Below are 144,179 nucleotides of genomic sequence, written 5' to 3' on the forward strand. Positions count from 1 at the left end.
ATAAGTAGATTCGCAAATAAGAATGTGAAATTTGTTATCATCAAATCAGATGAGCCGAAAACAGTGCCCAAAGAAAGTAACAATGAAATAAAGTCGGAGCAAGGTAAAGAAACAAGTCCAGAAAACCAATCTGGACCCGTTACAATTTATCTTCAGGGTGTTTCCGTTCCAGGAAACGAGTTTAAGGAAGGGGCCCAATAATTTTTTTTCTTCCACCTGTTGATCGTTAACAATTAAACTGTGTGATTATGAATACTGTTTAGATGGGATTGGTTTAAATTGAATGTTTACTACGTGATTGGTAAATAAAGATTTTCATTTCATCTGGTCGTTTTGCTGATTAGTGATTATGAGAGTTTTATGTACTGCAAGCAATAGAACAAGAGATAAGATTTGCTTAATCATACAAACAATCTTGCGATGAAGGCCTTCGTTTACGAGATAATCTATCTTAAAAATAGAGTAAGGAGATAAAGACGGAAATTTGGCATATTACTTAGCAAGAAACTACGAGGAAATCAGTACAGCTTAGTACTTCCAGTTAGCTGGGTACATGAAGGGAGTGATAAATTCATTATAAAAAATAATTGCGTCACATTTTCCCAGTAGTTGACTCTGTCTTGGATAACTTAACACTACGAGGAACGAATTTTTAAGTCGAAATCTGTGGTAATTTGGTCCTGTATGAAAATTAAGAAGTTTCCATAGATCTTATGCTGGTCTCATCAATAGATTGGGTTTGATCCGAATATCAGCAAAACTGAATAAAATCTAGACAATTATAGCCAACTACACAAAACCATTTCATGATTTTACTTTCCACTAAATAGTGGATCAGAGTACTGAAAACCACTTCAACATGATCGCTTAAGAGTGGCCCCTTCTTTCTATGTTATGTTAAGTCAACCGGTTATCTCATATTACTGAAGAGTAGATCATATTTACACAGGTGTTTTGATAGTCTGCTTTTTAAAGGTTGGACAGTGTCCTACGGGCTATAGGTACCGACTTTTAGTCTACCAATGGGAAAATTAACTAACAACGGTGAGACGTTGTATGTGAATCTATTCGGAAACAAGACGGGTTTGGTGGGGTTTCTTTCCAGAGATTTCATCCCTAAAGTTTGTACAGCCGCATATATGTTCTCATAACAGTGATAAAATGAATGTCGCGGGAAAAACAAATAACCGTACAGAATTTCCATTTGTATTCAGGAGTTCGATCAAAAATGAAATAAGATTCTTATAGAAACTAGACAGAACAACAATTATAGAAATGTATTCAGTAATATGGTTAAATGAATAAAAATCAAGATATCGAGTACTATTCTTTCGTACACATAGTCCTGGTTTCACAGTGAATAGCGAAGGCTTCAGTGAGATATATAAAACGGAAAAATTCCAATGTGCTGTTTTTATTTATCTCATAGATGACTTTAAACGATCGATCTGTCTTGGCAGTATCGGTTGTCGTGATAAGACGTTCCATGATCGAATTTCGAGTCTAACTGTAAGGAACGAGTGCTCAGATGAGGGAAACTAGTTTATTGTTTAATGCAAAGTCACTGAGTTGCTTAGCAAAATATGGAAATCATACATTATTTACATCATTTGCACATCTTTTTTGAGTTGTCTTTTAAATGTTCCATCATTCATCTAATTCTGATGTTATCTCGATCGCTCTCCGATTTCCTCACTCTTCCCTTCATTTTAATTTTCTGCTGGTGGGCATTCCAATCTTGACTGCTGCTACATACTACTTGTATCTGTTAACATAAGCAACATACACCACTAGCTCGCTTTCTTAACCACGTAGCGTAGAGTTTGTTACCACCCCTGCACAAAATGCGCACTGAACAACTATTACAACATGCCCAACATAAATAGGTGTACTGATAAACACACAGCAACCAAGTGAAACGACATTGTCTTTTGGGTTGTTGATAATGATGCGCTGGCTAGAGTGCAGCACCCTCATATTTATTGTTATAGAAGGTTGTCAACTGACTGTTCCATGTAGGTTTTCTGTGTAAGCACAGTTGTAACATGGAGCATTGTTAGTTGAGAGTCAATGAGCTGTCGGTTTTATATGCAAACAATATTTTTATAACCTGCGATCATAACTTCCATTTGAATGTTTTAAATATGTAATCTATAGCTGTCACCTACCAATAAAATAAGCCTTCGAGAAGGAAAATGAACCTAACTCCTGCTTCCTTAATGTTAGAATGAATAAAACCCGATGGAACGTTTTTACCAACAATCAGTTATATTAAATAAATATTATAAAAGAATAATCTAACATATTCTACGTATACTATGCTTACTAGAATGGTATCCCGTTCGCATACAAAAATTTAGGAGACGATGTAGCGATTCTATTGATATGATATAGGTTAAAGATAGATTTCATAGAATACTTCCCGACAATGAACGAATGATCAATCATAAAAACAAACTACTAAATCATCAGATTATGGTGTAGGCTACTTATATTCAAATCAGTAGTATATAACAATGGTCGGGCATTGAATGTATTCTAGTAGAAGATCGACAAGGTGAGAACGGGACACGATTAGTATGAAAATGCATGAACAATAATAATCGGAGACTATGCACTGATACTTGCAGCAGGAATGGTCAAGATTCAGACAACTGATTGATAGTTCGCAAATTAACTGTATACTGTATGGTTGTCAGATTTTAATGATAGTCTGTAATTTTTGTGTCAAATACACTCGATTGTGTCCACTCGCCTTCTTGGTTCACTACATCGGAAGTCCCGAAAAACTTTGTCAACGTTTTAACTCAATGGAATGGTTCATTGAAAATAAAAGGTTCTGTATTGCACAAAGGATTACAAAATGCATCTCGTATGGACATCAACTAATTTCAAAAAAATGACATTCGACTATATGGAATTAATCTACATAAAACACTAACGGTATGAGGTCATATTCAACAAACCAACTGTTCTACCTACTTAAGAATACGAAAATGTAGTTCCATACATCACTATTAGGCTAAATGAATGAAGATCTATGCTCATCGATTGTACCATCACTCTTAAAAAAATATCTACAAAGATAGACCACCATCACATTTGGAGAGCAATTATTTCTTATCTGATTTGAGGATAGTTCTCCTCAAAAGTATAATCCACGATATTCTCTGCCCTGAACTTGGTTACCTATTTATATTAATGAATGACTTTAAGAAGCGAGTTGTAGAAGTTCAAATGAATTATGATATCTTGAACGGAACATTAATCCATCTAATTTTAACTAAACATAACAAACGTATCTACCCCATTCATTTCATCTTTAGGTTCGATTAAAAGTGTAGTAAACGATTTTCAAATTACAGTTTTTCAAACAAAACATAGTTATGTTTAAAGGGTTTTTTTAATTTCTTATCAATTTCCAATAACCAGTACCATTGTCTATCAACCTTATGGATCACTTATTCAATCAATACAACTTGGAGTTGTCTTTTCCCGAACCAATGGTTGGAGACTCTAGGTGACGGCTCAAAATCGATCACAATGGCGTAAGGTGTATACACTCTTTATCTTCCCTTAAACCGTGAGACTGAAATTGCTTCATATCTGTCTTTCTTCCTGTATTATATCCTTATATACAACCTTTCTTTTATATATTACCACCACTAAATTAACTACTTCTATGAATTTGGTGTTGCCAAAGAGGTATGGCAACTTGGACCGATGCATAAATGTGCCTCAGTGGTCTTGAGTGCTGTTAGAGGTATGAGGGCAATTATCATTTCCCGGTTGCCCACACCGTGGAAGGGTTCTTCTAGGGGTACCTGAAAAGGAAATTGGGTTAGAAGTGGTCTTAATGACCTGAGAGCGAGACTGCAGTGTCCAAGGGACAACTGCTTGAGGTCGGTCACACACGACTATTTTGTGGGTAGTTTTTGTGTTAGCTCCGTACTTGTTGGGACCTTACAGCCGGAGACGGATATCCGTAGGATATAGCGAGGTTTGCATTTTCAGGGTCGACCTTTTCTAACCCCACCCCTCCTTTTGGGAAGGAAGCATCACTGTTATGCTGGTTGTCTGAAGGAAACACCGTACTGATATCACACCTCTGTACAGTCAGCAGTACGACTTCGTCTTCGGACCTTGGGTTTGCGGCTTTTAGCCTTACCGCTCTTCAACCGACCTGCCTAGCATGGTAGAACCTTGAGGAACGATTGTTCCAGCCAGTATAACTCGATTGGTTCATCACGATAGGCAAGCCGGACCACCACGTCAAGGTAGCAGCAACGTTGTAGCTGACTGACTGACTGACTGACGGAACGTCTGTGTATCATGGACAGAGTATTTAAAATAATCAAAATTACAATTCAAAAAGTCTGCCAAGTAGTAATTGATAACAAATTTTTTTTCAATTATCAAATACATTGACAAGGCAATACATAAGTCGATATGTACAATAAATTACAATACTAAGAAAAATTGCATTTGCCAAACAAGTTAATTCTAAGCATACATCTTTCCATGTTTCTAATCGACCAAATAGTAAACATAATACAAAATGTATAAGACCAGTTCGTCGTTTACGTTTGGATGAATTAGATTTATGTTTCACCATAGATTGTGTTAAGTTAGTAGGTAAATGACCACTTGAATTGGAATCAAGTGTATAACAATTAGGTTTATAATGACTAACACTTGATAGATAACTTAAATTATCATCATCCCGTTGACCGGATTCAATCATTTGTTGTTTCATTGGATTATAATGAGTTGAATACATATTGGAAGATCTAAATGAATGTCGAGAATTGACAGTAGAATGTTGTGAACCAATAGCACTGGGCGAGATATTACTACTGCTTAACACAGATGGTCGAAATACATTATTATAGTTTTTTGTTGCTGAAAATAGTTTTGTATCAGCCAGCTCATCTTCAAGAGATCTTCCACTTGAATTTATTAAAGAGTCCATGGTATAATTTGTAGAATGATGACTTGGTGTTGAATAATAACTTATACTATCTGTAGATTGTAGACATGGTAACTTAACATGACTAGGCCATGTATCTTTTAATGTTTTCTGTTGAGATTTACAATCTTTCAAGAAAAATGATAACCATACTCGGATTCCATAAAGAATGATAATGAATGAAGCAAACAAAATGAACACACCTAATAGGGTAATATGGGTAGATGCAATGGGTAATGTTATACTACTCATTAAATTAAAACTATCAAGACTTAATGACGATGATGATGATGATGAAGATAAGAGAATATTTAATGAGATTAAAAGCATCGAAATATCATACAATAAGACCAGAGATTTTAAACCATCATGATAGATTGAATAATGATATGATGTATTATGTTTGTTATCAAGTCGTAAACTACTCATAGCAACAAGGGTTATTTGTAAACAAATCAATAATAAATTAAACCATAATTGGCCAGTATTAGTAAGGGAGAAATGTTGAGAATAAGCTAAAATCTCATTACAATATTGTCGTGTATAGGATCGACAATTACTAGACCAAAATAGTTCAATTAGTTTATATAAGTAAGATTTATTCTTTGTCACATAGATAAGGCATGTTTGTTTACTGATTTCAATTAGAATAGGACTAATTATAATACAAATAAAGCATAATATACTAATCAAACGTAAAATAATAAACAATTCAAACCATATAATGATTTGACGAGGAGTTTTCAATGAGATTGAACTTCTTGTTATGGAGATGGTTTGTTGTTTGTTGTTATGCCACCAATCAATGAAACTTGGTAATAATTTGTAATCTAACTGTTAGAAGAAAAAGAAGACAAAGAAAGTCAAGTAAAGTAGTTGTTGATAAGAACTATTTGAATGAATAGTTTTTATAGTATTTAGTTGCTGAGTTAATCTAAGTAATTGAATTTGAAGTCAAAATCCAACGACATTAACACTGTTGGATGCCGGCTCAGTGGTCTATCGATTAAGTGCTCTGGCGAGAGACTGGTAGGTCTCGGGTTCGAATCTCGCTTGCGAGGCGGGATCGTGGATGCGCACTGCTGACGAGTCCCATAATAGGACGAATCGGCCGTTCAGTGCTTTCAGGTTTTCCATGGTAGTCTAGCTTCAATTGACCCATGATTTCAACTATGAAGATAAAAACTTTGATCTAAATTTGAATGTATAGTTTTTTTATAGTATTTAGTTGCTGAGTTAATCTAAATAATTGAATTTGAAGGAAAAATCCAACGTTTCGCTCGGTAATCTGGTCCAAGCTTTTACTCAAGAAAACATAATCAAACATTAAAATCATTGACAGTTTTAACCAGTACATTCTTCCTCTTTAATGTCTTAAAGTAATTGTCATTGAGTCATTGTCAGTGAGAGCTGTGATACTGCCCAGGTGCCCAAACCGAAGCAGGTGGTTTCCTTAAGGGCCACACCCGGAGCGTTTGACCTAAAGATCTGATCCACAAGGCAGTGGAGCAACGTAAGGAGATGCAGTCTCATGGTAGCCGGTAACCAACAATAGGTTCTCTCAGGATGCTGGAGCCCATGTGCACCATTGGTTTGGAATCAGGGTTTTCCAACTACCCCAGGTGGATCCACCATATCCATCAACCCGGTTAAAGTACTGGACATTCGCCTTTCGTCCTCTTAATTTCGTAAACAACACACCCGCCGCGAGGAGGCAGTAAGTAGGACTTTCATGGCAGTGGTATGCACGTGGCCATTTGAGAGCATTTTGATGGGGAGAGCTAACTCTCCCCACTCTCAGTCGTACCAGGGCATTTGAGGACAATCTAATTACATTAATCTGATGTAACCAGCACTACTGTTAGTACTTCGCTAAGCTGGAGTAAGGCAAATAGAAATACAAGTGGAACTGTCAGTTTAATTCCAGCTTGAAAGCAATCTGAAGACAAACAAAAGTCATAACAACGGTACTATATCAAAATTAAGAGTTTCAGAACAGTTCAGGCGCTGAGGAGCCAATAATAAGCTTGCATAAATGAACAGCCATTGAGATCTATTTTATGGGACAAAAAACAGTGACCTTATATAATACGACAGAAATGTGGTAAAACGGGATACAACAAGGTTAACTGAGGTGCTTGAGGTCACTAACTTTTAGCCTGAGCCATGTTGGTAGATGCAAACTACTTGGTTGGGGTACGCGTGACTATCTTAACCAATGTTTGGAGACTCTAGGTAACATGACTCAGAATCGATCACAATGACGTAGGTGCATACACTCTTTTGCCCCCCAATGCCCTGATACTGCTGAGAGTGGGGAGAATTAGCTCTCCAAGGCCACGTGCATGCCACTGCCGAAGAAATCCTACTCACTGTCTTCTCGTACCACGGGTGTTGTTCACGAAAGTGAGAGGAGGATGTCCGGAGCTTTAACCGGGTTGGTGAACACGGAGAGTCCACCTAAGGGAGTTGGAAAACCCTGCTTCCAAGCCAATGGTCCACATCGGCTCCAGTATCCTAAGGGAACAAATGACGTTTGAATCAATCGTTGGTCACCGAGTTCCATGGGACTGCATCTACTGGGCACCCGCGCAGTATCACAGCCCTCACACAAATCTCATTTGATTTGTGTGGCGCATCTGTATTTGGTGCCCCTTTGTACCAATATTTATGTGTTCAAATAAATAAATAAATAAACCCTTTAAACCATGAGACTAAAATTGCTTCATATCTGTCTTTTTTCCCGTACTATATCCTTATATACAATCTTTCTATTATATATCACCACTATTAAATTAACTTCTATGAATTCGGTGTTAATCTTGTTGTGCTGATGAAGTATGGCAACTTGGATCGATGCATTTATGTGCCTGGTCCTACGTTGTAGCTGACTGACTGAAGGTTGACTGAGAGCACGTTTTCAGTGACTGTTGAGTTTAGGGACGATGAGATGTTTATTCTTAAATCTTGCAAGTAATAATAACCAATACACTTGCAGCTTTTGTACAATAACCTGAAATTAAGTAAACTGATTGAGTGGAAATTGAAAATCGTAACTTTAAGGTTGACAATGCTAATTTGTTGAAAGCTAATACATTTAATCTACAGTATGAAATAAAAGGTCTATTAAGCGAAAATCTAGCCTCAAACGTTTGTAATCTTGACGTTTGTCAAAAAAAAAGAAAATGAAGCATAAAGAACTTGTAATTGTGGTTGTAGCTTTATTAACCTCATCCCTTCAAAGACAAGTTGTCCTAGTGTTGTGAATGAGAACACAGGTGAGGACAACCAACTATGTATTTAGCACAAATTACAACGTTACTTGGTAAAATACAAAAACCATGCTATGATACACTATTTGCAAAATGTTCTTCAATTGCCTCAGGCTTCATTGTTCCTGGATTTTCACACAAATTGCTTTCTATTTCTGTTCTTCTCTTCTTGATCTTCTCAATCTTCTGCTGTCAGATATTCTATTCCTTACTCACCATATATACTACTTATGTTGATATCAGTAGCTCACACCACACTCGTCCCCCCTTTTAATAAGCTGTTCTCGCAATCTTTCTGATCGGCGTACCATTGTCTCCTTTGGTGCTGTTCGTGACTCGTGCTCATGATGTTCTTGAAACCATCTCTGTAGTTGACTGGCATTTACACGCTTCTGCTTGTCTTCTCTCCGGATCGTGTAAACTGGGCCGCGTCTCTCCGTGATAATGTACGGTCCCTCCCATTTCGGGATCAGCTTTCCTGACCCTGGTCCTCCTTCAGTGTTAGCTCTCCGTTCTCTACACTTTACCAGGTCCCCCACTCTAAAAGGCTTCCACGCTCTTCTCTGCTGTTCCGCCTTCTTGATGTCTGATATTTGTTTCTTTTTCACGTTCTTTATTGCCTCCGTCCTCTCTTTCCTTAATCTTGTTGCTGTCCACTTCTGCTGCTGTGGCCACGTTTTACTATGCATTGGAATTCGTGGCTGTCTACCATACATAAGTAGGAAAGGTGATTTCTTGGTTGTTCCTTGGATGGAGGCACGATGCGCCAGCAAAATTAGTGGTAACTCTTTCTCCCAATTCCCTCCTTTAGATGCTAACCATTCCTTTAATGTCCGGTTGTTTCTTTCCGTAAGCCCGTTCGTCTGAGGGTGATACGGTGTAGTTCGTATCCTCTTGATGCCGAACTGCTTTAAACGGGCCTTAAACTCGTCACTTTCAAAACAGGGACCCTGGTCGGTTAGTATCATCTTCGGTACTCCATGACCCGCTACAATGTGCCGGATTATTACTTCGGTCACTGTTTTCGCCCGCTGGTCGGCAATCGGTACAGCGTCGACCCATCGTGTAGCATGTTCCGTCATTACTAGTAAGTATCGGTTGCCGCTATCCGTCTGTGGAAATGGTCCCATCACATCTACCGACCATAGATCACCGACTGCGGTTACTGGGACCGACTGCAATGGCGGTTGCATGTATCTATCGCTTTTCATTAATTGGCACTGCTGGCACGTCAACACATATTGGGCCACATCGTCTCTCATGCCTGGCCAGTATGCACTTTGCCGTAGTAAATCTGTCGTTCTTGCGATACCTGTGTGCGCTACCTGATGGCATTCGTGTATCATCTTACGCCGCCAGTCTTTCGGGATCACAGCCACCCAATTTTTGTCATCATCCTGCCAGACCAGAGCTCCATATGTGTTCACTTTCAGTCTTTCCTTTTGCCGAAGCAACATTATTACCTCCTTGTCCATTGCTCGTTTGTCAACATCTGCCCCCTCTCTTATCACTCTGATTACCTCTCGAAGTTTAGGATCAGATTTCTGTTGCCGGACGAGTTCTAGTGGGTCTCCCTCTATACTGTTCACTGCGTATGCTGTCAATGGAAGCTCGGCTTCCATGTCTGGTCTTGACAGGTAGTCTGCCATTACATTTTCCTTCCCTGGAACATGCCCGATACTGAAGTCATACTCCTGCAGACGTATCATCCATCGCGCCAACTTCCCACGTGGGTCTCGTGCTGTTTGTAGCCACTGCAGAGGTTTATGGTCAGTCTCGATGTGAAATCGTCTACCTAACAGATATGGTCTCCACTTGTCTACTGCCCACACAATCGCTAAACACTCCTTTTCGATCGTTGAATACTTCTGTTCCGCAGGCGTGAGAACGCGACTTGCGTATTCCACCACTCTATTAGACTGACTTAAAACGGCACCTATACCATGGTCACTTGCGTCTGTTGTCACTGTAAACGGTTTCTCCAGTTCGGGCAGTCTTAGCGTCATCTGGCGGTCGTCCAGCACGTTTTTGATTTGATTAAACGTTTGTTGGGCGGTTTCAGTCCACGAAAATTTAGTGTTACTCAACAACTTATAAAGGGGTGCTGCTATTTCGTTGAAATTCTTGATGAACCGACTGTAGAACGCCGCCCTTCCCAGGAACTGTCTCAATTTCCTTTTCGAATTCGGTACTGCAACGTTCTTTATAGTCAGAATTTTCTCCGGCAGTGGTTTTATTTCTCCATTTCCCACTTTATGCCCCAACAACGTGATGCTACTTTTAGCCATCTGTGACTTGTCCTTATTAATTCGAAGTCCGAATTCTTCAATTCGCTTCAAGACCGCTTCCACATGCTTGACATGATCTGTTTCTGTCTGGCTGTATACAACTACATCGTCGCCATACACTTCGACATTATCTAGATCCCTGAGCAGTAGCGACATTAATCTTCTGAACGTAAATGGTGCACCCGCCAATCCAAACGGCATTCGTCTAAATTGATATTGTTTATCACGTATGGTAAATGCTGTTTTGCTTCGATCGCTCTCTTTTATAGGCAGCTGCCAATAACCTGACCGCAAATCCAACACTGTAAACACTGTGGCATTCTGCAGCCGATCTAATGTTTCCACTACTGTTGGCATTGCACACGGCTTTAGTTCTGTTATATTATTCAGTTCTCTAAAATCAACACAAAATCTATATTTCCCATTCGGTTTCTTTACCAAGAGTACCGGTGAGCTATATGGGCTGTCCGCCTCCTCAATTATTCCTTCTTTCAGCATCTCTTGGACCTGTCGATTTACTTCAGCCTCTAAGTGCACAGGGACACGACGTGTTGTGAATATACTTCCTCCATCGTTCTTTATCGGGATTTCGTGCTTTACTTTGTCGCAAAATCCGTACGGTTCTCCTTCTCCAGTGAACAGCTTCGCATACTTTTTGCACAACTCGGTGATGTTTGGTTTCTTCGTCGGAACGGCTGTTGCCACTCTAACCTCAGCCACCTCGCTACTTTCATGTATTGGGAATGAACCGTACTTCGTGACCACCTTACCGCTTCTTAGGTCAACTATGGCTTTTACTTCTCTTAGGAAATCTGCTCCTAATATTGGTCTCGACAGGTTTGCGGTTACCACGAACGGGAAACTTATCGCCGAACCATCCACTTTTACGATACTGTTAGACACGCCTAATACCTCTATCATATGCCCTCCTATAGTGTGAACTGCGACTTTACACGGCTTGAATCTCTTACATTGCTCTTTACCTATTAACGAAACTGCTGCCCCTGTATCGATTAGGCACACTAAATCTAGTTCATTTACGTTCACTCTTGCATAGACTGCCCCTCTATCTACTAATGCAACAACCCCCAGATCCCTAGAGTAAGAAGGAAACACGTAACGTCTAAAATATCTCCGTTTTCGTCGTGTTGGACAGTTTATCTTCCAGTGTCCTGTCCCTCCACATGCGAAACACTTATCATTCCTTTTACGAATCACTCGTAATGCCGCAATCTCGTGCTGCAGTTCTTCAATCTTCTTCTCAATGCTGCTTATCTCCTGACTTTCGCACGCGACCGGAGCTACTGTTCGTGTCATCAACTGCCGCGTCACCTTTGCAAGCTCACTGATATCCATAGGTTGCGCGGCGTGTACCAGTCTCAGCTGCTGGGAAACGGCAACTGGCACGCTCTCGATAAACTGCGACGCCAACAACTGTGCCTCCGACTCCTCATCCAGATTTGGCAGCGCGCGACGCAGCAACTTGGTAAGCTCGACGGCCAGCACCAGCGGATCACCATCGATCGGCAACTTCGCCACTCGGAACTTCTGCAGTGCTTCTTCTCTGTCCACTGGGCTATCGAACTCCACGATCAACCTCTCCGTGACTGCCTCCCATGTCGTCTTACCGCCCGCACCGTCCAGGCTGTCATATACAGCTTTCGCTCTGCCTCTCAGCAGCGTCCCCAGCACCACCGTCTTCGCCTTCGGCTCCTTCACTCCCACCAGCTCCGCCACAGCTTCGAACTCCTTCAGGAAGCTCATCACATCTCCGTCCTCAAATTCCTTCGGCCATGGGATCTTCATCCTTGGAGGCAGCGACACCAAATGTTGTGAATGAGAACACAGGTGAGGACAACCAACTATGTATTTAGCACAAATTACAACGTTACTTGGTAAAATACAAAAACCATGCTATGATACACTATTTGCAAAATGTTCTTCAATTGCCTCAGGCTTCATTGTTCCTGGATTTTCACACAAATTGCTTTCTATTTCTGTTCTTCTCTTCTTGATCTTCTCAATCTTCTGCTGTCAGATATTCTATTCCTTACTCACCATATATACTACTTATGTTGATATCAGTAGCTCACACCACACTAGTACTCTTATGAATTTGCAGATTGTTGTTTGGCACTTGATGGATTTATTCAGTATCTATAGTAACTTTTGTTTCCAACGAGGAATGCTGATATGAAAATTTTTATGGACGGAAAATCGGGGTAGTTACGATTGAGACTAGTAAGAGCGTGTCTCAGAATTTGACGGCTGGTTTTAATGCACTTTCTTATTCAATAGCGAAACGCCAAATGCCATGGTACGACCGAGAGTGGGGAGAGTCTACTCTCCCTCTCGAAATGCTCTCACATGGCCAGCGAATATATAGCCTCTGCCAGGGAAGTCCTACTCACTGCCTTCTCGTGGCGGGGGTGTTGTGTACGAAAGTGAGAGGACGAAAAGTGAATGTCCACAGCTTTAACCGGGTTGGTGGACATGGAGGGTCCACCTACGGGAGTTGGAAAACCCTGATTCCAAACCAACGGTGCACATGGGCTCCAGTATCCTGAGGGAACAAATGGCGTACGAATCAACCGTTGATCACCGGCTACCATGGGACTGCATCTCCTCACGATGCTCCACTGCCTTGTGGATCAGACCTTTTGGTCAAAGGCTCCGGGTGTGGCCCCCTAAGAAAACCACCTGCTTCGGTTTGGGCACCCGGGCAGTATCACAGCCCACACACAAATAAATGAAATGATGAATTCTATTGACGATACTATTCCTGCTAATGCTAGAAGCAAGACAATTTACATTATTATTATTACCTTTATTATTATTATTATTATTATTATTATTATTATTTACCATATCGCTAACTCACCCCCTTTTATCCCCAATTTGTGTAACCTTACTTTCAACTTATGCAGCAGCTCGCCCATGGTGGAAAATCTGTCTTATCTAAACGATCTCCAGTCACTGTCTGGTTGAAAGTGAATGCTTCCACCGATAATGAATACTGAAGCAGTCTTTCTGAAACCACGTACGCCGTTCAAGCTGGCTTCCTTCAACGTTCGCACACTAATGCATATCAGACAACAAATAGGGCTGGCTATGTCTTTGGAAGGTCTTAATGTTGATGTTTGTTGTCTATCCGAGACCCGTATTCAAGACTCTAGTGAAGTAATACAAATCCGCTCTCCATCTGTCGCCTCGAAAAGCTTGTTCCACGTGCGCTTATCCAGGGACCCTGTGGCATCTTCGTCTGGTCTTGCAGGCGTTGGTGTCGCACTAAGCGCTAGGGCTGAGGCAGCACTAATCGATTGGATCCCCATTAACAGTCGGTTATGTGCTGTTAGATTAGAAAGTTCCATCAAAGTGAGAAGAAATCGGCGTGAGAAACGGTGTCTTTTCGTCATCTCCGCCTATGCCCCGACGGATTGCAGCCCGGATGCAATCAACGATGACTTTTACCATCAGTTAACAGTTCTTCTCCAAAAAGCGCGTTCGACAGATATTGTAGTACTAGCCGGAGACTTGAATGCTCGGGTCGGGCGTCTAGGCACAGAAGAGAGTCGTTTAGGTGACCGATGGGGACTTGTTGGTCGCAGGACAGATAACGGGGACCGTTTGCTGCAACTGTGCACAGACCACAACCTGTTTCTGGCCAGCACTAACTTCCGGCACAGTCATCGCCGGTGTGCCACCTGGCGTCCTCCCTCTGCATCCCAAGCCTGGACTCAGATTGATCACATCGCGATCAGCTACCGCTGGCGTGGTTGTGTACAAGACTGCCGCTCCTTTTGGAGTACCTATCTGGAGTCTCATCATGCCCTGGTCTGCGCCAATCTCACCTTACTTTTCAGTGGCCGAAGGATTGACCACCACCAACGGATTGATATTAGTAAACTGGTCGCAACTTCTGTTGCAAGTACGTATCGTGCGGAGCTAGCCTCTAGGCTAGCTAACACCCCACCGAAAAGTATAGATGAGCATTGGTTGCTTCTTCACGACGCCATGAAAATGGCGAGTAAAGCCGCTTGCGGCTTCGCGAAACGTCCCGCTTACAAGCACTAGGTTTCTTCTGGCTCCTTACAACTGATGGAAGCCCGTCGGTCTACTCCGGGTGACCGTGAGTTTGACCACAAACGAAGGCTGTTACGTAATGAAATCGGGCAAAGCTTACGTAAGGACCGGGAAGCCTGGTGGTCGGAGCGTGCTAATGAGATGGAAGCAGCAGCTGCATCTGGTAACTGCCGGAAGCTCTTCCAACTCATCCGAGCCACTGGCAGCAAGAAGTCTGGTGTGAGTGAAACAATCTACGAGGTTGATGGGATGCCAATCACTAATATCTCTCGACGCCTTGGACGATGGGCAGAATTCTTCGAAGGGCAGTTCAACTGGCCTGCTGCTCCGGCTACATCAACCAGCTTGTCCTGCCCCCCATGGCCGGTGACGACTGATCCACCAAACGAGGCGGAAGTCCGCAAAAAGAACTCCAACTCTTGAAACTTTACAAGTCACCGGGCCTAGATGACTTACCTCCGGCACTTTTTAAAGATGGTGGTGACCTTCTGACTAAGGAATTGACTGTGTTGTTTGGAAAGGTTTGGGAACAAGAAAGTGTTCCAACATCATGGGATGAGTCGATAGTCGTCCCTATCTTTAAAAAGGGTTCACGTTGTTCCTGCAATAACTATCGGGGGATAAGTCTACTTTCGATTGCGTCCAAACTATTGGCTTCTATCATTCTTCGTAGGTTGTTTAAAACCCGAGAACGATTGACTCGCGAGGAGCAGGCTGGTTTTCGTTCTGGTCGAGGATGTATTGATCACATCTTCACCCTCTGCCAAGTGTTAGAACACCGTCATACTTATCGCAGGCCAACAATCGTAGTGTTTCTTGATATCAGGGCTGCCTTCGATTCGTTGGACAGGACTGTTCTTTGGGATTGTCTATTGAAGAAGGGTGTGCCTGAGAAGTTCATTAACACCTTAAAGGCCCTGTATACGAACACCTCAGGCAGAGTGAGGGCATACAATCACCTTTCTCCCTTGTTTCATTCGAGCAGTGGGGTTAGGCAGGGTTGCCCGATCTCACCATTCCTCTTCAACTTTGCCATCGACGACATCCTGGAAACAGCTCTGATGGATGTAAGTAATGGCGGTGTGGATATGTTGCCTGGAGAACGACTTCTCAACCTCGAGTATGCGGATGATATTGTCTTACTGTGCGATAATGCTCAAGCCATGCAATCCGCACTTAATCAGTTGGCAATCAGTGTCCGTAGGTACGGCATGTGCTTTGCACCCTCCAAGTGCAAAGTACTCCTACAAGACTGGCAGGATTCTCATCCTGTACTCACCCTGGATGGTGAGCAGATTGAAGTAGTTGAGAAGTTCGTGTATCTAGGTAGCTATATAAGTGCTGGTGGTGGTGTGAGTGATGAGATTGATGCACGTATTATGAAAGCCAGAGCGGCTTATGCCAATCTGGGCCATCTTTGGTGCCTTCGTGATGTTAGTCTGGCTGTAAAAGGTCGGATCTACAACGCGTCGGTGAGAGCAGTTTTGCTCTATGCTTGTGAAACCTGGCCTCTCCGAGTTGAGGATGTTAGACGACTCTCGGTGTTCGATCATCGTTGTCTTCGAAGGATTGCTGACATCCAGTTGCAACACCATGTTAGTAATGCAGAGGTTCGGCATCGTGTGTTCGGGCGCAGAGATGATAATTCAATTGGTGTCACCATCTTGAAACACCGACTTCGGTGGCTTGGACATATTCGTCCCAGAGACTTCCACGTCGTGCATTATTTGCCGACCCCGGGACTGGTTGGAAAAAGCGGAGAGGAGGTCAGTGTATGACATGGTGTCGTGGCATGAAAGAAAGCTGCAAAGGGCTAGCTTCTGTTGGTCCTTCACGACTCCCTGGCTGGGGTCCGAGAGATGGTGCAACACAGTGGCTAGAGACGTTATCAGATATGGCTCAGAATAGAAGCCAGTGGCGATCCTGCTGCAACCTTCTTTTACTTTCTACATAAAGAATGGTTCTAACTTTCTTAACTGAAAGAGTCTTCTGGTTGTACATTTCAGTCCGCCTTATCTTTTCATCCCTTCTCTTCCTATTTTCATTATTTTGTGTGGCGCATATGTACCTGGTGCCCTTTTGTACCAATATATATGTTTAAATAAATAAATAATAAATAAATAGCGAAACACAGGAGGCTCAACATTCGAGACTGTGGCGGCAGTATGCTTTAATAAATTGGACCTTAAAAATCCAGGTGTTTTAAAAAGTAACAATATGAATAGGTACTTCATTTGTTGTACTGAAAAACAGCACGTCTTTTAAGGTCACACTATCTAGCGACGGCCCAAAAACATCTAGTTCCTTAAAAAACAAACCACCAACTCTTTACAGTTCTTCACATTGCACTTATTGGTGTGATAGGAATGCGTGAGAGGTTTAATCCTCACAAAATGAAAATAAAATCATAACCGTAAACAGTAGGTATTAAGGTAAATTAAATTTGAGTGACCTCGACTTAACATATATGCAATAAAAAATTGCAACCTACCTGCCTAAGTTTATCATTAACTTTTCGATAGCAACTTGAACACAAACCATATTCCAACTCTAGAAGGCGAGTGTATTCTTTTATTTCCTCATCCGATCTGTCATTTTTCGGAGTATACTCCGACAACTTTTGAACAATAGTATTTTGATTACGTGTACAGTCCGGACACAATACATCAGAATGTGATGAAAACGTACCGCGAGCCTAAAGAGATCAAGGGTAAATATAGATCTTACCTTACTGAAATTAACTGGATTTAACTCGGCACTGAACTGGGATGGTATGACTTTATTGTAATCACCATCACTTGTAAATCCATTATACTGACCACATTGTTGACAAACAAACGATGTCTTTCTACTCCACGATGTTGAGGCAGTATGCCCACAAAACCAACACTGAACTTTCAAATAAAAAAACCTGACTATGAAAACAGTGAAGGCACTAAAAAGTCCCAGACACAATGCTAAAACCAACATCCTGGAGTACAATGAGAAACTAGATTGTGTGTGGTAGTAGATGATCGATCAATCAATGATATAATCTTCAGACCAAAATTAAACTGTTTGCATCTTAGATAATAAAAGAAATCACCATCAACTCATGTCCATGAAAATAATTTAGAATCCCTTCGGTAGGTTGGAGTCTAGTTTTTGTTTGAAAAAGACAAATGGCTTGTGTTAGTCCTGTGAATGCTGGTCGCGTTTGGTCCAGCTTCCTCTTGAAAGCGCCGACAAAGCTTCAAACACGCATTGAGTTAACGAGTTCCATTCTCTGATGATTCGACGGGAAATTTGATAATCAGATGAATTCTTAGTATCCTTGTGAATTCTGTATTAGAAGACAAGGAAAATGAAGGCTTATCAAACGCAAATTTATCGTGAATTTGAAAAGTGTGACCAAGTCATTTCTGGTCAAAGGAAATAGGTCTAGTTTACCTAGTTTATTGTCATACATGAGCCTTTCGATCCTCAGAATCAGCTTAGCTGCAGTTCTTTGCACCTTTTATAACAGCCCATCATATTTTTTAAGCAGGAGCATGGACATGGTTAATGGGTATACCTATTGACTATATGATCATAGAACCTTCAGCGACTACTGCACAGTAGTTTTTAAGCCTTAACTAACGATGACTACTAGGTCGTTGTGTCTGGACAACAGGTAGCTCAATGTTACTCACTTTGTATGTATCTGCGCCCTGATGACCCGTATGCACTATAATGCACTTTAAGGCATTTATCGGCAACTGTTACATTTTAGAATATTCATATTATCTTTGCGTTATTTTGAAGCTGCAAACTGTCACAATCTTTTATCACTCTCCAAGTTTTGACATCCTCAATATATAACAAAACAGATGATACGAGACTAGGAAAGTCACCTCTATGCTGGAGGGATAACAAAGGCCACAAAATTGTACTGAGGCACACTGCCAAAGTCTCCGGGCTAGACAACTTGGAGTTAACCAGCACTCTATGTTGACGCCCAACTAGGAAATTTATTATCCACACACATAAGTTGCTCCCAATACCGATGTGACTTAATTTAAATAACAGCCAGTTGTGTGGAACTTGGTCAAAAGTCTTACTGAAGTCAGTGACAGCTACATTTATAGCTGACTTTTGAGTTTTAGAAGCACACAGGCTACTAGTAAGTGAGAAGTGAATAACCTGTTATATATCACTACTGCTTTTCAAAGAGAGCCGGGTTTCGGACTAAATACTTAAACAACTTCCGAATAATAGTTTTCTAACTGAAAGCAGTCTAAATGAGGTGAAAACAGTAGCCTTGATGTGTTAAAGACGATAAAAACTAGATTTAACTAAGTGAGGGATGTCAAGAAACGGTTTTGAAGGGGAGTTTTAGTCGTTTTTATCTAGCCAGAAGGTACTGTGTGTACTACGGGGGCACGCAGAATAGCGTGAGTGAGGACTGGGATATGTGAAAGGAAAAGGTTAGTCGACGACACAGCAAGCGAACACAATGCACTTGCTTTTATGCAGGAAAACAACAAACAGCAATTAGCAGCAACATAAGCCTCAGATTATGGCAATCCTAGAATCGAGCACATGGTTTAACATAGCATGACTTCAAACGAGTCACAAGGTCGCGGCGTTTTGCAGCTAAAATCAAGGGCCCGGGTTGTTTTAGATGACTGAAGTTGGGGCGTGGTTTTCGGTCTGGCAATTTTAACGATTCAGACCCCATTGTTTTCGAAATTTTATTTAATTTCGAGTCAAATTATCCTAAAGAGTAAAATATAAATCAATTATCTTAGTACGCTCAAAATTTACACAACTACTTAATATCCATAAACTTCTTTTCGCCCGAACAACACGGTTTCAGAGAAAGTTAATCTTGTATAACCAACCAACACGAACCCTAGGGGTGATGCCCGGAAACTGGAGACTCAACACAGCAAGACTGTAGACACACTTTCTACTCCTTAAGAGTATTCAAATGTTGAAATTCACTGCCGGTTGAAATAGTCCAAGAGACTTCCCATGACACTTAAGAAAAAGCTTGACATATTCTTGAGGACTGATGTTAGCACCTCACTATAATTTACGAACTGCTCTCTTTTTTCCCTCTCATTGATAATATGCCTAGGTTCTTACTTGGAGGTATCGGAGATCCGCTGTTATTAGATATGGAACCCCGATAGGTGAGAGCTTCTTCGATTGTGTTCACAACCATTTGAACCATTTGAAATATTCTACTATTTCTTTCACCTAAACTTTCCGCCAGTAGTCATCATTAAAATGATCCATGTTAAAAAGGATTATCACGGAAACAAGGAAGCAACTAACACCTTCGGAAAGTGAATGTACTGTACAGTCATTGGATGCATCGACGACGGAGTGAAGCGGACAAAAGCCAGTCAGCTTACACCACGGAAGTTGGACGCTACCGCAGTAGAGCATGAAAAAGAACCATGCGAGGGGTCAAATTTTACTCAGCAATTCTAAAGAGTCGCCTGAGACTTGTTCGAAAAATTTCAATAAGTACTTCAATACCATTAACTTTTATCTAAGACCGTTTAGATTCGGAGAAGTCAAAGGGCCTATAGCTGCTTATTCACCTTGTTCATGATTGGAGGAATCTGCTGCCAAGCATATCCTAAAGGAAAATGGGCTAGAATCACATACTTTCGAAGCAGTTAGGTTAGGTGAACTAAGGGTAGAATGCATATCGAAATAATCCTCATAGGGAAATGGTTTTGATGTAAATATTGTGTTGAAAAATACAGTATCTGTGACTGATCAGTTAAAAATCACTTAAAGAGAATAAAGGTTCCTACTACGCTGAAAAAATGGTGAGTGAATAGGGAGAAAAATCATATGAACCAAGGTCCTTAGCAAATTCTTGGAAGGCAATTCTTTACACAATTTGCTGCATCATTCTATACCTCCCCACCTGATGTGCAGGTGCTATGGCGATTGGGGGTTCTGAAACCTTAAAGGGCGGTTAGTTAGCATCGATCATTTGCTCGAAGGACAGGCTAAGTTTAAGATCACATTCGAAGACGCGAAAAATCCATATAATAAAAAGTTATCTTTACGTTAGCTACCACGTTTCCTTCATGTATTGATGAGGAAATGGCAACAGCGACACCCAATTCACAGGAGTTTAACAGACTGAATGGTACCCAACCCTGAGTAAGGCCTGTGTTACATGGCATGTATGTCTGCAAGCATTTAGTTATCCAAGTACCAGCATTTATGTAAACTAATACTGATTTGAATTATTTACATGAGAGCACTGTTGACTTCATCATGACTTCTCTCACTTTGTTGAGTGCTTTCTACGTACCGTCTACAAGGACGACCAAAGTCCGAATCTTCCATCAACAGAACTTCTATTGACAACGACATTCTTTCGAGTCCAAAAATGTTACCATCCTGAATACATTATCTGAAAAGACTTATTCTTAAAATCATCGAAAAACTAAGTGAACAATTAAAAGCTTTATAATATCAACATGGCTATGTCTGCAAAGTGGTATGAAGCCTGTGAAATGTTCATAATACAAGTATTTCTATTGCTAGCAAAAGTTGAACACTTCTCTTTCATTCCTCTGAAATAACCAAATATTCATTCTGCCCTATACTCCAGCCTTTCTTTTACTAGTTTAGACATGTAGCATATCACGGCACACTGCACATTATTTCCTTGATCAATCTGAATTTTATTTAAATATAGTTCATTATAGTGACGGTGTTGAAATATTGCCCAGTTCGATATTAGTACATTTATCTTTTTTACTGTAATAATAAACCTTATCCTAAAAGTTTATATTTGTCATGATGTGACTACCCAATCTATAAGATCTTGGAAGTCACATAATTCTCTACACTAAATCGTCCTAAAATGACAGTCAGTATTATGATGTTCAGCACTTCTGAAGAATATATTTTAATATATACTGGGACTTCTCATAATGAAGTGAGTAATATATTTGATACAAAAAGATACAGGTCATATAGAATAACTATGCATCCAAGGCTCAGTCATAACATTCCAATCAGTTGCTCTCGCGTTCATCATTATTGACTTTCCGTGTTACATGTTGAATGTAAATTTTCTCAGTATCTATACGCTCAGCCTCGAAGATGGTTTTCTTAGAAACCAATACCATTACACTATTCTCCTACCAGAATCAACGCGACTTTGGTTCGATGCCAAATTTAGTGAGATAGTCGCGCGCCCGAGGTCACCAATAAACAGCAAGAATTCTCCAGGTATTGATAGACTGAAAAGTAAGTCAAAAAGAAGGTGGCAGTAACTGATCGGGAAATACGCGTAACAATTCCACGATTCCTGGTTAAGTTATTGACGCTGAAAAATAAAAATAAACGTGAATGTTATTCAAGAGAGACAATGGGGGTCAAGGTAATTAACAATGATTTCGTGTAAAGCTATTCGAACAAGTCGCAGTAAGGTGCGTAGTAATAGTTAATAGCTCAGCTCTTGGGCAGTATAAATATTTTGTGGTTAGAAACAGAAAAGCAATCAATTTGGCGTCGATGTTGATAACGGTATCGCCTGTGATTCAAGCTAGAAAGTCAGTTGGTGATTATGCCTGTACACTATCTGAACGAATTGATTTCCAATTACATCTGCATTAGTTGGCTAACTGAAGGAACAAAAGTATGGCCGCGAAGAGGAAGAAATGCGACTACGGTCCCAGCAAGTTTTTTTAAGTTTAATACAGTTTATAGAGTCGCAGGGAGATTTTCTCATCCTCATTATTGCTTAACAGCGGGAGCATTTAATAAAACTACTAATACATATGAATGGTTATCAGAAATGCCTTGTATACGCGGACGTTTGGACAGATAGATCATAAAGTTCGTTAAACATGAGTGTTCCTGTGCAAGAGATATTTAAGGCTAAATGATTTGATATATATTGAACCAACTATTTATATGCGTATTTACCGGGTGATTGTGCATACAAGTCAGTTGCAAGTATAAAGTTTAGCATAAGACAGAAAATAACTTGTTTGAAATATAGTGACTAAATATTGTAAAAAAACGACTAAGCTTATGTGCCACAAGTATGGTGACATGATGCTTTGCCGTGCTTTCGGCTAAATCAATCTTTACAAGGCTATGAACAGTGAGTGATTACTGAGGGGAGAGCAAAAGTTATAACCTAGGGATGCATAACTATCAACTCAACGTTTGTCGCTACTGAGGTAAATTCAACAGTGTTTTCAGTTTGCAGGATATTTGCTCGGTCACTTATACTGTTGATTTTCTTGCATGATTATGTAGCTAAGGTGACAAGATTTCAAGATGTTTACAAAGAGAGTAACCGACAGAGAAACATACTGAAGTCGTCGATGATGGATGAACATAACCACGAGAAAATAACACTATTTGGTGGTAACTATGGGTCAGTTTATCGACCGAGTTTATGTTATTCGTTTCATTAATTTTATCTACCACATTACGTGATTGCCAAGACACGAAAATGCTTGTAACGACCAAAATATCAACATTCGATTTGAAAGCAGAAGTAACGAAAAAAATTTATTTTATTGGGCCAGACGGCGTTCTTCTTCACAGCGTATGAACAGTTTTTGAGTAACTCTTATTAAACTATATCAAGACACGAACCCTGTGCTCAATTTAAACGGTTCTAATTAAGAAAGTGAATAAATTGTGTTAAAAGTACGAAATATACAAAACAGTACAGTCCGTGCTATACAGTCACTGGTTTTTCTAACACAGACTAGCTCGCGAAACAACAAGAGGAATAGTTAATAAACAAGAGTTTGCTGCCTGAGAATCAATAAAAATATTCCCAACAAGATGGGATCAAATATCTATCTTCAGGGATTCCAACCATCTTTCCAAGAGGACAGTCAAAGGTTTGCAATCATATGCTGAAGGCTGTTTAAATAATCGTTGGATTCGAATAGCATAGATATAATATGATGCAACCCATGTGTAAGCCAGGGTAACATGTGCATTTGTGAGAAATATAACAATTAAAAAAGATACTTGATGGAAAAAATTAAAAGTTGAGACATGACTCTTTTGTCGCCTCGTTCAATATTGCTGACCTTCTTTCCCTGTCAAATGCTGAATATGAATTTTCTTAATTATTTGATGTTGGGCTTCAGAGTCAGTACCATTGCAAACTACCAACAATCAAAAATGTCAGCAAGGCCATCAGACAGATTAATTATGCAGAATTGACAGAACTAGAAAGCACGTATAATTTAGCAGTGTAGGCGGATACAGGAACAACCACAAAGATATTTCACATTATTTTTCGAACTACCCAAGAAAAAGTATAAGTGCCACGAGACTTAGAAGAAGAATGCCTTGTCTCGACACCGAAGAAATATGATATCAGCTAATGTGAGAACAACAGATATCACGAAAATATCAGTACTGGGAAAGGTTTAGACAGAGTTGATGAACAGGATGAGAGATTCGGTAGATGTTCGACTTCGTGATCAACAAGTCGAAATTCTTAGTGACGGGTCATGTACTAAATGGATTGCGGTCATACGCATTATTGTTGAACAACAAATTGAATGGGACTTATCAATATACTCCAACCTCTATGATCATGTGGATGAATTCAATAACGTGTGTATGGAGAGCCTTGCGGAATCGTTTTCAACACCATAGTGTGCATGAGAATATCGTCAACATGCTGACGCATAATCGTTCATGAAGAGTGACAGACAGATGCACTCAAGCGGAAGTTGGTGTCAGTCAAGGCTGCTTCTTCTCGCCTTTCCCCTTTATTCTGGTTGTTGACCACATTGTGAAAACTACCATATCTGAGAGGAAGCACTATATACAGCGGACTGTCTGTGGGCGACTGAACTTGCCAGATTACTTATTTGTTCTATTCCATACACGGCAATAAATACAGATGAAGGCAGCCACTGCGGCAGCATCTTCCTTGGTGGTAGACATTAACATTCACAAGGTGCAAAGCAAGCTCACGAAGTTCAATATAGCTTGTGACAACCAATTTACATTTGATGGCGAGCGCCCAAAATGGAAGGATGGCTCCACCTACCTAAGCAACATCAATAACCCACAAAGACGATGTGATGCAGATTTTACGGCAAGAATTCGCGAATTAACATTGGCCAGCCAGCAGTTACACATTTCATTGTGGAAGTCAGTGTTCTAAAGCAAACGAGAGTTTAATAAGTTTGGATGAGTCAAACTTCTTACTGACGAGTAGGTATAAAATCCAAACTACGTTTGGGTGAAGAATAACTGTCGGGAATAAGTAAGCAACGCGTGTCTCTCAATCGAAATCAGAACAAGGTGATTGGGGTAACAACGGTTCTGAATTTTATCATAAATACGAATGTACAACTTTACCTAAACAAATATTACCACCCGGTTATTCAACCAATAATTGTTCCCACAATATTCGATCAAAATTACAATAAATAGACAAAATGATGAGAAATATAAGAAAATTACCAAACGCTTCAAAAAATAAGTCTTATTCTATCCTTTCTGGGTAGATCAAGTAAAACTCCGTTCAATAGGTTTCAAATTCTGGGAAAGTGCTCCAAAACACGACCAAAATGCACTATCCTAGTCAAATCAGTCAACACAACCAAAGAAGGAGCAATCAAAATGGCAGCCGCCAGGATAAAATATCAATTAAAACAACATAGATACAGTTCAAGAAGAAACATAGAAACCCAGTGAAAACAACAGAAAAACTGAGAAAAATATTATGAAATGAAACATTACAATTTCAAAGGGCATCAAAAAGATCAACAATACGCACAAATAAAAAACCATTAAGAAGAAGTTGCAAATGTATACACGGAGGGATTTTCATACACGAAACCTTCAAAATGGATCTTACGGTGGGCTGAAGAAGATAACTTCACTGTCGCTAAGCAAAGCTTCATGTTCCTTTTTGAAACCACTTTCGTTTTCATCAGCAAAAATATTCAGGGCCACTGGAATGTAATTGATTCTCAACTAAATCATTCAGAAGATAGTATCATACAAATACTTTCGATAACATCGTGTGTATTTGTTAGGGCTTGAGAAGTACCAACTCTGTGAAATTGAGAGTTGAGATAGCAGACTTCTTTCACAAATAATTTGCTAGACAAAGGACCATGTTTATGTGTGGATTTAGGGTGCTGCTATGGAATAGTTTGATCAGAGAAATGTTTTAAAATGGTGCGAAAAGCCACTACAAAGGAGTCCAGGACATCACCTGAGAAAAGGCTTCTTAATAGAGGCTCGTCATTGATCCCGAACAGTGAGTGAAAGGTCTTCAAAACTTCAGAATGTGAGACAGAAGTCCTTCGCATATTCTATTCCGGCACAATGATGTCGAGCGACCAGAGAACCACTTTAGGGTCATCAACGGTAAACAAGTGACCACCTTTGGCCGTATTAGGGAGAATGATCTTTCTGAATATAAGGCCTGGTATGTTTTCGTTCAACGCATGGTGTAGGGCTTTAGGTCACTGAGTAACATAGGTGATGATTTGGTCATGCAGTTTGTCCCTTTGTAATCATTGCTTGATTACTCAGGTGCAGACTGAAAGTTTGAATAGATAATTTGAACGTCGCTAGAAAAACACGTTCAATAAACACATTTGAAGCCTCCATTTCTGCGTTTGAAATCTATTTCTGAATCGATTTATCAGCTAATTGTGCTATGAACTATCTAGATGATCAAACAACAAACTGAATGCATTTTTGTGGATAATGGATTGATTTTAACTGTCTTTAAACTTTATTCTATACAAGTATATAAACTGAAGAAGAAATGCGACTTTCAAGAAACAGTGTTTCAAATCCTATTTGTTCACTCGGAATGCACTGTTAAACGCATGTGTCATATTAGCTGAGGGATAGTTGTACTTTAATTGAGTACAAAGAAGCTGATGACTTTGTTTTAGGGCAAATTCAGCTATGGAGTAAAAACAATCAATGCTAAATAGCAGGAAATTTTAATGTACTTTGTGGTATTTGGACTGAGATAGCCACCGTAGGATGTGTAAACTCATTCAATAGTGGGTTTGTAAGATTACGATTTGGCTCAGTATTAGTAAACTCATCTTTGTTACTATAATAAACCTGATCCGAAAGTCGTAGATTTGTCATAATGTGGCTACCTAATCCATAAGACCTTACATGGAAACCACATCATTCTCTACACTGACTCGTCCTGTCATGGAAATCAGCAATATAACACCTAGAACTTCCCATGAACACATTTGAGCTGGGAATTGAGTAATACATTTGATACAAAAAGATACAGGTCATATAGAATAACTATGCATCCAAGGCTCAGTCATAACATTCCAATCAGTTGCTCTCGCGTTCGTCATTATTGACTTTCCGTGTTACATGTTGAATGTAAATTTTCTCAGTATCTATACGCTCAGCCTCGAAGATGGTTTTCTTAGAAACCAATGTCACTACAGGTTCATGATAATGGTAATGGGCATGCTTTAGTACAGCAAGTACCCGAACCCACATATTTTATTTCGAATCAAGGATCTTTGTTAGAAATAGTAATCACTCATGAGACCGAGGATATTGCCTATCTAAATATTCACTTTCCACCAATAAGTAGCAATCATGTTGTTTCAGCATTCGTGTTTAGAGCTTGTGACATGATATACTATTAGTTTAAACCCCACCCAAGTGTGCGAAGAGCAAACATATCCTCCATTCATGAGTGGGTTGCAACAACGAACTTGCCAGTAAATACTAGCTCATCAGTTGAAGAAGCACGACCTTTATTTAAAGGTACTTTTAGTTTGGATACTTCTCCGTTTGTTCCATGCTATGTACCACAATGACAACACAACTGTCGACAATGGATAACTGATCAAGTTAGGAAACTTCATAGATGTACATATCTCCAGGCTCAGAGCAATAAGGATCCGTTTGTTGTAAAACTAAGAACGCTTGTAAAGCGTTGGTAAGTAAGACCATATGTTCTTATCGTTATGATTTGATTTAGGCGGTAGCCAATGGTCATGTCTTGATCAAGGTCGTTGCTAATTTGTTATGACCTTACGAAACAAACAAGGACGTAGCTTGCGTGAACTGTCCGCCAATAGAAACACGACTTCTACGACCTTCACACTGTGACAATGATGTTCGATTAGTATGAGTAATCTAGCATCCTTAATGGTCCTTAATCCGCCTAGCCCGTCCACTTGAGTCCAGAACACCAATAGCAGCCTCGGAAATATGAATCGTTTGTTTCAAGCATACTTTGTTTATATATCAGGCAGACCACATCATACCATAAAATAGGAAATAATATTTGTACAAAACCAAGCCAAATGAGGGTGTAAGCGTGGGAGACAATAATCAATAAACTGAGTATAACATAGGAACAGTAAATCATATGATCATAATCAATAGGTCAAAATGAAGCTTACAATAATATGAATATAGATGTAGATAATCTGGTTACTGAATAGTTATACAATAGGAATATAAATAGAATAATAGTATAATAGTAGGTCCTGCGAGTTACCCGTACTTATGTCTTCGCTACTACATAACACTTATGAAAAATGGTTGGTTGTAGAAATAGTTCGAAAAGGTGATAGAGATTCTCCTGCAACCGATTTCGAATACGGTTAAATGTTTTTATGCTATTTTATTAACTTATTTAAAAGGTATTATTATTCGAACAGTAACAGCTTGTCTATGTCTTTGTACCATTATGATCACATGTGACAACCTAAGTGCATATTTCTCTCGAGATAAAATTTTATTCGCTTACATATCACTTACTGAACCTCTGACCATACTGTTTGATATGGCTCTGTAGCTGTTCAGGCTGCCAAGAGACTGGAAGGATGAAATAATCAGTTCAGTGTATACGTTAGAGAGCAGAGACTTAGGTTGTAGCTAATTACCCGTTAGTCTAACTGGTGTGGTTGTCAAACTAAAGAAAAATATTCGGATGGCTACCTAAAACTATATGGAATGGTACAGTCTTTTGGTCTAGGGAACAACTATATTTTAGGAGAGGCCTTCAATGCTTGACAAATCTGATCAATGCATGAGAAGATCGGGCTGAAGCAAAAGACAAAAATATTTCTGTGGATGTAATTTTCATGGATCTAAAGCCTTGGCCAAATCCTTCATCTTGGTCCTAAACTAAAACTGGAAAGTTTTGGGATCCATTATGAAATCAAATACTGAATGAATAACTTTCTTAATGGTGAGAGACAGAAGATACGGGTAAATAAAGCTCTACCAGTGTGGGAATCCGCGAAAAAGTTCTCCAAAGCAAAGTCCTCAGTCATATACTTTTTCAAACGACTGTAAATGACTTACCAGCTGTAGCAAAGTCATCAGTCCTCCTCTTTGCTTATGCCATGAAGGATTATAAATCCATGGACAGGGTGTCAGATAGAATAATATTACGGGATGACCTAAATTCACTGATTGCACGGAAGGGCAATTGGTGACATGAACACCTGTTAATACATTCAAAGCCAGACTGGACCGCATACAGTTACAAATTTCAAAGACTGCTATGGATCGATAGACGTCCTCTCATTGCCGCTATAGATTGAGGACTAAAAACAAGCACTGGAAAGAACCTTAGCTAGAAATCTATACTCATTAAATTTTGGACTGAAGCATGCGCTTCAATGAAATGGAAGTTCGGAAGAGCCTAAATGGAGCAATCTCTTCGACACTATACCCAAAAGAAATACTGTTAATGCTTCGGAACCAGTGAAATTCAAGTAACTGTAGTTCCATTCTTCTGATTCGTATTGTGGTGTGAGCTACTGATATCCATAGGTTGCGCGGCGTGTACCAGTCTCAGCTGCTGGGAAACGGCAACTGGCACGCTCTCGATAAACTGCGACGCCAACAACTGTGCCTCCGACTCCTCATCCAGATTTGGCAGCGCGCGACGCAGCAACTTGGTAAGCTCGACGGCCAGCATCAGCGGATCACCATCGATCGGCAACTTCGCCACTCGGAACTTCTGCAGTGCTTCTTCTCTGTCCACTGGGCTATCGAACTCCACGATCAACCTCTCCGTGACTGCCTCCCATGTCGTCTTACCGCCCGCACCGTCCAGGCTGTCATATACAGCTTTCGCTCTGCCTCTCAGCAGCGTCCCCAGCACCACCGTCTTCGCCTTCGGCTCCTTCACTCCCACCAGCTCCGCCACAGCTTCGAACTCCTTCAGGAAGCTCATCACATCTCCGTCCTCAAACTCCTTCGGCCATGGGATCTTCATCCTTGGAGGCAGCGACATCAAATGTTGTGAATGAGAACACAGGTGAGGACAACCAACTATGTATTTAGCACAAATTACAACGTTACTTGGTAAAATACAAAAACCATGCTATGATACACTATTTGCAAAATGTTCTTCAATTGCCTCAGGCTTCATTGTTCCTGGATTTTCACACAAATTGCTTTTTATTTCTGTTCTTCTCTTCTTGATCTTCTCAATCTTCTGCTGTCAGATATTCTATTCCTTACTCACCATATATACTACTTATGTTGATATCAGTAGCTCACACCACAGTATGAGTAGCATGCAAACAGACATGTAAGTGAATTTAAATAGAAAGACTAAAAAAATACGCTGAAAACAAATATCCCCTTATTTAGACAAATAGGATATGGAGGTTGATTAAATCTCCGAGACTTACTGTTTTTGTTCTTTTGAGCATCGGTTGTTTATATGCTCTAAAGCCCGTACTGCTTTTGAATTCTCAAGAACCCGGTGCACGTTATTTTAGTCGTATGTAATAGGGGATTTCATATTTTATCAGTACTTAGGTTTCTATGTTCTCCAGTTATTATTGTGTGCAAGTCGAAATTCTGTAACAAAAAAGTCATACTTCGATAGCTCTCAACCTTTTAATAGAGAGAAGCATTCACCCTTGTTATTAGTGTTACAACGCTCATTAAACTCGTATTAACTCACGGGAGAGTTCAAATAAGCTAACTCTCAAGGATAAACAAAGACAAAAATCAAGATATGTCGCATTATTCACAATACTTGAGAAAAGACTACAAAAAAATTAACAATTCTCAAGTAAAAAGACATCCTTTATAAAACAGAAAAACTACATAGATGGTTCGTTTGCTTTTGCTAGTGCGAAAAACTGATAGCTTTTGTAAATTACATATAATTCTGGCTTATTTCGATCGCCCAATACTCCCGAAAGTTGACATGTACTTTATAATTCCCAAGCCCATTCGTTAGTTACCCTCAGACAATCTCGATCACAAAAGTGTACTTTCTAATGTGTGACAGTCTAGCATAAGCCTGTACCAGTTCAAGTTGTTAAGGTTCTTACCATTAGAAGAGGGTCACTAGGCGGAAAGTTGGACCATTGTGCCAGTGGCAAGATATCATGTTGCCCAGAGTAAAAACTAGTGGAAATTCAGCTGTAGTTTCCCCATGAATTCTTTATAAGAGTGGGGGCTACTTCAGCTAAAATATCTCTTGACTGTGTATCTAACTGAACTGTCTCTCATGTGGAGTACTGTTTCTTTACCAACATTTCCATTTTTTGTTTTTACTTTTTTATCATATGCAATACTATCTTCATTTGTATGGATCATACTTTTTGGTATCTAACACCTAATGTAACCGGTAAGAGAGGTCTTTGCCATACATTTCTTATGTGGGTTTTACCCGACTATGATTGCAGCGGTTATTGGAGCCATGTGTCTCACTTCCCAATTGGTAATTCTGGTATACTAGTGGTTATATAATTTCCTTGTCAGTTGTAAACCGCAACCAAGTAGTTGCTTTAATTAGAACACTAATCCATTTTGTCTAATTCTGTTGTGTCTTATAAAACCACTAGTTCCCTGTGATATGACTCAAAGCTACGTTTACTAACCTAAACGTTATTACTGAGTTTCTTTACATACTTTTCTCGTATTAAAGTAAAGTTTGCTTAGTTGGTCATTGAGTCACAATTTCCGCAAAACGCCCTGTATGAATGCTAAAACCATACTCAGTGATTATACTTCGATGCTGTTCAGTGCGTTTCATGTGTCACATCTAACATATCTTTGTCATTAATAACCTCTAAAAATCGCTCAACTTAAAAAAATGGTCAATTGTTTTTGGATATCAGTGGTTTCCATATTTGGTTTTCCAATATTACTTTATGTTAGGTCGACTTTATCTCGGTTCTGTTTAACAGCCACTTAATAATGTATTCATAATAAACTGGGGCTTAACATGTTTTCTGTACATACTAAATTTGATCGTCAAATGACTTTCAAATCATTAAGATTATAGTATATCCTATGATAACTCCATAATACTATAGACACATAACTACCCGAAAATAGGAGTAGTGGCTAAACACTTCGTTAGATTATCTTACAAATGGTGATAGTCTTTCTGTTAAATTGAATAAGCTTTTATGATTTCTACAAAGTTGATCCCTAATTTACTAACTTTACTCTTCATTACAGCGAATTTCTTAGTTATTGACATGTCCGCTCGAGCCAGAAAACAAAAAGCTGCGGAGTCTGAGAAAAACGAAGGTAGTCCGACATCGTTCTCCCGATCCGTTACAATTGAACGCAGCCATACATCATCAAGTGGGAGTCCTCGCAAAAGCTTTTCTCGCAGTGAAAGATCTAGCAGCCCTTTGACTATAAGTCGATCTGAAGAAAAGGATGAGCTCGCCCATCTGAATGATCGCCTTGCAGGGTACATCGACTACGTTCGAAAACTGGAGCTTGACAAACAGAAACTCACTAGACGTATACAGACTGTTACAGAAGAACGAATGGTAACTAGCATTATATTCAGTGGAGATTCTTGTAGAGTAAAGTTGAAGAAGCCAGGAAAACATATGAAGATGAAATTACAGCCTTAAGAAATTTGGTTGACGATCTGGCTAAACAAAAGTCAAAAGCCGAGCTAGATTCCAAGCAAATGAGAGATGAGTTGAATGACATAAAGATGAAGGCCAACAAACGAGATCAAGAGAATCGTAATTTGCAGAGAAAGATAGAAAATCTTGAAAGGGAATTGAGTAAGTATAAACAAGATCATGATGCTTACCAGGTAGATTGCAATAATCCTAACATTTTATCTCACAGCCTCTCCTTAGCGACTACCATGTTTTAGAAAAACGGTTCGAAGAAATGAAACGAGATCTTGAGGCGGAGACACTACTTCGAACTGATTTAGAAAACAAAATACTCGGTCTTAAAGAGCAGTTAGATTTCCGTTCCCGGTTGTTCGATGAAGTAAGTCGGCCTTATTTGTAAATCTCTTCCAGGAACGTGAAAAGTTAGTTGAACGCAGTTTATACATTGAAGAGGAGGTCGAAGGACGCAAGCAAGCTGAATACGAAAGTCGATTAACGGAGGAGCTTAGATCAATTCGAGACCAAACCGCTTCTGAATTAGAAGAGTATAAAATACAAATGGAAGAAACGTTTGAGGTACACTATTAAATGTATTCTTTAGTAGACATTTCCCACGGTAAAAGTGTTATAACTTTTGACCGAGTGGATGTCCTGATAATGTATAACGTGATAAGACCGCCAATCAGAGAGCAGTGAATTATTGACCAAACCAATGATACACGGAAACCGTACGAGCAGTGTAGAGTATTTGTCGATCCTGCTTTCTGCCTAGCTCAGCCAGTTAAGTCCAAAACGCCAATCTCAGCCTCTGCTGTATAAATCATTATATTTCAAACACACTGAGTTTATATACCAAAACAGACAGACCGCATCGTACCAATAAAATAGAAAATAACATTTGTACAAGATTCAGCCAATTGCGGCTGTGAATGTGGGAGGCAGTAATTAATAGACTAGGAACAACTTAAAAATGGTAAATCGTATAATAATAGTCTATAGGTCAAAATAAAGCTTATAGCAGGGACATGAATATTAATAGTTTAGGTAATTAGCAACTATACGATAAAAAAATATATGCCTAGTATTGGTTCATAAATAGATCCCAAAGTTACCATTCATTATCCTTATCGGGGCATCAGTCAGTCAGCTACAACGTAGGACCAGGCACATATATGCATCGGTCCAAGTTGCCATACCTCGTTAGCACAACAAGATCAACACCGGATTTATAGTAGTTAATTTAGTGTTGGTAGTAGTATATAAATTATAGGTTGTATATAAGGATATAGTATAGGAAGGAAGAGAGATATGAAGCAATTTTAGTCTCAAGGTTTAAGGGAAGATAAAGAGTGTATACACCTACGCCATTGTGATCGATTCTGAGCCATGTCACACAGAGTCTCCAACCATTGGTTACGATAGTCACGCGGACCCCAACCAGGTAGTCTGCATCTGCCAACATGGCTCAGACTAGAAGTTAGTGACTTCAAGCACTGATGCCATGTTTTGCTTTGGCCGCCCCTAACTCTCTTCCAACCGTCCCCAATACTAGTCATCATAGCGCGTCGTGGTAATCGGTGTTCAGGCATACGTAACACATGGCCCAACCATCTCAGTCGATGAAGATTCATCACCTCATCAACTGATTTACCATCGTTCCCTAATACCCTGCGTCTAACCTCACTATTACTTACCCGGTTATCCCAGCAGATGCGAGCAATATTTCTAAGGCATCTGTGGTCAAATACTAGTAACCTACGAGTATCTTCTACTCTTAATGGCCATGTTTCACAGCCGTAAAGTAGAACAGAACGAACTGATGCGCAGTATACTCGTCCCTTAATTGATAGACGGATATCTCGTCTACGCCATAGGTGACGTAAGTTGGCAAAAGCCAAACGAGATTTTTGAATCCGTGCAGAGATTTCGTCAGACACCAACCCATTAGGGCTGATCAGACTTCCAAGATAAGTGAAGTTGTCGACGCGTTCGACTACTTCACTCCCTATCCTTAGTTCGGGTGTTGACGCAGGCCAGTCCTGGAGTAACAATTTACATTTGGATGGGGAGAAACGCATCCCAAACATCCTGGCATTATTACTGAGTTCCAACAGAAGACTCTGCATTTTGCCAGCGTCTTCACCAAAGAGGACTATGTCATCTGCGTATTCTAAGTCGCTTAGTGGTCCCCCTGGTAGGAGATCAATTCCTGTAGATTCAGTCGAAGAGAGTGTTATTTGCAGCAACAGGTCTATAATGAAGTTAAACAAAAACGGGGATAGTGGACAGCCTTGACGGACACCACTTGAGGTTGTAAAATCATATGACAGTTCGCCATAAGCTCTTACTCGACTAATAGTGTTCGAGTAAAGAGCCTTTACAAGGTTTATGTACTTCTCAGGTACACCTTTCAATGACAGACACTGCCACAGAACCTCTCGGTCTACAGAGTCAAATGCTGCTTTCAAGTCAAGAAAAACTATCATTGTCGGACGCCGATAAGCGTGTCTGTGCTCTAAAACTTGACGAATGGTGAATATGTGGTCGATACAGCCACGACCAGGTCTGAAGCCAGCCTGATTTTCTCGTGTTTGCAGTTCACGAGTCTTAGTTAGGCGCCCGATAATTATTGAGGCTAGTATTTTAGATGCTATGTTAGTCAGACTGATCCCTCTATGGTTATCGCAGGATGATTTTGACCCCTTTTTATATATTGGGACAATCAGTGATTGTGACCAGTCGGATGGGATTACATCCGTCTCCCAGATTTTAGCCAGAATATTAGTCAACCTAATCGCTAAAATTGGACCACCATATTTAAAGACCTCTGGAGCCAATCCATCAGGACCAGCTGCTTTTCCTCGTTTCAGATTACCTATAGCCTTTTGAACTTCAAGTAGGGTCGGGGGGCCTACTTCAATGTTCCATTCAGGTTTTCTGGGAATAGTGGGTAGTTGTGCAGTAGCTGAAGGCCAGCTAAACTGCTCCTTAAAGTGTTCCGCCCATCGTTCTAAACGTTTAGGTTGAGAGCAGATAAGGGTTCCGTCTTTTTCGGAGATTGTCTCACTTACACTTGACTTCTTAATTCCGGTTTCTTTTATTAGTCTGAATAGTTGCCTGGTGTTGCCTACAGCCGCTGCCTTTTCCATCTCTTTTGCTTTCGTTGCCCACCACTGCTCACGATCGTTCCTTAGACTTTTAGTTAACCTAGATCTAATTTCTTTACGCTCTTCGTCGTGTTCAGAGCCTGATGGGATGAGTTTACGCGAATCCATCAGTGAAATAGACTTAGAGGAAATCCACTGGTTTTTTGGAGCCCTATGGTTTAAATGACTAATAGATGTGACTGCTGTTTCCACAGCTGTTCGTATGTCTTTCCAAGCAGCATCTGGGTCAGTCTCGTTTACAGAACTGCCTAGATGTGAACTCAGTTGTTTCTGGAATTCGCATTTGGCTTTCTCGTCCTCCAGTTCAATTCTAATGGGTCTTCTTAGTGTAATTTTCCTGCGTCCATTGAGGCGCAGACAAATGCGCGCTCGTATTAAAGCGTGATCAGAGTCTAAACAAGTATTCCAATACGAGCGACAATCTTCTATTGAGCCTCTCCAACGATGACTGATGACAATATGGTCTATTTGAGTCCATCGTTGGTTTGGTGCAGGTGGTCGCCATGTTAGACGATGTCTCTCCTTATGTTTAAAATTAGTGCTTGCTAAAAATAAACGATTGTCTGAGCATAGTTGCAACAGACGATCACCATTATCGGTTCGTTGAGCTGGAATACTAAAACACCCACCTAAATGTCTTTCTGTTTGATTTAAGCTGCCTACCTGGGCATTAAAGTCACCCGCTACGACTACTATGTCTGAGCGCTTAGCTTTCTGAAGAAGCTCAGAGAGTTTTCTGTAAAAGTCATCTTTTACTTCATCATGGCTGCAGTCAGTGGGAGCGTAGGCAGAAACGACGAAAAGGCAACGACGTGTGTTCCTATCCTTCCGAGTTCTTACGGAGCCATTTAGCCGGACAGCACACAGGCGACTGTTAACGGGGATCCATTCTAGTAGTGCCTGTTCTGCCCTTGTACTTAGTGCTATGCCTACACCTGCAAGTCCGCGAGAACTAGCCAACGGGTCGCCAGATACACGGAGAGTGTACTTCGTTGGCTGTCCATTTTGGCGAGGTGAGGTCAAGTGAATGACCACACTGGGATCCTGTATGCGTGTTTCGGAGACACAGCATACATCAATGGTACGAGATTCTAGAGTTTTAGCTAAGGAGGCCTGTTGACCGATTTGGCATAGGGTACGTACGTTGAAGGCTCCAATGTGTAGTTTGGAGCGAGGTTTTAGTAGACCTGGGACAGCGTTTCGCGCACTAGAATCGTTGGCCATGGTGACACTTGAGGAGGAAACCGGAACAGAAAGTTTAGTGTTGAAAGTCAAGGTAGAAGGAATAGTAGGAAGTGAAGAAGGAGATTGATTATGAATACAGTGGTCTTGAGTGTTGTTAGAGGTATGAGGGCAGTTATCACTTCCCGGTTGCCCACACCGTGGAAGGATTCTTCTAGAGGTACCTGAAAAGGAAATTGGGTTAGAAGTGGTCTTAATGACCTGAGAGCGTGACCGCAGTGCCCAAGGGACAACTGCTTGAGGTCGGTCACACACGACCTTTTTGTGGGTAGTTTTTGTGTTAGCTCCGTTCTTCAAAAAAACCTTACCGCCGGAGACGGATATCCGTGGGATAAGGCGAGGTGTGCATTTTTAGGGTCGACCTTTTCTAACCCCACCCCTCCTTGTGGGAAGGCAGCATCGCTGTCATGCTGGTTGTCTGAAGGAAACACCTTACTGCTGTCACACCTCTGTACAGTCAGCAGTACGACTTCGCCTTCGGACCTTGGGTTTGCTGCTTTTAGTCTCACCGCTCTTCAACCGACCTGTCTGGCATGGTAGGACCTTGAGGAACGATTGTTCCAGCCAGCATAGCTCGATTGGATCATCACGATAGGCAAGCCCGACCACCACGTCAAGGTAGCAGCAACGATCGGGAAAGCAGCCCCGATCGTTATCGGGGCATAACAAAAAGTAACTTATTTATTTATTTAAACATAAATATTGGTACAAGGAAACACCAGATAAGTATGCGCCTCACAAATCTCATTTGATTTGTGTGAGGGCTGTGATACTGCTCAGGTGCCCAGACTGAAGCAGGTGGCTTTCTTAGGGGGCCACACCCCTAGCCTTTGACCTGAGGGTCTAGTCCACAAGGCAGTGAAGTATCGTAAGGAGGTGCAGTCCCATGGTAGCCGGTGACCAAATAATTGGTTCATACGCCATTTGTTCCTTCAGGATACTGGAGCCCATGTGCACCATTGGTTTGGAATCAGGGTTTTCGAAGTCTACTAGATGAACTTTCCATGTCCACCAACCCGGTTAAAGCTGTGGACATTCGCTTTTCGTCCTCTCAATTTCGTAAACAATACCCATGGCGTGAGAAGGCAGTGAGTAGTACTTCCCTGGCAGAGGCTATATATTCTCAAGGCCATGTGAGTGCCTTTCGAGAGGGAGAGGACTCTCCCCACTCTCGGCCGTACCAGGGCATTTGGGGGGCAACAAAAAGTAACAACACTTCGCTTATCACTACTGACAACTGTCCAAATGAGTTGTTTACATATTGCGAAATTCATGGTCAGGTTTCTAAGTCGACCATAAAATAAACAAGCCATAATGCCAAAACCCACGTAAGATTTAAGGATTAGACTTCCATTACAAGCGCAAAATTTACTCACCCACTTGGCTAAATACCATTTTGACATAGTTCATGTCAACTGGTGGTGAAAACGATAAATTTAATTACTAACCTTGACGTTCAACTGTAAATTCCAATCCTAGTTCCTCACACTGATATCAGAACAACAGTGGAGTAGCGTAAAACCAGTTAGAATGTCCGAGTCAGATTCATTCTAATTATTGGTTGTGTTCAATATATCCATCTTCCGACCCGTAATGTGTGCTTTTACTTACTATTATTTCACCAATTCAATAAGTTCCTGCTAGCAGATATTTTCGGCTTATTGACTAGTAGGTGATTTATTCAAACTGAAACTTTCAGCATACATGTTTCTTAATGTTTTTCCTGTTTTAGAGCAAACTGGGACAATTAAAGTCATCAGCTAATTTTAGTGCCGAAGATGCTAGTCGACAGCGGTCTGAGCTGTTGATAGCTCGCAAACGTGCTGATGAACTTTCCCACGATTTATCCAAGAAAATTGCTGAACTGGAACTGCTTCAACGACGAGTAGCAGATCTTGAGCGGCAGTTAGCTGATGAACGGAAAGATTTTGAATCTCAACTTCTTTTCCAACGCCAGGAAGTAAATCGATTAAAAGAGGAATTGGAAGAAAGTTTCCGTGAATTTACTGACCTCATGAATACGAAAATTGCGTTAGACCAAGAAATACTGATGTATCGAAAGATGTTAGAAGGTGAAGAATCAAGGTAAGTGGTAGCATTTACTTTACTCAAACTATAAATCTAGAAGTTTCGGTTTCCGAGTTTTTTGTAAAACTAGAGATTATTAAATTAATGGTCAGTCAATTATACGTGCCTCTGTTGAAGTTCGCATGCCTCTTATCAGAACGGTTTGAGATTATAAAGGTTAACAATATCGCAAAGCTAAATACGGGGTGTCGTTTAAAGGAAACATTTTAAATGGTAGAATAAAAGTAATAGATTAATATTAAGCTCGAAGAGAATTTAAAAATAAAAACATCTCCATCACTACTAATTTTTCTTGATAACATCAAGATTATTATGTAAATGTCAACCAGGAGGTTGTTTACACGCCTCCCGCACATGATATAATAGTTTGTTTTTCACAAAGAGCAAATTTGATTTACCTTAAAAGGGTGAAGGGTGATCATTGTATGTAGAAAGCATGAGTCGGCTGGATGTATTTGATGATTAGTGTCCCGAAGTCAGTAGGGGTGTGGTCGCCCCCAAATGCCCTGGTACGGCCGAGAGTGGGGAGAGTCACTTCTCCCTCTCGAAATACTCTCACATGGCCAGCGAATATATAGCCTCTGCCAGGGAAGTCCTACTCACTGCCTTCTCGTGGCGGGGGTGTTGTGTACGAAAGTGAGAGGACGAAAAGTGAATGTCCACAGCTTTAACCGGGTTGGTGGACATGGAGGGTCCACCTACGGGAGTTGGAAAACCCTGATTCCAAACCAACGGTGCACATGGGCTCCAGTATCCTGAGGGAACAAATGGCGTACGAATCAACCGTTGATCACCGGCTACCATGGGACTGCATCTCCTCACGATGCTCCACTGCCTTGTGGATCAGACCTTTTGGTCAAAGGCTCCGGGTGTGGCCCCCTAAGAAAGCCACCTGCTTCAGTCTGGGCACCTGAGCAGTATCACAGCCCTCACACAAATCAAATGAGATTTGTGTGGCGCATATTTATCTGGTGCTTCCTTGTACCATTATTTATGTGTTTAAATAAATAATTATAATAATAAATAGGGGTGTGGTCAGACATATTAATCTGCCAACATGGTATATCAATTAAGTTAAGGACCCTCATTAACATGCATTATACATACCTTAACCTCCTTGTCATTGTCACGCATTGTTGGTTGATATGAAAGCAAGTTTTGTAAAAAATTGTTCTCAGTCAAACTAAAACTTGTCATCTTTCCATTAAATCACTCTTAATTTGAACTGTGTTAGGAAGTGTAGATTTTTGGATTTTGGTCTGCGTGATTATTCTTTGGATCAGTACTCGAGAAGCTGATATGACTTGATTCAGAACTGACCGTAGTGGCACGGATGCACTCATTATTCATAGTTTCCTTGAAACTTAACGCTGTCACACATTTTACTAATCATTTACACTTGGTTTTTGCAAACTGCATTCTCCATGTTGAAATTTTACTATTGGAGTCACTGTTATTTTACCGATTTCTTACCTATGTTATGGTATAAATTATGGTAACATGAATCAATGAATATTTGTTTTAGGTCTTACTGTTTTATATTGATACTACTCAGACCATAATAGATTCAACCAATGTTTGACTTGAGATTCAGTAGTTTGCAATTGAGTTACATAATCAGTAAACCACAGCTTCAATCGGATATACTAACATATCCAACCGTCAAGCAACCCCACACATTGTACAGTCAAATTAGAGTATTGTTCATAATCACATTTAGTGACAGATGCATCCACGTTTTGGCTTTTCTTAGATCCCAGATTTCAAAATAATCTCGTACATTTTTCCTCTCGACCCATATGGTTTATGGTTGACCTTTCCTACTGTAATTTCTTCTACCCTGACATCTCTCTGTGCTGATTGTAGCACGGCGAATTAAACTGATATACATGTCCCAGATCTTACTTGTGACTGGCTAATGTTAGACTAAGTAAGTGGGTCAAGAAATTACATCAATTCACTAAGTAACTAATGATCAAGCAAAACCCTTAATGTGGAGATCTTCTTAGTAGTGTTCACAAAGCGACTATAAAGGGTAGTGATAATAACTGTTTATCGGTTTTACATTGTTTCTGGTATTGTTATACTCAGTCCTTTACAATTCTGCTTTGCTTGTATAAGATATGATAACTCAAATCAAAGTATATTTGTACCAGGTCCTACCTTGTTAATAACTATTTGTTTCAGTATTATTTCATATGCTTGGAAAAAGTAATTATTAGTTTTTCTCACCTTATCTAATTATATTTCTGTCATTAGTATTATATAAAAACCATAATAATGAACATTTTCGGTTAATGCAGTATATCAAAGTTAGTCTTGTTTTACAGACTCAACCTAACACCGGCTCCTCGTGACTCGCCGTTCAACATACCGGTCAAACGTAGGCGTGTAGATGGAGATTTTGAGGGTGATGAGTCGAATGCCAGTTTAACTGGAGCCAGTTACAGTTCATCCCGGACAAGATTCGCCTACCGAGTGTCATCGACTGCACGTGGACCTGTAGAATTCTTCAAAGAACAAGATACACATGGCAAGTGGATCAAAATACATAACTCTTCAAATGATGTAAGACTAACTTGTGATCTTAAATAGGAATTTTTTAGAAAGAAAAAGTATAAATCTGAATAATCGCTTAAAATAATGATTGAAAATTTTATATTTCATACTAAGGTTACGTTAACTTGTGTTTAAACGTCCCAAGATACGTTTAGAGTTTTATTTCATTCTTAAAGGTCATTTAACTCTTTAAGGGTTCAAATCCTGAAATTGCGTTCTTTTCCATGAGGTTTGTTCACCTCAGACTACGGGTTCGAAATCCTTCCGTGACCATAATTAACATGTTTCTGACCACTTAGGTAAAACAAGCTACTTTTTTTCAGTAACACTTCCCCATTGCTGCGTCTTCTCTATCAGTAGCATACCATTTTAGGTTTAGCCTTGAAAGAAATCAACTTTGTTTAACTCGTGCATTATGACGTAACAGGTTCTCGGTATCGCTTGATTAATTACCGGTAGTTTTTAGGTAAATTTTGGTGCGTAAAAACCTACCTGTTATGAATAAAAAGAAAGAATAAGTTAAAACCGTCGTCTTCAAAGTAAACTTGATATCTTCGAGAGATTTAAAATGGATCACAACAGTGTAAACTTATCACATATGTTTGTATGCAGTAAAAATAAGGATCCCACATAAAGATGGTCTATGCTTAGTGAAACTTCATTCAGCGTTAAAGTGCACTAACCGCCGTGTTGACTCAGCAGTCAACTGCACAGTAAAGTTTACACCTTAATAAACGCGTGACTTCGTGCATTTACCATGCGTAATTAGGCAGCAAAAGGAAATAAAAAGCATGACTTCGTCTCAATATTTCCATAACTAAAAAACGGTTTGCTGAAGTTTCATCGAACCACTACCCAAATAATCATTGCCAACTCAATTGACCCTCCCCCATAATTGGACGCCTGATCTGCTCGTTAAGGAGTCAACATCTGTTCAACGCTTTTTGTTAAAACGTTTATTCAACCGAAGTACTCATCCTTCATCGCATACAGACCACATTCTTTTCCTGACTAAATAGATAGTCTAACTCATTCACTAAGTACAGGTTCATGTATTCATCTTTGAGTCCCATTGTGAAGTTCTTTGAAAATTTCATTTTCAAATCCTTATGTTTAATATGCCATGTAGACCTTTCAATCTAGTAGCGACATTTAAGACTTTCAGCGAGAATTCATTTAATCACTGTTACCTTGGTTTTTATGCCGACTGTAAAGTCGGACACGGATTTTATAGTGTCCTCAAGTAGGTAGGTAGACATAAAAAAATACTCTTCAGATCGAAAGACAGAGATCTACAATAACAGCCTTTAAGATGAAGCAAAATTTGTTATGTATATTTCTTAGAATTGCAGAAAAAATTGGCTGTTCTTTAATTTGTATGGATTAGAAATAGACACTCAAATCTAAGTTCATGGTTTAATTGACGTCTGCACGTTTCAAGTTTCTGAACTTTATTATCTAATCCACAAAGTACTTCTGGAATATCAGAAAATATGATGGTAACTAGCGACCAAATTAAGTATACACGCCTTCTTCCCCTTGTTATGCAGTTCAGGTACATCATTGTTTTGAAATTGATATTTTCAGGCTCTTATTAGTAAACCTTCCATGTTCACCAACGTATTTTAAGCGACTGACATCCGCTTATTTTTCGGTGAGTTGAACTAACCTAACTGATTGAAAACAGATTATTGGTAATAGTGGAAGATGTGAATTGAAACCAGTCAGTTATGAATTGAATAGAAATGATAATGATGTAATAAAAAGGATGTGATGTTGCCAGGGCAAAGAAAGATTTATTACTGCTTCTTTTTGGACATATGGATCTGGTTTTTAGACGTTTGATCACTATGGCTGCGGTCGATTTCATAAGGTTGGAGTTCGATTTTTTTTATTGTTAACTTTGAAAAACTACAGTGTATTCACTTGATGTCATATATCAAAGAGATGTCTCGAGATGGCACTTCTAGATGATTTTTGGGGGTATGTTCTTTGAATCGGATGTAGGCTCTTCTTTTTGTCCTACCAATATAACTTTTGGCAAATACGTGTGGATAAATAAATCTTTTACTGTGTACATGGTTAGTCGTTGACAAACTTGTCCTAACTTATTCGCTAACCATCGTGCAACATTGATAGGGTGAATTGACCATTAACAGAATATGTCTAATAAAAGCATGTTTTTTATGTATCTTTGGTAAGCCATACACGCGGGGACGAAGGAGACCCATGAAGTTTCAGGTTATTGCAAGTGAAGTTATCAATCGTCTTCAGATTCCCACGTACATTCTTTATTCTCTTCTGTTTTCATGGTTAGTTATCCTAACTAGTTTACTAATCATTATCAGGTCTAGATGTCAGTTTTATTGATCGCTTTTGTTTTTATCAGGAAATGAATTTAGGTAGCTGGGAACTTGTTCATGAAGCTGATGGCCACGAGACTCGTTTCAAATTTTCGCGGGCTTTCTCCTTAAAACCGGGGGCAATATGCACAGTAAGTTGATTTTCATGTTTAGGTTTTACTTCTCAAATATCTTAAAACACTACCAGCTAGCACGATATCTTTGATTAGGTTTTTTGTAAATTTTGTAGTGAAACGTCATAAAAACACCTGTATAGGTTATACGATAAACAAACATAATGGTGTGTTAAAACAAGCAGAAAAAACAGATAACAGAAACAGGTAGCCCAGATATTGAAGCAGGTCATCGTAGTTGTAGAAAATTGACAAATATACTCTAGGTTTGATAATTAATGTTTATTTTTGGGGGTAATAAGTTCTCCAAAATACCTAATGATCAATACAAATATCTATTTCTTGTTTTTTTTAATTTCTCTTTTTTTTACTTTGTTAAGATTTGGAGTCAAGATGCTGAAGGAAATTCACATAATCCTCCTGCTGATCTAACTATGAAGAATAAAAGTTTCCATCCTGGCACTGAAGTTACAATTCTATTACTTGATACAGATGGTGAAGTAAGTTTTTATTTATACACCGTTGGTGAACGGTTGTTCAAAATCGAGGATCGGTTAAAGTTAGACATTAACACCGTTGGATACCGGCCGGCTCAGTGGTCTATCGGTTAAATGCTCTGGCACGAGACTGGTAGATTCTGGGTTCGAATCTCGCGAGTGCGGGATCGTGGATGCACACTGTTGAGGAGTCCCATAATAGGACAAAACGGCCGTCCAGTGCTTTCAGGTTTTCCATGGTGGTCTAGCTTCAATTGACTCATGCTTTCAACTATGAAATATTTACTATGATTTATTCAATCAATAAAATGATGAAATAATTCTACTTGAGTAATGAAACATGTTTATTCATGTGAGATTGTCCAATTGATTATTGTTCATTATTTTTTATTTATTTAAAACGAAAACATGTACGTTCCTGTTTCAGTATATTTTAAACACAATATTGCAAAGCGTGTTTTTTGTTGTTGCTATGACTACAAATGCACTAATTATTTTCCTCGGTGTTAGTCAATGGGTCAGTAGTTATATTTTATTTAGTTTTCATTCTTTTTATCGGAAGTTGAAAAAGATCAATGTTCATCATTTGCTTGTTTCATTTTATTCTCCGCCACCTCCCTCCGAAAATTAGTTAAATCAATATTATTTTTCTATACTGTTGTAATTGATTGAAATCAAAGTTTTACATTAAACCGTAATAAGATAATATTTTAAAGGTTAAAAAAGTAAAATCAATAAAATAGAAATGTGAAATAAACATAGTACGTAACATGAGAAACAGTCTAGTTAAAAAAAATACCCGGCAACTTGGACCGATGCATAAATGTGCCTGATCTTACGTTGTAGCTGACTGACTAACTGACTGATGTTTGGTTCAGTTCTTAACATATTTTAAAGTGAGACTCCACGTGGAAATTATTTAAACGTCGAATAGAGTACAGCTTATTTGTAACACAACTCAGTTATGAACCAACTACTTTTATGCTTTTCCTAATTAGTTACAATGTCGAGTCATTGGGATGGTATTCATGATAAATATCCAATCTGTGAAAGTCAATGTTTTTTTTAATATTTTTTAAATTGATTGATTAGGTTAATTGAATTATAGGTCATGAAGATGAATACAATACTAAACCTCTGCATTTCTGACATAGCGATATCACTAGATGTATAATTGTCTGGAGGGGGTGAGGTACAGCGATAATCTAACAGATTCGTTGAATATCTTCAATTCGGATGGATTAAGTTTTACAAACATGAGGTAGAACTGTTTTTATTGAACCGTTATATACTCCACTAATCACCACATTCAATGGGTTCAAAGTATATGTTGTATATTTATTGCCAACTGATAATATTTGAATGTAAAGAACGATCTATTAGCATAAGCTTGTGAAAATATTTCACACTGCCGTACCAGGAATCTTAACCATTAGTTCATCCGAGATGCTATAGTTATAAATTATGTATCATTCCTTATTATAAAAGTACCAATATATTTCTTCTGTATATTTGAATGTTGATGATTCGGTCATGCCTTGTTACCTTTATCATCAGTCTACTCCGAAGCTTAAATAATGTAAATGTACCCATTATAAGAGGAAATTTTGATCATTAAATTGTAACTGGACATTAAAATCTACCACTCTCTGCTTTATGTGGTGTTAAATATCTTTGTGGTTAGATTTAGTTGTAGTAATCAGTCAGCCAGTCACAACGTAAAACTTCGTACGTATTTACATCAGTTCAAGTTTTCATACCACATTAACACAGAGATACATTTGTTGATTCAAATCGCATAGTGATAGAGGTACTAAGAGTAGGAGCAGTAATCGGGAAGATTAGGGTTTGAAGACGTTATTCAAGGAGTATAATCCGGTGAAATAAATTTGGAAAGAGTCCAGAAGAAGAAAGAATATTAGAATTTGGGAGAACACAAAGAGTGGATACACCTTCGCCATTGTAAACGATTTTGAGCCATGTCATTCAAGGTCTCTAACCATCGGTTGTTATCATCTCGCGGATCTCAATCAAGTAGTCTACACCTACCAACATGGCTCAGTCCATTTGTCAGTGACTTCATGGATTTGTACCACGATTTGGTCTGGCCGCCTCTAGCTTTCTTCCAACCTACTTTTACACCATAAAACATCCTACGTCGTTGCAGTTATAGTAATAGTTATTTGAGAAATTTCAATTTTATATGTATAAATCTAATTCTATTATTTTTATTTAAGGAGCAAGCAAAATGTACGGTTAAACGAGAAAAAATTCGTCCCGGAGTTAATTTTGATCGTAAATCCGGTGTTCGCGCTCATGATGAGGTTAGTATTCTAATTTCAGTTGCTAAATTATGTTGTAATTATGACTATTATCAAAATAGCTAATTTATATAGGGTATTATTATTATTCAAGCACATATACTTACCTTATCTTAAATCTAAACAAAATTAATCGTGTCATGATTTAGTACATGATCATAAACCTTATCGAGTTTAGTGAAGCAGATTTCGAATCAGCAGTATAATCGTGTTAAGTGTCAGTAAACTATAGCTTCGTTGTCCACATATTTTACAACATTCTATATCAGCATTCTAGCATCAGCATTGATTTCTTTGTATATCGTTTAGTTTCTGAATATGCACCATAGTTGCTTGACTATCTATCTCTACTCAATTTCAAATTATTTCATTGCTTTACATCAAGATAACTTATGTTTTTCCGGTAGCTTATCAGTCGAAGATGCATTTATAATAACATCTATGCATCCCATTATGTCTACTTGGAATGATGGAGCAGGTGTTTAATGTTTACATGATCGATAGCATTCGATCAGCACTAAGAAGGACTTGACACACATGACATTGATCACCACCCAGTGATCAATCAATTGTGATTACATCTCAGTCCTACAGGAGGTTGGTCGCGGCCCGAATAGCTCAGTGGTAACGTCTCTGACTGTGAGGCTGAGTGACACGTGATCAAATCCGTCAGGAAGCATCAGTTCCCTCAAGATTACAGGTTCACCTTGCTGACGACTGTCAAGTGTTAGGAAACCTAGGTTCAGGGTTTCCTGTAGACCACCTCCAACCATCATTTTATCTCAACATAGTGCATGGAGTGTCAAGCCATCTAGACTAGTGGCCACATTGCAACTTGATCGATAGCATTCGATCAGCACTAAGAAGGACTTGACACACATAACATTGATCGCCACCCAGTGATTATGTCACTAGAACTGTTATCAATCAATATTACTTATTATATTGTTTATCTACATCGTGTTTTTTCTTCTGTTGTTTCTTCTCATTTAATGCAGAAATGTCATCTTATGTGAAATTTGCTTTACTGAAAAAGAGATGACCTACCATTTATTCTTTGTTTTCCCTAATTGTATTAACTTTCTAATTAATATCAATTTTATAGCTGCATTTTATTCATTCTTTGTTCTTTTGTGCTAACAAGTTACATAGTTTCTTTTTCTCCCAATATGCTGTTGCTTGATCGTTCACTGTTTGTTTTTTATTATTCGGCTAACGCTTTGTTTAATAACGCTATTGGTTATACTGCGTTATTTTACTACAATGTCTTCGAGGAGGGATATGTTATTGGCTTTTGTTTTTTTATATATATACATTAAATAGAGCAAACATGTTGCGTTGTCATTATATAAACGTTATCTTCGTTCCACTCTACCGTCTCCTTATCTGCATGCTATTTTTCCGCTGTTATTTACTTTGCTTACGTATATATACACGCTATTTTCACTGTACCGTTCACTCATACTGTTGCCTTCATTGTATTTTCATACCTAATTCACGCTTATCATCTTCATATGCACTTATATTATAAACCAATACATTAATTTGTTGTGTAATCATTGTTTCTCGTCGCGTGTTTTATATCATACACTATATTTATGTATAATGGAGAAATCTGTTTTGTTCAATATTATGTTAAGTTCTACCTAGTTATCAATATGTGTCGTCCTCTTGGAATTGTTTTGAGTTTATTTGATCTCTAGATTTAGCGTCTTGTATCTCATACCCCTCTCCATTGTTATGAGTTTTTTCCACATAGCTGATAATAGTTTGCGGTTTAGAAACTGTTTAAATGGATAGATGAGATGACAGTCTGTCAGAGTTGTAATTGCTCACTAGACCGTTAACTAAAAGTATGTATTGTAAGTTAATCGTCGTCGGTGAATTCAGCCGATATCATCTGAAAGTATAATATTTCATATTAAAATCGGATTCTTAGGGAATTCTAGGACATCTTGCAATCGCTTCTCAATATCAAGTTCAGATGTGGTCACCAATGTGATATGGTGAGCCAATCAGAGTTAGCCTATTCGATGACAATAAGGAATTACCTTCCGGACAAGTGCGTTCGATTGGCTAAGAAATAGATCAATTCTCCTAGAGGTAGGGTCATATATATACATATATTAGGATTTGTGCATTTTATTCGGTAGCCTTAATCTTTAACTGACATGTCATGGAACTTAATTCTGCTAGCTATAAAATCAGGTTGTTTTCCTCGTCAGCCCGTAGTATGTGCATTATGACTTACCGTAAGTTATGGTTTTTTTGGTCCATGCTGTCAACTGAATTGGTATCCAAACTAAGGGCAAGCTTCTTCGACCAAAGATTTTGCTATGGTTTAAAGTTTGTTACCACTAATTATGAAGCACAACTGATCACTAAATAATAAGCTACGAATTGTCTACAAGTTTTTAGTGTCGTGAAACAAAATTACTACTCCTAGTTGGTTTTTTGTCCTATATACACGGCAAGAGTAAACATGCAACAAAAATACGAGCAAGCGCCGAAATTCCGATGTCGATGTGTGTAATGAAACTACATGACTTCTAACATTCTGGCTTCATTATTGTGTCATGTAGGGCTTATCCAAGGTATACTCTATTAATAGTTTGAGAACTAGATGTAGCGCGGTAAATAAGCAGGAAACAGCAAATCTTCCATGTTCAATTTTCGCAGCCATTTGATTTAACTTGTCTGATTTGCAAAAGCTGGGGACAATGACCTGGGACTTGAACTTCTCTAGAGAAGAACGTTTAGTTTCATTCCGGTTATTTATCCTGAACTACTGTACTAACCTGTTCATTCCTTTCGTAATATATTCTGCGCCTCAAAACTATTCAAGATCAGAATGAAAACGAAAATTTATTATCATCAAACATGACTTTGGGATTACAGTCCATGTGCATTGGTATTAATACTAATTTCTACCACGGTTAAGCATTCACGAAGTAGACAATATCTTTCCGTAATCAAATAAACCTTAATAAACTAACTGAACTGTTAGCTAAGAATCTTATCACGGTCATATTTCTTTTTTCCGGCTAACTTACTAATGCAAATGCAATCAGTTTATCAATACCCGGAGGATTCGTGTTCTCATGGTAACTTTAGGCTCGTGACAATCCCACTGAACTTTGTGTTGTACCAACGTTACATTGATTCTGGTAGTAGACTAGTTTAGTGGTATTAGTTTCCGACCACATGATCCTACATGCTGAACATAAAATGTTAGAAAATTCACATCCAACACTTAAGGAGAGAAAGTCATATATTGTCACCGAGGGAAGAATTGATTGACATGACTTGACTCAGTCCTGTAGCCGTGATCATTCTGTGTAACTCATACCATCCCACATGAGTTACATTATTTTATTCCCAGTTGAAATATGGTCTTCAGAAGAACTAAGCATCTAATTGCTGGTTTCACAGTAGGATGAGTCAGTATATATGATGGTACGACTTATAGACTAGGTAGTCACGGTATGACAATTCTACAATTTTGTGGTTAGGTCTATTATTATGGTAACTGGGATAAATGTACTTATATCGAATTAGGCAATGATTCTACACATTCACTAATATGGGATAGTCGTCCTTTGGAAATATGCATAGCAGATAATCTGCATGTATTCTCTACGAAGTCGTCGCTTGTTTGTTGTTCTAGCACGTGCAAATATGTAGTATCTAGTACTAAATCAAGCAACACATGAGTTGTTCTAGCTTACAGATATACCGGTTTATCCATTATTTTCATGTTATTTCTGACCGCAACTGTTTTTTGTATGAGCGTATATATGTTGATTGCTTTCATTACTTATTACTTATCCGTAACTTTCTGTTCGACAATAAATAATAATAATATATTTCTGTCAAGGCAGGTACATGCCATGTTTACAAGCATGATCTACAAGTTACAACATAAGTTTGCTTACAGTATGTTTCCGGAAAAAGATGTAATGAATACATGTAAGTACCAATATATTCGTGCAGATGTCTTAGGGCTTTAGTGATTAGACTTATACTTTAGTACCAAGTCACAATTGGTCAAATGGTTATAGCTCACATGTATTCTCCACTTTGCTCTCTCCTCTTCGCCCTCTTTACTTTGTCTCTACAGATCAACTAATGTACCGAATATTGGTATCGAGGTTTTTTATTATATTTAATTTATTGAGCTATACACTAACGCGAATTAGGTCGATAATTGTGTATGAGTGTGGTTGGGTTATCTCGATAACCTCGTTGACAATATTATCAGACAAAAGTCTAAAACGTTTATGCCCTCCCCTACAAATATAGACGTACAAATCGCATCAGATTTTGTGGCACGTTCGTTTTCCTCCGCAGTTGTTTTAGTACATTCTAAGTAGTTACAAATCCCTCCTGCGTTTATACTTGAATTAGGCAGATAAGTCACTGGACCTATTGACCTTATTCGTTTATATTCGCCGCAAGAAAAGCAAACTATAATCCGTGGTAATTAGGAGTATTTGGATGATAGTACATAGCATGAATCTCCAGAAGGAACGCAATTTAACTGAGAGGAATTATTTGAGCATGAACGAATGTACTGTATTTGAAATTCAAAATCAAGCAGTCCTCAAATACAAAAGAATCGTTAGTTCATACAAACACAACTCTATCCTTGTAAGTTGTCTCGCAAATATCTCAGTTTTTCGCATAACTACCAGTAGTTTTGCACTTACTGAGACTGAGAACCATCAACCTGTTTGGAAGACATAAAACGACATGGTGAACTGGTTTTAGTTTTCAATTTCTAACCAATTTACTACCTCCGCGTTCATGTTATCAACCTACCATTAATTTCATATCGTTGCCTAACTATAATTCTTCTTCAACAAGCATTTCTACCGGGGAACTGTGGACCCTAGTGCCAGGAAAAAACTCTAAATGAAAGTAAATCTTTATCAGTGAGGTGAGAGCGTACCGTTTAGTTCTCTTATGGCACGGTAGAGATAGTTGATGTTGTGTCTCGTCACCTAGTGCTCACCCACATCAGGATCCATCAACAAGGATTAAAAACTTGGCCGCCTTAAACTTTTCGTCAGCACAGCCTGTCTTTTCAGCAGAAATGTGGTCTCACTTTCTTTTATCATGGGTCTTTGGCCGAGGGCAGCTGATAACACGGTGTTTCGTTGGGCTTCGTTGCTGTTTTCTTTCTGATCTCTGGCGGGTTTCACAATATTCAATGTGGCTGAAGAGGTCATTCTTCGGGCCTTTAGCGGCCGAAAAGCCTCAGTAAAAACCTTCGGTTTCTAACATTTATACACATAAGCCGTGGAGGCGTAATTGTCTTAACGGGTGTTTTTCCACTATAGGAATTCCGCCCCTGCTTTGTCAATCCTTGCCTTTACTTTCATTGATGATATTGACCAGATATATAAAACTTTCCACTCCTACCAGAGCTTCTCCATCAAGTATGATTGGGATGAAATTCTCTGCGCTGTATTTTAGGACCCTGCTTCTTTCTGTGTGTATATGGAAGCTCACTGATGCATAAGCTTTCCCCACACTGGTTGTCCTAACCTGCGTTTGTTGATGCGTATTAGTATAGAACGGCTACGTGATCTGGGAAGTCCGAATAATCTAGCTGCATCAAACTCGAGCATTTTATTCCGTGCTTCCCCTCGAGCTGTGAAGCTTTTCATAAACCATTTGACTACCGGAGGAGCGGGAAAAAGGAGAGTAAACAGGTTTGCTTGACTCTGGTATTTACTTCTATTGAATCGGTTATCAGTTTTTCGTGCACGATTTTGCGCTGTAGTTCGTCGTATGATGTTGACGACTTTCCCAAGTACACCACAGTGTCGAAAATGGTTCCATATGATTCTCCTATACACAATGCCGGAAGTTCTCTCATTGTCTGTGCACGACTAATCCTTTCAGAATCCAGCCTTTTGTTCTTGAATTCGGGCGTCCATTGAGTCTTTCACGTGGTTCAGCAACACTCTATAGTTAACCTTGCTGGTACTGACAATGGTTATGTGTCTCTGTAGTTTTTACAGTTATCCAAATCTCCTTTCTTTGATATCTTGATGGGGTGTACATCTCTAGTCTGTTGGCACTTGTTTATCCACTCAGATCTTCCCGAGTAGAGCACTGAGCATGTTTGCGATTACTTTCATGTATTGTTTTGGTTTTTCGGATGGTGCTGTGGAGAACTGCTACTTTTCCACCACTGGTTCCTCTGGTGTTATCCTGATGTCTTCGATCGTTGGTGGAGTGACATCTACAGGTAGGTCTGAAAGGGCTACTTCCATGTACACTGGATTCCTCTGTTCTTGAGTTTCAGTGATTGGCTTACCTTCTTTGTGCTTAACTCGACCTTCTGATTTACTATATTTCCCTCTTTGCACAGTATAGATACTTCATATTTCCTTCTTTTTTGGCTTGTCGTTGTTATCTCTTCCACGTATTTCTGCTTGTCGGTTCTAATGCTCCTCTTATCTTGTTTGTTTGCTTCAATGTACTCAGCTTGTGCCTTGACTTTCTCTGCTACTGTTGGGCTGTGAATTCCTATCTTCTTCGTTTCTCCCTTCCTGAATCTTGTTCAGAGTTTCTATAGACATCCATTCGTTATGATGATGCTTCCTTCGACCCATAACTGGCTGGCAAGTTGAGGTTAATGCCTCTTTGATCGCTTTCCAGTTGTCTTCCACAACAGTTTCTTCTTCGAGTAGATCTTGTAAGGCTTGAAACCTGTTGTTGAATATTATCTTGAATTCATTGGGTTCGTTAGTATCTCAAAGGAAGGCTGTATTAAACCTTTGTAATTAGGTGCATTACAGCGCTCTACAAGTCTACTTTATAACAACTATAAACCTAAGAAGTTGCATTGCATAAATAACTAGCACGACCGAAATCCTAACACAATTTTGTCGAGGTTGGATCCGGTGTGTAACGTGGACGCGAAACTACTTTGAATACTACACGGCTTATCTGAACGAATGGACTGATATTCACTTTTATAGATTATATTTATTTAACAATCCTGCTTGAGATGCATACTGTGAACCAATAAATGTTTTAACTTGTAGATCATGCCTGTAAAAATGGCGTGTACTTGTTCTTGTAGAAATATATTATTACCTTCCTGGCAGTTCGCGGAACCTTAGTCGGCCAGCAATTTTATTATTACATATCTCCATTGTTTTCAGTTTTGTCATAATTCTAGTGATGTTAACCGTGATGTGTGAATTCATCTCTGCCACTTCTACACCCGGGGTTGAATTGTTGGTATGTTATAAAATGTTTTGGTGGTTGTATGTGTGTGGTATAATCTGGGATTACTTCCAACATTTTGTCTGACATGTCAATTAGATTATCCAGGTCTAATTATTGATTGGACACCGAATTTTTCTAACTACTGCTAGTAGTCTGCATTCAGATATCCTTATCGTCTCGCCTAGCGTTTCGTTGAACGATTACCTGTTTTAACTTATCGTAAACTTAAGGCGGCGAAGTATTTTTCTTGAAGTCTGACGCTTTCATCGCGCTTGATAAAGAATAGTAAGGAAAATAACGTACAATGCATGGGACGAGTACCATTACAGTAAAATCGTCTTTTGTATGAGGACTGAAATGTAGCGGATGTAATCTTCCACATTAACAGTAACGTCTGATTCAGCAAACTTCACGTGAGAAATCTCACTCAAGCCTCAAAGAACATCGGTTAAACAGTCTTCGCAAATTCAGGTTGGTTCCGATGAGCTGTGAGGACCACCGAAACATATAAACGTCCTAACCTGTCTCTAGTTACACAAAGTGCTTGAGTTGGTAAGCGGTAGTTCGGAAGAACGCCACAGACATGTAATGCAGTAGTAGCGTCAGCTTCACATAGCCCGCAGTTCCCCAGTAACTTACACATTCTCATCACTACCAAATGCCATTAACTTACTATTATATCGCTTATTATCACCCCTGTCGGCGGTTTTATACCTTATTCTTTCGTCTTTTCACCGTTCACATTGCTGAATAATTAATATGTTTACTTAGGTTTTTCGCAATTTTCTACTCATTATCTTCCACGTCTCAACCAACCGATTAGCTGCTTGATAGTATAATAGTTGCTGCCATCTAGAATCGCTCGAACTACAAGACAGATAAATCTGTGGTTGTATTGGTCTTGTCCACACAATCCTCAAATCTGAATCTGAAATAACTGGGAGAATAGATACTCAATATTTAACACAGAGAGAAGACTAACAATAGTGAATGGGGGAATTTTGGTTTCAATGAGACGGAATGGCTCAGTCTCGCAGATGTGGTCATTCTGTATAACTTGTCTTTACTCACATTGAAAGTTTTATTCTATCTTTAGCCCATATGCGTTTTTTACAAACGCCAAACTCTATATCGCGGGATATTACGTACGGCGAGTCAGAATAGAGAATGACGTGACTTCCATGTAAGATCTTATAGATTAGGTTTTCATACCATGACATATACACAATTATAGAATTAGATTCACTATTATGATAGTACTGATGACAAAGTAGATCATAATTCTACAGACCCACAAACACTGCTACTTGATACAGGAGACCGTTAAGCGAAAGCTTCTTCTGTTCCACCCACAACCATTTGAACCACTACTAGTGCAGTTGAGTGACTAGTCTTTTTCCCATTGAGCATTACAAACTTCTCAAAATCATAACAACAAACAAGAAGCAAGCGAAAAGATCAATCGGTTTTTACGAAACCGTCACAAAGTTATCGGATGTATTAGGAACACTATTAAATCAAACTCCGTGACCAGTGAAGCAGAAAAATAAAGACGATAAGTGCAAAACTTGACATAGTTATCAATCGATTACGAGTCAAGTTTGTTCGCGATTGATTCAAATAAATAATAGATATTTATTTCATGCTCAACGATGCTCAATGAGATGCGACCTGAAATTTCATTGCAATTATGCAAGTTACTGAGTTTATGCGCTACTATATTACATGCTCAAAGTACATGAATCTTCAGAGTGCTGTAAATCTAGGGCAGCAACATAGATTGGCAGATTTTCCACATTTATTATGCAGGACTGTGTTTGGTTATGATACTTCAATCTCATGATCATGGAAACTAGTAGAGCGGTTCGTTTGATATAATAGACTGGAGTAGCCACGCGTCAAGTTGATTGTAAAGCTTTAATTCGGTTTGATTAATCATCTAAAGAAAATTTTGAGCTTGATTTGTTTTCGAATGGTGATAAAATGAGCGCCTCTGAATCTACAGATGAAAACTTACAAGTGAGCAAAATATTCTGAACAAACAATAATTATAGTACACATACCACACTAAATCAGAAACTTCAGTACCTAAAGCTTCAGGAAGAAGCGATACCCGGAATACTCCTTTTGAGGGTCCTGGTGTTGCAGGTGTTATAGTGGGCAATGAACCAGTCAGAAGACCTGCTCTATATAAAAGACCTGAAACAAATATTCCTAACATATGTGTTGTGAGTTACTATTCGATTCTTATAGTACTTCACATTCCAGGAACCGTCTTCACAGAATTTCAAGAGTCATTTGAAAAAATTGCATATTGCTGTTAATAAGGTACCTCTAATTTTAGTGAAATGTTTGAACATTTTCGTTAGATTTTGGAAAATGACCGCCTTACTAAATATAGAAATCCGTCAAAAAAGGTATGAGTCAGTTTCGAAATAAATTTTCTTTTAGAATTTAAAAGAAAATCAGGAAGCTTGTGAGAAAATGTTGGATGCCGTTAGAGAGCTCGGGTCATTTATTGTTCAGCGTCGAAACACATCTCCAATTAGTCATCGCATTCGATCTACTAAGGAAGTGCAGTCCCGCTTTTCTATGAGAGTGCGATCAAAAAGCACTACCCATGATAATTCAATTAGCCATAAACGAAATTTAACAGTAAAGATGGGGCGTAGTCTCAAATCAGTCAGACGTACTACATCACTGACTAAGAGGTCAAAATCTCCAATCAAGCGCTCATTTTCCCCTTATCCGGTGTTTGATACTGAATACTCCTGCTGTTCCAAAAAGTTAGAAAATTTCAAGGGTGTAGATACAAAATATAGATTTCCAGTCAAAAGCAATACTTTTATAGCTTCAAACCAGGAAACTGAAAGTGTCCAGGCTTCAGAAGATTTTACACATTCAGAGGTGAGTTTCTTGATTAGTTAACAGTTCCTGAAATAATGACGGATTATATGAGGAATACGGATACTTTTTGACTCACATGATTTATATCACTACTTTTCGTTAATTTCTAGGTGCTTTGTTTGTATGGTTTCAACGTAAAACTTTGATGTTTATAGGGTTGGTGTCGATAAATTAGTTTATAAATCTGGATCAAGTGTCACTCATTTATGGCATAAAAGTTGTTATTCAGTGTAACGACTGTTCATATTGCTCATCTGCCATAACTGAATATGAAGTTGAGATAAAATATGTAACCCAGTAGTGAAAATTTACACTTTTTAACCTCTGGTCCACTGCCTTACAAAGAACTTTCCGTTTTAAGCATCAGTAAAAAAGCTTGGAAAATTTTGTATGGTTTGTTTTGAAAAACCTAATATTTAGTTTATTTATGAAAAGTGGTACAATAGGGTAAGAGGTGAATTCAGAACATAAAATAGGATGCTTATATTGGAGTGAAATGGAGGAGGATAAGATGGTATATGCCGTTAACAATTGAACAAAATCAGTATCTAACGAAGAGAAACGGTCTAGTGAAGTTTACAACCAAGGTATTTATCTTTCATATGAGACAATCCATCCGACTTTCAGAAGGAATTTTAGGATGAGCTACATAATGGTCGGATAATTGACTCAGTGGCGAGAACGTTTGCCTTTAGGCCACTAGGTGAAGAGCCAGAACCCTGCTCAACTTACTTCGATTTGCGAAACTGGGTAGTGTCATCAGCCTCCACACACAGAGTGACTTTTACTTAAGTACCTGATGAATATGCTTGCTTAAAAATTGAACGTAAAGGTCGAAACTTCTTTTCGTTCGTCTTGCAAAACTATGCTTTAAGATTGTGTTTGATGCAGCTTAAAAGTGTTTGAAATAGCTTACCTATATTCACTCTATCTTTCTTTAAATACCGAATCCCTTAATTTCATACCTTTTTCTGTACTCACTCTTGTATATTACAACTGATACTATTACTACTACTCTGTGATTTGACCTGATAATTATTTCTCGATGTGCTAATATGGTGTATTAACTTGAGTTGATGCGCATCTGCGTTAGGCTGTATGTCACGTGTGATAGATTGTCTGTCAAAGAGCTGTCTGAGATTGTTATTGATATCTTGAAGGCTTTATAGACAACTACTTCGGTCACAGTAACTGCAATGGTCAGTTTATGAAATAACGCTGGGAAAAAAAGAAAGGTTACCGGGACTGGCTTCTATCAACTCATTACGACTTCAGTTAGGGTCAGAAATAACACTCACTAGACACTAACTTTATCAGATATGGTACAGAGTAAATGAAGTGACAATTACCCATTTATTGTCATTTTTTCTTGTAATACCGGCCTTAGTAGTTTGAACATGTGATATGAATGTCATCACAGTATATAATTTACCGACACTAATAGAAGCTGCGGAAAACGGAGAAGTCGTCTGTTCGTGGTATAGTGGTGCTATATGAAAAATATGTAGGACGACAGTTTGTCGGTCCGACATGAATCACTGGTTACGGTTTTGAAAATTCTGCAAGTCTGCAGTTTGAGACGTTATTAGACATATTCCAAGATAGAAGCGATTGGAAAACATGCTGTAGTTTTCTATTGTCTCTCAATAAAAATGAGATAAATATCTTTGAAATGAAAATCTTTATCTTGGTGTTTAGTTCTTGAAGATTTTAGCGGTGGGTGAATCATAATCTTTGTTTGCTTTATAGATTTTCATGATTCGTGTAAACTAGTACTCAACGAGCCTTTAAAAATAGTTAGGTAGTTTTGTGAAGTTTTTGACCGTAAAGTCTAATCAACGAGGGAGTTCAGCTCACTGAATGGTTATGACCCCAAGGTTATCAGTAAGCAGGTTAGTTTTGTGTGCCATTTGGTTCCGTATAATCCTGAAGGCCATATGCATCATCGATTTCGAGTTAATATTTTTCCGCGGACTCTCCTTATCCATCAACTTAGTTCGTTCATTGGACTCTCATTTCTACCATATGTCTATCGTGAAGCAATTAGTAGGAAGTCCATAGAAGTGACTATAATCATGTGGTTTTATGAGCATTTAGAATGGCTTCTACATACTTTCAACAGTAATAGGGTATTTGGGAGTAACTTTGTCAGTGTCTATAAATAAATACTTTTACGTTTGACTGTGTGACATCAGGTTTTGAAGGCTTTTTGGCAAATATTCGTAAGAAGCGGGATTACGGAAGTTTCGCTGAAATAACAGGTCCAGTTCTTAAACATTTAGTTAATATGACATCTGAAAGGTTGAAACAAATATCAGTTAAGTTCCTCAGAAATCGGTCTGATGAACTTGTGATTGTTTATTTGTTGTCAGTTGCTAATACCAGTAATACCACTACACACACTTTGCAATAGTCAATGAGGCTTCCCAACTACTTGCCGAAACCAATAGATTGGGGTTCGAACCTATAATCTACTAGTCAAAAGTTAAGTCTCCTAGCAAGTTCTAATTTCTCTAGAAGGTGCAATATACTCTAAATTATTTGCAAGCATGGTTTATTTATTCACGGATAAAATTTAGCATAACTCGGCACCTAGAAATAGAATACGCCACACAAAATATAAATGACATTGTGAGCAAATGAGGGCACACTTGAAGAGAATTAAGAAAAAAAAATTAACACGAAAACTATATAATAGGAGAGGCAGTCCAGTTAACAATACAAACGAAAAAAGTTGAAATTCTTCTATCTAAAGACCCGTGAAAAGTAAACATTAACTGTCTGGAACACTACTGAAAACAGTTCCAATCTCATCGAAGACATCTTTCACTTTTCACGTACCTTAGAGTAGTTGAGCTAGAACTCTAATGGTTTTATGCAGCTAAGCTTTATTCATTCAAGTCATTTGTACATTAAATATCTCTCAGTTTTAGTTGGTTTTAATAAGTGATGGTTAACAGGGATATTTTAAAAACTTTTTCACATGCTTCACACAATTATTTCCCTTTACTAACCTGAACAACACAGTTACAGTTGAAGAAATGTGATCTGAATCTGTCTTTCTCATATTCTCATCAGTTGCTTACAGTACCATTCGTGTTGAGATATAAGTTCGTCTAGTCATGTAACAAACACGAAATAATCTATACAAATCTAAAAAAAGTTGATCAAGCATTCATTACATATTTATTGGAAAGTTGTTTTGTTAAAGTGAATTAGATAACCAAGTGAAAGTTGTACAACTTGATGTTATCAATTAGAGAAGCAAACAAAAATATCAATTTGTTGTGGGAGCGTACCTCAGAAGTACATAAACCTTGTGAGAGCTCTTTACTCGAACACCACTAGTCGAGTCAGAGCTTATGGAGAACTTTCATCTGATTTTAAAACCTCAAGGGATGTCCGTCAAGACATTCCACTATCTCCATTTTTGTCCAATTTCATCACAGATATACTGCTTGAAATAACGTCTTCGTCGTCTGAATTTTCGGGAATCGATCAAGAGATCCACTTCTTGGCTTAGAATATGCAGATGATATAGTTCTATTTGGTGAAGACGCTGATAAAACGCAGTCTTTGGGTGGCACTGAGCAACATGCCAAGATATTTGAGATGCATTTCTCCCCCTCTAAATGCAAGTTGTTGCTTCAGGACTGGCGTCAACACCTGAACTAAGGATAGGAAGTGAAGTAGTCGAACGCCTCGACAACTTCACTTATCTTGAAAGTCTGATCAGCTCTAATGGGTTGATGTCTGAAGAAATATTAGAGAGGATTCAAAAATCTCGTTTGGAAGGAAGTTATGGGCGGCCAAACCAAAACGTAATATCAGTCATTGAAGTCACTAACTTCTAGTCCGCGCCATTTTGGTAGATGCAGACTACTGGATTGGGGTCCGCGTGACTATCTTAACCAATGTTTGGAAACAGAGTAACATGGCTCAGAATCGATTGCAATGGCGTACGTGTATACACTCTTTATCTTCCCTTAAACCATGAGATTAAAACTACTTTATACCTTTGTTTCTACTAACTGATTCTTTCTCTCACTATCATACCCTTTTATGCGATTTTTTTTACTACCATTGAAGTATCTACTTCTATGAATTTGGTGTTCATCTCGTTGTGTTAATGAGGTGTGGCAACTTGGGCCGATGCATATATGTGTCTGGTCACACGTTGTAACTGACTGATTGATAAATTTATACTTGCTTCTTCCTGAATGGATGGATGTTTTCATGTCAATTTGGTTATATCTTTGTGAGATCTGACAGTAATAAATTTCTAAAAATAATTTAGAATCAGATTTACTTTATGTATATATTCTTAAGGACCATATAAGAACCTTTGTCTAGTTGAAGCACAGGAATCGTATCATCATTCATAAGTTTTCTAAAAGCCAGCTGATCATCTTTAAAGTGTAGAATTATTATTTTGGTTTAGCTTAAATTTTCAAATCATAGTGTTGCTAGGTTTGTTATCAGACGTAGTCGCTAAGATTCTCAAAATAATGAACGTTTCTTCATAAATATTGCTGTTAAATAATGCGATGGTGGATTCACTTAGTATTGTTTGTTTGAATCTTCCTATTGATGCTTAGGACTGCAACTAGTCAATCTCCTATAGGCATATGTGCATACTGTGCATATTGCCTCGATATTGCCTTAATTCGCAAGCATTATAAGCAAAGATGGATAGTGGTTAGCAGTGGAATCTAGGAAGCACGACACTTCATCCTATTTGGTACTCGTCAGCTGGATGTACTTGCATCTCAGAGTTGATGTTTACTCTGGGACTCGAACTCAGTACCTTTCAGTTCAAACGCCATATCAGTATGGACTTAGCTACTGAGTCCTGATAGCCACTTGCATGTGCGATGGGGTGAAGTTTGAATTCGCTTAGTATTGTTTGTTTGAATCTTCCCATTGATGCTTAGGACTGCAACTGGTCAGTCTCTTATTGGCATATGTAAGGTGAAGTTTAAAATTCAGCTGTCGAGTCCCAAATAGGACGAAACCCGCGTCCTGGATTCCATTGTTAGCCATTATCCATCTTTGCTTGTAATGCGATGATGGGTTATGGTGAATCAAATCAGATGATTACAATTGAATATTTGATATAACTCCTTTGTAATATTTAAAGCTGTCTGCGGAATTGATTAAATATATCATCAACCTTTATAAACACAGATATTTGTAACTTGTGTTACGTATACTTAGCCACTAGCTAGTTCATTTCTCAGTGCTACCAAGCGTGGAAGATAATATGAATAAAGTTAAGAGCACCGAGACAATGACATGGATTCAGTCCTTGGAATTCCGCTTTGTAAGTGTGAACCGTGTCAGGCAATGCAGATCTCTTGGTTAAGAATATGCATCATACCTACAATGTATAACTGGAGACTTTGTGTGTAGTCCTCCAAATCTGTCAAACTAGCATAGTTACTTTCATCATCGACGTTCCTCAAAATCCTTTTCAGTGTTTTAATAATAATAATGATTGTAGACGTCATACCAGTTTACAGGCATGATCAATTTGATATAATTAGCAACATTCGATGAAGAGAACACATATGTGATATAAGACTGTTCTAAGTTTGCTAGTTCAGTAATTGTTAAGCATTTAATTTATGACATGTATAACGGCAATCCAATACATCAGCAGGGAACTTTTAATATTTTCTTAAAAGAATAGCCTGATGATTTATGAATGGTGTTCTTTAAGGTTATTTCTAGTGCCAGGACGAATTATTGATAATTATCTACAACTAGAGAAAGTAAAATTAGAACAGAGAGCACGGAACAATAAAGCAATGATTATCAAAATATGCCGGTCAGGTTTACCACTGTTCTTGTTAGTTATTATTCAAATAACTTAAGGTTGTTAGGGACATTGTTAATGTAAAGCAACAGCAAGTAAGTGGTTAAAAATTTAAAGTTCCTATAATCTCACTTGTGGAGTAAGATACACTTACAGGTGCTAGAACATTTAATGCATTTTCAGAGGAGCAGTATGCATCCATGCAGCGAACTAACAATGGGAGAGATTTTATCGTACGGATGGATTGTGGTAGATTATTCCAGAGTCTAGAAAATTTACAGGTAAAGTAATTCATATAGAGAGATTATTTAGACTGGGTTTGTTTCGCCAGTGACAAGCAGTTACGTATGTCGTAATGAAAAGTTTCTGCATATTGAATCGCTTGTTTGGATGTAAAGGATAGTTTATTAAGTATTTTGATGAAGAAAAAGATAAGATATAGTTCGAGTCTCCTATTCCATAAAGGGTCAAGCCCAAGGTAAAATCAGTTCCAAGTATACGAAGTGTAATTCGTCTCTCTACTGATTCCAGCCTTAATTTATCTCTTATGCTCGCACTACAAAGAATAAACGCACATTATTCAAGGAGTGGTCGAACATAAACTTTGTACAATAAAATACATGATTCATTGTTAAAAAGGTTCCTAGTTATGTAACCTGTAATTTGATAGCTTAAATCATTATACATTATTTCCTCAGATTGTACATTGAATATAGTTGAATATTTTTAAACCACTGAGCTGACATCCAACGGTGTTAATGTCTAACTTCAACCAATCCACAATGTTTGAGCAACCGTTCACCAATTGTCTTCAGTGATTTGATATCTGTACAACAGACCTGGTTGAACTCTACTGGTCACTGCTTCCCACTAGAACTCAAGGAAATATCTCTTGAAGTCAGTCACTATTGAGCATATGATTATAGATCAGAAGGGGTTTTCCTGGAGAATTCAGTATTTTCATAGAGTTGAGATCATGAGTCAATTAAAGTTAGACCACCACCATGGAAAACCTGGAAGCACTGGATGGCCGTTTCGTCCTATTATAGGACTCCTCAGTAGCAGTGCGCCTCCACGATCCCGCCTCGCGAGCGAGATTCGAACCCAGGACCTATCGGTCTCGCGCCAGAGCACTTCACCGATAAACCACTGAGCCGGCATGTTTTTAAAATACGTTTTTACATCTAATAAACAGTTCATTTGCTTCTTTGTTTCTGGATATCTATCTATCTATCTATATATGTATACATTGTATGTATTCAATTTTATTTAGATTGCTTGTTTAGAAGCTGAATTATCACATCGTGATTCTTTAATCCAATATTTATCAGCAGAATTATTAAAACTACATCAAGATAATGATAGAATATTTAATGAATATGAATTACAAGAAGCTAATTTAACTAAATATTTACATTCATTAAGATCACGTTTAATTGAAACAGATCATAATTTAGATCAACAACAATACAATACTACTACCAATACTACTAATACTACTAATAATCCTACAACTATTATCCATTCTATGAATACTGATTACATAACACATATTAATCAATCAATATCTGAAACTATCCATTACAATAATACAGATTCTATTTTACATCATTTCGCTATAGACATTCATAATAAATTAATTCATCCCGGTAATTTAAATCCAATTCAAAAGATACAACAATCATTTCTATCTGAATTACAAGAACTTCGTATAGCAACAGAAAATCTATTGACTTATTGGGAAGTAAAGAGTCAAGAAGTTAATTATTCTACTGTATGTCAACAGTTTTTTAATGCATTACTTCATTTTTGTATGATTTCAATGAAACAATCATCTCCTATTGAAGAATCAGATCCATTTAAAGATCCAAATTTGAATGATTTACAAATGAAAGCTAATCATGCTGAACAACAAATTATTGATTTATCAAATGAAATAAAAAATTATCAAATTGAACTTAATCAATTAAATGAAAAACTTAAAAAAACCCACATAGCAACAACTAATAATAATGAGAATTATCCATTACTTAGTAACTATTTTCTATCTTCAACAAATTCTTCTTCTAATATTGAAAATATAAATTTTATAGATAATCAATTTATGGAAACTAATCAATCACAATGTATATTATCATTAGATAAAGGATCAAGTTCATTAGAAGATCCAATTAGAATACCACCACCATCATTCAAATCTACAACAATGCAAAGGGATATTTCAACCATATCTATTTATAATTCAATCAATAATGTACTACAACGTTTATCGGTGTTGTTATCTAAAAAAGAATCAAAGTTACCAAGTAAAGATTCTACATTATGTCCTGTTAACAAAGAAGATTATGATACATTATATGAAGCATATCATATAATTGAACAATTTCAATGGTATATACAAAATAATATACCATCAACATCAGTTAAATCATCTAGTGTAGTTGAATCCCAATCTTCATTGTCAACATCAGCCTATTATATACCAGAATCCATTAATATTGAAATCAATAGAACAAATGAAACTGATACATCAACATCTATTGAAGTACCATCTATAACAAATTCTCATAATGAGACAATTACTAGCTTCACAGATCAGTCGACAACTACTGCTGCTTTAACTTGTAATCAACATAAGATCAAAGATAGTCAAGAAATAATTAAGAAGGTAAATGTTGAATCATTTAAAGTAAAAGAATCATCTTATACAAAGTATACAACAAAATCAATTCAATTAACAGATATGTATACATCTACAAGTGATCTATTAACATTGTTTATTAGTAAAGATCATAATGATCAGTTGGATATGCAACAGTTTAAACAAATGAATGATCAGGCAAGTTTATCTTTTCTTTTTTTTCATTTGTTCTATTATCGTTATTTACAAGTGATAAATTATGTTTAGTACAAGACCTAGATAATTCCGCTAGTAGCTCATCCGGGGGCTACTGCCGGTCCCAAGCCCGGGTAAAGGAGAAAGGTTAGGTATGGGGTTAGCAACCTCATCCTGTAGAAAAACTAACTCGCTAAAAGAACGCTAATCAGAAAAAAAAGATTCAAACCATTTAAACTTTGCCCTGGGAGTTGAAGAAATAAGCAGATGTGAAAAAGATGAATAACAACTGGAAAGAACTGGAAAAGATTGCCCAGGACAGAGTTGGGTGGAGAATGCTGGTGGGCGGCTTATGCTCCTCCACGAGGGGTAACAGGCGTAAGTATGTAAGTAAGTAAGTACAAGACCTAGATCTTAATCAATAAAACTTCCGATGAATTCATTAAGAAAATGTGAACGTTTTGCTTTATGCAATAGAATGAACAACAACTTTGGGATGTAGATACATCCAGATGACAAGTACCAAATAGGACGAAACGCGCATCCTGGGTTTCACTGTTATATATAAACTATTAAATTAACTTATACCATAATGGCTATATTGAGACGATCCTCACAGGATGCATAGATAACGGTTTCAAATTAAGAATACCTTAATTGTTTGTTTACTATCTATTTTTCAATGTTTTGAATCAGGATGAAATCTGGGTTTTACATTCTAACTCCTGAATACCCTGGTACGGCCGAGAGTTGGAAGAGTCCGCTCTCCCTATCGAAATGCTCTCACATAGCCACACGTATATAGCCTCTACCAGGGAAGTCCTACTCACTGCCTTCCAGGGCATGCGTCTCTTCGTGTTCGGTTCTCATCAGATGGATGCAATTATATTTCAGTAGATAAAATGCCTTGGCATTTGAAACAAAATGTACTGGGTTTGAGTCCTAACGTAAGTATTCACACTGGGGAGCAAGTACATCCAGCTGACTCGTCTCAAATACGACGAAACGAGCATAATTTCTTGTCAATAAGAACTGGTAGAATATTTGATAGCTTTTCACACCATGAACATCTATTGAATAAGAGCTCTATTTGAAGAAATCTGCCAGGAATTCAGGGTTTCATCTTGTCCCACTTGATATCGATTATCTATGAAGGACTATCGTAAAATAAATTTTGATTGTCTTAACCATAGCAAGTGGCTATCAGTTCTCAGTAGCTGAGTGGATAACGCTATGTCGTTTGATGCGAAAGGTACTGGATTCGAGTCCCAGAGTGAACACCAACTCTGAGATGCAGGTACATCCAGCTGACGAGTACCAAATAGAACGAAACGCGCGTCCTGGATTCCACTGCTAGCCACTATCCATCTTTGCTTACCATGCTTGTGCATTAAGGTTATATCGAGGCAATACGCACAGTATGCCCATGCGCCAATTAGAGACTGATCAGTTGCAGTCCTAAACATCAATGGGAAGATTCAAACGAACAATACTAAGTAAATTTCATACAATGTTTGTTTGAAATGTCTAATGATATGAAATCGTGATTTTATGTAAACAAACTTTACAGTTTAACCGAATATCTTAATGGTAATAAGTCAATCCATTAGTACTTTTCATTAGGTTTGTTTTTTTTGTAGTTAACATTTTATACTTTCTGTTTACTTATTTGATTATTAAACGTATATTCAAGTATAATTATACCACAGGTAATCAATAATTTCACCAATCAAACATATTTATTTATTTGAACACATAAATATTGGTACAAGGAAGCTCCAGATACATATGAGCCGCACAAATCTCATTTGATTTGTATGAGGGCTGTGATACTGTCCAGGTGCCCAAATTGAAGCAGGTGGTTTTCTTAAAGGGGCCAAAACTGAAGCCTTCGACCTAAAAATCTGATCCACAAGGCAGTGGAGCATCGTGAGGAGATGCAGTCTCATGGTAGCCGGTGACCAACGATTGATTCATACACCATTTGTTCCCTCAGAATACTGGAGCCCATGTGCACCATTGGTTTGGAATGAGGGTTTTCCAACTCCCCTAGGTGGGCTTTCCGTGTCCACCAACCCGGTTAAAGCTCCTGCCGGACATTCGCTTTTCGTCCTCTCGGTTTCGTGAACAACAGTAATGCTGTGAGAAGGCAGTGAGTAGGACTTCCCTGGTAGAGGCTATATACGCGAGGCCATGTGAGAGCATTTCGACAGGGGGATAGCGAACTCTCCCCACCCTCGGTCGTACCAGGGTATTTGGTGGTCCAAATGTTTAAAATTGTTCCTCTTTGTAAAATGAATAACTTTCTTAAATTTATATACAACTAGTTATGGATAATCTTATCATGAATAATGTAATCATAGCATTTTTTTTCTCTTTTTTTTCAGTCATTATCAACAGATGATCTCATTCAGACAACATTACTAGAAAAATCAGCTTTACGTGAGTTACAAGGGAAGTTTAAATGTTTAAAAGATTCTTGTACCCATTTGATTAGTCAATATCAAATGTTTAATCAGATATTATGTGAACAATTAAATTCTGTTCATTCAGCATTTAATGAATATAAATCTAATATATCTTTTTCTATTTCCTATCAATGTAAAGATGTATGTGATTCATTTATTCAAACTGACTCCTTCAGTAATTTGCACCTACTGACTACTGACACATCACATAGACAAATACCATTAGACCATGGAGATTTACATGAAGTCGAATACTATCATAGTTCATGGCCAACAGCTGAAGTCATCCCGAGCGATACCATAATATCATGTCAATCAGTGTTATCAACAGATAGTTGTACATCTGAATTATCTCAATTAAAACAAGAGTATGAAATTTTACAATCAAAATTACAAAAATCTGAAAGGGAAGTAGACGTATTACGAAACAGCCTATCAGATATCGAAAATCATATTACATTATCTATAACCAATCATCATTTTATCAAATTACAGCGTATTCTAGATGGTGGAGGATTTCCTGATGTACAATCATTGACTAAAGCATTTTTAAATCAAATTAGCACAATTCTATCTAATTTAAGTCAAAATATACCAGATCAAGATCATCATATGAAATATGAATCAATCGATCCATATCTTACTGACGAATATGATCATCAAAAACATCGACTTTATTCAGCTGAACAATCTTTTATCCGTCTAACTGAATTACATGACATTTTACAACAACAAATCCTAAAGAAGCAAAATACTTTAGTTGAACCGATTGAACAGGATACTTATCCATTCAACCGAGAAATCGACAGATTACTACAAGATGAAAAATGTGAAATCACGGATTTGGAATTGACAGAAAAACTTCAATCTGCGCTAAATGTTATATATGAAGAATTATCTTCATGTCAACAACTAGTTGAGAAACTGTTGAGTGAAAAAACAGAACACTGCAAACTTATTGCTATGCAAGCATCACAAATAGAAGAATTGACTAAGAAATTAATTGATTATGATTGTAAATTAAAAGCTTATTCAAGAGAACATAACATTGTCCGACATAATCAAGAGATGTATAATAGTAGTTGCTATGAGAACAATGAAGAAAAAGTGAAAAAGGAATATCATATATATCACCATGATTCAAATAGTAATGCATTTATGGATTCATCGACAAAAGAGATTAAAAGTAAAATATATGAACAAAAATTAATCAATAAGACAATAACTGAACATACAACTATGGTGCTTACAGAACAAAGAGAATATGAAAGAACAAAAAATAATAAAGAAACGAAACCTACCCCGTCCACAGAAACATTGTCAACATCAGGATTTACCTATCCGTCGACCGTAGACCAGTCGACCATGAGTGCAGTGGAGATGACGAGAGAGAAGCTAGTGAGTTCAAGTTTGTGTGAAGATAAGTCGAATGTGGTTAGTCAACTGCGTGAAGAGTTGGCGTCTTGTTATGAACAGATAGTGAAGCTGTCTAAATCGGTTGAGGAGAGTGATGCTTCGTTGATGGATGTTCGGCGTTTGTTGACTGTGAAGGAGAGTGAAGTTGCGGATCTGAGAGAAGAGAAGCGTCATTTGCGAGACGAAGTGAATGAGTTGAGGGAGACTGTGGAGGCAGAACGACGTGATTTGGACATTATGCGTGCCAATGTGGATGTGTTGGAGAGGAAGGAAGAGGTGTCGGCGATGTACGTGGAGAGTCGTGGACCGAACACTGCTGCTGTGGAGGAGGAGTGTGTGCAGACGGAGATTGAGGACGACGTTTATGACCTAGTGTCGTCTCTGCAGGTCGAGGTTGCCCATCTGCGTGAGGAAAATGCGGCGACGTTGACGGCTCTGGAGCGTTCACAGCTTGAGTTGATGATGAAACAGACCGAAGTGCAGGAACTGGAGTCACGTATCGTGGTGAACGAGAGGACTTGGTCGATTCCTTGTGAGACTGTGGGAAAGGCACCCGATGTGGTTGTCGGTGAGTTGGCAGAGGTTGATGACACGGACAGAGTGGAGGCAGACGTGTTTGCTGGAGTTCCTGACAAGAAGCTGGTGGAGACTGTTGCAGGTGACTCAGTGTCAGGCATTGTGCACGACCGAATGGACAGACAAACTATGGACTTATGTGTTGAGGGCGTTTCGAACGAGGAAGTGGTCTCGCCCATTCACGCCACTCAGAGTTGGACGAAACCAACGAGTGAAGAAGACAATGACGATCCTGAACTTTCCCTGTTGAATACAGACAGCCTAAGAGCGCGATTGAAAGAGGCCATGAACAGAATCAGCGAACTTGAGAATGCCAAGACAGAGTTGAGTGCGCGTCTGGGTGAGCTGGAAGGCGTCATGATGTGTGAGGAAAAGCCTATGGATGTGATGCCTCTCAGTTCAGGTGTGCCTGACCGATCGATGAAAGTCACGGACGAAGCTGATGCACTGTCGAAGCAGAACAAAGAGCTGATGACAGAGGTAGACTTGTTACGAAGCAGGATTTCAGAGCGCGTAACAATGTTGGACGATGTGTGCATGGAGATGGATGAGGTCAGAGGATCACTTGGTTTCTTGTTGAAGCAGGTGAAAGAATTGCGTGCAGCACATGCTGAGGCGAATGCTGACCGTGCCGACATGGCGAACAGAGTGAGTGAGTACGAACGGGCCTCACGTCGCCTATGCGAAACAGTTGGTCGATCCACGTCACCGGTGCAAGACATCGACTATGCACATGAAGGCTTGTCGACTGACCGTTGCACATCAGACGGGTTACGAGAGGATTTGCAGCGTGCATTGGATACACAATCGTTCGAGTTGGAGGTGGTCACTGAGAAACTGAAAGAATGTGAGTCAGTGAACAATGACCTGATCTGTGAGTGTGAGTCGCTGAAGCGTCGTCTCGAAAGCTATGTGACTGTGACCAGTGACTTGGAGAATGACGTGACCAAGACGAAAGCACTGTTGGTGTTTGTGGTTGACCATATAAGGGGCCTGCGTTCCGACTATGGAGATTGGTGTAGAGAGCACGAAGAACGAGTGCATGATTGTTTAGATGCTGTGGCAACAGGGTTGTCCCATGGTGTGGTTGAACACGTGGACCGTGAGTGTGAAACAATGACATGTCCAGAACACTTGGAGTCTACTGTTATGCTTGATAGCATTGTGCCACTACAGGAGTCTAATGAAGTTACGTCGATGCAGAGAGGAAAAGATTGGGATTCGGTAAATGAGATGAGCAGACTGTGTGACACCAATCGTGAGCTGTCTGAGGAGCTCTGCAAGTGTCGAGACCTGTGTGATAAGCAGGTGTCTGAGATGGTGTTGATGCAAACAGCTCTTCGTGAGGCAGTCGAACAGGCGTCAACTGCTCGACAGGAACTGGAAGCCTATAGACACGAGAAGGTTTGCGTAGTGTCAGATCTGGAGGGTCGATTGTCTGCTTCTCGTGACGAGTGTTCTGCATTACGGGATGAAATGTGCCGGCTTGAGAAATCGATGGAAGAGCGTTGCAACACAGTGTTGGCGATAGCCAATCGAGACTGGGAGTCGCGCGTAAACGAAATTGTGAGTGAACGCGACACAGCCATGAAAGAGTTGTCGGAACTGCGTGGTAGATTGGATATGGCAGACGATGTGGACGCCAGGTTGGTAAAAGCAGTGTGCAGAAGTGACATGAGAACTGAAATGCCAGATCGTATCATTGAACATGATGTAGCATTGTCATCAGGGTTCACTAGTGATCTGAGAGAGACTGTGAGCGTGGGCGTTGGTAAAGATGCAGAGGACGATGAGTCGAATTGCATGGTGGTTGACGGTTGGAGCGACTACTCCTCAGAATGCATACACGACGAGCACAAGCCTAGTGTGTCGGTTGGTTCTCCGACCAGACTTGTGAGTGTGGAGACTCAAGCGACAGACAGCGTGTCTTGGTTGGCTACTGACACATTGTCAACTTCAGGATTTACCTATCCGTCGACCGTAGACCAGTCGACCATGAGTGCAGTGGAGATGACGAGAGAGAAGCTAGTGAGTTCAAGTTTGTGTGAAGATAAGTCGAATGTGGTTGGTCAACTGCGTGAAGAGTTGGCGTCTTGTTATGAACAGATAGTGAAGCTGTCTAAATCGGTAGAGGAGAGTGATGCTTCGTTAATGGATGTTCGGCGTTTGTTGACTGTGAAGGAGAGTGAAGTTGCGGATCTGAGAGAAGAGAAGCGTCATTTGCGAGACGAAGTGAATGAGTTGAGGGAGACTGTGGAGGCAGAACGACGTGATTTGGACATTATGCGTGCCAATGTGGATGTGTTGGAGAGGAAGGAAGAGGTGTCGGCGATGTGCGTGGAGAGTCGTGGACCGAACACTGCTGCTGTGGAGGAGGAGTGTGTGCAGACGGAGATTGAGGACGACGTTTATGACCTAGTGTCGTCTCTGCAGGTCGAGGTTGCCCATCTGCGTGAGGAAAATGCAGCGACGTTGACGGCTCTGGAGCGTTCACAGCTCGAGTTGATGATGAAACAGACCGAAGTGCAGGAACTGGAGTCACGTATCGTGGTGAACGAGAGGACTTGGTCGATTCCTTGTGAGACTGTGAGAAAGGCACCCGATGTGGTTGTCGGTGAGTTGGCAGAGGTTGATGACACGGACAGAGTGGAGGCAGACGTGTTTGCTGGAGTTCCTGGCAAGAAGCTGGTGGAGACTGTTGCAGGTGACTCAGTGTCAGGCATTGTGCACGACCGAATGGACAGACAAACTATGGACTTATGTGTTGAGGGCGTTTCGAACGAGGAAGTGGTCTCGCCCATTCACGCCACTCAGAGTTGGACGAAACCAACGAGTGAAGAAGACAATGACGATCCTGAACTTTCCCTGTTGAATACAGACAGCCTAAGAGCGCGATTGAAAGAGGCCATGAACAGAATCAGCGAACTTGAGAATGCCAAGACAGAGTTGAGTGCGCGTCTGGGTGAGCTGGAAGGCGTCATGATGTGTGAGGAAAAGCCTATGGATGTGATGCCTCACAGTTCAGGTGTGCCTGACCGATCGATGAAAGTCACGGACGAAGCTGATGCACTGTCGAAGCAGAACAAAGAGCTGATGACAGAGGTAGACTTGTTACGAAGCAGGATTTCAGAGCGCGTAACAATGTTGGACGATGTGTGCATGGAGATGGATGAGGTCAGAGGATCACTTGGTTTCTTGTTGAAGCAGGTGAAAGAATTGCGTGCAGCACATGCTGAGGCGAATGCTGACCGTGCCGACATGGCGAACAGAGTGAGTGAGTACGAACGGGCCTCACGTCGCCTATGCGAAACAGTTGGTCGATCCACGTCACCGGTGCAAGACATCGACTATGCACATGAAGGCTTGTCGACTGACCGTTGCACATCAGACGGGTTACGAGAGGATTTGCAGCGTGCACTGGATACACAATCGTTCGAGTTGGAGGTGGTCACTGAGAAACTGAAAGAATGTGAGTCAGTGAACAATGACCTGATCTGTGAGTGTGAGTCGCTGAAGCGTCGTCTCGAAAGCTATGTGACTGTGACCAGTGACTTGGAGAATGACGTGACCAAGACGAAAGCACTGTTGATGTTTGTGGTTGACCATATAAGGGGCCTGCGTTCCGACTATGGAGATTGGTGTAGAGAGCACGAAGAACGAGTGCATGATTGTTTAGATGCTGTGGCAACAGGGTTGTCCCATGGTGTGGTTGAACACGTGGACCGTGAGTGTGAAACAATGACATGTCCAGAACACTTGGAGTCTACTGTTATGCTTGATAGCATTGTGCCACTACAGGAGTCTAATGAAGTTACGTCGATGCAGAGAGGAAAAGATTGGGATTCGGTAAATGAGATGAGCAGACTGTGTGACACCAATCGTGAGCTGTCTGAGGAGCTCTGCAAGTGTCGAGACCTGTGTGATAAGCAGGTGTCTGAGATGGTGTTGATGCAAACAGCTCTTCGTGAGGCAGTCGAACAGGCGTCAACTGCTCGACAGGAACTGGAAGCCTATAGACACGAGAAGGTTTGCGTAGTGTCAGATCTGGAGGGTCGATTGTCTGCTTCTCGTGACGAGTGTTCTGCATTACGGGATGAAATGTGCCGGCTTGAGAAATCGATGGAAGAGCGTTGCAACACAGTGTTGGCGATAGCCAATCGAGACTGGGAGTCGCGCGTAAACGAAATTGTGAGTGAACGCGACACAGCCATGAAAGAGTTGTCGGAACTGCGTGGTAGATTGGATATGGCAGACGATGTGGACGCCAGGTTGGTAAAAGCAGTGTGCAGAAGTGACATGAGAACTGAAATGCCAGATCGTATCATTGAACATGATGTAGCATTGTCATCAGGGTTCACTAGTGATCTGAGAGAGACTGTGAGCGTGGGCGTTGGTAAAGATGCAGAGGACGATGAGTCGAATTGCATGGTGGTTGACGGTTGGAGCGACTACTCCTCAGAATGCATACACGACGAGCACAAGCCTAGTGTGTCGGTTGGTTCTCCGACCAGACTTGTGAGTGTGGAGACTCAAGCGACAGACAGCGTGTCTTGGTTGGCTACTGACACATTGTCAACTTCAGGATTTACCTATCCGTCGACCGTAGACCAGTCGACCATGAGTGCAGTGGAGATGACGAGAGAGAAGCTAGTGAGTTCAAGTTTGTGTGAAGATAAGTCGAATGTGGTTGGTCAACTGCGTGAAGAGTTGGCGTCTTGTTATGAACAGATAGTGAAGCTGTCTAAATCGGTAGAGGAGAGTGATGCTTCGTTGATGGATGTTCGGCGTTTGTTGACTGTGAAGGAGAGTGAAGTTGCGGATCTGAGAGAAGAGAAGCGTCATTTGCGAGACGAAGTGAATGAGTTGAGGGAGACTGTGGAGGCAGAACGACGTGATTTGGACATTATGCGTGCCAATGTGGATGTGTTGGAGAGGAAGGAAGAGGTGTCGGCGATGTGCGTGGAGAGTCGTGGACCGAACACTGCTGCTGTGGAGGAGGAGTGTGTGCAGACGGAGATTGAGGACGACGTTTATGACCTAGTGTCGTCTCTGCAGGTCGAGGTTGCCCATCTGCGTGAGGAAAATGCAGCGACGTTGACGGCTCTGGAGCGTTCACAGCTCGAGTTGATGATGAAACAGACCGAAGTGCAGGAACTGGAGTCACGTATCGTGGTGAACGAGAGGACTTGGTCGATTCCTTGTGAGACTGTGAGAAAGGCACCCGATGTGGTTGTCGGTGAGTTGGCAGAGGTTGATGACACGGACAGAGTGGAGGCAGACGTGTTTGCTGGAGTTCCTGACAAGAAGCTGGTGGAGACTGTTGCAGGTGACTCAGTGTCAGGCATTGTGCACGACCGAATGGACAGACAAACTATGGACTTATGTGTTGAGGGCGTTTCGAACGAGGAAGTGGTCTCGCCCATTCACGCCACTCAGAGTTGGACGAAACCAACGAGTGAAGAAGACAATGACGATCCTGAACTTTCCCTGTTGAATACAGACAGCCTAAGAGCGCGATTGAAAGAGGCCATGAACAGAATCAGCGAACTTGAGAATGCCAAGACAGAGTTGAGTGCGCGTCTGAGTGAGCTGGAAGGCGTCATGATGTGTGAGGAAAAGCCTATGGATGTGATGCCTCTCAGTTCAGGTGTGCCTGACCGATCGATGAAAGTCACGGACGAAGCTGATGCACTGTCGAAGCAGAACAAAGAGCTGATGACAGAGGTAGACTTGTTACGAAGCAGGATTTCAGAGCGCGTAACAATGTTGGACGATGTGTGCATGGAGATGGATGAGGTCAGAGGATCACTTGGTTTCTTGTTGAAGCAGGTGAAAGAATTGCGTGCAGCACATGCTGAGGCGAATGCTGACCGTGCCGACATGGCGAACAGAGTGAGTGAGTACGAACGGGCCTCACGTCGCCTATGCGAAACAGTTGGTCGATCCACGTCACCGGTGCAAGACATCGACTATGCACATGAAGGCTTGTCGACTGACCGTTGCACATCAGACGGGTTGCGAGAGGATTTGCAGCGTGCACTGGATACACAATCGTTCGAGTTGGAGGTGGTCACTGAGAAACTGAAAGAATGTGAGTCAGTGAACAATGACCTGATCTGTGAGTGTGAGTCGCTGAAGCGTCGTCTCGAAAGCTATGTGACTGTGACCAGTGACTTGGAGAATGACGTGACCAAGACGAAAGCACTGTTGATGTTTGTGGTTGACCATATAAGGGGCCTGCGTTCCGACTATGGAGATTGGTGTAGAGAGCACGAAGAACGAGTGCATGATTGTTTAGATGCTGTGGCAACAGGGTTGTCCCATGGTGTGGTTGAACACGTGGACCGTGAGTGTGAAACAATGACATGTCCAGAACACTTGGAGTCTACTGTTATGCTTGATAGCATTGTGCCACTACAGGAGTCTAATGAAGTTACGTCGATGCAGAGAGGAAAAGATTGGGATTCGGTAAATGAGATGAGCAGACTGTGTGACACCAATCGTGAGCTGTCTGAGGAGCTCTGTAAGTGTCGAGACCTGTGTGATAAGCAGGTGTCTGAGATGGTGTTGATGCAAACAGCTCTTCGTGAGGCAGTCGAACAGGCGTCAACTGCTCGACAGGAACTGGAAGCCTATAGACACGAGAAGGTTTGCGTAGTGTCAGATCTGGAGGGTCGATTGTCTGCTTCTCGTGACGAGTGTTCTGCATTACGGGATGAAATGTGCCGGCTTGAGAAATCGATGGAAGAGCGTTGCAACACAGTGTTGGCGATAGCCAATCGAGACTGGGAGTCGCGCGTAAACGAAATTGTGAGTGAACGCGACACAGCCATGAAAGAGTTGTCGGAACTGCGTGGTAGATTGGATATGGCAGACGATGTGGACGCCAGGTTGGTAAAAGCAGTGTGCAGAAGTGACATGAGAACTGAAATGCCAGATCGTATCATTGAACATGATGTAGCATTGTCATCAGGGTTCACTAGTGATCTGAGAGAGACTGTGAGCGTGGGCGTTGGTAAAGATGCAGAGGACGATGAGTCGAATTGCATGGTGGTTGACGGTTGGAGCGACTACTCCTCAGAATGCATACACGACGAGCACAAGCCTAGTGTGTCGGTTGGTTCTCCGACCAGACTTGTGAGTGTGGAGACTCAAGCGACAGACAGCGTGTCTTGGTTGGCTACTGACACATTGTCAACTTCAGGATTTACCTATCCGTCGACCGTAGACCAGTCGACCATGAGTGCAGTGGAGATGACGAGAGAGAAGCTAGTGAGTTCAAGTTTGTGTGAAGATAAGTCGAATGTGGTTGGTCAACTGCGTGAAGAGTTGGCGTCTTGTTATGAACAGATAGTGAAGCTGTCTAAATCGGTAGAGGAGAGTGATGCTTCGTTGATGGATGTTCGGCGTTTGTTGACTGTGAAGGAGAGTGAAGTTGCGGATCTGAGAGAAGAGAAGTGTCATTTGCGAGACGAAGTGAATGAGTTGAGGGAGACTGTGGAGGCAGAACGACGTGATTTGGACATTATGCGTGCCAATGTGGATGTGTTGGAGAGGAAGGAAGAGGTGTCGGCGATGTACGTGGAGGGTCGTGGACCGAACACTGCCGCTGTGGAGGAGGAGTGTGTGCAGACGGAGATTGAGGACGACGTTTATGACCTAGTGTCGTCTCTGCAGGTCGAGGTTGCCCATCTGCGTGAGGAAAATGCGGCGACGTTGACGGCTCTGGAGCGTTCACAGCTTGAGTTGATGATGAAACAGACCGAAGTGCAGGAACTGGAGTCACGTATCGTGGTGAACGAGAGGACTTGGTCAATTCCTTGTGAGACTGTGGGAAAGGCACCCGATGTGGTTGTCGGTGAGTTGGCAGAGGTTGATGACACGGACAGAGTGGAGGCAGACGTGTTTGCTGGAGTTCCTGACAAGAAGCTGGTGGAGACTGTTGCAGGTGACTCAGTGTCAGGCATTGTGCACGACCGAATGGACAGACAAACTATGGACTTATGTGTTGAGGGCGTTTCGAACGAGGAAGTGGTCTCGCCCATTCACGCCACTCAGAGTTGGACGAAACCAACGAGTGAAGAAGACAATGACGATCCTGAACTTTCCCTGTTGAATACAGACAGCCTAAGAGCGCGATTGAAAGAGGCCATGAACAGAATCAGCGAACTTGAGAATGCCAAGACAGAGTTGAGTGCGCGTCTGGGTGAGCTGGAAGGCGTCATGATGTGTGAGGAAAAGCCTATGGATGTGATGCCTCTCAGTTCAGGTGTGCCTGACCGATCGATGAAAGTCACGGACGAAGCTGATGCACTGTCGAAGCAGAACAAAGAGCTGATGACAGAGGTAGACTTGTTACGAAGCAGGATTTCAGAGCGCGTAACAATGTTGGACGATGTGTGCATGGAGATGGATGAGGTCAGAGGATCACTTGGTTTCTTGTTGAAGCAGGTGAAAGAATTGCGTGCAGCACATGCTGAGGCGAATGCTGACCGTGCCGACATGGCGAACAGAGTGAGTGAGTACGAACGGGCCTCACGTCGCCTATGCGAAACAGTTGGTCGATCCACGTCACCGGTGCAAGACATCGACTATGCACATGAAGGCTTGTCGACTGACCGTTGCACATCAGACGGGTTACGAGAGGATTTGCAGCGTGCACTGGATACACAATCGTTCGAGTTGGAGGTGGTCACTGAGAAACTGAAAGAATGTGAGTCAGTGAACAATGACCTGATCTGTGAGTGTGAGTCGCTGAAGCGTCGTCTCGAAAGCTATGTGACTGTGACCAGTGACTTGGAGAATGACGTGACCAAGACGAAAGCACTGTTGATGTTTGTGGTTGACCATATAAGGGGCCTGCGTTCCGACTATGGAGATTGGTGTAGAGAGCACGAAGAACGAGTGCATGATTGTTTAGATGCTGTGGCAACAGGGTTGTCCCATGGTGTGGTTGAACACGTGGACCGTGAGTGTGAAACGATGACATGTCCAGAACACTTGGAGTCTACTGTTATGCTTGATAGCATTGTGCCACTACAGGAGTCTAATGAAGTTACGTCGATGCAGAGAGGAAAAGATTGGGATTCGGTAAATGAGATGAGCAGACTGTGTGACATCAATCGTCAACTCATATGTGAAATTTTACCTCGTACTGCTTTGTCAAGTGAATTTGGTTTTTATCATAATTCCACATTGGATTTCGTGTCTAGTTCAAATGTCGTTGACGAGCTTTCTCAGCTGAAGCACAATTTTTCAAATCTTTCAATGTCCTTAGCATTCGCTGTTGATTTTGTAGAGTTGTGTATGAAGTTAATTTCACTGTTTGGGAATTTGTTTTTGAATTTATCGAGATACTCGGCTGCCACTTTTGATGATGTATTACGTATTGATTTGATAGATCTTTTATCAGATATTGTATTGTTTTCAAAATCTTCGAATTTTGTTGAAGTTTTTGGTGATTATTCTAATCATTTGAAATGTTTCAGTAATTTACATGATTTACTATTATCCCCTGGGTTAGCTTCTTGTAGTTTATGTAAAATTCAAAATGTTTCTGATCCTTGTTTTATATGTAATTTATGTGTTCGTTGTATTACTTCTATTCAAAATCCTGATGTTTACAATTTCATGTTAAATGCTGAATATCCTGAAATCAATCCAATGAATGGTAGTACTGATGATGTTGTTGATGATGAGGATGTGAACTCTCCTTGTGATTTAATATCTGACCATACTCCTTATACAGATCATTCACAACTTGTCACACAACAATCTCTACCTATTGATACTCAACAATCTGAACTTGAACATAAACTTATCATTGCTAAATCAGAAATGAATCGACTATATGATTTATTATATAATATAAGATCAAACAACCATAATGAACAAGAAAGAGATCAAGATCAATTATTATCCATCTCTACTATCAATTTAAATCTACAACGATTTATAGATGGTTTATTCAAAGAAATTCTTCAATCCTTGAATGAATCAACTTCTTCTTCATCATCATCATCATCTATCTCCTGTCTTACTGATTGTATTCAGAAGTATGTTATGCTTAATAATGAATTAATTACTTTCCCTAAAAATCAATATACTACTAATTACTATAAACATCTTAATCAATTTATGAATCTTTCTCATTTGAATCATAAACCAATAATCGATAATAATAATAATAATAATAATAATCAATTCAAAGATTCACAAATAGAAATTCAAAAAATTTATTTTGAAAATTTATATTTAAAAAAACAAAATGATCAAATATTTAATGATATGAATCAACAATTTTCAATGATCAAATTATTAATCAATAAATCAATATCCAATCAAATATTGAATACTTTCTTTGAAAAATCAATAACCAATTCATTTATAATGAATCATCATTTTAATCAATATTATAAATTTATTGATTATTTATTAAATGAAAGAAATCAATTAATCAATGAAAATTTATATTATAAAAATTATATTAATAATAATAATGAATCACATTTAATCGATATCGAAAATATTGATAATAATGATAATAATAATGATAAAGATGATCTGGATCATTTCGTTAAACAACAATTAGATCAATTCAATCATTCTATATTAAAAACAAATCATTATTTATTGAATAAAATTAATAAAATCAATTTAAAAATTGATAATATTGAAAATCAATTAAATAATAATCAAAAATATTTTAATCAAAAATTAATCAATTTACAAAAAATCAATAATCAATGGAAAAATAATATTAATTTAATGTTTAATCATTTATTTAATTTAATTCATAAAATTAATTCTCATGATGATGATGATATTACAACAACGACGACGATGACGGCAGAAACAATGACAGCGGCGGCGGCGTCGACGACGGTGACAACTGATCAGATACAAACACATGATTTCAATATCACAGAACAAAGTTTATCGAATGTAACAGCAACGACGATGACGACAGCAACAACGACTACGGTGAGGTCGACGACAACTCCAGCAACAGATATACCGTTGTCAACTTATCATTTAAATGAATCACCTATCAATATATTAAGTCCAAATGATATTATGCCATCATTTGATTTATTAATGAATCAATTACAACCTCAATTAAATAAAATGGGAATGATAGAAAATCAATTAAATTCATATAATATTCTAATAAAACAATTAATTAAACAATCTAATAAACTTAATAATGAAATAAATCAATTACAATCATTAATTAATAATCAAAATAATGAAACAATGATAATTGATCACTTAGTTACTGACAATGTTGCCATAGCAACTGAACCAATCGAAGAAAATGATCATGATGACAATGTTACCATAGCAACTGAACCAACTGAAGTAGACAATCATGATGATGATGATAATACAAATATTGAAATGATTATGGAAAAAATGAAAACATATACAAGTCAATTAAATTGTATCAGAAAGAAACTTATACAAATAAAACAAGAAAAATCTAACCTATTATATCATCAAATGAATGAAAAACCATTGGAACTATTGAATATTGAACAAATGGAAACACATAATGAAGATACTACTCATGTAGACTATGAGTTAGTAGTAGAAGAAGAAGAGCAAAAACAAGTGGAAGAAGAAGAAGATATTCATAGATGTCATCAATCTACATCTTTAAATAAGAAGATTGATCATGTTGAATGCATCAATGAACAATGTCATCAACAACTATCTACTATTAAAGAAGATATTTCAACAATTAAAACAATGATATTACATATAAAAGAATATATGAATAGAAACCTTCAACATACATTCATCTATACTTCGATGGATTTACATCAAGCTTTAGAATTGGATAAATCAGATGATTTGTTATGTAATAAATTGAAAATGTTCTCGAAATTCACTCATAATCTATATGAATTACTGCAACTTTACACTGTGCTTTCAGTGCCTGAAGTATCTTCTGTTGAAGTATGTTCCGAAGATGATATTGTTACATTTCTGGATACTTTATTAAGTAGTATAAAGAATATTCTAGAAAGAAATGATACTAAAAATAGTAATATACCTATTATTGATTCTACTCATCAATGTATAGACTCATTAGAACAACAAACAACAAACCAGAGAACCGATGAAATGATATCGTCTTTGAATGAAATCCCTATTACAACTGAAGTACAATTGATAAGGGATCAGTTACAATCACATGATCCTGAAGTTAGAATAGTTGAAGAAACTATCAATGTCACAGAACAAAGTCTATTGAATGTCAGAAGAGATTGTACTGAATTCAAAGATGATGAAAGGTCGGTTGGAAATTCTACTCCTGATGATTCAGATGTACTTCATAGATCTAATAATAAGCTTTTGTGCCGATCATTTTCACTGCTGAATTTATCTCAATTCAATGATAAATCAATGAAATTAGATTCACCATTAGCCTTAAATGGTATTTCGCTCAAAAGATTATTCAAATCCATGGTAGCAATATCATCACAGACGTCGACATATCCATTATCTATAATGTATTTACTCAGACCACCATATCTTACATTTGTATTGGAATCTCTTCAAAAATTAGAAGTATCCACTCCAGCTATTCTATTGAATTTACAACAACAACTACGTATTCTTCTACTTCTGACACCAGAAAATCATTTAGCATGTTTAGAACATGTCCATAAATACTTAACTGATATCGATACATATTTACTTGTGAAAGAACTTATCACACGGAAATCGTTGAATGATTTACGTTTTGAACTACTCAAACTGACTAGACTTAAACATATTGAAAGAAAAAAACGAATGGATAATATAACCATGAATACCAGCTCGACTTTGTCATCTAGTTCGTTTATATCATTAGATTTACAAACTCTTTTGCCTGAAGATGTTCTTGATAAGAAAATCTTACATATTAAAGAGAAATTGAATCAAACCATTCTCAGTTATAAGTGTATTCAAGAGTTGCTAAACCATAAAGATGACTTTACTCTTAATATCACTGGTGATGTGGATCTTGTTGGTTCTGATACTACTACTACTACTGGAAGTGATACCTTCTTATGTTATAGATCATCAGATCATGATCCACAATTTTATATTTCTCATGATAAAGAACAATCTCAGATTACCATTTCAAAAAATAATGAAGATCCTGTTTTCATTGCTGATCATAGTGAACTAGACTATGCTTTACGTTTATTACATTTACGTGATACTGAACTGTTATATATCATCTCAACACAAAATAAATCTGAGGAAGAATCAACCTACAATGTTAAATATAATCTATCTGCATCTATATTGACTAGTGAAGTTCTCAAAGAGAAGCTTAAGAAATTCTTATATTGGGAAAATATAGATCCAATCAATATAAACAGTATACCAATTCATCGTATTAACATCAATATGTTAGAATTACAAGAATCCTCTGAACAACAACAACAAATTGATACAATATCATCTGTTTCTAAGAATCAATTATTTATAAATATTGAAACAACAGAAATAACAGATCAATCTACTACTGGTCAAATGTCCTATCATGAAGATATGGATGTAAGTGATATTTGGGTAGTAATTTTCTTATCAGAAAGGATTTTGAGGAGATTTAGTATTTTTCATAGTTGAAAGCGTGAGTCAATTGATGCTAGACTACCATAGAAAACCTGGAAGCACTGCTTGACGGCCGTTTCGTCCTATTATGGGACTCCTCATCGGTGCGCATCCACGATCCCGCACTCGCTAGCAGGATTCGAACCCAGGACCTACCAGTCTCGAGCCAAAGCCCTTAACCGATAGACCACCTAGCCGGCCGGCATCCAATGGTGTTAATGTCTAACTTCAACTGATCCACGAAGTTCAGCAACCTTTCACCAATCATCCTCATTGAGTTGATATCTCACAACAGACGTGGTTTGAACTCCACTGGTCACTGCTTCTCACTCATTTTGTTTAGAAGAAGACTCTGAACAGTACTTCGTTGTCGTGACAGAATTCAACTGGAATTGGAAGCTTAGATTCGAGAACAAATAACTATATTGCCAACTCAGACGATTTCTAAGGCTATCAACTATACTAGTATTTTACCAGTCAGTTGTTATGTCACACACAAATAACTAAGATCCCATACTTCTTTTTTTTCAGTGGTATGAACAACATTTGTATACATTAGTTCAAAATGCATTGAATGCATTAAATCAAATGAATCAACATTTTCTTGAATCTAAAAAACCATTGCTATCTGAATGTAGACAAGAAGAGTTCATCAATATCTTGACGAAATTATTAACTACTATCCCAATCAACAGCGGTATACAACAAGATCCTCATGAAAAAACTGTTCCAAAAATATTTCCATCATCATCTTTTTCATTCTCTCCATCTTTAACATCATCATCATTGTTGGAAGAACATCAAAGATGTAATACAACTGCTACTACAATGACACCTTCAGGAATTACTCTTTCATCTACTACTCCTACTTACAACACCACTACAACCGCTACATCATTTTCACAGGCTAAACCAATCTCTGAAATATCTGATTCATCTAATTTAAGTTTGACAACAAATTTAACTTATCCAAGACGTTCAGAAAAAACATCTATTCATGAATTGATTAGTTCAGTGGATCATTTAAAAAATTTGAAGGAATTACGTAATTTAGCTAAATATCTATTAGATCAATATCATATTGTTACATCTGAAGTAAGTAATTGATTGTTTGTATTGTTATATGATAATCTTAACGTTTCTATCTTTGTTTTAACACAACTTACTTACTTACTTACTTACGCCTGTTACCCCTCATCGAGTAGCATAGGCCGCTCACCAGCATTCTCCATCCAACTCTGTCCAGTTGTTATTCATCCTTTTCATATCAGCTTCTATCTCCCGACGTAATGTGTTCTTTGGCAGTTATTATTAAATGCTTTAACTTGTTTAAGTAATATAGTTGATATATTGGTCACTTATGATGAGAATGTTTACATGGCTGACGTTTGACCTTCTTCCAACGCTGTTCATTCAACCCTAAAAATGAAGTAGATTCATCTATCTCCTTTCTTGCTGTAATTCTGACAAGGTGGAATGATCCATTTCAATAAAATAAAGATGGGACTAGCAGTTAACCAACTTCTATACATGTGTATTCTATTTTACAGAAATAACAGTTTTATTCACTCTGTATGATTTCGGATACGTGATGTCCGTAATATTTATTTATTTAAACACATACATATTGGTACAAAAGGGCACCAGATACATATGCGCCACACTTTTTGTGTTAGGGCTGTGATACTGCCCACGTGCCCGAACCGAAGCAGGTGGTTTTCTTATGGGGGCCACACCCTGAGCTTTTGACCTAAAGGTCTGATCCACAAGGCAGTGGAGCATCGTAAGGGAAGCAGTCCCATGGTAGCTGGTGACCAACGACTGATTCATGCGCCATTTGTTCCCTCAGGATGCTGGATCACATGTGCACCATTGATTTGGAATCAGGGTTTTCCAACTCCCCTAAGTGAATGCGCCGTGTTCACCAACCCGGTTAAAGCGCCAGACATTCTCTTTTCATTCCCTCAATTTCGTAAAGAACACCCCCGCCACGAGAAGGCAATGAATAGAACTTCCCTGGCAGGGGCTATATACGCGTGGCCATGTGAGAGCATTTCGAGAGGGAGAACGGACTCTCCCCACTCTCGGTCGTACCAGGGCATTTGGGGTCTATAGGATGAATTGATGTGGAAAATTCTTTCCTTTTGAAAAACAACAGTCGGAAAATAGCTTTTCAATAAACGCTTCACATTTAAGAACATGAAAGTCAAAAGCATAATTCTTGAAACTTCGTTTCTATGAATTATTTTTATACACATATTATAACATTTAAAGATAACTAAACCTTCCATGTACTTAAGAGAATATTTTATGCAACCAAACTATAGCTAATGTTAATAATCCAGAAACTGTTTTACTTGTGAATGAAAAATAAACATACTCCCATATGGTCACTTATATATCTATCTACGACGGATGAAAGAGAGTTAAGGGAGGCCAAATCTAAACGTGGTATCATAACTATAAAGTCAATAACTTGTAGTCTTAGCCATGTTGGTAGATGCAGACCACTTGATTGGGGCCCATGTGACTATCGCAACCAATGGTTGGATACTCTGAGTGACATGGCTCAGAATTGATCACAATAGTGTATGTGTATAAACTCTTTTTCTTCTCTTAAACTATGAGGTTAAAACTGCTTTATATCTTTCTACGAACTAATTCTGTTTTCATGTATCATATCTCTATATGCACACTTGCTTTTGCTGCGATTTAAGTAACTGCTTCTATGAATTTAATTTTTTTCTTGTTGTGCTAATGAGGTATGTCAGTCTGAACCGATGTATGTATGTGCCTGGTCCTATGTTACAGAAGACTGACCACGACCAACGCAAAAATTATAAATGCTATGAAACCTAGTTTTCGTTGTTTATCAAACTTCACTAATGAATTTCATATAACACTTTGCTCTTTTTTTTATTCATTTTTGATACTTATTCGTATTTAGCTGGAGCTTCAGTCGGATACTAATTGGTGTTTAAGACAGAGATTAACAAATGCAAACAGTCAATTAAATCGACTAACAGGCTTGCTCAATAAAGGCAGTCAAGGATTATCATCGATTGAAGAAGATTTAAGCTTAGGAACAGACAAAACTTCATTACGTTCAGGTACTGATTAATACGTTATTTACTATTTTAATGATCATTTATTTAAAATTAACCTTCTTTTTAATGTAATATACCGATTAAGGCGATTGATGTGGGATTTTTTATAGTTCCAATGGACTTTTAGTGGCCCTATATCTGACTCCAGTTAGGTCGTTTCTGATTGTTACTGAAATTTATATCCCGGCTACCATCGTATGCAATCACCGATTTAAATCGCGTTAGTGAATAACGGAGTTAAATAAGTCTAATACGAGAATGGATTTCGGATGGTATATTTCGTACAATCGTTGATCTGAACAGACAGTCAGAGAAACAAAGTAAAGAGAAGAGAGCTAGGCCAAACGAAATGATGCTCAGTGCAGAAAGCTAGTGAGCCTATTCCATTTAATCAAGCGTTAATTCATATTTTTAGTCAGAGGAAAATAAGTCACAGACACAAGATAAATAAGGTAAGTAATCGACACATACAATCACATATAAAAACAGTCAACGTTGATTAGCTAATAAATAACATGATCAAACTGTGGCTTGAGAATAATGAATAATTGAAATCATGAGTCAATTGAAGTGAGACCATCATGGAAAACCTGGAAGCACTTCTTGACGGCCGTTTCGTCCTATTATGGGACTCCTCAGTGGCAGTGCGCAACCACGAATAAATTGGCTTGTCCAGAAGTTAGAAAACCTGTGTAGTCTTGACATAGTACCAGTCCCTACAGACTCATAGAGCGATAACAATGTTGATAATAAGGTGATATGTCACTCTTAAACTTTCTGATTCAACAAACAAATACTACCACAACTTCAACAACAATCCATGAGTCAAAACATAACAACAACAAGCAATAGATGTGCGAAGGAATTTTCTATAACTTCATATAATACGTCTTGAATTCATGCTAAATAATGAGAAAATAAGACTATCATAGTTTATTTTATCAGTTTTGTACAATAATGTAGTCGAACGCGTCGACAACTTCACCTATATTGGAAGTCTGATCAGCCCTAATGGGTTGGTGTCTGACGAAATCTCTGCACGGATTCAAAAAGCTCGTTTGACTTTAGCCAACTTACATCACCTATGGCGAAGACGAGATATCCGTCTATCAATTAAGGGACGAGTATACTGCGCAGCAGTTCGCTCTGTTCTACTTTACGGCTGTGAAACATGGCCATTAAGAGTAGAAAGTACTCGCAGGTTACTGGTATTTGACCACAGATGTCTTAGAAATATTACTCTCATCTGCTGGGATCACCGGGTAAGTAATAGTGAGGTTAGACACAGGGTATTAGGGAATGATGGTGATGAATATTCATCGACTGAAATGGTTGGGCCACGTGTTACGTATGTCTGGACACCGATTACCACGATGCGCTATGCTGACTAGTATTGGGGATGGTTGGAAAAGAGTTAGGGGCGGCCAAATCAAAACGTGGCATCAGAGCTTCAAGTCACTAACTTCTAGTCTGAGCCATGTTGGTAGATGCAGACTACTTGGTTGGGGTCCGCGTGTCTATCGTAACCAATGTTTAGAGACTCTGGGTGACATGGCTCAGAATCGACCACAATGGCGTAGGTGTATACACTCTTTATCTTCTCTTAAACCTTGAGATTAAAATTCCTTTATATCTGTCTTCCTTCCTATACTATATCCTTATATACAACTTTTCTTTTATATACTACCACCACCACCACCACTAAATTAACTACTTCTATGAATCCGGTGTTCATCTTGTTGTGCTAACTGAGGAGTCTCACAATAGGACGAAATGGCCATCCAGTGCTTTTAGGTCTTCGATCATGGTCTAGCTTCAATTGACTCATGATCTTAACTATATAAAATTACTAAAATCTCCACAAAACCCCCTTGTGATAATGATAAGTTTTGGATTAGAATGTTGCTTTGTACATCAACAACACTCAATATCACTATTAAAATATGTACATGATTGAACTATATTTGAATTCCCAATCTATTTCAATTCATTATTAAGTTTTTGATACATCTCTCTTTTATTAGAACATTATGATGGAATACGTCAAAGATCTCTTCAACCCACCTATTATAATCTTAATACTTTACAAGAAAAGCATACAACCAGTGGTCGACGTTTAAATTTTATTCCTTCTTCAAATGAACATTTAGTAAGTTATTTACAATTAATTATGTAATCATATATGAAGGTTATATTTCGTAAAGGTACTTGAATGTTTGTAAAATAATCTAAAGGAAAACATACACACACACACAAAAGAAAAGATAGTAACTAATCAATACTTATGTTGTTATGATTGTTTTTGTTTATATTTTACATAAACCGATCAATAAAATCACGTGTCCATATTTGTTTCATATGATAAAGGTATTTATTTTCACTTTGTTTGTTTATCAATAATAAAGTACTTTTATCGATTTATTATTTTGTTCTAATTTTTGGTTAAAGATAATTGATCAATGTATTTTAGGTGATGATAATCAGTTACAATGTGAATATTATTATTATCAGAAGGGGTTTCTGTGGAGATTTGAGTATTTTCATCGTTGAAATTGTGAGTCAATTGAAGCTAGACTACCATGGAAAGCCTGGAAGCACTGCTTGACGGCTGTTTCGTCCTATTGTGGGACTCCTCAGCAGTGCGCATTCATGATCCCGCACTCGCGAGATTCGAACCCAGTACCTATCAGTCTCACGCCAGAGCACTTAACCGATAAACCACTGAGCCGGCATCCCATGATGTTTATGTCTTACTCCAACCAATCCACGAAGTTGAGCAACCTTTCACCAATCGTCTTCAGTTAGTTGATATCTCTCAACAGACGTGGTTTGAACTCCATTGGTCACTGCTTCTCGAAGTCAGTCACTAGTGAGCATATGATTATTATTTTCAGAAGGGGTTTTTGTGGAGATTTAGTATTTTCATAGTTGAAAGCGTGAGTCAATTGAATAGTTTATTACTTGTCATTTATGTATAAGTAGTTTCAATGAAACTATAAAATATATGGACGACCTTTGAGCGACGCCTTGATGACCTTCAGAATGTTCACCTTCTTAATAGAGTTAAATGAAGTTTATATAACAGTTTGAAGAGTAAGGAATATGATTTATAGATGATTGTTTGGATTAGTAACTAGATTTAAAGTTTTTATCACGAACTGACATCAGCTAAAATGCTAAAACGCTATTTGACGGAATGGATAAATGAATTTCGTGCCAAAATTCACGATCTGATATCTGATTGGTTAGTTCGTAAATTATAGTCTTATATTTTTATACTGTGTTAATACTAGTTAAAATCGATGAAATGTACAATGCAGAAATAGTTACCTCTCTCACCAATCGATATTCAGTAGAATTACGTCAGAAGATGCGGTCTTATGACAGCCAGTGTCCATGATCAGGTTCATGCACCAATAGATTCTTCATGATCTTGGAGCACATGCATACCATTGGTTTGAAATCAGAATTTTTCAACTAAGGTGGATCCTATGTACCCGTCAACCCAGTTTAAGCACTAGCCATTCGCCTTTCGTCCTGGCTGGTGCTAGTCATCAGGAAACGATCTTTATAAGTACAAAGCATACTTCTAACCTTAAGGAAACTGATAATTTTCATGGAATCCGAATCCACATCACCCAGTTTAACATTATGAAATTATACAACTGAACTATTTGGACCTCACTTGACATCCTGTATGTCTGACATATCTACATTAGTTGATCACTGAGCAGTAATCAATGTCAAGTTTGTCCCACTAACTGGCTTAAACTAACTACCACCCGAAAGAAAAGATATCCCCGTACTTTAATTTATACAGTAAGAAAAGTAAGACTAGTTAAACAGTAATTTCTACAAACTTTTCATATATTCTGATTGGTATTCTCTTTCTTAAATCCCTTAATGTAGGTTAGATCTAGTTATTCGTCATCCATTCAAACAATGGGAAGGAAATCAATATTAAAATCAAAATCCAAGTCTGACGTATCATCAATGACATCAAGAATCAGTGATCCTGATTATTTTATAATTCATGGAATGTTTATTCCAATGAAAATAATGGTAAGAAATTTTTCATTTATGTGAAATTTGACTCATAACGATATCAGCAGCACACACCTCAGGTAGAAGTGAAGTGTTCAAATCTCTTCACAGATGGCTCTATTCATCATGGCCATGTTTCACACTCATAAAGTAGAACAGAGAGAACTGTTCCGCAACAAACTTCTCCTTTGTTTGGTAGTTGGACATCTCTCCTGCGTCGCAAATGACTCAGGTCGACAAAGGTAGTCGAGATTTCTTCAGACACTAGACCAGCAGGACATATAAGACTCGCGATAAGTACAGCAGTCGATACGTTGAACTACTTCACTCTTCTTATGATCAAATCAAGAACTGACACAAACCAATTCTGAAGCAAAATTTTGCACTTGGAAGGAGAGAACCACATCTTAAAAATGATTGTATTGTTGCTTAAGGTAGTCAAAATCTCTTCATTTTGTCAGTGCGTTCATCAAACATAACTGCATCATCTACGTATTCTAAGTCAACAAGTGAATCTCGTGGTAAAGGACCCATCTCTCGAAAGTTAGATGACGAGTGTTAGCTCTAAATGCATATCTATGATGAAGTTTAGTAAAGACGAGAAAAGTAGATATTCCTGAAGAACACCATTTGAGGTAATCAATTCCAATGACAGTTCTCCATAAGTTCCAGTGGACAACCTGTACAAGGTTGGTGTACTTCTTTGGTACGCGTAAAATAGAACCGCATTATCAACAGAGTCAGATATAGAAAAGTACATTTAAAAACGTGCCGAAAGTTGAATATTTGGTCTATTTATGCACGTCCAGGTCTGGAACCAGTCTGTTTCTCTTGGATTTGCTCTCCACGAGCTCTAGTTATGTGTGGAAGTATTATTAAATCTATTATTTCATACTGTATATTAGTTCAATTGATTCCTCTGTTATTGTCACAAGAGGACATTGATCCTTTCTTATCGACTAAAACGATCAGTGATTAAAATGGATCAGATGGAATTGCGTTCAGTTACCAAACAAGCTAAGATCTAAGTCAGTCTTACAGCTAAAACTGGACTACTATCATTAGAGTTCTCAGAGGTCAATCCATCAGCCCTTACTGCTTCCCCTTATTTTAGATTCCACTCCACTCCGCTAACCGACTGACTATCTAACTTTGTACGTTGATCAATGGGCTAAAAGGTGTCACTTACTTGAAAAAAATTATACAATATCCAAGATTCAGATCTGATATGTTGTCAGTATTAGGAATAGAATTTGCCTTTAAGTTATATAGCAATAAATAATGACATTATGGATATCTACATATGTAGTGATCTCGTTAAGTTCTGTGAACTAGTTAGTTCAATTAAAGTGAAGCTTTCATCGTATACATACATACGTATTGATATAATATTATAATGTTAGCAGTCGTTTACTCATCATAATAATTTTTTTATTTGTAAAATGTAATTAAACATTAGTGACAACTGATTCTCGTGTATTATTTCATCGTTGAATCCATGAGTCGATCTAAGTTAGACCACTGTTGAAAACCTGAAAGAGCTGGACGGCTGTTTCGTCCTAGTATGAGACTCCTCAGAAATGCACATCCACGATCCCACAGGCGGTACTCGGATCCAAGACCTTCGATCTCGCATGAAAACTCCTAACTTCTAAACCACTGAGCCGGTCTCATATCTTTTATATCTTTAGGAATCAACTGAAGAACACTTTCAGCATGATCTAATAGTGACTGAAAAATAATTATAGATGATTGAATTAATAAAATGAATTCTTATTTCATTTGGATTTTAATTAATTCACTTCATGTATTGTTAACCTTTTCATAAAACCTAAAGATTCCAAGTTGTGTTGTTTTAAATATTACTTTGTGTCGTTTTAAGTTCAGTTATAACAGTGCTCCAAATGCCCTGGTACGGCCGAGAGTGGGAAGAGTCCGCTCTTCCTCTCAAAATGCTATCACATGGCCACGCGTATATAGCCTCTGTTAGGGAAGTTTTACTCACTGCCTTCTCGTGGCGGGGGTGTTGTTTACGAAATTGAGGGAATGAAAAGCGACTGTCCGGCGCTTTAACCGGGTTGATGAACACGGTGGGTCCAACTAGGGAAGTTGGGAAACCCTGATTCCAATCCAATGGGACACATGGGCTCCAGTATCCTGAGTGAACAAATGGCGTATGAACCAATTGTTGATGACCGGCTAGCATGAAACTGCATCACCTTACGATGTTCCACTGCCTTATGGATCAGACCTTTAGGTCAAAGGCTCCGGGTGTGGTCCCGTAAGAAAACCAACTGCTTCAGTTTGGGCACGTAGGAGCATATATATTTCTGATGCCCCTTTGTACCAATATGTATATGTTTAAATAAATAAGTTATAGCACTTTCATAATGGTTATTATTATTGTTTGTTTATTTGTTTATTAGCAATCTATTTCATCACAAACAGTAAAACATAAAAAACTATCATGTCTTCCACGGAACACATTTAATTGTGGTCCAATATTAAAACGTTCTTCAATTCATCAACATTCACGTAAACGTTATCATTCATCTACTGATTATACAAATCAATCATTATCTACTAGTTCTTGTGTGAATGATCAATCAATCAATAGTAGAACAATTACATCAACGTTAACACCGACGCCAACAACACCCACACCGACATCAACAACACCGACAGCAACAGCACCGACAACAACCCTAACAGATTCATCTAAACAATTAGATAACAATAATAATCCAAATATTATTATCTCTCATTGGAATGAATTAGAAGAAGGACAACAAAAATTACATCATGCATCCATGTCTATCATCAAAGATTATGAATATTATCATAATAAATCATTATCTCTATCAGTTTCTTCAACAATGAATAATGATAATGATATACAATATAATGAAAAACAATCATTATTATATGAATATCAATCTAATACTACTACTGATAATACTACTGATAACATCAATAGTAGTAATATTCATCATCAATTACCAGAAAGTTCAACATCAGCATCAGCATCAACATCATCATCATTGTCATATTCAAGTTATCATTCACATTCACATTCACATAATAATAACAGTCGTATGATGATGAAATCAAGAAAATTAAAATTTCATTCACGTTTTCTTAATTTATTTAAATCGAATTTTAAAAAATCTTGATTACTTTTATTGATTTATTGATTATTTTCATTGATTTATTGATTTCTTATAATCTTATTACCACTTTGTTTATTGTTACTATCCTGTTATTGTGGTTGTTGTTGTTGCCATGGCTGAATTTATTTTTTCAATAAAAAAAACTAATGGTAGACTGAGTGTGTGTGTGTGTGCATGTGTGTGAATGTGTGTTATTTTTCTTTTCTTTTCTTTTTAATTGTTATACAAATACCTGTGATTTTGTTTGATTGAATTAATTTGTTTAAATGTGTTAGTTTAATACTTACTTACTTACTTACTTATTCACCCACTCACTTACTTACCTACTTACTCACCCACTTACTTACGTACATTCTTACTTACTTACTTTCTTACTTACTCACTCACCTACCTACTTTCTTACTTACTTACTCATCTACTTGGATACTATTTTACACATTGATAGGCATTAGGTAAACATTTTCTAGTTTACTAAATGACTGATTTACTTATTATTATCTTATTTTTTGTTTGTTTTAATATACAAATGATTCATTGAAAAAGGAGATGTGTACAGTTTCCTTGTTTTCTTTCTATATATCACAGAGGATTTCTCGACTGTCATTGTTCTTTGTTGTCGATGTTGTTGTTGTTGTTGTGACTTATGATGTACTTGATGTAGTTAGTACATGATCTATCTGCTTATCATCATCATCATTTTATTTTTTAAAAAAGAAGCCTTAAATGTTGTATTATTATGTAATAGATTACATTAGATTATTGTTCTTATTTAATATATTCTATTTTTTAATAGTTATTTGTTTAAATGCTTCACATATACGCTGATCAGGATGATGATGATGATGAGTATCATGTGATTCATGCATTTTTGTGTGCTCTTTTTCTTCTTCTATCCAACTGTTATCTATCTTATCCATCAATGTTATAGTTACTATGACAACTTCAGTTTATTGTGTCTGTGTGTGTGTATAACGAAATTGCCAAAATCTGTTTATAGCGCCATTTTCTATTACATTTTCATATTTTGATTGATTGATATGTTCTATACTTATACAACTTTTGCTTTATTCTTTTCACTTATTTATGGATTTTTGTTCTTGTTGTTGATTTTTATGAAAAATTTTCACGATTATTTTTTTTCGGGGGGGGGGTTTGTTTGTTTTTTAAAAAAAAGGGAGAATAAACAATCATCTCACTTATTAGGGGGGATGTTTCTTTGTTTAGATAATGTTTATGTATCTATATACATACATATATAATGAGTTTTTATGATCAATGTCACTTTCAACTCTACAATGTTTAGATCAGTATTGTGTGTATGTGTATGTGTGTGTGAATGAGTGTTAGTGATTTCGATCTGTATTACATTTGTTGAACATTGACGTTAGATTAATTGTTATATAACAGTTTTTAGGCTGTGAATAAACATCTTCATCATCATCATTATGTTAACCTTCATTATTGTTGTTACTATCCTCCTCATTATCATCATCATTAGTAGTATTATGAATTTCATTTTCATTGTTACCATTCATTCAGATTAAGTAAATAGATAAATAAATATCTTGTGGATATATTGTGTATTTTTGATTTAATGTTGACAAAATAACAGTAATGATTTTAAGCAAAGATGGATAATGACTAGTAGTAGAATCCAGTTTGATGAGCGTCACTTCGTCCTATTTGGGATTCGTCAGCTGAATGTACCTACATCTCACAGTTGATGTTCACTCTGGGAGTCGAACCCAGTACCTTTCGCTTCAAACGCCATCTCATTATGATGTAGGTTTGTTCTCTGAGCTCGATGGTTTGGTCGTGGAGCACAAACTTTGGGTAGAAGTGAAGTGTTTGAATTTCACCTCATGTGATTCACAGCTTGTCCTGTACACCTCCATTTTGATTGGTTCTTATTGACCTTAAATCTGTCATTGTTTATTTCTTTAATTGCTTGCACTGATTGGATGGTTGTGCTGATGATGTCGTTCAGAAGGACGATGAAAACTCCACGACCAAACCATCCAGCTCACAGAACAAACCTACATCAAAATCACCCACCTGAGCTACAAATCTTCTCAACCATCTCAAAGCCATCTCATTATCCACTCAGCTACTGAGTCCTGATAGGTACTTGCTTGTGCAATGGGGTGAAGTTTTGAATTCACTTAGTATTGTTTGCTTGAATTTGACTAGTTGCAGTCTTAAACATCAATGGGAAGATTCAAACAAACAATACTAAGTGAAGTAATGATTTTAGATAAATGAATGAGTTCAAAATTAAAATTGTATGAAAGAAATACTCTATGAAACGACTTTGATAAATTATAGAGATCATTTTCATTATAGGGTTGTAGAGAATGTTGGATTTTATTGAAATCATGGACCTATTCATCTTAGACTACGATTGAAAAGCTGGAAACACTGAACGGATGTTTTATCCTAACATAGAACTTCTCGTCAGTGCTCACCCACGTTCCCGCACCCGAGACTCCAACCCTGGACTCGCAGTTTCACTTGAAATTAATCACATAATGTCGTGAGTTGATCGAATCTAGACATCAACACCATTGGATGCTGACCTAGTGGTCTAGAGTTTGTGAACGGTTCTGCCCGATGCTGAGGAGTCACATACTACGACGAAACTTTATCCAGTACTTCTAACACTTCAATCGTGGTCTTATACTGATCGGTTCATGGTTTCAATGAAACTCAACAATTTCCACAACTGTTTATCGACAACATTAAGTAACTGTTTGTTGCTGACAGAGAGTTCCAATCAAAAGTTCAAGCTTTGCAATAAACAAAATTAAGCGAGTACAAAATACTTGATTTTCATCCACTTGGTCAATTTGTTGAAAACTACTGTTCAGTATATCAAAAGTGAATCATAGTAAAACGCTTAATATGATTATTTAAATAGTGTCTTCGAAAATTGTAATTGACTTCTTGTTAAGAATAGAGGTTGAATTAAGTTAGTCATGATAATAGAACACTCAGTCTGAAAACTTCTGAAGCTAGTAGTGAAGTTCTCAACGTAACACTTTGTCTTTTTGAAAGTTTTTTAATAGCTTAAATTAATGTTGAAAGCGTGAGTCAATTGAAACTAGACCACCATCGAAAACCTGCGAGCATTGCTTGACGGCCGTTTCGTCCTATTATAAGACTCCTCAGCAGTGCGCATCCACGATCCCGACTCGCGAGCGAGTTTCGAACCCAGATCCCAACAGTCTCGCGCCAGAGTACTTAACCGATAGACCACTGAGCCGGCATTCTAAGTTCAACCAATCCACAAAGTTGAGCAACCGTTCACCAATTGGGTTCAGTGTGTTCCTATCTCACAGCAGACGTGGTTTCAACTCCACTGGTCACTGCTTCTCACTAGAACTCCTGGATGTACTTCTCGAAGTCACTCAATTGACTTACGCTTTCAACTATGAAAAGACTAAATCTCCACAAAACCTCCCTTCTGATAATATTAAATTAATGTGATGGCTCATTATCATCAAAAAGAAGTGTTCCTTTATTATTTAAATGCAATTAACAAATGAAAGCTGGTCAAGAGTGATAAATCGTATCATTACACAAGATTATGAGAAAATATTTCAAAGGATTTGTCGTTTACCTTACAATAAATGCTTGATGTACTGTTGTAGTTGAATAGAGAGAGAGCAAATAACATTCCATCTGATGATCTTCACAAATGTGTCTTAGATAAAACCGTGGAAGTCAAGTAACGGGAGAGTGTATGTATCCAAGTGTATAAAGTATAGCACATATATTCATCCATATAAACTATCGAGTTATATTCAGTAGACTGCAGATATAACTTGAATAATCAATAAGTAGGAATCGGAAAATTTTATTCCTTTTCTGATACAGTCACCTAAATATATGGAGAATAAAAGTATCGGTCAAATAAAGAGAGAATGGTTCTCAAGTAGAAATACAGGAAATGAAGAAGTCGACTCAGAACAGCAGTTGTGAGTGTTCTAACAATGCAAGACAAATTGCATCAAAAATGATTACTTTAATATACACATGATTGATCCTACGTAGACTTTTAAGTGAACATTAGCCATAACACAATTCTACTGGGACTTGAATTCTTAAAGTGTTCTATTATATTCTCTTTAAGGGAAAGAGGAACGACGTTTAATGCTAACTATTCTGTTAAATGGATGAAACGTTTTCTGAATTGCCTACCATTAACTTGTCTACTACTTATCAACTGGTTAGTTTTAAGTAGTATATAATTACATTCTTTTTGTCAAGTGAATCAGGAATTTAACATCGAATCTGTCTCAGCTTCTCGTACAGACAGTGACTTTTCACTTTTACACAGCAACTCCTAAGACACCGTAACCATTGGTTGCTGAAACTCTTCGTTGACTGTTTCTATGTCTTTAATTGAGTCAAACAATGCTCTTAAAGGAAGATTCTTCCTCACGTAGACTTGTTGTCCCAATACAAACAACATAATTTGGCTAATATAATACCAAGCCACAGAAAACAGTAGCACTCCACCCACTTTTGTTTATCGTAAACCACCCAGCTTTCTAACAGATTGTTACTTACGACCGAAACGTTGAATTATATCGGGGAGTTTTGTCTTTAATACACAGCTTTTCCGCTACTTTCCGATTTAGTTTTCTTCCAATTGGTCTAGTCATCATTACGAACAACAAGAATTCTTCTCTTACCCGAGTTGTTTGTTTTTACTTTTCAATCGATTGTTTTGCATTCTAGGAGGATACCTTGAAGTTTTTATATCTTAATAAAGATTAAACTATGAATAATTTCTGAGAGCCATTTATGGACTAATATTATACAATATATTCATACTGTATAATTATTAAGTAACTAGATAATATGTATTTATATTCCTCTTATTCAGACACTATCAGCAACAAGTTAATGTAGGAAAGAACAAACCAGATTCCAGTGAAAGAAGAAATCAGGAAGATGCGCTGGAAGTGGATAATGCACACACTGAGGAAATCACTCAACTGCCTCACAAGACAAGCCCTCACATGTAATCCTCAAGGCCAAAGGAGGAGAAGAGGAAGACCAACGATCACATTACGCCAAGAAATAGAGACAGACATGAGAAGAATGAATAAAAGTTGGATAGAACTAGAAAGGAAGGCTGAGGACAGAGTGCGTTGGAGGATGCTGGTCGGTGGCTTATGCTCCATTGGGAGTAACAGGCGTAAGTAAGTAAGTTTTATTTCTCTTATTATAAGCTTTTTACTTGACCTATCGACTACTATTATACGATTTATTATTCATAAGTTATTCCCAACTTATTAGTTACAATCTTTCACACTCAGATACTTTTTTCTTAGTCTTGCATAATTGTTATTTTCTATTATATGGTATGATTTGCTTGTTTATAAATCATGTATATCTGAAATATATGATTCATATAGTGAAAGCTATGTTCTGAGCTCAGCAGGTAGCGCCAAGGGGAAAGATCATTTAGAACTCACAGATTGAATTTAGGCTGCTCGTACTAGTTAACGCATCATTAATTTGGCACTGTGCCAAAGGCTTATAAATGGGTGTTCTAATTGAAAATGATATCATGTGATATAATAATTAACAAAGCATATGACACAACAGAAGTTGAGATTTGTTACTTACTGGTGTTAGATTTTCAATTCATGTTATGGATCATTGCTAGGTGTATTACTACGACATATGTTAGCTGACATTAATTTATAGCCCTTAGATGCTCTAAAATAAGAACAGAAATCTTGATATGTTATGAAATCCAAACTTGTTTATTTCACATATCTTGTTTTTTTCAACTAAATTACTTATTATAATGACATAAGAACTATCATCATTGAAGTTTATTGATAGATCCTGGGTTGGAATCTCGCGAAGCGAGATCGTGGATGCGCACTGCTGAAGAATCTTACAATAGGACGAAACGGCTTTTCAGTGCTTCCGGGTTTTCCATGGTGGTCTAGCATCAATTGATTCATGATTTCAATGATATAAAATTACTAAAATCTCCACAAAACCCCCCTTCTGATTATTGATTTATATTTATTGATTAAAAACAATTGAATAAGAATTTTACAACACTTATCCATGAATACATATAAATGTAATAAAACACACACACACCCGTGTATGTCTTATTATACATGTCTGTCTTACATTCTAGTTACCAAGATAAATTGCTTAATAGAATGTAATATGTAAAAATAAAATGGTGAAAGGAAAAAAATAAAAGTTCTCAAGTTTGTTTTTTGGGGGTGGGTTGCATTGTTGCCAAATTCCATTCACATGTTGATATTTTTCTAAGAAAAAAATCGAATTATTTATTGAATTGTCATTGTTTCTTATTGTAATATGATTATTGAGAACATTATTGAGATAGGTCCTGAGTTCGAATTTCACGAAGCGGGATTGTGGATGCGCACTGCCACTGAGGAGTCGCACAATAGGACGAAATGGCCGTCAAGCAATGCTTCCAGGTTTTCCATGATGGTCTAGCTTCAACTGATTCATGATGGTAGTGACTTCGAGTTTTGGAGTGAACATCAACTCTGAGATACAGGTACTTCCAGGTGACGAGTTCCGAATGTGACGAAACGCGCTTTCTGGAATCCACTGCTATCCATTATCCATCTTCGCTTATAATGCTAGTGAATCAGGGCTATGTCGAAGCCATATTCACAGTATTTACATATACCAATAAGAGACTGATCAATTGCAATCCTAAACATCAATGAGAAGATTAAAGTAAACAATACCAAGTGAATTAAGTGTATTTCATTAAATAGGTGATTACCCAAATAACCAATAAACATTCTTTATTAACCGAATTAATAGTTTACAGCTCCAATTTTACAACAACGAAAGGAACCCATTGAGTCACTCAACAAAATAATGGAGTTTCAGCGAATCTTTGAAGAAGGCAATTTGTTCAAAGGAGCTATATATTGTATATTTCATGAGACAACTGATACAATGATTTGTAATGAATAAAGTGTCGCTTTAAGACCACCTTATTATGCATATACAAGTTCATTTGCTTTTATGGAGCTTATTATAGTAACGCATAAACCATACTCTTCCCAAACACATATCGGAGCACTATCCAGAATGGTTATTGAAAGTTGAATGTAAATCATACAAAAACTGGATTATTGAACATCTAGTGAATTCTGGTCATCTGTCCACAGTACAATCTTCGCTTACAATTATTTATAAAGTAAGACGGATCGGTTCTAAGGAAAGCAAGGTAAGAAACTTGTGCACATTGAAAACTTTGACGATTCACCTATTCAAGCCTGATCTTTATGTTCAGAAGTAACACACTCAGTTCCTAAGTACACCATGGTCAGTGTAAAACTAGACAATTGGCGGAAGGTATGTATGTTTAATGTGAAAAAATTACAAAATATTTTTAATAGTTGAAATCATGAGTCAATTGAAGCTAGACCACTCTCGAAAACCTGGATGCACTAGACGGCTGTTTCGTCCTATTATGGGACTCCTCGGTTGAAGTTAGACATTATCACCGTTGGATGCCAGCCGGCTCAGTGGTCTATCGGTTAAGTGCTCTGGCGCGAGACTGGTAGGTCCTGGTTTCGAATCTCGCGAGTGCGGGATCGTGGATGCGCACTGCTGAGGAGTCCCACAATAGGACGAAACGGCCGTCCAGTGCATCAAGGTTTTCCATGGCGATCTAGCTTCAATTGACTCAAGGTTCAACTATGAAAAATACTGAAATCTCCACAAAACGTCTTCTGATTACAAAATATTTACATTATATATATATATATACATAGCCTTTAATCAACCATTGGTATCTTCGGTTGTTTCGGCAACCTTTCCTTTTTTATTTGCATTTTTCCATATTCATTTTACAAACCTTTTTTAAGAATGTTTAATATCACCCAAATATATCACTTCGAAATAATGGAATCTGTTCATCTCTTCGTGCTCGATTGTAGATATTCAACCTTGCAGTTTTTAACTATATTTTGAATACCAAATGCAGAATAATGTTTCTCGTACCGAACTGCAGAACGTATGCACTTGCTCGACAAAATCCCGATCTATAGAGTAGTCTAGTTTAGAAGTTAAGCGTTAATGCTCAAAATCTAAGGTTTCGAGTTTGAGTCCTGTCTGTGGGATCGTAGATGTGCACTGCTGAGGGATTCCACGTTGAGAAGAAACGGTATCCAGTGTTTCCAGGTTTCTAATGGTGCTCTAGCTTAGATCGACTCATGAATTCAACTGCGAAAATGCTACAATCTTCACAAATCCCCTCACTCATAGTACAATACTGTCATACAAACCTACTAAATTACACTCAACGATGAGAACAGTCTATCTATACTAAAGAGGTGTTTTGTAAAACTGTTTAATCAATTCTGTTGTTTCTAATAATGATAATAATAACGACAATGGTATTTACACATACAATACTGATGACTTTCTAGTTGGTTTTCTTACCAATCTCTAGTGTCACTGTTATTGTATGAAATGTTTTTTTGACCCTGAACTCTTTGAATTGGAAAGCATGGAATAACACAATTGTGTATTAGCCAGTCACATACAAATTCATTTGAAGAATCTGTACTTTTCAAAGTATAAACGTGAGCTTATTAAGATTAATTAAAGAAAACCTGATTAGATATATTTGTAAACTAAATTAACCATTTTAAACTGAACTGAAACCAAAGACTAAGAATGTAACAACAACGTGAGAATGATTATAAACAAAGATGGATGGTAACTAGTAGTAGAATCCAGCATGTGCGTTTTGTCCGATTTTGGACCCCAGTCCTGGAGTGAACATCAACTATGAGATGCAGGTACATCTGACGGATGAGTCCCGAATAGGACGAAACGCGCCTCCTGAATTCCGCTGCTAGCCATTATCCATCCAAGATGGTAATGCTTGTGACTAAAGTCAATATCGAGGCAGTCCATACAGGACGAACATATGTCAATAAAAGACAGATCAACCGTAGTCCTAAACATCAATGGGAAGATTCAAAGAAACATTGAAAAATGAATTTGATGTGAGAATGAATTGTGAAAGAATAAATATTTCAAAAAATCATAAAATTTGATAAATGCCACTGAAACTTCACAAACTGGTAATAGTAGAGGTAATCAGATCATGACGATTAATGACTGAATATCAAACTACTTACAAAAGTAAGCAAAGATAAATAGATGGAATCCAGTTTGACTCGCGTTTCGTCCTATTTGGGACTCGTCAGCTGGATGTACCTGCATCTCAGAGTTGATGTTCACTCTGGGCGCTCGAACCCAGTACCTTTCGCTCCAAACGCCATCGCGTTATCTACTTAGCCATTAAGTCCCGATAGCCACTTGCTTGTGCAATGGGGTGAAGTTGAAATTCACTTACAAAAGTGTTATTCGAATAGTGAATTACTGAATAGTTCCATTAGTTTACATGAACAAACTATAAACTTAGTAAGTAACTGTATTTTATGAAACTTTACGGATTGATCATCTTGGTAAATTTAGGTAATCCAATCAAAAGATGAAGTTTACCAGAACTTCATGATATATTGGCACAATAAAACATAAGGCAGCTCTACTTGAATATATGGGTTACCTGTTTTGGCCATCTAGATATATTTTAACAAGTTATCCGTTTTGGTGTATTTCTGTAAAGTTTATGGCATTTCGATGTACAAGTTACAAAATAGTACTATCAGAGACATCGTGATGTCTGGCAATATTCATCAAAGAGAATGAACATTATTTAGATGTTAATTCCTGAACTGATAACATCAATCTAACTGGCAATCACTCAAATATTTATCGTCAGAATTGATCAAGATATAAGAAACGGAAATTTATTGAAATGCTTTTGTGTTAAGAATTCTATACTGTACCAGAAAATAAGATATTATCAGAAGGGCTTTTGTGGAGATTTAAACTTGTGGAGTTCAAACCACGTCTGTTGTGAGATAGGAACTCACTGAACACAATTGGTGAACGATTGCTCAACTTCGTGGATCAGTTGAAGCTAGAAATTAACACCGTTGGATGTCGGCAAATTCAGTGGTCTATCGGTTAAGTACTCTGGCTCGAGATTGGTAGGTCCTCGGTTCGAGTCTCGCTCGCGAGGCGGGGTCGTGGTTGCGCACCACCACTGAGGAGTCCCATAATAGGACGAGACGGCCGTCAAGCAGTGCTTGCAGGTTTTCGATGGTGGTCTAGCTTCAATTGACTCACGCTTTCAAATATGAAAATAAGATATTGATTAAAACCATTAATAACAATAATAATAATAATAATTGTTACGTCCTTGATCTGTCTACCCATTTCCGTGCCGAGTATAACTTGTCTAATGTATATTCAGACTTTGACGTGATAGGCTGACTGGCTTATCCTTGAGGCTAGTATGCGTGAGTTCGAAGTGGGGAAAGCGAGAAGAAAACTATTCTATCCCTGACTGACTGACAGGCAAGCGCGCGAGAGAGAGAAGACAAGGACAACTGGAACACTACACGCTTTATTCCAATCCCGGTCTAGCACTGGAATCCCGAATTCAGATTAGTGTAAAAACATACATGAATAAATAGATGAATAACCTGACCACAACATACAATAATTAGGAAAATACAATTATGTCCAAAACTAGGGGATTAGTGTAGAAACTAGATTACAAAAGGTTACGTTTTGAATTACAATAGCTTTGGAACAGAAAAGACTATGGCAGTGAGTCATACATCAAACGAAAGCTTATGCTCTGTAGAATAGACTAGGGACAAAAGTAAATGTTACTGTTATACAAGTTTTGAATGAAATGAAATAACGTCCCCCTGAAAAATAGCTTCCGTAGTTTGTCATGGCTTCTTATTACTCTATTCACATCAATAATAATACAATAGTAGCTACTCTTGATCTTTTTACTAGAAATGAATATTCATATAGGTTCCATACAATACATATATGGTTGCAGCTGCAGTTTATAGATAATATATCTAGTATATTCTTACAACGTAGTTATAGTAACGCATTGAAAGAAGATTCTTTATTATTTGGGTAAGCGATAGTGAATTCATAGATTAAAGTTTTTGTATGTTTAGTTTGATCATATTGTAGTGTGGGTTACTTATATCCACATAAGTAGTATATGATGATGGTCAGGCAGAGAATGTATTTCGGCAGAAGATCGACAAGGAAAGAACGGGGACGAAACTGATTTTTGCAGAAGGAACGGTCAAGATTGAGACAATTGATTGATAGTTTGCAATTTCAGTGTCCAGTGACGGGTATGAAGGCTAATATCACTTCCCGGCTGCCCACACCATGGAAGGATATTTCCTGAGGGACTTGAAAAGGAAGTTGGATTAGTGTTGGTCTTAATGACCTGGGAGCGTGACCGCAGTGTCCAAGGGACAACTGCTTGAGGCCGGTCACTCACGGCCTTTGACCGGTCACTGTTCATTGTATGGTTGTAAGATTTTACTCAGATTTTCTGTAATTTTGTGTTCGAATACATTTGATTGTCCTCACTCGTCTACTTGTCCGCTAAAATGTGAGTGAACATTTGCCTATTAAACTGCTTGAACTTGTTGGTTAAAGTGTAACAGTATCAAGTGTGTTACCTTATTTCAGAGAATTACCTTTCACATTGAAATAATGAGGTAGTTGAGTATAACATGAAGCTTCATTGTTGCACATCCAGCCGACATTGTAAATCCAATTCATATCAAAGTAACTTTAGAAGGTATTTACAGAATGTTAACCGAACTATCTTTTGAATAAAGGTTCTCTTTATATGCCTAGTGGAGTGAATAATGTTTGATATAATATAGATCTAATCTACAAGTCTATAAGTGGTTTATAAACTTCCTTACATCTATCCTGAATATCTTTTCAATCAAATGAACCCTTCACTTCTGAAACTGTAAGTTTTACTTCTTGTTCTAATACTTTAGTAATCAATTGAAATAATCAACTAGTTTGGTCTTTTCATTCATTTGACCAGAATCTTATTTTATTCTAATTGGCATATTTCAAACACACGTGTTCGAACTTTACAACTATTCAATCTTTGTAAGCGAAGATAGATAGTGGTTAGCAGTGGAATCCAGTTTGATGCACGTCACTTCGTCCTGGATGTACCTGAATCTCAGAGTTGATTCTCTTTCTGCGACTCAAACCGAGTACTGTTCTATTCAAACGCCATCACAATATCCACTTAACTACTGAGTCGTGATAGCTATCTGCTTGTGCAATAGAATGAGTTTAACTATTCAATCTTTTCAAATTCATTAAAGTAAGAATGTCAACTGAATAAATTTCTCAATGAGATTATATCCACCTACTTGCTAGAACTAAATGAGGGTTATAAACCAGTGTGAAGAATTAGAATTATGAGTTACAATTGATGGTTAGGGTTAGGAATTAGATTCAATGTTTTCACTATGAATTGACGTCAGTTATAATACTAAAGTGCTATTTGACGAAATGGATGAATGAATTTCGCTCTAAAATCCAAGAACTGTCAATTTATACGTGATTGGTTCGTCTATAAATTATAATCTCACCGTTACATTATTAGTCTTCTTCATTAATTGTACCGATTTCACTGACTAAATAGAGTTAAATATCGCTTATTATTTCAGACAGTAATCTGGTTAGTCTCCATATTATTCGCCAACAGATCCGAAGTATTTTGCGTAGACAAATGCTAATAAATACCTGTGTGTTCTCGATGATGGCTTTCGTAGCTCTCCAATTTTGCGCCTCATGCAGTAGAACTGTTTTGACATTTGTATTGAAAATTCTGATGTTGGTGTTGGTTGACAATTGTTTCGAATTCCAGATGTTCTTCAATTGTAGATAAACTGCTCTTGCTTTGTCGATTCCCATCCGGATATCAACTCCGGATCTTTCAAAAAGGGGAGGTGTGCTATGCCCCGATACGTAAAATGAATTGTAACTTTGGGGTTTATTTATGAACCAAATCTGTGCATATATTTTTTTATCGTATAACCGCTAAATAAGTAAACTACTCATATCCATGTCTCTCTTATTATAAGCTTTATTTTGATCTATAGACTATTATTATACAATTTACCATTCTTGAATTATCCCTAGTTTAATAATTACAATCTCTCACATTCACAGCTACAGTTGACTAACTCTTGTACAAATGTTATTTTCTATTTTATTGGTACGATGTGATCTGCCTGTTTGGTATATAAACTCAGTATGTTTGAAATATAATGATTCATATTGCAGAGGCTGTCGTTAGTGTTCTGGACTTAACTGTCTGGGCTAGGCAGAAACTTTTACTTACTTTACTTACGCCTGTTACTCCCAATGGAGCATAGGCCGCTGATCAGCATCCTCCAACCCACTCTGTCCTTAGCTTTCTTTTCTAGTTCTATCCAAGTTTTGTTCATTCTTCTCATGTCCGTCTCTATTTCTCAGCGTAATGTGTTCTTTGGTCTTCCTCTTTTTCTTTGGCACTCAGGATTCCATGTGAGGGCTTGTTTTGTGACACAATTGGGTGATTTCCTCAAAGTGTACCCAATCCACTTCCAGCGTTTCTTCCTGATTTCTTCCTCCGCTGGATGGAATTTGGTTTGTTGTCTCCCACAGTAACTTGTTGATGATAGTGTCTGGTCATCGGATCCGAAGTATTTTGCGTAGACAACTGTTAATAAACACCTGTATCTTCTGGATAATGGCTTTCGTAGTTCTCCAGGGCTAGGCAGAAAGCAGGACCGACAAATACTCTAAGCTGCTCGTACGGTTTTCGTGTATCATTGGTCCGATCAATAAGACACTACTCTCTACTAGGCGGATAAAAGTTATAACAGCACGTAAGTAATAGCTTCATAATCTGAATGATACCTAATGACATCAATACGCAATTTTAGTTCTACATTGTGACACTTCTAATAATCGCTGATAATATTAATTATCAGAAAGGGTTTTTGTGGAGATTTAGTATTTTTCATAGTTGAAATCGTGAGTCACTTGAAGCTAGACCGCCATGGAAAACCTGCAAGCACTGGACGTTCGTTTCGTCCTATTATGGGACTCCTCAGTGGTGGTGCGCAACCACGATCCCGCCTCGCGAGATTCGAACCCAGGACCTATCAGTTTCGCGCGCGAACGCTTGACCTCTAGACCACTGATTTTGCCGGGACCCAACAGTGTTAATGTCTAACTTCAACCAATCCACGAATGGCTAATTAAATTGTATTTGTATTCTTCAATTGAATGTCAATGAATTTTGAATGGATTCTCTTGTAAATGTGAACGAGTTGTTTTACTGAAACTTTTCATGAAGTTTCTTTGAGCTTTGAAGTAAGTTCCTGTCTAGAAAACTAATCAACGGAGATTTATACTATTCAGTTTTTCGGTATTCAAACCATATTCATCAATGGTAAGCAGAGATGGATAGTGGCTAGCAGTGGAATCCAGGACGCGCGTTTCGTCCTATTTGGGATGGGAAGATTCAAACAAACAATACTGAATGAATTCATATTCATCTGTAGTGAGTTCGTACGTAGAGGTTATCGATTCTGGTCCGTGTTCGTTCGGCAAGGCATCCAATTCTGTTGCGTCGTGCTCGTACGGCGAGGCCTCCAATTATGTTACGTGTTCGCTAGTCGGGCTAACCAGGTATGTAGTGGCCTAAATCTGATTCCTTTTTGATTGTACGTACTGTCTTTCCTCGTATGTAATAAATGATTAATCCGCGTTGGTTAAGAACAGAGTTAAATAAGTCAAATACGAGAATGGAGTTTGAATACATATATTTTCTACACTCATTGATCTGGCCATGGAATCAGAGCGATGTAACGAACAGAAGCGAGAGAAGCAAAGATGATGCGTACTGGAGATGGCTGGGAAGCCAACTCGATTTAAGCAAGCGTTAATCAACATTTATAGTCAGACAAAAATGAGTGACAGACATATGATGAATAAGATACGAAGTGTACACATACATGCTCATATAAAAATATAGTCAAGGTTAATAAGCAAATGATTAACAAGATCAAAAGATGACTCAATGTACAGGTGAATTGGCTTGGCCAGCAACTAGAATAAAGTATATGGGCTTAACATATACACCGATACTACACATCAATGTTTCTGTGGTATATGTAAAACGCTATATCAAGTAATTTTGTCCTCAAATAGTTAAAGGCATTAAAATAACTTATGTATGTATGTTGGGTAGCTTAAGGTAAATTGATAGAACTTGATCAGCACTAAAAGATTAGAATCCCTCCATATCTAAGTGGAAGCACGGTATACAACGAACAGTTAGAAATCAACTAGTTGATTTATACTTCTCAGATGACCTGGTCCTCCTAACCATAGAAACGGACAAATATAGATGAAGACAACTAATGTATCAGCACCCTCTGCATCAATGGGTCTCAACATACACAAGAAAAAAAGCCAGATCCTCAAATAAAACACTGAGAGCACCAAAACAATCACACTTGATGGACACTTATTGGATAAACTCTGGAAGATGTAGAATGTTTCACGTGTCTGAGAAGCATCATAGTGGACAAAGAGGATCTGATTTTGTGGAGATAGAACCTTAAAACCTATTTTGTAAATAATTTTTCACAGTTTACGCATGTATTTTCATATTCTGTACATTTAGCATTAAACAATTGTACTTGTTGTTTAAATGTATTACTTTGAACACTTGCAATTTGACTTCCTTCCGTTTTTGAGTACAACATATCGTGACATTGTTAATGCTCCTCAATAAATACATTCTAATTCACATCTGCATCGTTCTGCCATGTCCGCTAATATGTTAGATGAAATATTCATTGCATATCATCTACGTTTATAGACAATTGTGACATTCTTATTGAATTCTACGCTTGGTAAACCTACTGGATCTATATCGTCCATATTGGGATTACTAATTTTTTATAATTGTGGATTATTTGGACCAAACTCAGCCGAACACGCAATAGCCTGAAGACTTAAGTAACGTCCCTTATTTTGTTATTTGTGTGTAATTAACTTATTAACTGTTAATTGTTACATAAACTTTAGACATAATATTTTTGTTGCTAATTTTTGGTTATCATACATTTTGGTCCACCACAATGTAGATGTAAAGGCAAGGATTGGTAAAGTAAGGACCTCATTCCTTCCAGGTTTTCCATGGTGATCTAGGTTCAAATGACTCATGATTTCACTTATATACACAAACAGTTAACCATTAGTTGATCACTCGAATTGTTATTGATCAAAAGCTATATAAATAGATCATATTAACAGTCTAGTCCTAGATATAAGTGAAGATTTCACTTTGGTTTATAGAGAGAGAACGAGAGAAAGATAGACAGACAAACGGTAATTATCATGATACAGTTCAGTGAAAATAATGAACATACAAAACGTTATATGTTTCTAAATCACTAGATCATAATAAACGAGACTTTAAAGGAAAATCAATCTGTTGTATCCATGATCTATTTATTCAAACATATAAACATCAATAGATATACACCATATAAATCATTCGATTTGTGTGAGGGTGGGGATACTGTCTGGGTGCCAAAACTGAAACAGGTGGTTTTCCTAGGGTGGGGGTCACACCACCAGTCTTTGACCTAACGGTCTAATCCATAAGACAGTGGCTCGACGTCAGGAGATGCAGGCCCGTGGTAGCCACTCACCGATAATTGGTTCATACACCATTTGTTCACTCAGGATTCCGGATCCTATTTGCACCACTGATTTGGAATCAGGGTTCTCCAACTAGCATAGGTCGATCCTCTATATCCACTAACCTGGTTAAAGCGCCAGACATTCGCCCTTCATCCTCTAAATTTGGTAAGGACACCTCCCCCACCGTGAGGTGATGTGTAGGACTTCCCTATCAGTGGTTGTATGCAAGTGGTCATATGAGAGCATTTTGAGAGGGAAGGCTGACTCTCTCCACTCTCTAACGTACCAGAGTATTACGGATATTGAAATATTTAACTGTTTACTTACACTTCAAGCTTACCAAATATTACGATTGTGAATGACTTTCAGTTTTTTATCTAAACAGCACTTTCCATTATGTGCCTAGATGATTTCAGGAGAGGAAGATTCGAACAAGTATTTTACTGATTTTATGACTGGAACAAAGAAAATCCTATCAAGGGACAAAAGTATAGTCATCGATCTATTAGTGAAAAATCAATGATTCATATGTTACAATTTAGTTTGATTGGGGATGTATTTGTCCTCATAATTGACCTTACTTACTTACTTACGCTTGTTACCCCTCGTGGAGGAGCATAGGTCGGCCACCAGCATTCTCCATCCAACTCTGTCCTGGGCAATCCTTCTCAGTCCTTTCCAGTTGTTACTCATTCTTTTCATATCTGCTCCTATTTCCCGGCGTAATGTGTTCTTTGACCTTCCTTTTTTCGTCTTCCCTTCCAGATTCCATGTTATGGCTTGCATCGTAATGCAGTTTGGTGATTTCCTCAATGTATGTCCTATCCACTTCCAACGTCTTTTCCTTATCATACTTGACCTATTCACCAAGATCTTTTATTCTAAAGTAGAAATGATATTTTCAAATAAGAGCTAATCAGATATGTTAGAATAACTAAAGATTGAATAGTTCCTTTTTCCTAGTTGTGGTTCTTGAAATGGATCAACTAGTTCAAATGATAGCTTATAATTCAACACCTACTTAAAAACTATTTGACCTACTTGTGAGTAGGATAAATCAAGTTAATTAAATAATGAGATTAGTGAAGTGTATCTGTCAATACATGCTAACCTAGACACGAACAAATACAGACGAAGACAGCAAATGTTGAAGCAGCAGCTTCTGTATCAATAGGCCTCAACATACACAAAGGAAAAAGCAAGATTCTCAAATACTACACGGAGAACAACAAGTCAATCAGACTTGATGGAGAAAATCTGGAAGATGTGAAAACATTCACGTACCTGGGAAGTATCATAGATAAACAAGGAGGATCTGATGCAAATGTAAAGACGAGGATTGAGAAAGCAATGACTGTATTTCTACAATTGAAGAACATTTTGAACTCGAAACAACTGTCAACTAATTTCAAAGTGAGAATCTTTAATACGAACGTCAAGACAGTCCTATTGTATGAAGCTGAAACTTGGAGAACTAGTACAACCATTATCAAGAAAAAACCAGTATTTATAAACAGTTGTTTACGCGCAACACTCAACATTCACTTTCCGGATACTATCAGCAACAGCGTTTTATGGGAGAGGACAAACCAGCTTCCAGCTGGAGATGAGATTACGATAAGACGTTGGAAGTGGATCGGACATACATTATGGATATTACCAAACTACATTACAAAGCAATCCCTAACTTGGAATCCTGAGGGGAAGCGGAAAAGAGAAAGGCCAAAGAACACATTAAGCCGGGAGATTGAAGCAGATATGAAAAGGATGAATAAAAACTGGAAAGGATTGCCCAGGACAGGGTTGGATGGAGAATTCTAATGGGCGGCCTATGCTCCTCCATGAGGAGTAACAGGTGTAAGTAAGTAAGTGATCTGTACTGTTGTCTGAAGCTAGGACTCACTAACTGTTGTTACATGGACTAGTGTCTCTGAACTACTATTAACCGATCGTCCACATATTGTGCAATTTCCTATTATTTCTAGCTTGGTTACTCATAAATTATGATTACTTATTTGAGGTGTAGTCCTGTCTGATAATTCATGTATATAAAGCAATTAGTGTTTGTTGGAAATACAACAAAAGATGCTTTGTTTAGTTTACCGTGTACTTGCTTCAGACTGAAACTCATCTAAAGAAAATCGTGCTTCCTGAACCAAAATATATTGCTGTGAGGATGATTCACAGGTGAAGTCGAGGAAGCTCTAAGAAGCCCAGAAGAAGCCGGACATATTCCATCCAGTCAGCTTTGGGAAGAATATTCTAGAATCAATACGTGTAGCTCTCCTATTGGACAATGCTGATAACTCCCTGTGTGCAGATCGGATAACTATAATGATGATTTTGTTTCTACTAAAAACCATAAATACCTGACAATTTCGTAGCAAAATCAACACTGTTTGGAATAACATTACTTCTACTTGTCTTCTGTATTCTGATTTGTGACTTTGGAGGGTTCTAGCGTTCGAGTGGTCGAGTATCGTGCGATATACTAAGAAATCTAAGTTCGAGATATAACAATTACCAATTATCTTGATCATTGCTCAAGTCCCACAATAGGACGAAATGGCCAGCCAGTGGTTCCAGGTTTTCCTTGGTGGTCTAGCTTCAACTGACTCATGATTTCAACGATCAAGTTAAATTGTTGTTGATCAGTATGTATCACTGTTAAATGCTATGGCTGTCCGTTTTGCAGGCGAAACCTACACTACAACTTGTGAATTCCAATAATGGACTTAAATTGATGAAATATTCACAAATGATTCAAGTTCTGAACATTTACGAAGATTTATTGTTTGGTTATATCTAACATACTCTGCACTACGGCGATTCTTAACATGTAAAACGCTCTCTCCGCCGTTCATTCTTCTGCTTTATTGGCCACGGCCCTTGATTGAAGATTATAATTGTATTATAGCATCCTTTTAGGCCTTCCCACACTATTTTGGAGCTTTTGCCCCGATCATTATTAAATCATACTACAGGATTTAATCTTCTTCATTTTGCTGTTGGTGCCATCACGTGTAGAGGAACCTTTGTTAATCAAGTGAACTTATTTGTGATTGTCATCTCAGAGAGCAGCTTACAAGTAACATTCATTTCATAACAACTATTACCATTTTGTTGCTTAATATTACCGTTTCATATTGTAACTGTAATTTGTTAACTTTCGCGCTATTCATAGACATACGATTAGGTTTGTAGTGAGTCCGAGTCCGAAATAGGACGAAACCCGCGTCCTGGACTCCACTGCTAGCCACTAACCATCTTTGCTTACAATGCTTTCTCTAAATAGTTATTAAAAAACGTCATATTTTGAATTATGGATAATTAAATAATCAAGTATTAACTAGATTCTATAGAGGGTGAAATGTTGACTGAAATACCTAGGATTTACATCCAAAGTAACAAAACTTTAGAATATTGCAAATTAGTCAAAGGTTCCAAGAAAAGGAGTTCTTGTCTGACAAGTGAGCAACTTGAAAGCTTGACACTGATTTTCTGACCGCATTCTAGATTTCCTGAATCCTCTCACACTTGTGATAGAAAAAAGGCTCAAGGTAAAGAAAGAGGCCTCACTTCATAATTCGTTAATATACATAAAACATTTACCTGGCTTATAAAGACGTCGTCGAGGGATTCTTCGGAAATTGTAACATTCATTTTTTTTAAAGAATATGATTTACTTTTTGTACCTATCCGTTTTCTGGAGGCATTTCACTTTCCGTGTTTTTTATGCATCTCTTTTCGTCTTCTGCACTTCAATGGTTTTGGTTTCTCATTCATAATTATGTTCACTAGAAATGTCAAGGGAGCATTTCCAGTGTTCTTTTATGTTTATATAATAGCTCTCTCTCTATTACGATACCAATTGTAATAAACAATAATACTCAGTGTAATGTATGTATTACCAATCCCCAGATCAGTTCAAAATGTACTTCTAGTAGTTACGAAATGACCATTACAAGAATACGAAAAACAGTGGACAAATTAGGGATGTTGACTGGTGTAGATTTAAGTTGAAAGAAAGCTAGGAGTGGTCAAACCAAGAAATGGCATCACCTTGTAGTAGGGTGTCGAGTCGTGGACGGACTATGATCACCACTAATATTTGATTACGCGCCCGGAAACGACATGGTTCCTTTGATAACTCGTAAACCAGAAGGCTTTAATTAGTCCAGGTAAAGTATATTTATTGGCGATCTCTTGGTATCGAAAGAATATCGAGATGTGCCAACGAGTCCAGGCAAAATGGGCAGAGCGTAAGAAAGTTCGAACCGAACAAGGCGGATAGCGGAACAAGAAGTGAGTCTGATACAGTTAAACAAATACAGTAAAACAATCACTGGTACAATTGGTTACAATAATAATAGTTGTTTCTTTTATTCCAAACGTGTTCTTATCGAGACCAGCCGGTCACTACAACCTCACAAAGTCACTGAATATCGGAATGAACTACAATAGTAGATGTGGACAATCTGGTTGAGGTTTGCCTCATTATCGTTACCAATGGTTAGAGAATTTGGGTGAAATAATAAATAAATAATGACAGATTTAAGGTCAACAAGAACCAATCAACATTAAGGTGTACAGGACAAGCTGTGAGTCACATGTGGAGAAATTCAAACATTTCACTCCTACCCGAAGTTTGTGCTGATGATTTCGTTCAGAAAGACGATGAAAACTCCACGACCAAACTATCGAGCTCAGAGAACAAAACTCCATCAAAATCATCCAACTGAGATACAAATCTTTTCGAAGAAAAGCCGTATCAAACTTTTGTGATGTTGTCCGCGCCGTTGCCCAGTGCTTCCTAAGTTTTACTTTCACCTTGTCGACCAGCAAATGGTGATCTGATGCTATATCAGCTCCTCTTCTGGTTCTCACATCCTCCATCGTTCTTCTGAACTTTTTGTTGATGCAGATATGGTCGATTTGATTCTGTGTAGTGTGATCCGGTGAGATCCAAGTGGCTTTGTGTATGCTTTCGTATGGGAATATGGTGCCACCTATGACCAGTTTATTGAAGGCACATAGGTTCGCAAATCTCTCACCATTTTCGTTCCTTTCTCCCAGTCCATTTCGTCACATGACAACTTCGTATCCAGTGTTGTCCTTTCCAACCTTGGCTTTGAAATCTCCCATCAGAATGGTCAGGTCCTTGTTTGGGCACTTCTCCAAGATCGACTGCAGCCTATCGTAAAATTGGTCTTTAGCGTCTTCATCGTAGTCGTTGGTAGGCGCATAGCATTGGATGACGTTCATTGTAATGCCCTATCTCTTTGTTTTGAAGGAGGCTTTGATGATCCTTGGTCCATGAGATTCCCATCCAATAAGTGCATTTTGTGCTTTTTTCTGGACAGAATCAATGCAACTCGTTGTGTATGTGGGGCATTTTCTTCTTCATGACCGGAGTATAACAGAAGTTCCCCTGAATATATTCGTTGTTGTCCAATATGCGTACAATGTGTTTCACTGATTCCAAGCACCTCCAGGTTGTATTTTCTCATTTCTGCAGCAATTCGGAAAACTTTTCCGGTTTCCCACATTCTCCGGACATTCCATGTGCCCATACAAATGTTGCTCTGGTTGTAAGAAGGTGCATCGGCCTCATGACTTCCAAAGGAACTCGGCTTTCATCATGAGACGTCATAATTATTCCTTCTACTCCTAGGGAAGAGTTTTAATGGTTTGAATAATTTTTTCGTTAGCGTTTTTAGCGTTTATATGTTATGTAACCCGAGAAACTAATTATCTACAAATTTGTGCTGAGCATATGTAAGATAGAAATACTATCTGGTTCATCAAACAGAAATGGATGGTGAATCTGAAAACTAAACTAAATTAGTAGTGACCTTGTTGACCTGGAAGTGTCATCATCGAAAGGACAGCTACTTGAGGTCAGTTACGCACAACCATCAGATAAGTAGTTGTGAAACGTTAACGGCGTCATCGTGAAATTCATTCCATCAGTCTAACACCTGAATGACGTGTCAATTATGATAGGATACAAAAGAACAAATATTCAACTAACACAGATCGATAACACCATCATGATCGGCAACAACAACCACTGCACCAAGGTAACACCTACGACCAATGAATAAGGTCTCGAAATTCTAACTGCATCTATTAAGAGTACACAGAAGCAGTAATTTTTGGTTACAAATAGCTGTCCTTATTTCAAATAAAATGCATGCATCCAAATCAATCTAGTTTGCAAAATAAATAGTTCGCTACTGAGTAACTAAGTGTATGATGCGGTAGAGTCTTGAGCAAATGGCACCCAGTTCGAGTCTTGGGGTGAACATCAACTGTGAGGTGCAGAGAGACATTCAAATGATGGGTTCCAACTAAGACGAAACGCATGTTCTGAATCCCACTGCTAGCTGCCATTCATCCCTGCTTATAATGTTTGTGATTTGGCGGCAATATCGAGTCAATACGCATAGCATGAACATATGCCAATATGAAATTGACCAACTGCGGTCGTAAACATCAGTGAGAAGATTCGAACACACAATACAAAAATAAAGTACATTTGACTAAACACAAGGAAAATTAACAAACAAAACCCAACTGAAATATAATTCCTTTCATTTATTAATCGAATATAATTTAATTCACTTACTATACAAGAGAGCTATTTTCCTTTTTCTTTTGATTATCGTGAACGTGTAATCAACTTCTTTAAATGATCTGTTAATGAATTAGAGTCCAATAATCGACTGGATCGGGTTTTAGTAAATCAGTAACTTCAAACAAATGTGTATATTGAATACCGACACTGGTCCTCATATAGTTTGCTAATTTTAAATTGAATGAGGGAATATGTGACATTTACAGACTGGCTTATGATAAAAGTGGTATTATACAGATTATTCAACAGGTGCAAACAGATTAACAGGTTAGGTTTACACTGAGTATCTAAATTTCAGTGAGAATTTAACAATCCTCTTAACTTGTTAATGACTAATATGAGCGTAAGAAATCTATCCAGTGCTAAACTCCAAAATGACTCCTGGACCTTGTTCAGATTACCATACTGTTGTATTTCAATGTTGGAGGAGAAATTCTGCTAGAACAGAAACTGTTTTTGCCAGATCACGATTGAGACTAAGACCGGTTATGATAATTCTTGCAAACCGGAGAAATAAAGCACCAGTAACACTGGCTGCAGACTTTTCAGATGTTACCGAAGCTTCGACAGTTCAATGGTATGAGTATTGTAGAGATGTGTGTGCAATAAAAATGAGAGGCTTGCACGAGTCGTGTAGATGAGTTGAGGGAACCGTAGAAATAGACAAAATGATCGTTAGAAAACTCAAGTTCAATAGGAGACGAACTGTTATAGAACACTGGGTAAGTAGCATATCCAGAAATACACACTTAACAGGTTCTTGGTATATACGATAAACTACCTTAGAAAGACACTTCCAGCACGTTAGAAACCGACAAGCTACAACTATAATATCAATTATGCTAGAGTATGTGCAGTCAGTATGGCATGACTCGGCCTTGCAGTCGTGATCATTCTTGTGTTACCTATTTCTTTTACTCATATTTATTACATTGTTCTATCTCCAGCCTAAATGTACTCTTTAGAAGCGCTAAACATCATATTTCTGATCATTACGATACGACGAGTCAGAATAGACAATCATGTGAGTGCTACGTAAGATCCTATCTATTAGGTTTTCCTCAGCAACCGACATCAAATAGTTAAAATAAACTGTTCATAGTCGAACTCTGTCCCTGTTAGAAGTGGTGTAATACATGGTAATGTCTTAAGCCCATGGCTCATTTTCGTTTTCATTAATGATATTTGTGAATGTTTTTATATGAGTAAGCCCTTCGAAACCTTTTTAACAATGAATCACGTAATTTGGTGTACAAAGCTTATGTTCAACCACTCCTAGTATACTCTTGGTAGTGCGCACACAAAGGATTAATTAAGACTGCAATCAGTTCAGAGACGATTTACACTTCGTATTCTTGAAAGTTTTCGTACCTTGACATATAATTCTAGATGTACTAAACTTTGGTTCGACCCTTTATGGAAGAGGAGACTCAAACTAAAACTTATCTTTTTATCGTAAGAAACTATCCTTTACATCCAATCAAGCAATTCAATATGCAAACATACGTAACTGCTTGTCACTAGCGAAACAAACACATTCGAAACCATCTCTCTATATGACGTACTTTACCTGTAAGTATTAAAGACTCTGAAATAAACTACCACAATCTATCCGTACGATAAAATCTCTCCCATTATTTGTTCACTGCACTGATGCATATTGCTCTTCTGAAAGTGCATTAAATGTTTTAGCACGTGTAAGTGCATCTTACTCCACAAGTTTGATAATAGGAACTTTAAATGTTTAATCACTTACCTGCTGTCACTTTAAGTCAACACTGTCCCTAGCTGCCTTAACTTATTTGAATAATATCTAACATGGACAGTGGAAGACCTGACTGACACATTTTGGTAATCATTGTTTTGTCGTCCCGTGCTCTTTGTTTCATTTCATTTTCTTTAGTTGTAGATGACTACCATTACTTTGTTCTGGCACAGGAAATTACCGTAACTAACACCGTTTATAAATCAACAGGCTATCCACTTAAAAAATAAAAGTTCCTTGCTGATGCATTGGATTGCTGTAATATATGTCATAAATGTACTACCTAAACAATTGCTGAACTAGCAAACTAAAATCAATCTCACATCACATATTTGTTCTCTACATCTAATGTTACTATTCATATCAAATTGATCATGTTTGCAAACTGACGTGAATTATGTAATTATTTTCAGAATATATATATACATATATCTGGGAGTTTTGTACAACATTCGACACTGTTTGAAATAGAACTTCTCAATCGTCTTCCACTTTCTGATTTTTGACTTGGATGGTTCTAGAACTCCAATGCTCAGGCTGTACGCGTTATATCAAGAATCTAAGCTCTGGATATAACACTTCTCTCGTGCCCACCCTTGCCAGACCTGATGAGCCTTTCTAGAGTAAATCCGATAAGGCATCTAAAAGAAAATATTGCTCCCCGGTATCACCATTCACGCTCACCAGTGGAACGATACACCCCTTCCTGTTTACCTTAAACAAATTTATGTAAAGAGTAGGTGACTAGTCCGACCTTCACAAGTTTGAGCAGAGTAAGTGGTCAAGTGAGAAAGTGGTCTCTACCAAGCCCCGGCGCTAGCTCACTAACTTCAGTGCATCACGGAAAGGTGTTTTTATCCTGGCCTATCCTCACGTTTCAGTATGGGGGATGTGATAGCTAAAAAACAGTTTCAAAAGCAAATGGTCAAGGCATTAAAATCCAGACCTGACTAAACATGTAGGTTACCACAAGAGATCGTGTAAAGACGGAAAACCTTCGTACTCAGGTCATCTGATATCAAATGATCAGCTACTAGTTTAAGATGTGCATGTTCAAACACTAACAGACTGTATTATAAATAACATCTTCACATTCAACATGGTCACAAAGGAGGTGCTTAGGAGGAGCGAAAGCGATCAGGAGCATCAATCCATGCAGAAGCTGTGGATATAGTGTTCGAGAAAAGAAGCAAACCATTCTCTTCAACTTCCAAAGGACATCACGATAATAGAGAGATAGACAGTAGAATAAAGATTCTAACCAAACCTGTTGACAAGACATTTCATAAGCCATCGAAATTCTGAGATGCAAACAACTCACATCCTACATGAAAATATGATCAAATTGTCTCTACAGTGCTCGGTCTACGACTGGTAATCACAGAGAGCTTGGACATCGACTCAAGCTGCACTGGTAATGCAGCTAAAGTAAGTGCAATCATTCAATTATTACGAATACAACTCGACGCAATCACCCCACAACCGTCCATGATACTCCACAGAAAACACACTAACAGACTCCCCTCAAATATCACAATGTCGCTAAGCTCACTCTCTTCAGAGGAGACGCAAACCTGACAGACCAAGTATAAGAATGACTGCCGATCGGTTGGTGAGGCTGTCGAAAGAATCTCACGAAGACAGACTCAGACACTTGGGGTTGTTCTTGTGAAGTTACGATGGAATAAGAGGTGATCTGATAATGACATTCAACCTACTAAGTGCTCCAAGTTACTCAAAAGCGAACACCCTACCAGAACATCACCATCACGCCACTGCAGTTAATCACCAACAAATTGCTCATCATAAAGCAAAATCTGAAGTACACTCTCACTTCTTCTCATCAAGGGTTGTCCCCATTCAGAATGCCCTTCCAGTGAGAGTGTCCAGAGACTCCTCATGGAGTGGCTTCGAGTGAAGAATTGATAAATACCTACTGGCACATGGATTACCATCTCATGCTCGGGTTAGTTGTACCTAGTACATGTTTCGTAGCTTTCCTACTGTCACTGTCACCATCACACGTCATTAACTCACTCCTATCTCACGATATACAAACCTAGGAATGATCAGTTAACTGACTAAAATTAATGCAATCGAGTGACTGGACTACCGCCCACTAGGTATAACCAAATACCTGGAACCGTAAGGGAGCGACATGCAGGGACCTCAAAGAAATCGATCGGTTTATACAGGCTCGTCAGACAGTAACTGGTTATATTGGAAATTTATGGTGTGCGGGTTGCTTGATAGGTACGCTTCTTTTGTGTTTGTCGTATCCTTGAGATCGTCCTTCGCCTGTTTTATGTTCTTTTTTCATGAAGCACGTATAAATTATTGAGAAGTATGTTTCTCACGGTGCGAGTAGTTTGCCTGGATTTATGAGCTAAAATATGAAGAAACTGGTGACACAACATAGCAGAATTCTGCTATACAGTCAGTTAACTGACTGTATACTCTTAAGGAGTATACTCCTTAAGAGTTTACAAATGCTGGAATTCGCTGCCGATTGAGCTAGTTCAAGCAACTTCTTAGGAGTCCTTTAAAAGGAAACTTGACATATACTTTGGAACTAAGGATAACATCTTATTACGATTTACCAATTTCCATTTTTTCCTCTATTATCTTAATTCTTGAGTGTAGATGAGGATTGGCTAATGTGTTCTAGGTATAATTCCCACTATTCTACCAATCTTGGGACTTTTCAGGAATCCACTGATTCTGAAAGAAGGTTTAGAATTTCTCCACATATTCTATGGAGTAGTCTTTATTTCATTAAATCTCCAAAACTATGCTTAGGAACTTTTAGCTAATAATGGCTATGAGATAACTTGTCACTAGAGATCTATTCATATTAACATCTGTTACTAGTTAGTCCTTCTATTGTAGTGCCGCGATTCGTTAATCGTTTACTTCGATAACCGTTATAATTCTAATCTTAACGGTGCATAAAATCAGAAGACAAAGGATAGCAGCGACTACAGTTTATTGTCAAATAACTCAGGTCAGAAAGCTAACAACACCTGAGCGAATATCAACGAGCGAGTGAGCGGCAAGCGAGAGAGCGAGTGAACAGGCGAATAAGCGAAGGAAACGAACGAGGAGCAAGCGAGCGAATAGCAAGCAATTACACAGGCAATTTATAGTCACATTTAATAAGGGCACAACAAAGCAAAACAAAGGCTGATAATAGTATTTGCGTGCGTACATATATGGGGAGGAGTATGAGTCATCGAATGATATTTAAGCAGTCAACATTTCAGATAGTGTCATGTGCTCTTGTGGTATAACAGTGTAAAGATATATGCAAAATGTTACTATCCAAATGACGATGTCTGTTAAGTAAGTTATAAAAAGGGCTTAACCAAAATTGGCTATAATCGAAATTGATTGTAGGATGGTTGCTATATAACTCCCCCCTGCAAACAAAGATATATGAAAAAAATGTCTGTGTTTGCATAAAATACAGTAAATTGAATAGCGTAGTTACAATCATTTGAAGATATGGGTCTGTATAAAATTAGAATGAAGTTAATGTGCATTTAGTTCGTGCCCGTCCGTTAGGCTATACAAAATAGCTGTAAGATATAGAAGGAATATGGTATCGCTTCGAAAAAAAATTACACGTATGAGCGTAAAGGTACATAAGCTTTGTCGAGTTTGATAGAGTTTAACATAAGTTTAATAATCTATATGTATACAAAGAAGAGGAAGAATTTTAATTAATATTCGAAATAGCAGAAAATCGTCAGTAAAAGACTGTAGCGACATAACGTTGCGGCCATCTTACTCTGCGACCAGATTTTGTCGTTATCGGAGTCTCTTCTTTTTGGTGCGTTAGCGTCGTTGACTCTTGATACTCGTGTTTCGTCGGTGTGATCGTCTTCGAGAGGCTTGTGCTTGTCGATTGAAAATCACTGTCAATGAAAGCTGGTTTCACTCGATCGATGCTGATTACGTCTGTCTTCCCAGCTTTTTCTACCGTGACTGTCTTATCTGACTTCGTAATCACTCTGAATGGACCTTCATAGTTCGGCTGCAGAGGTGGTTGTACGTTGTCTCTTCTGATAAATACGTGCGTGCTATTATGTAGTTGCTGAGGTACGAATACTCGTCGTTGTTGTAGTCTGGGAAGTGCTATTTTTAAATCGTTCATGTGTTTCTTCAGGCGTTGCACGTAGTTGGCTACATCAGTCGGAACACTTTTACCTGAAGCGAAAAATTCTCCGGGTAAACGTAAAGTAGTTCCATATACCAACTCGGCTGGACAACATCCCATATCCTGTTTAATTATTGTTCTTAAACCTAACATGACTAAAGGAAGCTTATTAGCCCAATCGTTATTGACAATGACAGATGTAAGGGATGCTTTCAACTGTCTATGTAGGCGTTCAACCATTCCGTTTGCCATTGGATGGTAGGATGTCGTTCGTATACGTTTAATTCCGAGGAGTTCTGTAAGCTGCTGGAAGAGTCGACTTTCGAATTGAGCTCCTCTATCGGTCGTGATAATTGCCGGTATACCATAGTAAGAAATCCAATTTTCGATAAGGGCTTTGGCTACGGATTCGGCTGAGGTGTCTTTTATTGGTACCGCTACAGGCCATCGGGTAAATCTATCGATGCATGTAAAAATATAGTTGTACCCGTTCGAAACTGGCAGTGGTCCCACGATATCGATGTGTATATGTTCGAATCGAGTGTCTGGCTGTGAAAACGAACCCATTGGCAAACTAGTATGATGATGTACTTTGGCTTTTTGACATTTCATGCATGTTTGTGTCCAATTACGTACATCGCGATTCATTTTTGTCCATACGAAACGCTCACTGATTAATTTCATCGTGGCTTTTATTCCCGGGTGCGATAGGTTATGGATACTTTCGAATACTTTCCGTCGTAATGGTTTAGGAATGAATGGGCGAGGTCGGCCTGTCGACATGTCACATATTACTTTCGCGTTGCCGAACTGAATATCTTCGAATAATAATGACGTCGTGTCATCGAATCTTAGCTTGTTTAGTTCGATGTCTGTCTCTTGTAACTTCGCGAGACCGTGATAATCAATTCCATTTGTAATAATCGCGTTTATCGTTGTTCTGGACAACGCATCTGCCACTTCGTTATTATTACCTTCAATATACTGTATGCTAGATGTAAATTGGGAAATAAATTCTAATTGTCGAATTTCCCTCGGCGAATAGTTATCCTGCTTGGCGTTTAATGCTTTCGTGAGGGGTTTGTGATCTGTATACACTGTGAAAATGGTACCCTCTATCATATGTCGGAAATGCTTGATTGCCAAGTAAATCGCTAATAGTTCTCTTCCGAACGTACTGTACCTCGTTTGTGTAGGATTTAATCTCTTCGAGAAAAATGAAATCGGTTCCCATGTACCGTTTACTAACTGCTGCAGTACTGCTCCCACTGCTATGTTCGATGCGTCCGTCATGACGGCTAGTGGCGCTTCGCTCTTTCGTCGTACTATTATCATTTTCTCATGAAGTACTCGCTTAGCGTTCTCAAAAGCTTGTATAGCCTCTGTCGATAGATGGAATGTTCGGATATTTCCTCGCAAAGCGTCCGTTAATGGCTGTAGTATTGCCGCGCAGTTTGGAATAAATCGCCTATAATAGTTTATTAGTCCCAATAATCGTCGTAACTTTTTTTGTGACTCGGGCAACGGATAATTACGAATAGCAGCAACTTCTGCTGGAACTGGCATGATACCTCGAGAATTTATCATATGATCTAGGAATTGCAATGATTTCTTTCCAAATTCACATTTCTCCACGTTAATAGTAACACCATGTTCTTGAAGTCTCGTGAATAACTGTCGTAGATGTTGTAGATGTTCTTCCACAGTAGCGCTAGCTACTAATATATCATCGATATATGCGTATACCCCTGTCAAACCTCTAACAACCTGATCAATAAATCGCTGAAAGGTTTGAGCTGCATTAGTTAGTCCAAATGGCATTCGCAAAAACTCAAATAAACCAAATGGAGTGATTACAGCCGTTTTCAGTACATCTTCTGGGGCCACTGGAATGTGGTAATACGCTCGAACAAGATGAATTTTCGAAAAAATCGTAGCACCTTCCATTTCGGTAGTGATGTCGTGAATATGTGGCACTGGGTATCTATCTGCTATCGTTTGCTTGTTAAGGGCTCTATAATCTCCACATGGTCTGATTTCTCCATTCTTTTTGGGAACCATATGTAACGGAGATGCCCAGGGACTATTAGATGGCCTTATGATACCAAGTTTCATTAGTTTTTCGAATTCTCGTTTCGCAATGTTTAACCCTTTTTGGGTCCAACCTTCGCGCTCTTACTCGAGTCGGTGGACCTTTCGTGACGATATGGTGCTGTACTGTATGTTTAAGATCTTTGTTGTCGTATGATGACCTCGTTAAATCGGCGAACTTATTTAGAAGTTACTTATATTGCTCGTTCTTATCTTTCGACACTACTAAATTCATAGATACATGATCGGTGGTCACTCCTCTTATGACTACTGAGCGTTCTCCATTCACTAGTTGGTTTCGTCGAGAATCTACCAATAGGTCAAAATTCTTTAAGAAATCGATACCAATTATGGGTACGGAAACATCAGCGATCACAAATTCCCAGCGAAGTGAAATACTACGGCCGAAATTCAAGGTTAGTTTTCGCTTGCCATATGTCTTTATGTCGGATCTATTCGCTGCTTTAAGAGTTAGCGCAGTATCGATATTTTGTTTTTCGTTGCTCAATGGAGGGACGACGCTTATCTCTGCTCCCGTGTCTACTAAAAATTGTGCGCCTGTTACTCTGTCCTGAACATAGAATAAACGATTGCTCCTGGGAGCTGCGTTGATCGTTGTAGTCGTTACTGAGAATCGTTGGGATCGTTTAAATTTGCATGTAGACCTGCATTTTCGAGCTCTGTAGCCAAATGTTTGATGGTACCAGCATATAGCAGGATCTGGTAGTCCCTTAGAAAATGATCGGTTTCTATCTCTTGATCTGCTGCGCGACCCACTTCTTTTCCTGTCGTTGTGATTTAGAGTCGTTAGTTTGTGGCATAGCGCATTAATTTCATTTTGCAAGGCCTCGACTCTTTCGTCAACTGTGGAGTTGAGTGTTTGTGTAGTCGCGTGCCTCATTCTCTCGTAAATCTTATCGGCTATTTTAGCGATGTTGTCTATGTCTACATCGCTATCTCCGACAGCGAGGATCTGCTGTACGTTCGGTGGGAGTCGTCGCAACCATAAGTGGTAAAATATATTTTTATCAACATTTCTGTCTCCAATTACGTTGCTCATTAAATTTTTAATTGCAAAGGCGTTTTATCTCCGATCTGCACTTCACCGAGCAATTGCTCGACAGCTTGACGGTCGTTTAACCAGAGAGCTTTTATTACTGCCTGTTTCAATACGTCGTACGGATTTACTGCATCCGGCTTAGTTAGGACCTCTCGTACGTTGACTGCTACTTCATCTGGAAGTAGTGAGCTCGCATAGCCGAACTTATGTCGCTGTAAAATGATACGATTGGCTACGAAGTAATTTTCAAGTCTAATAAACCAGAGTTGAGGATCAGTAACATTAAAAGATGGAATAGTAACATTAATAACTCCCACGGATGGTGACTGTGAAAGATCGATTGTTTCGTTATTTAAAGACATTACTAATAATAATAACAACAAAAAATTAATTAGTATGCGAATATAACGTAATTGTCACTGAGAGAAATGAATCGATGAAAACAATGATAACAACAAATGGTACAATTTATAACATAAAACGGACTTACTGAATTGCACCAATATATCAATTGTTCGTGAATAATCGTTATTTATTATGAATATTATCGTTATGTTCAAAAATGGGATAATGTACGTACGATTAAAATTGTGATATAATAAATCCACAATTATGATTATAATCCAGATAATAATTCGAATAGAAACAGAGTACGTTGAATTTTCGAAATGAAGTTATTTCGTCGAAAATTGTTTTATGTTCGCTCGGCGAGGCATCCAATTCTGTAGTGCCGCGATTCGTTAATCGTTTACTTCGATAACCGTTATAATTCTAATCTTAACGGTGCATAAAATCAGAAGACAAAGGATAGCAGCGACTACAGTTTATTGTCAAATAACTCAGGTCAGAAAGCTAACAACACCTGAGCGAATATCAACGAGCGAGTGAGCGGCAAGCGAGAGGGCGAGTGAACAGGCGAATAAGCGAAGGAAACGAACGAGGAGCAAGCGAGCGAATAGCAAGCAATTACACAGGCAATTTATAGTCACATTTAATAAGGGCACAACAAAGCAAAACAAAGGCTGATAATAGTATTTGCGTGCGTACATATATGGGGAGGAGTATGAGTCATCGAATGATATTTAAGCAGTCAACATTTCAGATAGTGTCATGTGCTCTTGTGGTATAACAGTGTAAAGATATATGCAAAATGTTACTATCCAAATGACGATGTCTGTTAAGTAAGTTATAAAAAGGGCTTAACCAAAATTGGCTATAATCGAAATTGATTGTAGGATGGTTGCTATACTATTATTTATATTGAGGAAACTATCTTAACATTCAGTCCAGAGTGTTTTTTGAAGCTCGGGGATAATCAGGAGAGAGTACAGATTGTCTGTGTTATTTCTCACAGTAGTTATTCGTGCAAAATACTGTCACTTTGTAAGTCGCCTCACCTGTACAGCTAATATTGTGTTTTCCACCAACCGATTTCAGCCAGTAATCGTTTAATAAAACTCCAAACCCTTCATTCATCAACTTGTAATCTATGTTTCTCGAAGTATCAATTTCATTTGCGAAGGATGTAATGGGAGACCGGATACATGACCGCATATGGATTTTAACGCAATATGGTATGACATCCTGAAATGTTTTTGCCAGAGCAACTAGCGACTCTATAGTACGGACCTAACATCCCAAATGTTTAAACAAAACGTCACTGCAACTCACTCTGATCAATTCATAGCTTGTGGCGACCCTTGGGGCTTTTAATATAGTATGATCAGGGACACCATCAACGGTACTGATGAAAGTCAGTGCTGTTCGTATGCTTTGTCACATTTTGCATGGAATCACTATAGCTACCAACTTCCTTACTAATTAGTCAGTTCATTTAACTCGACATATCGTTCAAAAGCCCACAACTTCCGTAAATAGCAGCAATCATTTTTAGCTATTCACAGATAAATTGGTATTGAGGAAAACCCAAAGCTTTTTCCTCAGAAATGCGATTCCCGATGGGTTCCTGCCCCAAAAGTAACCTGTCTACACCTACTGTTAAAGCGTTCCCGATCCATGGATGAATGGTCTTTGCTATGTGAGACCTAGTATAATTCTGTATCGGTTTCATTTTAGACAGTTATTAGAAGTTCTTCTAAAACCACTAAACACTACACCTTTAAAATTTCAGTTGCTTTGATCTGTCGCTATTACTTTTCCATCATATAGGGATTTGTCAAGAGAAAGGAATTTTTAAATCATTTTAAAATCTCCATATCGCTTCAGGTCGATAATGAGTGTAACCCTGTTAGTCATGTTAATAAGGAAGAACGGTTGACTTAAACTATACAACTGTACCAATAAAGAACGCGGAAGTTCATGTTTAAAGTATTGGAATACGGTTAAGAATCAGTGTTAGGGTTAGGTGATCGGTTAGAGTTTTTATCATGAACTGACATCAGCTATAATACAAGGATACTAAAACCATATTCTCATGCTAATTCTTAGCATAATAAGCGATTCATTTGTCCTTGTAGCGTCTTTGTTAGCCATAATTTTCAACCCATCACTGTCATTCGACTGTTTACTTTACGTTTACCAGGAAAACAGTGGTTTCATTAGGCTAATTATCGCCCTGATGTGTTTATTTATCAGCCTAATTGCGGTACCTAACTTTCGGTTCCAGATAGTTATAACGTTGTTTACATTACTAGCTTAAATCAGAGAGTAGTTCTTGTACCCGTCACTGGAGTGTTTCGAATTGCCGCTGCTACTACACTCCATATTTCTGGATCAACTGATATGGAGGCAATGACCATGTCCTCCGGTCCAGGATGTTGAACTGCAATAAGTCGTGAGAGGGCATCGATTTGACTGATAGTATTGGTTGACTGATACCTTATGTTAAAGTCGTAGCTGAAAAGCATTGTTGCCCGGCGCTGTAGTCTGTTAGCTGTGTAAACAGAAATCCCTTTCTTGGAATCGAATATTGCAATCAGTGGTTTGTGGTCTGTCAACAGAGTGAACTTACGGCCTTAAAGCATTTTATGAAATCTGTTGACAGCAAAAACTCCCGTAGGTGGACTCGCCTTGTTCACTAACCCGGTTAAAGCGCCGGAAATTCGCATTTCGTCTTCTCAATTTCATAAACAACACTGGTGCCACGAGAAGGCAGTGAGTAGGACTTCCCTGGAAGAGGCTATATATTCTTGAAAACAGAGGCGAATTTTCTCTTCAGATTTTCTGAAACCTTTTTACCTGTCTTTTTTGCATGTGATGTGGTGTCTAATGATGGACACGACACATTACAAACGCTGTTGATGGGTATATCCATTATTGCAAGTTTTTATAACATATCTAGACCAAGAAGATCAAGGTTTGGTCGTTCTGTTAGATAGCATACCCCTTTACAGCTATTTCCATTGATGGAAAATTCACACTGTAATTCACCAACTAGTTTTAGTACACCACCAGATGCGTTTTTAGCCGTTTTGTTGGATGGCTTCATTGGCCGTTTCCCAAGCACGTTATACGTTTCTCTAGACACTAGAGTGATATCGGATGCTGTGTCGATTTGAAGACGAGCTGCTATACCACTAATCTGGATCGTAACATACTTTCTCCGAATGTCATAGTCTGTTTGGAAGGCTGCTACCAGAGAAAGTGATTTAGATTCGGCTGACATTTATGTTTGTTGAATGGGTAGAATCGTACATAGTGCCAATCACCACATAACCAACATGCAGTGGTTATTTTGCTACCACTTGTATTCGGTTTCTGAACTTTTAACCTAGTAATAGCATTGAAACTACTGCAGGTTAAATTAGGATTTACCTGTTCTCGTCTCACCAAATTCAGACACTGATAGCGAATACTAAACAATGAGGAAGATTCACCGGATATCTCTGACAGCTGAGATACTGTCTCCTCGAACTGAGCTCTCGAGGTAACTGGTAATATATGATCAGCATAGCATGCATGTTCACGAATTCCCAACTTGCGTATCAACATTCGAGTCTTCCATGCGTTATCTTGTTTACAAAGCTCTATTGTGAATGTGTCTTGCCAATGCTTGAACCACGTGAGAAATGTATTTCCACATTCGGGGTCATAATAGAATTCCGGAGTGCTGCTGGCAACTGCATCGCAAGAAGTACTTGAAGTAGCATGTGAAGTGGAGCAGTGAATGTTAAGCTGTTGCGTCAGAGTTTCTAACCAGCGCATTTGTGCGTCAAGTTGTGCTTTCTGTTGTTGGGTGACATGGCTCAGAATCGATTACAATGGCGTAGGTTTATACACTCTTTATCTTCCCTTAAACCTTGAGATTAAAATTGCTTCATAACTTTTTTCCTTCCTATACTATATCCTTATATACAATCTTTCTTTATATACTACTACCACCATTAAATTAACTACTTCTATGAATCCGGTGTTGATCTTGTTGTGCTAACGAGGTATGGCAACTTGGACCGTTGCATATATGTGCATGGTCCTACGTTGTGACTGACTGACTGCTGTTGTTGCAGTATTCGGTTAAGCTGGTCGTCTGCTATCGGCATTTTGAATGAATTTTCCTTTTTCCCTGTCGACACTGTCATAATTGTTTTGCTAATAAACGACCTAGCTACTCCTAATGCTTAGTATTCTTATACAAATGACACTTGACGGGACCCCAAAAATCAGAACACGTTGAACAGGAACGAAATTGTACTGAAAATAACAAGGGTAGGTGGACAGCAATCAATCGTTAGAAAAGCGTTCATATATTTATAGTATATGCATAAGAAGCCTCTAGATGTTTCTCCAACAATCTACCAGAGATGATTGGTTTAAATTAGTCAATCAGAGTGCGCCGTCACGATCATGCACATAACGTGCCTTAATCCGGTTTATTTCCCTCTAACACCAAGTCTTGTTTTCAACTTCCTAAAAGCCACATTGTTAATAGTCATTTCTCAAAGCTATACCAAATTATTCTATCAAATCCCATGTTTCCCATTATAAAACCATCAGTAATGGTAACTAATACATTGTGAAAATCCTCTTCAGATACTATACTTGTAGCCTTGATGTGATTGATATTGAGTTATACGATCAAGTAGGTGACCACAAGAGACTGTGTTTGACAGATATTTTAGTGCTAGTAAGGGATTCGAATACACAAATGGAGTGTGCGAGTAATGAGTTAGTTCGGCAATGTGTATTCAGACACACTGAAGATACTTCGATTAGTCTCATCATCATAAAACACCAACTTTGGTGGATTGTGCGTATTTTACGAGTATTATCCCAGAGAGTTTCTCATTGTGCCTTTTTTTCTGATGGTGAGACTGGTTTTGAAAAGCGGAGTGGTGGTCAGTTTATAACTTAGTGCCCATTTGGACTAATATTTACGTGTTTAGATAAATAAATAGGCTATCGGACAACGAAAATTGTTTTTGTAAGATGTTTTCATTTAATGGTTGACTCCAACACACTTTATTATTGACATAATTGAAAAAAAATCTAACTTATGATTGTAAGACGGATAGTGACTAGCAGTGAATTCCAGGACGCGCGTTTCGTCCTATTTGGGACTCGTCAGCTGGATGTACCTGCATCACAGAGTTGATGTTCACTCCGGGACTCGAACCCAGTACCTTTCGCTTCAAACGCCATCGCGTTATCCACTCGGCCACTGAGTTCTGATAGCCAGTTGCTTGTGCAATGGGGTGAAGTTTCAATTCATTTACCATTGTTTGTTTGAATATTCCCATTGATGCTTAAGGACTGCAATTGATCAGTCTCTAATTGGCATATGTGCATACTGTGCGTATTGCCTCGATATAGCCTTAATTCACAAGCATGATAAGCAAAGATGGATTGTGACTAGCAGTACATTACTAAATGAATTTAACTTATGATTGTTTAAAATCCTTTGTTTTTCTTTTTCATTTGAAAAAATAAGTTTTCTACAGTCAATTATTATCTCAAATGCTGCATCGTACAGAACCGTATTTCGATCATTCATGAATTTCTAATCGTCCTGGATGTATAGGTTTAGGTGAAATTGATTATTTACTTATACAAGATCGATATGACCGTATATATCAATTTGATCCAATCCATAATCTATGGGGTTACGTTCAGTGAATAGTTTCGAATGAAAATTTCCAAAAAGAAAATGTTGGTTAAATGAAAGTAAGAAATTACCACCATATACTCCATCAGGTTTATTCATGTTAACAAGAGATTTTGAAGTGTACAATTTACAATTGTGATGTTATGACAATTTCAAAAGAATTGAATATACTACTAAAGAATATAAAGAGTAATATAAATTTATGAAGAAGAAGAAGAAGGAAAAATTCACGGCCCTCACACGGATCAAATGAGATTTGTGTGGCGCATATTTATCTGGTGCTTCCTTGTACCAATATTTATGTGTTTAAATAAATAAAAATGAATTATAAAGAAACAAGAAAGGTTTAGTGTATAAAAAGCATGGAAAACAATATGAAAACTTAAACATTAAAGAAATGTAAAAGATTAGTGCATTCGCATCGTTCTGATTATCTGTCGTTCAATTCGCAATATTACGCAATGATTATTATCCAGTGATTTTGGTGATATGTCTCAGTCAGCTGATGAATTACCGTTTACTTCAGCTTCTCACCTCTCTTCGGCCGCCAACAAAGAATTTCATGCAGTTTTGCCCTGAACTCTCCTTTCTAGTTCTTCTCAAGTACTCTTTATCCTTCTAATGTCCTTCTTGAATTCCCGGCACCATGTGTTATTTGGACTACCTCGTTTCTTTTTGTCATGAGTATCCCAAGTTAGGGATTGCTTTGTACGACACCTTGATGATCTTCGCAATGTGTTCTGTGTACCTCCGTTATTTTTTCTAGTTTTCCAATCATTTGGAAGCTGACTTGTTCAATGCCACAGTAATTTGTTGTTAATGGTGTTTGGATGTGAAGTATCTTACATAGACATCTGTTCATAGGTACTTGCACTTTTTGATGGTAGTTTTCCCAGTTTTAGCTTTGTACAATAGAAATGTCTTGACGTTTGTTTTGAAAATCCTGATCTTAGTGTTGGCTAATAGTTTTAGTGAATTGCGGATGTTCTTCTGCTGTATGACTGATGCCCTTGCTTTTCTAATTTGTTCCTTAACATTTGCATCGAATCTTCCTTGTTTATCAATGATGCTTCCGAGATAAATAAAGGCTTCCACCTGTTGCAGAGCTTCGCCATCAATTGTGATTTGGTTTCTGCTCACTGTGTTTTATTTCAGGACCTTGGTTTTTCTCTTGTGAATGTTGACGCTGTGGAAGGCACTGCTACACTGGCGGACTTAGTCTGCATTTTTACTGTGTATGGGAGAAAAGAGCCAAGTTGTCTGCAAAAGCCAAATCATCCACCTGTATGTAAAGTGACCACAGTATGCCATGCTTCTCTGGAGAAGTGGAGGGTTATATTCCAGTGAACAGCTATCAGGAAGAGCAAGGACCGACAGTAGACACTGTTGTCTGATTGTTTCAATGCATGTGTGGGTTGCACCCCATGCATGACTTCGCAATTCAATCCCTCATAGCAGCTCCGTGTTATAGTGATGATCTTCTCAGGTACTCTATAGTGTCGAAGAAGATTCTACAGGGTGTTTGTATCCATTCTGTCGAGTGCCTCGTCATAATGGTGCTTGTTCTTACTCCTAAATGTTTTTTGAGGGTAACGTGGATCATGATTGTACTTGGCTCTGTGCCTGACTTCAGTGTTTCAGCTGGTGTGCTGTTCAGTACTGGTGCTCTACTATTCTTGATTTGTTCAACATTCTTGCTAATTTCTTTTATCGTTTTTTGGGTTTTCATCCGTAGGAAAGCCTATATGTGCTGCTTTGATTTCTGTTCGTTTGGCTTTTCTCGTTTATTCAATGGGTATTCAAGGCATTGTGACCATTTGTTCTGCTACTCCTTAACCTCATTGACTGGTTTTCATTCTTTGTTCGTGACTGGTTGCTCTAGTTTACTATATTTCCCTTCTAGCCTCTTGGTTAGACTATAAAGTTGTTGAAATTTCCCTGCTTTGCAGCTTTATTTGCTGTTGTTACTAAGTGTTATACATATTTCTGCTTGTCGGCTTTAATGCTGTTTTCTACTGGTCTCTGTATATTCAGTCTGTGTCTCGGCTTCCCTTGTTTTTTCGTCTGTTGACTGTGGTTCTTCCCATCGTGAGTCCCAATCAGGTAGTCTACAAATGCTCGTTCTTTATACTGGTGTTTCTTAAGCTTCTAGACCTCCTGTTATGTTGAAGTTATTGCTTCTGTAATCCCTTTCCGGTCATTCTCCATATTAATTTCCACTTATAGTAGAATATTCGGGTCTCAAAACCTGTTTGACAGAGCCATCTTGAGTTTACTGTTTAGAATAGTAGTAATGTTTTGTAAAATGAGAATTTCACTGATGTTTGTTTTGGCACACACGTTTCAGTGTGTGTAGGTGATTGTGAGTCACATAAACAACAACTTATTATTAGAAAGCGGTATGTTTTAATCTAAACAACATTCATAATACACTGACTATAGAGTATAGATACAATAGAATACCATATTATTTGAATAATGAGATAGAATGAGGTGATAGACAACAACAAAGTACAATCATTGATATTTCTGTAAACAATTGAGGTCAACAGAAATATGTTTGTGTAATTAAACACTCCTATAATTAATACTGAGAAGAAAAGATAATGAATTCTACTTTGAAAAATTTATAGGATGTAGCAGAAATGTTAGAAGTTGGTATTATGTTATATTGAATGGGTTAAATGGAAGAGAATTGTCAATTTTTGAAATCCTATTCGTGATTGCATATGACTTGTGGGTTGGTGTTGTTTGCATGAACTAATAATCATTCAGTACTTGTATTTGGTGACTGTGTGATTCGGAATGGCAAATAGAATATGCTCGTCTGTGCTCACCTTATTGTGTGTTGATCTACATTGCCCCCAAATGCCCTGGTACGGCTGAGAGTTGGGATAGTCCGCTCTCCCTCTCGAAATGTTCTCACATGGTCTTGCGTATATAGCCTCTGACAGGGAAAGTGGTTAGTTGGTTAACATCTCAAAAGCCATGAGACTAGATGAATCACGTTCGAATGTTATAGTGAGTTTTAGTCTCCTTAAAATTGGAATAGTGTATTTCTGATAAATGCTATCTAGTGCGTTATATAGATCAAGGGTTTCTCACTGACTACCTTGAACTACCTAACATCTTATAGAAGCCATCATAAGTGATTTATCATCGACGGATAGATTAGTGTTAGATACCATAGAAGAGTGTCTCAATGAGTGCTACCATTGCAAACTTCATATGGTCTCCTTGTTCGTTTTGTTTTTCCAAATATATCATAGAGTGAAAGTAGAGTGGAATATTTATAATGGGAACTGGCTAGATAAGAACAAACCACCAATCTGATTAGTATCGGTGTCCTTTTCTTCAATTAACTACTAAACTGTATTGACTTAATGATTGATCATTTAACTGGCATACAATTGAATAACTTATTAGTTTTAGTACAAATTTTATTATGAAAGAAATTATGGAATATTAGCTACTTTTTCCAGCTATTTCAGCTGACAGATTCTATACTGTGATCTGAACTGCTCGAGTAGTCACTTGGATGACTTGAGTTGAAGTTCAACTCGATAGGGTAGCAGTATAATTACAATTAAGAAATGATATTTCAAAGAAAAGAGAATAGGAGATTTATTGTTGTGTATCCATACACAGATATTTATAGCCTTGTACAGATTTGAGAGTAATATGTTAGAGATTTCCAAGTAAATAATTCGATCTAACGAGATTTTCACAGCATGACATCCTAGTTGTTGTTGTTGTCGTCGTCGCGTTTTTCTTTCTTCTGAAATGTTTATTTAATCTCAGAATATTTGCTTACTTTAAGGTTAAACTTTTATGTCTAAATATTATGATAAGAATGTTAATGTGATTCGTTATTGTAATGAACGTGAACACAGAAGTGGGGACAACTGAATGTATTTGAATATAAAATTAGAGGATCTCATAGTCAAATCTGAGAACCATAGAGTAAATACTTCATTTGCAAAATGTCGAACAATAGTTTGAAATTTCATTGGTGATACATACTACTTATATCTGTCGACATCAGTAGCACACACGACAAATCAAGTCTTAGTAGTAATATGTTTAGCTTAAGCACAAAGTTCTTTGAAGAATATATATATATATATATGTATTGATAGGTGATTAGCACATACTTTATCACTTATTCTTGGGAATTCAAGAGATGGTTATAATTTATATAGGTTATTAGTCAGTTGTATGATATTTAAATCAAGATAAGATTTAATCTAATTTTACTGGGTTTTCATCTAACTACTGTACAGTGAAACATCTTCTAGGTTAAAACGTGAATAGAAATAGTAATAGTAAGCGATGGTTTAATAAGCTCAATTTAGTTGTTTAATGAAAACTCTTTCTCTTCTCTATTTAACATTGGTAATCCAGACATAATCCATCCCATTTGATCTGATGTTGCTGTACCAGGAAATAATGGCGTACCAATCAACTTTTCACCTAACATACATCCCAAACTTTATATATCAACACCTTTTGCATAATCATGACATGGATGCCAGGGGAATTTCTGGAACGCCATTCCAACTTGTCGCTACGTATTCAACCAATGCAGGAGGTAATGTTTTACAGTTGATATTACCATTAAAATTTTCACACTTACTTCGACCTTTCAATGAATATGCTAAACGAAAATTACACAACTTCACTGAACAGTCAGAATGCAAGCGAACATTTGATGGCTGCAGTGTATGTAGTACTGAAAACAGGCAAAATATTAATTATTGATAATCATGGTAGGAAAAAATGTGAAGTGACTGAAGAATGTTTCACTGTGAAAGTAGAAAGTGAACGAATTCTACTTATGAAGAAACCATTTGAGTCAATGTTATACGCGTGTTTAACGATTTGCAAGGATGTATTCTATTTTCGTCTTATTGAACCAAATTCAAAAGTGGCGTGCACAAAATAAGTGTGCTATAAATTGATGCTTCTCTCAGGATGATTCGTCTGTCTTGTGAAATCCTTCATCTATCTTTCAAAGCAACCAGATTGAAACTGAAATAAGTGGCCAACCTTTACGAAAGATTTCCTACATCAACCCCTTAACTATGGCTTTTGCCAACTTACGTCATCTATGGCGAAGAAGAGATGCTCGTCTATCAATTAAGGGACGAGTATACTGCGCAGCAGTTCTCTCTGTTCTACTTTACGGCTGCAAAACGCTGCCATTAAGAGTAGAAGATACTGGTAAGTTACTATTATTTGGTGACAAATGCCTTGGAAATATTGCTCGCATCTGCTGGGATAACCGGGTAAGTAATAGTGAGGTTAGACGCAGGTTATTAAGGAGTGGTGGTAAATCAGTTGCTGACGTGATGAATCTTCATCGACTGAGATGGTTGAGCCACGTGTTACATATGCCTGAACACCGATTACCAGGACACGCTATGCTGACTAGTGTCGGGGATGGTTGGAAGAGAGTTAGGGGCGACCGAACGAAAACGTGGCATCAGGGCTTGAAGTCACTAACTTCAAGTCTGAGCCATGTTGATAGATGCAGACTACTTGGTTGGTGTCCGTGTGACCATCGTAACCAATGGTTGGAGACTCTGTGTGACATGTCTCAGAATCGACCACAATGGCGTATGTGTATACACTTTCTGTCTTCCCTTAAACCTTGAGATTAAAATTGCTTCATATCTGTAATTCTTCCTGTACTATATTCCTTATATAGAAGCTTTCTTTTATGTATTAGCACCACTGAATTTACAACTTCTTTGAATTCGGTGTTCATCTTGTTGTGCTAACGAGGTATGGCAAACAAACAAACATCAACATTAAGTAGTGTAATCCAGATTAATGTCAAGACTTGCAGATATCACATCATGGATCTCATCATTCGATAGATTAAGACTTACTCGATTGTAGAAAACTATTATATTTATGATTTCCGAGTATTTATTCGTTTGCAAACAACTTGTTTACTAATCCTAGTGGTATACTAAGTTTCATTGAAGATAGTTATATTCTTTCCACTTGAAACATACAGCTGTTCAAAAATGATATATTATCGCATTCGAAGACGGTGAGTGTGTGGAAATCATCGAACTGCATGAGGAGTAAAGCCGTAACTTGGAGTTCTCAAGCCAAAAGAAAAAAGTTGGGAGACCAAAGAACACAATGTACTGTAAATCGGGAGCAGAAATAAAAGGAGTGAATAGCACGTGACAACAACGGGGAAGGAGAACTGATAACAGAATTGGTAACAGGCATAAGTAAGTCTTATTTGTTTCTTTTGCACTCGTTTTTATGTCTATATTTCCTTCACAGTTTACATTATATTCTTCCCTTTGGTTGCCATTAATGGTTGAAACATAGTGGAATGGCTGACTATTCACACACATGTTGAATAGTATGAGAGTTTCCACTTCCGGTAACGCAATGGTCACTGTGAAACAGATGAGGACTTATTCAATATGATGGTATAAAATTGTAAGCAGCTGACGAGAAACCGCAAACCATGGTGAATTCATGATGTTCTGCTAAATTGATTGTCCTTACTTCAGCAAAATTTATAAATGGGGAAAGTTGAATGAAACGTCAGAATATTGCCAAATACAAATTATCTATCTGAAATTGTCTCAACAGGTCATTTTGATCACAAAATTGATAATAACTAGTTACCAATAAGTAGTAGAAGTAGTATAGGTAGAATACCTGATGGACATAATTTTAAATGTATTCAATGAGTAGACAAACAGGACATCAATAATTGTGCTTTTATCAATAAGTATAAACATCTCTGTTCTACAAGATGTCAGTTGTGTTTTGAGTAATGTAGCAGTTGATTCTCATACTGCAAAATTGAGTGATCTGAGTTCTAAAGAGCAAAATACTCTCGCAGGTCTACTAAAATCTCGCTGCAAACTACACATTGGAGCGTTCAACGTACGTACCCTATTTCAAATCGGTCAACAGGCCTCCTTGGTTAAAACCCTAAGATCTCGTACGATTGATGTATGCTGTGTTTGTGGAACACGCATACAGGATCGTAGTGTGGTCATTCACTTGACCCCACCTTGTCAAAATGGACAGCCGACGAGATACGCCCTCCATGTATCTGGTGACCCATGACTAGTTCTCGTGGACCTGCAGGTGTAGGCATGGCATTTAGTACGGTGGCAGAACAAGCACTATTAAAATGGTCACTGTTAACAGTCGTCTGTGTGCTGTCCGGCTAAATGGCTCCTTAAGAACTCGGAAGGATTGGGACACACGTCGTCGCGTTTTCGTCGTTTCTGCCTACGCTCCCACTGACTGCAGCCCGGATTTAGTGAAAGATGACTTTTACAGAAAGATCTGTGAACGTCTTCAAAAAGCTAAGCGCTCAGACATAGTAATCGTAACGGGTGACTTTAATGCCCAATTAGACAGCTTAAACCAAAGAGAAATACATTTAGGTGGGTATTTTAGTATTCCGGCTCAGCGAACCGATAATGGTGATTGTCTGTTGTTTGCGCCTCGCCGAACGCAGATAAACTGCACTAAGAAGACCCATTAGGATTGAACTGGAGGACGAAAGTAGATTCCAGGAACAACTGAGTTCACATCTAGTCAGTTTTGTAAATGAAACTGACCCAGATGTTGCTTGAAAAGATATACGAATAGCTGTGGAAACAGCAGTAACGTCTGTTAGTGATTTAAACCAAAGGGTTACAAAAAACCAATGGAATTCTTCTAAATCTGTTGCACTTATGGATTGTCGTAAACTCATCTCATCAGGCTGTGAACACGACGAAGAGCGAAAAGAAATCAGATGTACGCCAGTTGAACTGCCCTTCAAAGAATTCCGCCCATCGTCCAAGACGTCGACAGATGATCGTGATTGGCATCCTGTCAACCTCACAGATTGTTTCACTCACACCAGACTTCTTGCTGCCAGTGACTCGGATGAGTTGGAAGAGCTTCTGGCAGTTACCAGATGCAGCTGCTGCTTCCATCTCATTAGCATGCTTCGACCACCAGTCTTCTGGGTCCTTACGCAAGCTTTGCCCAATTTCATTACGTAACAGCCTTCGTTTGTGGTCATACTCACGGTCACCCGAAGTAGACCGACGGGATTCGATCAGTTTTAAGGAGCCAAAATAAACCCAGTGCTTATAAGCGGGACGTTTCGCGAAGCCTCAAGTGACTTTACTCGCCATTTTCATGGCGTTGTGAAGTTGCAGCCAATGCTCATCTATACTTTTCGGTGGGATGGTAGCTACCTTGGAGGCTAGCTCCGCTCGATACTTACTCGCAACAGAAGTTGCGGCCAGTTTACTAACATCAATCCGTTGGTGGTGGCCAATTCTTCGGTCACTGAAAAGTAAGGTAAGATTGGCGCAGACAAGGACATGATCAGAGTTTAGATAGGTACTCCAAAAGGAGCGGCAGTCTTGTACGTAATACGCCAGCGGTAGCTGATCGCGATGTGATCAATCTGTGTCCAGGCTTGAGATGCAGAGGGAGGACGCCAGGTGACACACCGGTCCCCGTTAACTCTCATGCGACCAACAAGTCCCCATCGGTCACCTAAACGACTCTCCTCTGTGCTTAGACACCCGACCTGTGCATTCAAGTCTCCGGCTAATACTACAATATCTGTCGAACGCGCTTCCTGGAGAAGAACAGTTAACTGGTGGTAGAACTCATCGTTGATTGCATCCGGGCTGCAATCTGTCGGGACATAGGCGGAGATGACGAAAAGACACCTTTTCTCACGCCGGTTTCTTCTCACTTTGATGGAATTTTCTAATCTAACAGCACATAACCGACTGTTAATGGGGATTGAATGGATTAGTGCTGCATCAGCTCTAGCGCTTAATGCGACACCGACGTCAGGAAGACCAGACGAGGATGCCACAGGGTCCCCGGATAAGCGCACGTGAAACAAGCTTTTCGAGGTGACAGATGGAGAGCGAAATTGTAGTACTTCACTAGAGTCTTGAATACGGGTCTCGGATGGACAACAAACATCAACATTAAGACTTTCTAAAGACAAAGCCAGCCCCATCTGTTGTCTGATCTGCATTAGTGTGCGAACGGCGAAGGAAGCCAGCTTGAATGGCGTACGTGGTTTCAGAAAGACTGGTTCAGTATTCGTAATTGGTGGAAGCATTCACTTTCAACCAGACAGTGACTGGAGATCGTTTAGATAGGACAGATTTTCCACCATGGGCGAGCTGCTGCATAAGTTGAAGAGTGAGGATACATATATTGGGAATAAAAAGGAGTAAATAAGCGACATGGTAAATAATAATAATAATAACTAGATGATTGTATGAGAAAACGACCAGCGAGCTCATTTGAAATTGGGTGGTAAATGGTTACAATGTTTTATAGAGTTGAGATCATGAGTCAATTGAAGCTAGACCACCGTGTAAAACCTGGAAGCACTGGACGGCCGTTTCGTCCTCTTATGGGACTCCTCAGCAGTGCGCATCCACGACCGCGCACTCGCGAGATTCGAACCCAGGACCTACCAGTCTCGAGGTCTTTCATACATTCGGTGAACAGTGAAATGTGTCTATCCAGAATATCGGGTAAAGATTAGTTTATCCGTCACAATGATTGATATGAGACGATACAGAGGTGATGTGGATTATATCATCAGGATGATTGATCAAGGCCTCATTCATAGACCAATATACACATGACACTATAACTAGTTTAGTCTGAAAGAATGGAGATTATCACTGAGCGTTGCATATATTGATAAAGTAAGTATGTGAAAACTAGATGATTGTATAGGAAAACGACCAGCATGCTCATTTGAAATTGGATGGTAAATGGTTACAGTGTTTATTGAAACGTGGAGCAAGGCCTTCTATGAATAGACAGCCAAAAGATTTGTTTCACTTCATTTTCTGTTTATAAAAGTAGTAATGTTTTGTAAAATGAGAATTTCACTCATCTTTTTTGGCACACACGTTTCAGTGTGTGTAGGTGATTGTGAGTCACATAAACAACAACTTATTATTAGAAAGCGGTATGTTTTAATCTAAACAACATTCATAATACACTGACTATAGAGTATAGATACAATAGAATACCATATTATTTGAATAATGAGATAGAATGAGGTGATAGACAACAACAAAGTACAATCATTGATATTTCTGTAAACAATTGAGGTCAACAGAAATATGTTTGTGTAATTAAACACTCCTATAATTAATACTGAGAAGAAAAGATAATGAATTCTACTTTGAAAAATTTATAGGATGTAGCAGAAATGTTAGAAGTTGGTATTATGTTATATTGAATGGGTTAAATGGAAGAGAATTGTCAATTTTTGAAATCCTATTCGTGATTGCATATGACTTGTGGGTTGGTGTTGTTTGCATGAACTAATAATCATTCAGTACTTGTATTTGGTGACTGTGTGATTCGGAATGGCAAATAGAATATGCTCGTCTGTGCTCACCTCGTTGTGTGTAAGTCTAGATCGCGTTATTTCGAGGATTCCTAGTTAGAATAATAATTCAACAACCTGTAATTTATCACATGAACATTGGATCATTTTGGGAATTAGAGGAAGTCGACTGAATCTGATAGGTGTTTCCGTTGGAAACAATTTCTTGTTAGACCTGGTCACTTTTCCGTGAAACATTTTTTCCATGGATAATATTAACCTAATTAACATTAACGTGTAGTTACTATGTTGCATATTTACCAAATGTTACTGCTATTGTCACTAGTGATAATAATTAGTATAATGGTTTATAATAATTCGATAACAGGTCACAATTTAGTTGTACAATTGAAGACAATTCTGTTGTTGATGTATACGTGAAATTATGTAACAACCATTCATTCGATTGTAGACTGTAATACTCGAGGAAACAATATTTTGGTTATTGTCAACATGTTTATTCAAATGCACAATCCACCTTCACAGTAACAAGAATTACTTTTTGCAAATATAAGCAAAACATAAATAGTCTTAACTAGTTCCGTAGATATTATCATTCACTTACGAAAGTATAGACTGTTATTCATCCATCCATCAATAATTGACTCATTATGTTTAGTATGGAGTAAATATACCTTGGACATTCTGTTATCATAATAATTTACTTATATGGTTAAATATAGATGACAATCAAAACAAGCTCAATTGGTAGGTGAAAATCATCCATTGAAATACTAAAGTGAAATTCAGTCTTCTTCTTCTTCTTGTCTGTTAACACTTTCATTAACTTTCAGTTTCAGTGATCTCTGTGGTCATTACAAATCTCTGTGTGTAAATCGAGAAACCTATTCAATTTTTAACATTTCACTATCAATAAAATGCATTATCTTTCTTTTATTTCAATCATTGATCACATAAATCTACACAACTGAACACATTCATTTCCACACCTCGCCTTATCCCACGGATATCCGTCTCCGGCGGTAAGGTCCTTTGAAGAACGGAGCTAACACGTCAAAAATCCCCCACAAAAAGGCCGTGCGTGACAGGCCTCAAGCAGTTGTCTCTTGGGCATTGAGGTTACGCTCCTAGGTCGTTAAGACCAACACTAATCCAACTTTTTTTCAGTTCCCTCAAGAAATACCCTTCCATGGTGTAGGCAGCCGGGAAGTGATATTAGCCTTCATACCCGTAACTGCATACGAGACCAAGTTGGTCATTTTCAAATCCTTCCTACTGCTAATAACTTTCTTAT

The 144,179-nt window shown here is 38.3% G+C and overlaps 4 protein-coding genes and 1 non-coding gene across 5 annotated transcripts in view; 3 read left to right on the top strand and 2 right to left on the bottom strand.

Moving 5' to 3' along the window:
- The window catches only part of Smp_159920 (cadherin, putative), a gene marked incomplete at both ends in the record, with an annotated part of 35,213 nt that extends 35,012 nt beyond the window's left edge, over positions 1–201 (top strand). Inside the window, one exon of the mRNA XM_018791380.1 lies at positions 1–201. This exon is cut by the window's left edge and continues 636 nt beyond it. Within this exon, the coding sequence (XP_018645438.1) occupies positions 1–201 (201 nt within the window).
- A 4,207-nt stretch (positions 202–4,408) lies between these two features.
- Smp_159910 (hypothetical protein) lies at positions 4,409–20,294 on the bottom strand (the record flags this gene model as incomplete). The annotated part of the gene is made up of 4 exons (XM_018791381.1): positions 4,409–5,080; positions 17,104–17,307; positions 17,340–17,506; positions 20,186–20,294. 4 exons carry the CDS (start codon positions 20,292–20,294, stop codon positions 4,409–4,411), a joined length of 1,152 nt encoding a protein of 383 aa, XP_018645439.1.
- An 11,798-nt stretch (positions 20,295–32,092) lies between these two features.
- Positions 32,093–83,727, top strand: Smp_159900.1 (lamin, putative; the record flags this gene model as incomplete). Its single annotated transcript, XM_018791382.1, has 16 exons — positions 32,093–32,395; positions 32,431–32,673; positions 32,709–32,858; positions 32,891–33,055; positions 38,621–38,973; positions 41,307–41,544; positions 43,925–44,029; positions 44,392–44,511; positions 46,746–46,832; positions 56,132–56,305; positions 56,346–56,405; positions 56,447–56,494; positions 56,529–56,984; positions 64,076–64,232; positions 64,425–65,645; positions 68,039–83,727. 16 exons carry the CDS (start codon positions 32,093–32,095, stop codon positions 83,725–83,727), a joined length of 19,569 nt encoding a protein of 6,522 aa, XP_018645440.1.
- A 48,258-nt stretch (positions 83,728–131,985) lies between these two features.
- Smp_tRNA_00089_Pseudo_TTG.1.1 lies at positions 131,986–132,052 on the bottom strand. Its single transcript has one exon. It is a non-coding gene (tRNA).
- Positions 132,053–137,140: 5,088 nt separating this feature from the next.
- Smp_166850 (hypothetical protein) lies at positions 137,141–137,437 on the top strand (the record flags this gene model as incomplete). The annotated part of the gene is made up of 1 exon (XM_018791383.1): positions 137,141–137,437. The coding sequence occupies one exon, from the start codon at positions 137,141–137,143 to the stop codon at positions 137,435–137,437; it is 297 nt and encodes a 98-aa protein (XP_018645441.1).
- Positions 137,438–144,179: the final 6,742 nt, after the last annotated feature.

This window comes from Schistosoma mansoni (assembly GCF_000237925.1).
Source record: "Schistosoma mansoni, WGS project CABG00000000 data, chromosome 3 unplaced supercontig 0077, strain Puerto Rico, whole genome shotgun sequence".
Lineage (NCBI taxonomy): Eukaryota > Metazoa > Platyhelminthes > Trematoda > Strigeidida > Schistosomatidae > Schistosoma > Schistosoma mansoni.